Here is a 144,179-nt window from a genome sequence, read left to right as displayed (position 1 = left end):
GTATTTTTCTCCTAAAGTCACATAACAAGCCTATCTTTGAAAGGTCAAACTTCCCCATTTGAACTTCGGTGCTCTGTGGAGAGGGCAATCTGATTTCTTAAAGCTCTTTACAACAGGTCTGTACACTTAAACAGTGCCAGCATATCATGGAGACTCAGTTCTTAGAAAGTCTTTTTCTTATCACCCGAGGAAAAGAAAGAGGACTGACTAATTTGCTTCTTTGCAGCTGGCAGTTGTGGCACTTATTTAGCTACATATAAAATTGTCCTTCAGTGATCATGGGAAATTACTTTGAAGATCCCCTGGGACATCAAAATCCCCACACTCTAGTTCCTACTTAAAATATCATACTAAGACACACTCCACACTATACTTCACATCTTCTCTAGATTGTTTATAATACCCACTATAGGGCAAAACTATGCAAATAACTGTTAAATTGACATTATTTGAGGAATAATTACAAGAAAAAGTCTGTATGTACTAGGTTCTGACACAATGTTTTCTCAAATATTTTTGTTTCACGGGTATTTGTGTCCATGGAAATGTAACTTAGGTATAGGCAGAGGTGGGAACGACAGTATACTCCTACAGACATTAATTTAGATCAGCCAGTTTTTACTGAGCAGCCTTCGTGATGGAAATACAAAGGTCATGTTCATGAGGCTGTGGAGAAACTTAGAGACTAATGTTGCTTAATAGTGCCTCCAAAGGTAACTCCACAGATCCATATCATACATGAAGACAGGGGTAATAAGAAGAGTTCATCTAGGACAAACTAGGGCTTCCTAGGAGGCTTTCTGGAAAACTAAGTACTCTGGTAAGGAGAATGTCTTGGGCTATTTTATATTGCTATATGAAATATCCAGGACCAGAAAGTTTATAGAATTCAAAGAATAGGTAAGGAGTTGACTCAATCTAGAGGCCAGTTGGCTCCAGAGCCGAGCTCCAATATCAGTTCAGCATCTAGTGAGGGTCATACTCTATTGCTGCATTCTAACATGATCAGGGTATCAAATGATGAGACAACAAACGTGTTAGGTCGGGTTCCTTTCTCTTCTTATAAAGCCACCAGTCCCATTATAAGGGTCTCACCCTAAAGAGATTACCTAACTCCAATCACCTCTCAAAGGCTTCATCTGCATCAACAGATGAATTTGGGGATCATGTTTGCAGTATATGCTATTTGGTGAATACATGCAAACCATAACAAGTGGTTAGGTTCTAAAGATGGCATAAACAAGTTCAAATTTCATGCAAACAGTGAAAATATTTGTGTAGACATACTCCAGGTATTATATGAAACATAACTACATACACAAATTTACTTATTTACCTGAGGTTAAAATATAATTAGAAATTCTATATTTTTTTGCCTGTCAAATATAAAAATCCTAATTCTATTTGTGTGTGTGTGTGTGTGTGTGTGTGTGTGTGTGTGTGTGTGTGTGTGTGTGCTGGTAAACCTGTGAAAATGTAGAAACCAGAGGTCAATGTCCAATGTCTCCCTTGATCACTCCCACTGTATTTTCACTAAAACAGGATATCTTATTGAACCTGGAGGTCACTGTTTCAACTAGACTGGCTGGCCAGAAAGCCCTAGTGATCCTCCTATCTGTAACTGCACAGTGAAATTAGAGGTTCCAGCTCACATGCCTGTTTTTTCAAGTGGGTACTGGGGATCTTAACTCCAATCTTCTTGTGAAACAAGCACTCCACCCACTGAGCAATTCTCTAGCCCTATGGAAAATTCTAATTCTAGATAAAAGGCCTGCATTTATTAAAGGCACATAAATGAGAAAGGCCATGTGTGTGGCATCACAAGCAAGACAGACATGAGAGAGAAGAGTGGCTTGGAAATCAGTAGGGAGAGAACAGTTAATAGGTGTGTTTTTCTAAGTACTGTATACTTAATTCTTCTTTCCAGAAAACTTATAAGACAAGAAGATGGGGGAAAATTATTTACTTTGCAGATTCATAATGCATGAACACTTGTAGCAAGAGCCTGTATTTTCTGAATGCTTACATATCAATGGCCTCTAATGAAGTAATGCCTGACTCCTTGCCTCCACATTCCTTCTTCCATCTTCTTGTGGAAGCACTACAACACTACATTTAAAAAGCAATATTCTTGTAGCAAATGTGGTTAAAATCTCAGTTAACCTCCTACTGAGTGTTGTATAGAGTCCAGCTCAAGTCCCACCCTATGAACATTACCCTGGTTCAGACTGGCTACATGCCCAAAACCTTTGCTCTTTCCTCCAAGACCTGAGCAGAATCATCAGACAATTCACTCCTGTTTTATAAATTCTGCTGTACCTGGTCCTTTAAGTCATGAATATCGGTCTGGGAGGGATAAGTTTGTAATAAAGTGTTTGCTAAGTATGCATTGATTCTCCACAAAAGAAAATGACAGTGGCAGAAGAGAGGGAGAGAGACAGACCTCCAATCAAGAGTACTGGTCTAACTCTACCCCCTGCTCCAAAGGCCTGAGCTCCCTTGCTGAAACTAAAACATGTAACCCTTTCTCTAGCTAGAGTGACTATTTCTTGGCCTCAGTGGCCCTGAGCAATACCCATCTGAGTTTGCTTTTCATCCTATATGGCTGTCCTTTAGAAATATTAGCCCCTTTTGAGAGATACGAAAATCTACTTGTACCTCTTCACATTTCTCTTTGTCTGGGAGGATTCCCATCAGAGCTGAAGAGATTGCTCAGTGGGTAACTTGTTTGTTGTGCAAACATGAAACTGCCTTTGGATCCCTAGCATTCATATAAAATGCCAAGCATGGTAGACTACACCTGTAATTCCAGTACTGGGAGGCAGGAGGACCCCTGTGACTTATTGGCTAACCAGGCTAGCTGAATCAGTGAGCTCTGAGCTCAGTGAGATACTCTGTCTCAAGAGAAGGGAGAAGGGGAGGATTCAGGAGAACTTGGGGGAATGGGATGGGTGGGATGGAGGAAGGGTGGATATGGGAGCAGGGAAGTAAATATCTTAATTAAGGGAGCCATTTTAGGGTTGGCAAGAGACTTGTCTCTAGAGGGGTTCCCAGGTCCAAGGAGAGGTCCCCAGATTGTTCCTTGGGCAGCAGAGGAGAGGGTGCCTGAACTGGCCTTGTCCCATAGCCACACTGATGAATATCTTGCATATCACCATAGAACCTTCATCTGGCAATGGATGGAGATAGAGACAGAGACCCACATTGGAACACTGGACTGAGCTCCCAAGGTCCAAATGAGGAGCAGAAGATAGGGAGAACATGAGCAAGGAAGTCAGGATCACGAGGGGTGCGCCCACCCACTGAGACAATGGGACTGATCTAATGGGAGCTCACCAAGGCCGGCTGGACTGGGAGTGATGGAACATGTGATCAAACTGGACACTCTGAATGTGGTTGACAATGAAGGCTGACTGAGAAGCCAAGGACAATGGCACTGGGTTTTGATTCTACTGCATGGACTGACTTTGTGCGAGCCTGGTTTGTTTGAATGCTCACCTTTATAGACCTGGATGGAGGGGGGAGGACCTTGGATTTCCCATGGGGCAGGAAACCTGACTGTTCTTAAGACTAGAGGGGTGAGAGGTGGGGAGGGCGAGAGAAAAGGGAGGTGGGGAGGAAGTGGAAATTTTTAATAAATAAATAAATAAATTTAAAAAAGAAAAGTTTAAATGTAGAGTGATTGAGAATGATATTTTCCTGTGATCTCTGACTTCCACTGTCATATGCACACAGGTACACATGCACCCACAGATGGTGTGGGATTCTCCTCTATATGTTGTGAATATCATTGGTTAATAAACTGACTTGGTCTGATAGGGTTGAACAGAGGTAGATAAGAAAAATTAAACTGAATGTTGGGAGAAAGATGGGCAGAGTCAGGAGAAGCCTTGGAGCCACTGCTGGAGACAGATGCACTGAAACTTTGCTGGTAGGCCATGACCTTGTAGTGATGCACAGATTAATGGAGATGGGTTAAATTAAGATGCAAGAGTTAGCAAATAAGAAGCTAGAGCTAATGGACTAAGCAGTGATTTAAATAATATAGTTTCTGTGTGATTATTTTGGGAGTCTGGGCGGCCAGGAAACGAACAAGCATCCTCCTTACAACAAATTGACACTCCACATTGGGCGCCAGATGAATTCTGAGCTAGTGTGGATTTCTTTTTAGCATCCGTCTTCACACAGGTAATCCATTTCCAGTGTCAGTGCTCCCAATCCTATAGGGCAAAGTTTATAATCATAATAGTCTGGAAGCCCTCTCTTATTCAGCCTCTACTTCTAGACCCGGTCTCAAATCTTTCATCTTTTCTGCCTTTGATGTTACTTTACTGCTCAACTTTGCCTAAGGCAGTTACTAGGCAGTTTTTTCATACCATGGCATCTTCCTATACTATGCATCCCTAAATGATGTGATCTACTGCCATTAAAGTTCCCTACTAGTTTTCTGTTAGCACACTCCTTAGTATTATTCTCTCCATGCCTTACTGTACTTTAATTATTTAATGTTTATCTTCTCTGTTAGAATACAAGAGTTATGCCTATTTTCCTCATGGTAAGACCTTCAGAATGCTTGAAGCAAATCAGATCTCAGTGCACATTTGCTGTGATCTGAGTTGATTAACCATGTGCCATTAGCTTCCATACTGCTCTTGGAACACATAGAAATAGTACTTGGAACAGGACTACTTATATGTTTCTGTATTTTTCTTCTGTAAATTAAATGTATCACATGGTGGACATTTTTCCTGTTTTGACTGCCCAGGATATAAATCCTCATCTTCCACTGGGTGGGGCTGCCATAGGATGGCACAGTAAGACCTGATTGCTTGGGTACATTCATGTGACCCAAGTTCAATCAATGAAGATGTTTGAGTTCAAATTCATGAATTTAAGTGAGTGACAAGGTCGATTTAAGCGTCATTTTGGCAATGCAAGTGGTGCCTAGCAGTGTTCCGAGGTGACAGCCTAAGAGTACTTTCCTTCTGCATGATTGCAATAATCCTGTTTTTAGACATAGTTTTACCCTGTAACTCATGCTAACCTCAAATTTGTGACAGTTCCACTGTTTCAGCCTCCCAAGTGCTAGGATTACAGATATGAGTTCTCCATGCCTGGTTTGACTATGGTAGAGTCTTTAGTGCTATATAATTTTATTCATGTTCTGGCAATCACTATAGTTGTGTAGGGCCACATGAGCACTTATGGTTAATAAGTTAGGCTGGAAGTAAGGAATCTACTGCATACATAAAATCAAATTAGCAGTAAGAGACCTTCTAGAGTTTTCTTTTTCCTCTGGCAATGATAGAGACAGTAGCTTCTTTACTAGTCTTGAGCCCTGCATGCCTCTCTAGAGCAGAGTCCTCTCCTATTCCAAGATAGACATGCAGCTTGAGCAAGACATGTCTTTATTGATATAAAATGGCTTACAGATAACCTAGTTAGGGCTATAGCTTTGGTTTTAGTTTGCTTACTAGCCCAAAATAGTAAATCCTTTTGCTGACTCCATCTGACAACTTACATCTTTGCTGTGTGATATTGCAACAGACAGAAGGGATGTTAGTCCTTCATGACCTGAATATCACATGTTCCACTGGTGGCAGAAGCTACTCACAATAGATGGCCTTGCTTCATTTGTAGGAGAGTCGTTTTGGTCTCAGACATGTTTTCAGATTATTAGTAACAAGAAGCAAAATGTTCAGGAAGAGAGAGCATGCCCAGAGATCCAATTGGCTTATGGGGAGTTTAGATGCAAAGAATCATCAGGTCACTGACTGTCACTTCAATGGCGAAAGGAGGACCAGGAGGATACGAAGCAGCGCATTTATAGTGTCTGCAGCAATGTTTTGTCAGGTAGAAAGATTCAGCAGCAGCTACCAAGAGAGAAACCTCAACAGGATGTGAGCTGTGCTTCTCTATCTCATAGTACTGTAGGCAAGTGCAATGTTCAGGTATGTATGTGACCCAAAGGGGAAAAAAATCATAGACATAAAACAATGAGATTTTGTATCATTCTTAACATAGTTCTTGACTATGAACTTTGTAGACAATACCATGTTAGACTATCAAAAGGTTGGATATACCTGCTATAAATTCTGACCTTATGCCCGTGACAGTTTGGATAGGTGGGCAATCTTCTAATGTGTGATGAACCTAAACTCCACTGACACTATACCTGAACTCAGGGTTTCTCACTCCTTAAGGTGACCCATGTCCTTTCATATTTACTTAGTGGCCACAGTGACTTGCACTGCACAATCACTTAAAAACTTGGTCTCAGGCAGTACTGTAATGTTACCTCTTCAGTTCCCCATGGTCTGGACTGGCTCAGCTCCAGCCTGCGACAAGTCTGAAGTGTCAAAGTTTTCCAGCCTTGTTAAAGTTTCAGAACACTTTCACATGGCATTTCTCACTTAATTCTCACAATAACTTTAGAGGAGTAGGCAGAGGTCACCTGGTGACCAGCTAGTGATCTTTCTACCTGACAAAAACATTGCTGCATGCACTGCTTCTCATCCTCCTGGCCTTCCTTTTTTCCACTGAAGTGACAACCAGTAACCTGATGATTCTTTGCATCTGAACTATCCACTCTCTTCCCCAGAGTTCCCCAACACCAAATAGAGTTTTCTTGGTAAACATAAATGTGTCATCTGGAAATGTCAGAGAGTATGCACCCATGTGGCAGCTGGAGCTGTGAGTCAGTGGGTGACTGGTCCTCTCTTTTGTGCCATTGGTAGAGAATTGTTAGATGTGTGCCACACAGCTCCCCAGAAGCCTCCAGTGATATTGGCATCTCCCTATGTGGTTTCCTGTTCCCCGTATCCACTACTATTCTCTTGAAGTACTTCCTAAAACAAATTATTTCCATGGACACCCCATCCAAGGCTTTGGGTTTTCAGAGCAACCTAAGCTAAGCACATGCCATACATATGCAGAACTGAAGTAACACCTTGCCTTCATGTTTTCCAATCTCATCTCTTCCATTCTCTGAAACCCCTCCCCACTTCCTGCTTTATTCCTATATTGCTACTTTAACCCTCCCATATTCTGCACTGACCTTCCTGTTTATTTTTCTTGTGTGTTTCTGTGCTTTTCTCTTATGAACAATTTTACACACACATAAACATGCACACACCACACACACACACACACACACACATGCTCATGCATAAACACACATGGGGGACCAACACTCTCCCATTAGGGTTTGCTGCATTTGTGTCACAACTGCAGACTCTTCAGACTTCTTTGTTTTGTAAGCTGATTTCACTAGAAATAGCAACAGTGATTAATTGACCAATTTAAGGTTATCAAATATTACTCTTCACACATGAAGAGATTTTAAACATCATCTTTTTTTGCCACTGATTTATAAAATAAAGGACAAATTCAGCCCTTCCCCTGTTCCCCATCATCACCGAGAAAGAGAGAGAGGGAGAGAGAGAGAGAGAGAGAGAGAGAGAGAGAGAGAGAGAGAGAGAGAATGAGATCAGTCCAGCTGGTTGTTTCCAAAGTAGGGTAATCTCAGTGTCCTGAATCTTCACTTGCATGTAATTGCACTCACCCCAATACCCAGAGGGTTGATAGCACAGACAGAGCAAGGGGCCTTTTCTGTGAGGATTGTCAGCTAGCACTCTTCCCTTCAGTTCCAGTCAAGGGGTTTGTATCTGACTTATCCCATTCTTTTTTATGTTTTCCAACAAGACACAAAATCTCTGATATTAGAAAGCTGAGAAAATAAATGTTTTTTTTCAACTGTTTTTTTTTAAAAAGAAATGATGGAAATTCTGCTCTTGGCACCAGAAGAACAGAGGTGAAGCAATAGCTCTGCCGTTTATCAGTCACGTGGAACCAGAGAAACTTCCAGCACGGAATTTCAGTGTCTCCACCTGTGTGTTTGCACTGGGAGAAGTGGGGAGAGGAATCTGACCCTCAGGTAATCTTTTAAATAGACAAAGGGCAGAATTCTTCCCCTGTGGAATTTGGACTGTCCTCTAGGTCTTAATAGATGTGGCCCTGCTTTGTCACTGAGAGTTAGAAATTCTCCCTCTGCTGTTAATTAGTTGTGTGTTACTTTTATTTATTTTGCTTAAGCATGAATTTATCTATCAGAAAATTATTTGTAGCTTGTGAATTCTGTGTTAGTTGTGTATGCTTTTAAAACATTCTTACAGTTTAACTTATTTATTCTATGAATTAGGGCCTTATATTCTATTTTATTATTCATTTAATTTTATTTATTTTTCCTCTTTTATTAAAAAATTAAATATAATTTTTTCTCATTTTGCATAGCTATCCCCGTTCCCACTCCCTCCTCTCCTTCCCGACCCACCCTTCCCCCACACCAACCCCCATCTACTTCTCAGAAAGGGTAAAGCACCCCATGGGAAGTCAACAATGTCTGACATTTCACCTCGACATCTAGCCAAGGCCTTGCTCTCTGTATCTAGGCTGAGCAAGGTATCCCTCCAAAGAGAATGTGCTCCTAGATTCCAGCTCAAGCACTAGGGATAAATCCTGGTTCCATTGTCAGGAGCCCCACAGACTGCCGAAGCCTCACAACTGTCCCCCACATTCAGTGGGCCTAATTTTGTCCTATGCAGGTTCCCCTGCTATCAGTCCAGAGTCAGTGAGCTCTCACTAGCTCAGGTCAGCTGCTTCTGTGGATATCATCATCATGGTATTGACCCCTTTGCTCATATTATTGCTCCTCCCTCTCTTGGATCGGTCTCTGGTCGCTCCGCCCAGGGTTTTGCTATAGTTATCTGTCTCTGTTTCCAACAGTTGTTACTTGAAGGAGCTATGATGACAATTAAGGTAGTCACCAATCTGATTACAGAGGAAGGCCAGATTAGGCGTCCTCTCCACTATTCTTATAGTCTTAGTTGTGGTCATCCTTGTGGATTCCTGGGAAGTTCCCTAGTGCCATGCTTCTCCCTGGCCCTTTAATGACTCCCTCAATCAAAATGCCTCTTTCTTTTCTCTCTCTCTCTGCCCTTCCCCCTTCTTAAGCATCCTGTTCCTTCTTATTCTTCTCCTCCCTCCCCTTCTCCCCTCCCCTTTCCCTTCCCCTTCCACCCTCCCTTCCCCTCTACTCCCACCCTACACACACTCCCAGTTTTCTCAGGAGATCTTATCTGTTTTCCCTTTCCAGAGGGATCCATGTATGTCTCTCTTGAGGTTCTCTACCTAGCTTCTCTGGGATCGTGTACTATAGGCTGGTTACCCTTTGCTTTATGTCTAATATCCACTTATGAGTGAGTATATACCATATCTGTCTATCTGGGTCTTGGTTACCTCACTCAGGATGGTGTTTTCTAGTTCCATTTATTTGCATGCAAACTTCAAGATGTCATTGTTTTTTACTGCTGAGTAGTACTCCATTGTGTAAATATGCCACACTTTCTTTATTCACTTTTCTTAAACTTCTGCCTTTTATTTAATCACAATATAAACTTCAGCATTTAAAATCATAACGAAAGATTTTAGTATTTTTCTTCTTACTTCAAGATTCCACTTCTAGAAGGATCTGGGTTCCTTCCATTTTTACCTTTGGTTTGATTATACTTAATAAGAAATACAATATGAGAAGTTTTTATCCTCTTTCCCTGGAAAGCTTGAGCTACTGCCACTGTTCTTCATTCCTGTCATTCATTGTCATCTGCTGTTAAACACGTGGCACTATTTGGCTTGCTTTCTTTACAAATCCAAATCCCTGAACAAGAGATGGTCTTTTTTTTTCATAACTCCAAGTTGTTGGTATGTATACACTGAGCACTTTCCTCCCCTGAGACCTTTTTTCATATTTCTATTTTGACCAAAGTCTTGCTAAATTGCTCAGGTTGGTCCTGAACTTACTCTATATCTCAGGATGGCCTGGAACTCGCTGTCCTTTTTTTGTTTTTGTTTTTGTTTTTGTTTATTCAAGTATCTGAAAACACTCTTTCCACTTCCTCCCCTCCTCCCAATACCCTCCTACTCCACCAACTCCCTCTCCTCCTCCCTCACCATTCCCAAGAGCAGTCAGGGTTTCCTGTCCTGTGGGGAATCCAAGTTCCTCCCCCCTCCCTCCGGGTCCAGGAAGGTGAGCATCCAAACAGGCCAGGATCCCAAAAAGCCAGTCCATGCAGACGAAACAAGACCCAGTGTCATTGTCAATGGTTTCTCAGTCTTCATTTGGACCTCGGGGACTCAGTCAGCCCCCATGTCAGCCACATTCAGAGAATCCGGTTTGATCAAATGCTCATTCAGTCCCAATCCAGCTGGCCTTAGTGAGCTCTCATCCTTTTGCTTCAGCTGCCCAAGCGGTTCAAATACAGGCCTGTGCCATACATGGTTATACATACATAATCAAAGATTATGTAAATTATTATGCATACATAAACAAAGATATAGATTAGTAAAAATTTATATAAGATAAACCTTTGGGAATATACAGTTTGGTAGCATTTTGTTCATTGCAATATTGGCACCTACCACTTTATTTACTTCTACGACATTTCCATCACTCTGAAAGGAAACCCATATCCACTGAAAGATGAATATTCCATTTCTTCCAGTCTTCTGAGCTTCTGGAAAACCCCATCCTGCTTCTGTTTTCATGGATTCTCCTATTTTGAATATTATAATTATTCCAGAAGTCATATGCCTTTACATCTTTTTTTGGTGTCTGGTTATTTTCATATAATGCAATGGGATGGATCTTATATTGTTATTGATTTTGACTGAGAGGGCAATATTGCATTGGGAGAGGTTTCAAGATTTATTCATGTAGTGTCCCAAGCCCCTGCAAATAGAAGTGTATATATGATGATCAGTTCCACGCCCCGAGTAGAGAACTTCAATACTTTACTGAAAATCTCTTTTGACGGATACTCATCAATTAGACTTCTGAAAATTTCAACTTTCATTTGGTGCTTTACATTTTTAATGCAAAGATTGAACAATTTCATCTAACTTTTTCAACGATTCCCACAAAACAGAGAACATTCAGAACATCTAGGCTGGGAGTGTAGCTCAGTGGTAGAGTTCTTGCTTAGAATACTTGAGACCCTGAGTTCAATCCTTAATACCGCAGAGCATCTGTCTGTCTGCCTATCTATCACCTATCTACCTGTCCATCATCTGTCAATCATCTGTTTCTATATCTGTATGAAAATTGATCTTGTTTCTATTTTTAACTCTATAACTGATTTCACTTAATAAACTGTCATAAGAGACAAACTTTATTTTAAAAAGACCAACTTCACTACAGGAAAAAATCAGTTGCTTGAATCGGGAAATACACAGAATGATTATTGTATGGAAAGCTATATTGTTCCTCATTACCATGGCTATCAATTCTTCTTAGCACATGAGTATTGGTAAAAAGTGGCAAGTATTCTTCAGAATGATGAGCTGATGTCTTTAAGTAGAGACCAACCAGGCATACAATACTTGGGAAGAACGATGCCAAATGTGCAAAATTTCCATATAGCTCATAAAACACTGGTTGTCAACCTTCCTAATGCTGTGACCCTTTAAAACAGTGTCTCATTTTGTGGGGACCTCCAACCATAAAATTATTTCATTGCTAGTTCATAACTGTAATTTTGCTACCATTATGAATCATAGTACAAATATCTGATAAGCAGGATATTTGATAGGTGCTATCTGTGAAAGAGTTGCTCCACCCCAAAGGGAGCAACTACAGGTTGAGAACCACTGTCCTAGGTTACAGTATTCATTTGTTGAAGAGAATTGACTCTAGGAAGGGTTCTTAGATTTCCAAAGGTCTTTCTCTCTTTCCTTTATCAGGAAGTAGTTTTTCTTGGGTTCAGTATTATAGATGTAGAAGTATCTATTAAAAGTAATCATCTCTTTGGTTATCTAGTAATTGTTTGCCTTTAATGACCAAGTGAATTTATTTCAATAAGCTCAATCCAGGACCACGGAAGTCTGGACTTTTGAAGTAAATGTATGTGATCTTAATGGAAACAGACCATTGCTTGCTTTTTCATCATCTAGTATTTACCTTTGGTAACACTTTCATTAATCTATGAGACGACTTTTTCTTTCAAATGCAGAGGCATTATATGCTCAAATTATCCCTTATTGGCTCAGCTGAGTAGGAAATAAATTGAAGAAGAGACTCAGACATGGAACTGAACCTTTACAGGATGCTTTCATCTAGGTCAGTGATTCCAAGCATGGGGAGATTTTGCTTCCAAAGCTGGGAGAATTTTTTTTACTTTCTGCTCATTGCAAAAAGAGGAAGGGGTTTCTGCTGGCACCTAGTGGTAACTTACTCAATTGTTTCACTGTATCAAAATGACACAAATGAGTTGTTTACTTTTATTTCTTTATTATTTATGCTGACAGTAAGTTTTGGTAGCTAATGCATGCGAATAAATGTTCTGCCACTGAATTTTATTCCCAGTCCTAGTGGATGGGTAATGCATAAGGGTGAGGAGTCAGTTTCTCACATTATAGAGGGTGGAAAGTCAGAAAGCAACAGAGCACTGGCAGGTTCAATGTTTGAGAATAACCGTTTTGCTGCGTTATCATGTGGCAAGAGTGGTGAAAACTATGCCCTCACTTGGTGGAAGGCAGCACACAAAAAACGAACCGAGTCTGGAAAATTTCTTTCTATAAAGCCTTAATTTCATTCATGTGCAGAAAGATCTGATGACTCAATCCTATTCTAAAAGCACCAATTCTTAATACCATTCCGCTGGAGATAACAAAGCAATATGAATTGAGGGATGCCACATCAAAGGGTAGATGCCGAGGATTGTGATAAATACCCTATAATGCAGAGGGTAGACCTCCCCCATAACAGAGAATTACCATGTTCAAATGTCACTTTTGTCTAGGTTATGAAATCCTGACCTACTCTGTAGCAGTTTTAGAGGTTAAGGTTCAGTTTTTCTTAATTCCAGATGGCATTGAAAAATTTAAACATTCCTTTAAAGTTTTCTCAAGTTAGAGTTCGGTTCTTGATATTTCTATTTTCATTTCAAAATGTTGAGGACCTAAGCTTTGAATTGTTTTCTTTTTTTCTTCCTCATTAAATTTAGCATCTGTATATTAGTTAAATATTTCTCAAAACGCAATTTTTAGGTTCTCTAACTGAATTTATTTCAGAGATCTCTAGCCAGGTAAAGTTGGAATTCTTGATTTTATTGTAGAAAAGATTTCAGGATAAGTCACCATGAAGCTGCATTGACATTTATGAAGAGATTCGGACATTGGTTTCAGCACAGAGAGTAAGAAAGAGGTTAGCAGATCTCCTGAAAAAGAGGATAACAGGCACCCAATTGTGGACCCCCTAAGACTTGAATTTAAGTGTCTTTACAAGAATGATACAGGTGATCTTGGCTTCTGAAGCTACATCTCAAATGATATTTGAGGAAGTTAAATGAATCATAGGGTCATTTCTAGGTGCACTGGACAGGATTATAACTGATAAGGTTAAAACCTCTGTGCATACAGATTTCACAAGGGAGTTAAGGTTTGTTTTTGCTGTAGACAAAGTTTAGAGTCTTGCTTGTGAAATTCCCGGAAAATTGCACATTAACACCTGGAAAAAGAATAAGGTCACTCTCAAAGGTCGCATGCTTAGGCTTAAGTATGCACTAATATTTGAACCCTCTTGTTTGAAATCTCTGTGAATGGAACCTTATCTCTTTGTCAGCGCAGTATTCCTGGAAAATGGTGTTAATTGTGTTAAAATTTCTGACTCTCAATTGCAAGAGAATTCAACCAGATTCAGGAGTTAAAGGCTATTTTTTTTCCTTCCATGTTTCTTTAATCCCCCCCCCCTTTATTATCCTGCATTGTGATCACTGGTAGCTACAAAAACTCCCCTGAAGAGATATAAATCGGCCTGAAAATATAAATCTTCACATCAGTTTTCCTAGGATCATCACAATTACTTAATTATTTAATTTAATCCCATTTGTTCCTTGAAGCAACTGCATCTGCATGGACGAGTATGTAGACTGTTGATTGTTTAGAACTTCATGATTTGTGGAGACTTACAAAGTCGAAGATCAAGGACCAAAATTATCTTGGGTCATCTTCAGTTTCCTTAATAGTCCCCCAACCTTTTTATCTGACCTAACATCTTTTTAACAATATGTTAATAGGTGATATGTTAACTTGACCCACCACTCATTCCCATCAACTTAAGAGGTACAAATGGCATCAGATAGCTTCTAAAATATGTAATAGAGATTCCACTACTCTGTCATTATTTGCCTCCCTGATGTCTCTACCAACGAAGTTTGTAAGCATATTGAATTGTGATTATCTTTTGTTCCATGACTACAGAATGACATGATACTACTTTCACAGCAAATCATTTAGTTCAGGGAAACCTGAATATTTTTTACCAGTACACAGTCACTCACACTTGGCTCAGAATAAAGAATCCCTGTTCACTTTGAAGTAAGGGATGTTGTTTGCACCAACACTTCTTTTTCCTTTTGAAGTGCAAGACATAGAATCAGCTGTTGTAGAATCTTTGGCTCTGCCCTGTCCTTGTCAGTCTCAAGAAAATATCCTTTGCATTGAATCCAGTCCAGTCCTCTCCCCAGATGAGTATACCTGTCCCTCTAGCTTCTGCTCCCTCCCTGCAGAGCTTCATCTTCCTTCCATATGTGAAGGTTCATGTTCATCAGCAACTTGGAAGGATCTGGAATCACCAGGAAATAAGCATTCATCAGTATCTTGTGTAGGATTATTTAGCCCCTCGGGGTGCCCGTGGGGGATTGTGTTGATTAAATGATTTCAAGTACAAACACCCACACTAAAACTAATCAGCACCACAGCCTGAGTTTGAGTTTTAGAGTGCTTACAAAGGGGAATGCCACTAGGCAGAGACTTCTATCACTCTATATTCATAACTGTGGGTACAATGTGAACAGCTGATTCAAGACCCTGCCACCAGGACTTCCATGCCATAATGAATTATCCACTGGACTATGAGCCAAAATATACCCCCTTTCCATTAAGTTGCTGTCATTGGGGTATTCTATCACAGCGATGGTAAAATAAACTATGCCTAAGACTCATCTCAATTTCTACCACACAAATTGGTGTTATTCATTTACTTTCACAATTATTCAGCAATATGGAAATGATGAAACAATACTACTGCTACATTAAGGACTGGGGACTTATCAAGTCTCCACAAAGACAGAGTTCTTTGGGGAGCTCACTAACTACAGAAAACTTTCTTTTAATTTTTAAAATATTTTGCATTTATGTATTTATTGTACGGAAGGGGTGCATGAACATAGAGGTCAGGGGACAACTGACAGGTCTTCTCATTCCAACATGTGGGTTCTGGCAATTGAACTCAGGTCATCAGATTGGGTAGCAAAAACTTTTACGTGTTGAAATATTTCATCAATTCTATTGAAGGAATTTTGACTTTAGCAAACACTTCTCTTTTTCTGTATCTTATGATATTGTACCTGACCATATTCTGTTATTTATTACAAACAGTTTCATTTCTACACGTGGATTTCTTCTTTTAAACCATAACAAAGTATCTTTTTAGGCAAGAGTGACCAGATCAAACACAGAACACGAGGTTAAATTTGCATTTGAGATCAATGATAATGTGTTTTAGTGTAGCATGGAACACATTCATACTGAGTTTGTCATTTTTAATTTGCAATTCAAATTTAAATGGACATCTTGCATTTTTGTTTGATAATTTTCATAACCATATCCAGGACAAACACTTCAATATTTTTCCCTATATCTACAAGGACATGTGACGCAAGGCTGGCTAGGACGTGCAGCCACTATCTAAACAGGCATCAGTTGTGTTATTCCTTTGAGATAATTGGAAAGTGAAAATAATTTCCGTCTGAAGACAGGGACAGTGAGTAATTGGTTCTAGTTCATGCTCACATTATAGTTAAATCAACTCTAAGTTGAAGGAATAGGCTTGCGGAAAATAACATTTCTAATGTGACTTCATAGTATCTCAGTCATCAGGAGAGAAGATAATGGAGATCCAATGTTTTTTTTTAAATTGTTGTTCTCAGACAGATGAAAATTTGTCTTTCAGTCCCTTACATTCCAAATCTGAGTTTTACATGGAGTATTAATATTGTATAGTGAAGATATAGGGCAACAACTTATTCTAGCTTCTGTTATTTTCACAAGTAATCATGAAAATTTAATTTCTTATCCTTTAACTCTGGACTCTGGACTATACTAAACATTATCCTTTTAAGCAGTGAGCATGATGACATGAAATTCTAGGAGCCTTTCCCTCTATCAACCATTATTGACACACACATCCTCATGGGAAGAGGTTGAGCCTGTGTGCAAATATTGTGGAGGTAATCACAGCTATTGTGTATTCAGGCATGTAATAACCATGTCACACCTGGAGGTCAGTGTTCCACACATCTTCTGCTGTCTTCCTCTGGTTTCTGACTTTCTTTACATCGCTTTTTCTGTCATAGTCCCCAAGACCTGGCTGAGGATTATACAGATATTCCATTTGTCACTGGATAGTTAACAGTCATTTATTCTTTTATTTATTCTCAGTACTTTGATCAATTGTAATTTTCCGCAGTCACTGCTCATTAAGAAAGAGGCTCTCTGACCAAAGCTAACAACAACACTATGCTATGGGCATACATGTAGTTACATGGCAATTTACCAAAACAAGAACAGTAACTCTCTACATCGAACACATATTACCTCCATAAACATGGACTTTTGACTAAGTTAACAGTAGCGTGAGAGAATTTTAAGATCCTAAGTAGAATAATAACTATATCATTGATATAGAATTCCCTTCTGTATGTTGTGAATGTGTTTTCTTACCATTGGTTAATAAAGAAGCTGCTTTAGCCTATGGCAGAACAGAATATAGCGAGGCAGGAAATCAAAGCAGAGACAGAGGAGGAAAGAAGGCAGAGTTGGGCAGGTGCCATGTAGCTGCTGGAGGAAAAAGACACTGGACCCTTACCAGGAGGCCACAGTCTCATTGTGATACATAGATTAATAGAAGTGGTTAATTTAAGATGTAACAGCTAGCTAGTAATGGTGCGGGAGAATTGTCTGTATTCCGTCAATCATGTTTTAAATAAACACTGATTGGCCAGACAGGAGGTGTAGGTGGAAAAACCAGACAGGAAGTGGAAATGATGCAAGGAGAGCAGGAGAATTCTGGGGAGGAGGAAGTTGATTCCTCCCACTCCTGCCCAGATCACGGAAGCAACAGGATGTGAGCTGCCCCACTGAAAAAGGTACTGAGCCACATGGCTAACATAGATCAGAAAAATGGGTTAATCAAGATGTGAAAGTTAGCCAGTAAGAGGCTAGACCTAATGGGCCAATCAGCTTTATAACTTATAGAGATCTCAGTGTGATTTTTCTCTGAGACTAAACAGCTGGGGGGCTGGGCCAGGCAGGACAGAAACACAAACAAACCCCCTCATGTTACAGAATGGTGCCCATGTTACAGAATGGTGCCCATGTGGATAACTGAATCCACAGAAAGCCTGGGAACGCTTGGGAAAGATTAAAGCATTTCAGTTTTCAGCCATAGCAGGAAAAAAGCTGCGCTGTTTTAAAATGCCGGCTTTCTGGGCCGTCCTGCCAGGGAAAACTCAGACTCTTTCAAACAGGCAGTCCGGACTATGGAAACACTGTTGCAGCTTGCTTCCTGGCAAGGACCTTGAAACGCCTTAAGAGCTTTTGACTGTTGTTTTCTCCGTATACCTTAGCAAATTAAAGACCCATGTGGTCAAAAAAAGAGAGATATACAGTAAAGAGAGATTCAAAAAGTAAGAAAACCTCTAAATGGTTTACATTGTGTTAAAAATATATACAGACTAAAAGTTAAAGTTCTCAGAGTAAAAAAAAAAAGAAAAATAAAAAAAAAGAACGAGTAGCCTGGGAGGCAGAGAGAGGGATCTCTGGGAGTTCAAAGATAGCCTGGTCTACAGTGGGAGTTCCAGGACAAAGATATGCAGAGACCCTGTCTCAAAAAGCCAAAAATTAAAAGTAAAAGCAAAAGAAATAGAGGTTAAAATAAAGCTGCATAAAGATGGAAAATACACAGAGAATCTTGATACTTTATGCTATTATGCTCTCTTTGAATTGTTTAAATGCTGAGGAAGGAACAACAGCTGCTAAAAGATATTTGCTTATAAATGCTACAGAATTAATCCAAGATAGGTATTTTGAAAATACCCTAGCTACAAAATTAAAGTCAAAAGGTATGTTACTTTGGAGAAGAGATTTATTCAGAGTTAAGAAAAATCATCTGTGACCAAGGGAGACCACCTGAGCAATCTCAGATAAGAACAGATGGCCCAGATGTCCGAGTTCTTCATCCAGAACAAGTTCAAGACTGATCGGACTGAGCTCCCAAAGGTCCAGAAGGAGGAAGAACATGAAAAAGGAAATCAGGACCGCGAGGGGTGCGATCACCCACTGATACAAGGGGACTGATCTAATGAGAGTTCACCAAGGCCAGTTGGACTGGGACTGAATGAGCACGTGATCCAACCAGATTCTCTGAATGTGGCAGGATTCTCTGAATGTGGCTGGCCCGGAGTCTTTCTGAAAAGCCATTGACAATGACACTGGGACTTGCTTCCTCTGCATATACTGGATTTTTTGGGATCCAGTCTGTTTGGATACTCACCTTCCTGGACCTGGAGGGAGGGGGGAGGAACTTGTACTTCCCACAGGGCAGGAAACCCTGACTGCTCTTAGGAATGGAGAGGGAGGAGGAGAGGGAGTGGGGGGAGTGGGAGGGTGTTGGGAGGGGGGCAGAAATGGAAACTTTTATAATTTAATAAACTTTGAAAAAAAGAAAAAAGACTGCTGCCTGAGATGATCAACAGTCACAGGATACTTCAGTCAGGACTTGATTATAACCCTAAATTTTCTTTAGGTCCCCATAAGATTATCAGCACCACTGACCAGCTGGAAGTAGCCTGGAATCCTACACCCACATTCCCAAAAAGTGGACTATGGATATTTTCCTTTTTTTTTTTTTTTTTTTTAAAAAAGAGGGGGAAGTGGTATGGGATAATTGTCTGTATTCTGTCAATCATGTTTTAAATAAACACTGATTGGCCAGGCAGGAGGTGTAGGTGGAAAAACCAGACAGGAAGTGGAAATGATGCAAGGAAAGCAGGAGAATTCTGGGGAGGAGGAAGTCGATTCCTCCCACTCCTGCCCAGATCACCGAAGCAACAGGATGTGAGCTGCCCCACTGAAAGAGGTACTGAGCCACATGGCTAACATAGATCAGAAAAATGGGTTAATCAAGATGTGAGAGTTAGCCAGTAAGAAGCCTGACCTAATGGGCCAATCAGCATTATAACTTATAAAGAGTTCTTGTGTGATTTCCTCTGAGACTAAATAGCTGGGGGGCTGGGCAGGACAGAAAAACCCCAACAAACAAACAGGCCCCCCTCATGTTACATGGTAATATGCCTAAGTCACCAGCCAAATAGTGTTGCAATTAATATATTTTCTATGTGTTTATTTGGGTCTGGGCAGCTGAGAAACCAATGTGCAATATCGTTTTACATATCATATCATACATGGCCAGGTATCTATGAACGAGAGGATATAATTTAAAGAACTTTCTGTTTTGTCCTGTGTCTTTCCTGCTTCTTTTCTGCTCACCTTACTTCTTTTCTGTTGTGTGTTTTGAGACAAGATCTTACACTGTAACTCAGGCTAAACTTGAACTCATGGCCGTCATGTTCTAGCTTTCTGAGTGCTAATATTATAAACATGAGCTGCCATATCTGACTTATATAATTTTCTTTCTAAACACTAACATTTATTTCTAAATTAACAAATATTAGTCTTGTATATTTATATGTGGAGAAACATCTGATGTGCTCAGTTAGCTTGGCTCTGGTTTTGAATACTTTTATAGATAAAGTCTTTCTTCATTACCCAGGGTGATCTCAAATTATTCTCCTGCTTCTGTTTCTCAATTGTCTCATCAGGTGTGTGTACCGCTATGCCCAATTTAATGCGATGGTTTGGTTTCAGTACATAGTGGAGACCAAGTATCCCCAATCTAATTAGCATATTCATTATCTCATTAACTTTTCTCTTTTGTGTTAAGAATGTCAAAAATACAGTATGTTAGCAATTTCCAAATCATAGGCAACAAGCCATGGGAGAAACATATTTATAAACTCAATAGCTGATAGTGAGTTAACAACCAAAATGTGCAAGGAACTCATGTACCTAAATATTAAAAAACATAGGTAAAGGACTTGAATGTACCCTTTCTTTAAAAAATATACAAAAGAGCAACAAACACATAAAAGGGTTCAGAGCATCACTAGTAATCAGAGAAATGCACATCAAAGCTACTATGAGATGTCTTATACTTCTATTAATTATAATGCAATGAAATGAGTATGTCCAAGTGATATTAGTACTCCTGTGTTGGCGGCAGAACACTTATCTAGTAGCCAGCTATCGACTGTCCATCAATTGATGAATAAATAAAGAAAATGTATTATGTATCAATAGTGGAATACTATTCAATCACTAAAGAGGAAAATCCTATCATGTATGACAATGAGAATGAAACTTTTGGGCATTAAGCTACATGTATGAAAGAAACCAGACAGAGAAAAATAAACACTGTATGACTTAATTTATATGTGGAACCTAAAAATGTTGAATTTGTTGAAGCAGAGAATGGAATAGAAATTGCCAAGAATGAGGAGTGGAGATGCAGCCAGATGGTTGGCAAATGGTACACAATTATAAAATTAATAGTTTTAAGGTAAACAGATGTGTAACTTATAGGTATTTAAGGCACAGTATGGTGAACATTATGAATAATACTGTAGTGTTGGTGAGCCTGAGTATCCTTAAGAGGCACACACACACACACACACACACACACACATATACTCAGGTACACACATATATGCACACACATGTGCATGCATGTGCATATATATGTCTAAAGGCTGACTTTTCACCTGTCTCCTTTTTTGCTCTTTTTTTTTCAGGGTAGTTTTCAGTATTTTAAGGTAAAACTGTTCCTATTTTCAGAACTTCTGTGGAAAATGCACACAAAAAAGTGAAAAATTACAAGTAATAAGAGATTTTAATGAATTCACTTTAATACACGGAAAATAAAATGCCCATTTTAGAGAGAGTTTTATACTCACAGATATAGTGAACTAAATGACCTCATTCACAGTTAAAACCAAGTTGTAGCTCAACATATCTATGAGGCTCATCCCCACAAGTTATTGACTGTCTCATAAGGCTACCCTGGCTTCAAGTGCCAATGACAAGCCCTGTGCCACAGGTACTTCAGGTAAAGTGGTTAAAAATGGGCTGTTCCTATAATCTTCTGTTCGGGCTCATTAATTTGAGGAAATGGTTCATGGAACTCAGGAAAGACAGTTTACGTACATTTCTTGTTTGTCCTAAAGGACAGGGATGACCAGACAGTGAAGAGCTGCACAGTGCAAGGTCTAAGGTGGTCCTGAGCACTAAATTTCAGTGCTCTACACTCTAGATGAACAGATGTTATCAGTAACTTAAAAACTCTCTGAATCCTACTATTTCTGGGCTTTGGGAGATTTCTTTATGTGGACTGCATTGATCAAATCATTTCCCAACCCTGATTAGTTCAGTCTTCAGTCATCCTTTCCCTGGAGGCTTCACCATGGAGCTGGAGTTCAAGGTTGGAAGGTCTCGCTGGTGGCTGGTGACCAGTCCTCTTCACCAGCAATATGTCTAAGAGGAAAAGCCATTTTTATTATCTGATTACCACAGTCTTCAAGCTGGATTGCAATCATCAATAATCTGGTATATATGTAATGAAAATACCTTTTTATAATAAAACACGGAGATATTATTTAACTCAAGTCTACATAAAACCAATCAAAATATTTGTTATACATCAGAAAATTCACATTGTGAAAATAAAATTATATAAAGCATCAACATTCTTTGACGATAATGATTAAAAGTCAATAATTACATACATTCTGAGTCTCTAATATTAACTTTAATTTTCATCCTTATGGAAAGAATTGATTGAAAACCTTCAACCTTGTGTTTTGATTTTTGTCTTCCTTATGAGTTACTTTTTCTGTTCTTTCCCTTTTTCTTTTGGCAGTGCTAAAAATGAAATCCAGAGCCTCATGCATGTATGAAAGTGATTCTAGTGGTGAAGGTCTGGGCAGGGTGTTTTGCGTTCTTGACATTCTATTAAAGAATCAAGATGTGCACATATATACAATGTGCAAAATAGCAAGAGTCATTTATTCAAAGTAAAGCAATAGTACAGATTCCAAAGTAATGTTCTATCAAGATTAACAGGAGGCCACACAAGATATTCAAGGGCCTAGTGCTTTTGATTACATAATTAAAAGGAAGGAGTAGGCTAGTTATTAAGGGATGTAGTTTGTGTGTTACTATATTTTGATTGATAGATTAGATGATGTCATCATTTTTCAAATGTTCATGTTTCTTTTATAATACATCTGATTTTAATCATATGTATACCCAACTATTCATAGGCATAATATGTCAAATAGGGTATTCTCCTCCAAAGGTCACTTTAAGTACATAGTTTGATTTATAGCAAATTCACCCAAAATTAGTTGAGGCCAGTTTCGTGTTTCTGGTCTCTTACTGAAGTCATAGGAGAATATGCTTGAGTAGAATTGGTCTAAGTTTGATGTACATTAACAGGAGGAGAAATCTACTTCACTTTTTCAGACAGGAGTGTGATACAGCCTGGTGCAGGTGTGTATCCTACAGGTTGCTAGGTCCATTTGTTGGAGGGGTGTGTGTGTGCAGGTGAGGGATCTAAGCTGCCAAGTGCATCATTAAAGGAGGGTTTTGTGCATAGAACAGGCCAAGTGAAGTGCTTGGTGAACAAACCTTTGGTTGCCTGCTTCAGAAGTGCTCAGCCAATGCTGTCTTCTGAACATGATGTGGCTGATGGCACCCATGAACTCACAGCAGCTATAGTTGCCCGCACAAGATCAAGGCAGTCAATATTCCAGCACAGATGGGTGAGGACCTCATGAGGCCCTACCCCTAGCTGGGAAGTTACTGATGCTGATGTCTGCTGAGGTACAAAGGGCCTTTTTCATTAGGTGTGTGACTACTGGGTGGTTGTGCATTCTCTAGTGAAATGCCCCATAGTCATGTATGCATAGTCATGCATGGGTAGCATTATGCACCATTTGAACTCACAAGTTTATAAAAATAAGAGGACATGAAATTGGGAGAAGGATGTTTTAGGGGGACTCTGGATAGAGTTGAAGGAGGGAGTAGGGGATGAATCTGATCAAAATGAAATATATTCATATATGAAATTCTCAAATAATAAATAAATAAATAATAAATGAAAAACCATGTGCACTCACTGAACTCCTAGCTATGACTATTTAATAATATGCCCTATGGATTTTTGCCATGTCATTGGTTATGATATCTCTCATTGTTTAGGACCCATTTCTTGTCTATAGAAATGCTCTTATTGTGAACATCAGTCATTTTTAAAAAGCAAACACTTGGGATAATGATCAGCTGGCAGATGCAATGTTCATTGGGTCTTGATTTTCTTATCCTCTGTAAGATGTCAGAGCTGTCCTCTGTTTTTCTGAAGACTTGAAGCTTGGTGTTTCTACCCAACTGTGCATATTCTGAGATTGGCCTTTCTGTGATGTGTCCCTTGAGTATACATAGCCTGTGTTATGGCAATAAGGTTGTAGGGAAAAGAGCTATGGTTGTGTTCTAAAAATAGAAAAAAATCATTTTCTATCCATTTTTCCCATGTCTCAGTAAGCCTGTTCAATGCATCCACAATGCTTTGGGCAGTTACATTAAGCCATCTGGTGTGTTCCCTGATGACACCACTTTCACTTAGTTCTTGACAAATCTTCTGACAAATCTAACAAATCTTGACAAATCTAATGAAGTCTTATCTTTGGCTTTTCTGTTTGTTTGCATTTTGAGACAAGGTCTCACGTGACTCAGATTATCCTTGAACTCCTTTAACCTTTGCTTCTACCTCCCAAATACTGGGATTACAGGCCTAGGAAGCATGTCCATACTCCTTTCTTGTCTTAAACCAGTCTATGAACTTTTGAGAAGGTGTTAAGTTCTTGAGCCGTTCCAATTTATGAGTTCCATGGATGCATCATCCCACCCCATAAACAACACTTTTGACCCTAATATCACTCAGATTAGCATCTAAGATGAAGACGGATAATCTATTGAATGCCCCAAGGTCTCACAGCTCTTTCAACTGAATATTATTAAAGAAAGAGCTGCCCTGGCTGCAAGGGCTGGCTCCTTTCATCATTTTACCTTTCAATACATGTTTGGCAAAAGGATTAATGTAGTTGTCGGAGGAAAGAAGCTGGTAAGCTCTAAAGAATCTAATTTTAAAATGAATTTTCTATCCCTTGTCAAGCTTCCAGCATTGAAAAAAAAAAGCAAAATGTACTACTTAGATAGTATCTGGTGTACTGTGTTCTACAGTCTGCCTCTTTATTGAAACCTCCTGTGGCATGAAACTCACAGAAATATCTCTTAATGAAAAGCTAGCCAGCAAGAAAGAAGTAATAACGACATTTTATCTTTTTGGCAGTCTTCTAATAAAAAAGAAATGAAAGCAAAGCATGTTCATTTTAATTGATGAAAGAAAGATGGATTTCATAAAGTTGAAAAGGCAAATAAATCCTGCTAGGAGCAAACAGCACCTCTGCATGTCTTTGTGAGAGTTGTCAAGCATTGCTCGGATTGAACATGAATTAGCTTTCTGGTAATCATCTAGTTTTATGTTTAATCTTCCTAGGATTAGCATCATTTTTAATTTATGATGCCATATTCTTAATGATTGACACAATGTCTGATATCAAGTTGATGTTCAATAAATTATTCTCGAATGGATGAATAAAAGATAACACCTCCTCTTCTGCAGTGATTTATTACCTAACTGGGGGAAGAAGACAGGAATACACACAGAAACAAATGATGCTTTCTATCATTTATCCACTGTTAATTCACTCACTGCTGTGTTATTAACTTTATGCTTTTTGTGGATAGTCTTAAAGGTGGTGAAAATGGGTTCTGCATCAACCTCTTCCTATTTCTTTCCATGCTTCAACTTAAGGCTTGCCTTCCAACTTAGAATTATTGTTCACTCTGGTGGGCATGCTTGTTATCCTCACTAGCTGAATAACTTTTAATCATCCCAGAAGAAATGTCATTTCTTCCTGGAAGGCCTCCATGATTGTCTGGCAAGATTATTTTTCTCTGATATATGTCCTAGAGTAATATTAGGAATTGCGTTGTGACGACGATCCCTGACTGTCTTTCCTGATAAAATGTGAGCCCTGTGAAGGTAAGGGAAGGCTTCTATGTTGTTCTATTCACTAGGGCTCAGAAGAGCAGATATTCAATAAAGGCTAACATAATAAGTAGACACTGCATTAGTCTGGTTTCTGTTGTTATAGCAAAATAATTGAGAATGAGATATTCAGAAAGTAACAATATTGATTTTGTCTTACAGTTATGGAAGGCCAAAAACACAGAGTTAGTATAGAGCTGGTTTCTGGTGAGGGCCTCATGCATAGTAGAAAAGCAGATGAAGACGCATGATGATGAGAGGCATGCAATAGAAGGAGAAGATGTGCAGGCTCGCTTTATTTCTTTTTTAACTTTCTATTTATTTATTCTTTGTGTCTTTCAAATTATGCATCTCTATATCATTTATTGTCCTGTCTCTTCCTATCTGTGCTCTGCCCTTGCAACATATCCCCAAATAAAATAAAATGAAATCTAGGGGAAAAAAACGCCACAAAAACAAAATGGAAAAATCAATCTTATCATGGAAGCTGTAGTGTGACAGACACAGTGAGTCACAAGAAGTGCTCGTTGCAAGGGTCTCGTTAGAGGCCTCTAGTTTCTGCTACACTATGGATGCTGGGCTCTCTCTGGGACTCCTCTTGGTTATCCTGTTGTTGTCTTATATTGTGGAGATTCTGCAGCTTTGGCTCTGCAGGACCAATCCCTTCGTGTGGTCCAGCAGATAATAGATGGGGTGGGTATTGGGGTGGGCCAACTCATATCTCTGGTTCTGGGACTGGGTAGTTACTGCTTTGGTCAGCCCACCAGCTCTCCCTTGTCCTCACCATCAGGGTGAGCTCTCCAGCATTGCCCTGGCTGGTTCACTCCTTGCTACCATGAGCAAGGGGCAGGGCCAGTTCTCCCACTTTCATGTCCTCAGGGTTGCTCTCCCACACTACACCTTCAGTGCCAGCTCTACTGTGTTGCCCAGGTGTGAGTGATATGGGGGTGCTGCAGCTGATGAGAGGCATGGACAGCTCTCCTGCTCTTATTATCTTATGATCAGCTCTTCACCTGCCTTAGGTGTTGATGGGTGGTGGGAGGGCATCTCTCCCCTGCCCTTGCTGCCACATGACCGATGAGTAATGGGGACACTTCTCCTATGCTCACAACTTTGGAACTGCCTCACCACACCCTTCCAACAGGAATGGCTCTTTTGTGGTGCCCAAGCAAGGGGTAGGAATTCAGGCTTTCTTTATAACAAACTTTTTATAATAACATGCTCTTCAAAACTATATTAATTTATTGATAAGGAGGAGAACTCATAATCAGAGGTTTAAATGTCAAACTGTTTCTCAGTACCATCTCCTTGAAGAATTAACGTGTACTCTAGTAGAAAGAAACCATGTTAAAAAAAAACATATCGGATACCTCCCATATGAATATTAAAGGAACTCCTTGAAGTTGGTAAGGGGCTTTAGAGCCTGAGCTTGGTCTAGAATTCATAGCAATGCAGAAACCTGTGTTAATGTTCAAAGAGTATATATGATGGACCAGGAGCATGGCTATCCTCTAGAACTTGTTAGAAATGCACTTCTTTTGAGCCAGGAGGTGGTGGCACACACCTTTAATCCAAGCACTCGGGAGGCAGAAGCAGGCAGAACTCTGAGTTTGAGGATAACTACAAGAGCTAGTTCCAGGACAGGCTCCAAAGCTACAGAGAAACCCTGTCTCAAAAAACAAAAACAAACAAGAAAGAAAGAAAGAGAGAGAGAGAGGGAGGGAGGGAGGGAGGGAGGGAGGAAGGAAGGAAGGAAGGAAGGAAGCAAGGAAGGAAGGAAGGAAGGAAGGAAGGAAGAAATGCACTTCTTTCGGCTTTCTGCGCAATCCAGATTGTTGAGTATGCATGCTCAAGTTCAGAAGCACTGTTTTTGTTTTGTTAATAAAACAGAGAAAGACGACAGACTAGAGGGACTGTCTCACCTAGGGGACTGAGGACTCAATATAGGCCTGGATGACTTCAATGTAGGGACAGAAATAACCTTAGAAACTCTTTAAGGGCTCTGGTTCCCTATTACCAAGGTGTGAGTTCTGATTCAACCCATTTATATCTTATAAAGTAAAAGGTAAAGAGCTAGCTTTGTTCAAAGGAAGAAGTGTGTTTTTTCCAGACACCATGGAACTCTTCGAGCTTTCTTTTGGTCTCATTGTCAGGTGGACACAGGGAAGTACCAGTCTGTCTTCGGCTCAAAACCTTAGATATTCAAGACTTTGATTGAAACACTGTTGGAAAAAAGCAAAAGTGGTTTCAGCAGATCCTATTAAGATCATCTCCACCTGACGTGATTCAATTGCAAGTTAAAAAGGGGTACAGGTTGCAGAAGTCCCCAGTCTCAGGGAGCTATGCATGAAGGTGAATGCAGACGGGAGTGGTAAAGAAGAGGCCAGTGTGGGCTGCTTGCAGGATGAGATGGCTCGTCACTCTCTGTAGTAGGGTTGTAGGTAGAGGTTCAGGGTTCAAGTGTCTGGAAATTTTAGAATCTAAGTATATTGTTAAGTTTTCTCCTTGTTGACAAAATACCTCACAAGAAACAATGCAGGAGAGCAAGGGTTTATTTTGACTCACTGAGTGGATGCAGTCCATCATGGCGGAAAAGGCATGGTGGCAGGAAATGTTCACATTGTGCATCTCATCTAGTCAGGAAGCAGAGAGAGACGAATCTCATCTGCTTTCTCTTATTTTCCTTTTTCACCTTGGGTACCCAGCCCCACAGGACAGTGCCACCCATGTTTAGATTGGGTTTTCCAATTCAACATCTCAGGAAACACTCTCACGGACACACCTGGAGATGTGATTTCTGTATGATTCCAAAGCCTGTCAAGTTGACAATGAAAATAAACATGTTAAGAACAAGACCCTTCTGCCTTTGGTGATTTTCAGCAACAGATGGGCTCTACTTACTCTTCCTAGTCTGTGATCAACTGGAGCACCAAGTCCTTTAGTGACAAGTGGATTTAGGGAGTAAAGTAAGATCAAGTACACGTTTGCCTTTGGTTCTTTTCCACTTGACAGCTCACTGGAGCTAATTCCTCTGAGAGTGACAGTTCCACTACCTTGAACAGAAGCACATCACCCCAAAAGTTACCCACTTCTCGCTTTTAGTTATCAAAGGTGACCTTTCTACATCCCTGTTTTGCCTGATCTCTTCAGCTTAGGCATTTATAGTCCTGTCAAATGACTCCTGTATTTTCAAAGGCCATAGTCCCTAGATATCCAACCCAAGGTTGGATAAAAATAACTCACTATTGGGAAGTCCTGAATCCCACTTGCCTAGCCAAGGCCTCTCCCCTCCCATCACCAACTTTCTAAGAACCATCCTCCGTGGTTTACACTACAGATGCATTGAGTTGTTCAATAGGCAATTGGTTGCATTATTTCCCTTGTGGCACTGGGGGTTTAAGGGTTTGTCTGGGAATAGGCTCTACCACTGAGCTTCCCGTCCTCTAGTCTCCTACAGATTACTTTTTTCTTTGTCTTGTAGAAGTGTGGAAAATTGAGTGTCTTTAGGTTATGTGCTTCAGCACAAGTTAGGGCAGTCTTTTGCAGTTAACTAAACAGTGGTGTGGTGTGGTGTGTGTGTGTGTGTGTGTGTGTGTGTGTGTGTGTGTGTGTGAGGGGCAGAGCAGATAATTGAAATGGAGGTGACCAGGGCTGGGAATGATAATTCTGTTAGGTCGATAAGGTGAGCCTTGAACTCTTCCTTTTATTGTTATTACTGGAAGGGGGCAGATATTAATCAAACATCTCTGAGGTACGATGTGATTTTAATTGTTGTATGTATGTGGGTGTTTTGCCTGCATATATGAATGCAGCATGCGTGCCTGGTGTCCACTGGAGGACAGAAGAGAGTGTGGGATCTCCTGGGACTGGGATTTACAGATGGCTGTGTATATTGAACAGGGGTCCTCTGTTAGAGCCATCTCTTGAGCCCCACAAGGTGACATTTTTAACACAATTTTACTTTCTAGCATTTGTTTAGTACTTTGCTTTCTTCTTTTGTAAAATGGGTCATTGTGAAGTTGAACAGGAATCTTGCACAATGAGTTTAACACAATGCCTGGCTCTTGCAAAGCTCTCAATCTTTGATTCTTCACCCCGATTAAAAGAATTTCCATCCTCTCAGTTGCATAGAGCGATTGCGAGGCTGATTGGAAAATACTTAACCGAAAGCAAGGGGTTGTTTACTCAGGGGAAGGACTTTGTTGTTCTAGGTCACAGTCTCAGCTGGGGTGTCCGCCCTCCTTAAGCCTGGACCATCGGGCAAGGGGCGGGGGCGAGTACTTGCGCAGTGGCAGGAGGGCGGGGCTCAGAGTCCAGGCACCCCGCCAGCTTATAGCTGCTCTGCCAAGGCACTAGTGTGAAGGGACAGTACGCAGCGCGGCTACAGGCAGAGGTCCTGACACAGTAGCGGGCGACTTGGGCGGCCTGGAACCTAGCGAGCACCATGAGCAACAAATGCGATGTGATCGTGGTGGGGGGCGGCATATCAGGTCAGTCGACGCTGTGAAATCCTGCTGCTATGTTCTCAGACAAGTGGCCAGCTCAAGGGAGGCCAGCAAGGCAAAGGGGCGGGGGCGGACCCCAGAATCCCGACTGTTGCTGTACCACTGTCCTTGTGGGTGGAATTGTGGTGTGTTCTTTTTGGGGAGTGGATTCAGTGAGTCCCTGGCCACAAATGGAAGACTGGAAGCTTGTTGAGGGTTTGGTGTTAGACTTTGATCCTTTTCTCCAAGAATCCTGCTAGAATTCTCCAGTTGAAGGGAAAGGGAACTGGAAAGCTGGAGACATTTGAGGTTGTGAGATCCTCAAAGGTCGGAAATTGGTTCCAGATTGATCTAGACACGTTACTTATTTAGAAAAGGCAAGCAACAGGTTTTTATCTTGTCATTGATCGAGTGGTCTTGAAAAAGAAAAGGAGTTAGATCCTGTTGCCAAGCATAGCTCAGACTTCCCGAATTCTCTGTGGCCCCCTGATTGCTATGAGTTCAACAGAGCTTTTTCAGCAAATGCTGCTTTTAGCCCCACCTACCCTGGCAGTCTCTCTGTGAGTATCCTAGGGTTACCAAACTGCTACTAGGCCCAAGTCCACTCCATATTTGGTAAGAACGGGGACAAAGACTGCCCATCCATAGGGAGACTATGGAAACAACAAAGATATGAAGCACAGAAGTCAGAGCTGGGAGGGGATTATAAGGAATGGAACTCTCTAGAGAATGTCAGGCAGACTCCAAGTCTTAGGGCCAGTGAGAATAAGCAATGCTCTCATCATAGGCAATTTAACTGGTACCTAGATTCTTAGAAGGTGCTATCAAAATCTGTAGAGAAATTGTTTAAGGACTTGCCTTCCATTGATCTTAAAGGACCATATTTTTCAGGAGATCACCTTTCTTCCTGTCATGAGCACTGGACAGGGTGACCTGACTCTGGGAACCAGAGAGAGGCCGCAAGCATTGAACATTGTGTGCTGATCTTGGTTCTGTTTTCATGGCAGCCCTCCTCACCTCTGGGTCAGAGCTTGGATTAATACCTCTGTGCAGCCAGCCATGTTGAACTTACCCATGGGAGGCAAGCAGCCTGGCACTGCAGATGCATTGATGCGTGAGCACAGTGTGCTGAGGTGTCAAGAGTGGACACACATTCAGCTTTCATGGCAATGCTTTTCCTGTCTTCTCTCTAAGAGAAACTTGGATGTCAAAGCATTTCCCACCTAGGTGCCATAGACGATATTACTGCTCCAGACACTATCTTGCTCAACACCCTGTCTTGTGAGAAACTAAACCTTTTCTTTTCAGGCCACAAACTAAAGTCTTTTACTTTCCCAAAAAAATGTGGGGGTTTCTACTTTGCCCAATTTTTTTTGGTCTTTCTGATTTATACCTCAAACCTTCAACAGAATGCTTGGGTCTTAGTGGTGCCTACCTTTAATACCAGAACTAGGGAGGCAGAGGCAAGGAAATCTCTGGGTTTGAGGCCTGGTCTACAGAGCAAGTTCCTGGATGGCCAGAACTAAATACACAGAGAAACCTTGTCTTGAAAAACCAAGAAAAATAAACAAACAAACAAAGAACAAAACAAAAGAACAGTGTGTTTCTATTTTCAGTGCAGAGAGCAGAAGTCCCAGACTCCCCATACCATGCAAGGCCTCTGCCTCCGAGCTACAGCTCCAGTTTCTGTGCTCCAAACCTTCAAACTCACAGAAATTATTCATGTTAGACTTGCACAGGAGAGGTGTATAAAGGTTTAACTGCTTTCATAAACCTGGATGAACCTCTGCATTAACTCTGATAAACACAAGTGGATGATAAGAGCCTTCCCTTTGTCCAGAATTTTGTGTGGAATGGATATTGTTCTAATGAAAGCAAGAGGTTCAAGGCCCAGACTTGCTATATCTGCTCCTTGCAGATAACATCAGCAAATCATAATCAGATTATAACACTATTGTGAAGGGTAAGTGAAAAATGCGAGTTCTGGTTTTGAAAAGTCTAAAATATGGCACCCAGGGCACTGAAGGTCTCCAAATGGAAGATAGATGCACATGATAGCATGCTTTCAGATTCCCTGTGATAGGAAGGATGAAGCAGGAGAACAGGAGGACCAAAAGTTCAATGCCAGCCTCCTGTAACACAACCCTTTCTTAAACAACAGCAGAAGTTCTATCACTCTAAGAAGAAAGTTGAGATTTTTAGAGGATAATCTAAGGAGAAATGATTTCTTATGGTCTGTGTTGCATTAGGCTAACTATAGAGACCAAAAAATGCACCATATATTAAAACAAGAATCAGAAAGAATTATTAATATTTTCATCACAAAATAATAAATGTTTGAGTAGATATAAATAATTATTGTCATTTGAGTGTTATGCTGTGCATAGCTGTATCAAAACATCCTGAAAATATTTACCTTTGCTGTGCTGGGAATGGAACTCAGACCTCAAACATTTTAGTTAGGTACTCTAGCAGTGAGTTACATCTCTAGTTTTGTATAAATAAAAATTGAAAAGACAGAAACTAGGAAAACAACTCAGTCAGTATAGTATTTGCTGCAGAAATATGAGGATGGAGTTTAACCCTCCTCCCCAGAAGCCATGTAAAATACAGCTGAAAAATAATGTGAGAGCTTAAAGATAGGGCATAGCTCTGTGGAATGTTATCTATTGCAAAGACACAGCAACTGCAATCGGGATCTCTCAGCACTGCAAAGAATGGGCTCATCAACAGTCAGGTATGAGTGGAGGAGAGGTTCATGGGGCCCTACCCCCCACTGTTGGACTATTTAGTATTGATTGAGTCAGGGAAAGGTAAGACCATTACCTTCAGCCAAGTGCTTGTTGGTGACCTAACAAGACTCCAATAGGTAGTTCAAATCCACTGGTCATAATATGGCCCAGATTAAAATAAATGCATTACAAAATAAAACCAAAGTCATGAAACAAACTAGTATCAATGAATCAGTGAGGTGATGATTGTTAGAAATAAAAGGGAGATAAGAGAAGATGTTGGTGGGAGAATGGTCATATAATTGCATATCTATACATATATATTCAAATACATATATGTATATGAAGCTGTCAAATGATAAAATTTATCCATTACAAAAAAAAGAGAGATGGGGCTAGAGAGGGCTGGAGAGCTGGCCTTTGCAGAGAACCTGGGTTCCAGTCCCAATACCCATATAGCAGATCACAGCAGTTTATAAGTTCAGGCAAGTACCCATACACATAAAGTAATATATATATATATATATATATATATATATATATATATATATATATATATACTTATGAACAAAAGAACTGAGTATGAAGGCACATATTTGTAAGCCCAGACCACCTAGAAACCCTATCTTTAAAAAAAATAGACAGTGCCTGGATGTTGACCTCTGACACACACACACACGGGTGAGTACTTATACAACCACACACACACAGATGTATGCATACCACACACACACACACACACACACACACACAAACACAAACACACATGAGGGAACTGGTGTGTGTGAAAACAAGCCTTTTCTTTCATTTAATGAACACTTACTCCCAAGTTGAACATAGCTTGTTGATCCTGGAGCCCTCACAAGTGAACAATTAATAAAAATGGCCTGTGGTATGTGTTTTGGTAGCACACACGCCAAACTCTAGAGAAGGTGATTGTAGAAAATATCTCAATCTGGGAAAATATGGGCAAACTTCACACACAAGAGGAGGGACCTGGGCTTTAGAAAAAGCATGGAATGGATACGTGATGTAGATGGTGGAAGCATGCATGTGAGAGACCTAGCAGCATGTTCGGGAAGCACTTAGAATTGCAGAGGGCAGAAAGACTATAAGAGCTGAAGCAACAGGAAATCTGTTGTAAGGCTGTGTCTCCTAGAAGTGATAGAGAAGCTTCAGTCATGATCCCTCAACAATATGGCTACCTAATCAAAACCTGAACAAGTACAACACCAATAGACATGATAACACAGAAATGAAACATTTCAAGAGACCCCACCCCTTAACAAAAACTATTAGCAACTAAGAAGTGCTCAGGGGAGAAAATAGCCTTCCCCAGGGAAGAGTTTCCAAATAGATTACCCACTCCCAGGTGGTCGGGCCCGAATAAACAGTCTGAGCAGGTTGTATCTATGCATTTGTGTTTATGTGTATATACATATATGTGAGTGCATATTATATATGTATGTATAAAACAATATAAAAAGAAGGGATGGATCTGAAAGGTAGCAAGAAGAGGTATGGGAGGTTTAGAGGGAGAAAAGGGAATGGGGAAGTGATGTAATTATATTTTAATTTCAAAAATAAAAAATTAATATCTCTTAAGGAAAGAATTTTATTGTGAAGAATGAGGGAGCAGTCTGACAGAAACAAAACTAGAAGGTCAGTTGGGATGGTGGCCCTGGTGGCACAAGCCTAGAATCCCAGCTTTAAGTCTGGGTACATAGCAAAATTGATTTAAAAATTTTGCAAGCTTTTTTAAAGGTCACTAGAGATAAATAGTGGAGAGCCTTTTATGTTTTTATCATCTTCTGTTGTAAGTGAAATACTTTTTCATTCCTAAAAGATAAATGTGAAATGACTGGGAATACGGAGAAAGTGCTGGCGTGAAAGGAACTGGAAGGAACAGAGGACAGGTTTGTGGGAAAAGTTGAGATAGCTGGAAAGGAAGTGATGGGAATACATTTAGGAACAGAAATCTAGTAGCCAGAAACTGAAGGAGGAATTTGGTGCCATAGATGTGCATGACAGGGAGTTAAAGTCCATGGGCCATGGAAGAAATGGCCCAAGTCAAGTTGAGAGTATACAATTTTAAAGTCAGGAGGTGATTGACACAATGGTTTATGTTTCCAAATTCCACTCTGTTTTTTAAACTTTGTTAATGATTAAACATGGGGCAATCTGGTAATCCCCTGATAAGTTTTAAAGCTGTCAGCAAATTTGAATCCCTCCCTGTAGGATAAACAGAGAGGCACATTCAGGGTATAGCTAGTTAATATATAACTTTCTAATGCTTAAAAGTTTTCAGTGCAATCAAGATATCTCTTTAGAAATGTCTGATTAGAAGTGATTCCCTACCAGCGGAAGAAGAATGTCATCCATTTCTCAAAAACTGGCAAAGCAAACTGAATCTCCTACTTGGAGTTGGCAGGCAGCGCATCAGTTTCAATTTTAATGTTTGGTTTGCTACAGTCATGGAAACTATCTTGCAAGTTTGGAGTAGATCCTACTCAACCACCAAAATAAAAGCTAAGAAGGAGCAACTCAAAACAGAAAAGAAAGATTTTGCTAGACTTGGGAAAGGAGAGGCAGGAGACACTTGCTTGAGATCCTTGGAGGACCATGAACCAACCTTCTAAATCCAACATATGGTGGGTGAGTGGTGTATATGGTTAGGAAAGTGAGCTGGCTGCCTGCTGGTGGGACTAGCTTGGATAGGAAGTGCCATTCATAGCCATAAGATATCATGAGTTCAGGGACACTGGGGGTAGAGGTGTCTTTGGGATTGACAGTCAAGCCTCCTATTTCTCTGTCATGAAAAGAAAAAAAAAATGGAGAAATTCTCCTTAAGCAAAATGTTCAAAAACATCTATAATTTGATAATGTGCTGGAAATTTGTATATCCCAGCTAAGAAAAAAAAAAAACTAGAAAGGCCAGGGCAGTATTCAGTAAGCATAGATGGCTGCCACGAAAACCACACGTGAGCCCTATTTCCTCCATTCGCCTAAGATACTTCTCATGGCATTTCTCATCACTTGCCTCCTCGCTTCTTTTTTCACTGGAAAGGAAGGCTTACTAACTGATAAAAATAACAATAAATAAAATTAAAATTAGAAACGATTCAAAATGTGTACTAGAAAAATAATTCTCAGTGAGCAGGGATGGAAAAAACTGCTTCCATGGAAAATAAAGCAGGAGAAAGACTAGTTTTAAAAACAACTGAGTAGAAAGGGGGCAATTAGGGGAAAGGAAGGAAGGAGGGAGAGGAGAGAGAAAGGTTAGAGAAAGGGTGGGATCAGGTATGCTTTATGCTGTATGGAGATGTCACAGTGAAACACATTGCCTTTCTAGTTGCTATCATGAATTCACAACAGATTTTTTTTTCCTATTTCAGAGGTTCAGAAAGAAGGCTTCTGATATGCCTTTACTTTCAGAACAAAGAGACTTTTTTCTTTTTCCCTTTTCTAAAAACCACTGGACTCATCTGAGGGAAGGCAGCTAGAAGGAGCTGAAGGGAGGAAAGGAGGGGGAAGTGACATCCTTCTATTTCAGTTAAGACATTTTTTAAAAGCACTTTCAACATGTAATTATTCCAGAACGGAGCCTTCATCTTTGTACTATAAAAATCATTACCATTATATGCAATGCAAATAGTAATGTTTAAAAACAACTTTTTTACATATGTATTTCTAATTTTGATTGTGATTTTAATCTTACAAATATATGGTGAGTTACATGATAATCTTTTACATTTATACAGTATGTTATGATCAAATCAGGTTAGTTAATATTTCTTCTCACCTTATTCAAATTTTTTCACTTAAATGTGATAATTGAACACATTTATGAAGCACAGTGTGATATGTCAATAGATATGGATAATATGTTCCAATCACATTAGGATAATTTGTGTCTTCACTACCTGATCATTGCTTTTTGTCTGGAGACTTCTAGACTCTCTCTTCACAAAAAGGTAAATGTATTATAAAATAGCTTTTATTAGTGAGACTCCTGTACCTAACGTATCTTATATCAACCAGAATTATTTTGTATTAACCTCTCTCTCTCTCTCTCTCTCTCTCTCTCTCTCTCTCTCTCTTTCTCTCTCTCTCTCTCTCACACACACACACAGACACACACACACACTGTATAGTCAAGTCAGTGTAACTAGCATTTCTTTTTCTTAAAAATATGTATTGCTTTGCATTGGAACCTTTGATTGCCTCTTTTAGCACTTTGCAAAACACATAATAAATTGTGGCTGTGGGTTGTAGCTCAGTAGCAGAGTGATTTCCCAGCATGCGTAAGGCCTTGGGTGCAATCCTCAAAACTTCAGAATAAAACAGTTCTAAAAACTACTGTATCCTATAGTCCAGTGACAGTGCTATAGAACACTATAACTTACATTGTATATGACTGTGTTTTGCTACCTGCTGTCTCGCTGTATGACCTTACTCTGGCCCTTCCCAGCCTCTAGTGCATTTTACTCTCTTCTGTGAGATCAGCAGTTTTGACTTCCAAATATGAGTGAGGTCATCCACTGCTTATCTTTCTGTGCCTTGCTTATTTCTCTTGATGCAATCTCCAGTCCCTGAGAGAAGAAACAGGTACTTTTAAATGTAATAACTACTTCCTTTTCAGGAGCCAATAATTTTTCTGGATATGACTCACATAGGTGATAGCAACAAAATGTGTGCATAAATTTAAGCATTGGTAACAGCCTGCCCACTTCTAATTGTGTCCTGCCACAGACCCCCATCAAGGGACTGGAAGAGTTCATAGGTTCCTCATCTGGAGAAATTTGTGAATCCCTAGATCTGTGCTTCGGCATCACCCCAGACAGGCTGCTGTTCTAACTTTGTTGTAGTTCCTATTGTGGTCCCTTGACGCCTGTTTTCATTATAATAAAAGGTAAACAACAAACAGAATTATCTATTCAATACTGTTACTTAATAACAGTAAAGAGCGGTAGCATATTGAGCATTGTCTACATGCTTGACTTTTTCACCGCAGCTTCATTAGGATTCTAATGACAATGCCTCCTTACACCTAGGTTGTATTGGTAGGAGGAACCTGTAAGTGGACTGCGTAGGTGAAATCACGTATCACTAAAGAACAATTTCTGGGTCCTTGCACATTTTCAGAAGTCAGCAAAGTGGATTTAAGGCACAAATGAGCCTTCTACAGTTACTTCAATACCATCCTCCCACTAGCTGGGTAATGAGGTCGGGGCTCTGTGCCTTACAGGAGCAGCAGCAGTGGCAACAACTTTCAAGGATTGTGTCCTATCTTGCAAGCTTTGCTACCTTTGGTAAAATAGTTAACTTTCCCTGACTTCGTTTTCTCATCTGGCAAACGGCGTTACTAATAATATCTATATTATCTATTATATAAAGTGGATGAGAAGAATAAAGAGAAAACATATGTTAGGTGTTTGGAAAGGGGCTCAGCATCTGCAAAGTATACAATAAATGTTGGCTATTCTTCTTAATCAGACTCACAAATTGACTACTTATCCAGTAGTAGATTGAGAAATTTACTTGTAGAATAAGTTTGTGTCTGCATACACACACACACACACACACACACACACACACACACACACACCACGTATGTGCACACACACACAGAGGAGGGAGGGAGGGAGGGAGGTGGGGAAACAAGTCCTATTACAACAAGGAATTCTGTTTGCAAGCACTGCTTATTCCGTTCACATATACAGATGATATATGAAGCCAGTGACTGAATTTAAAGAAAAAGCTTAAACCGCTTTGAAATTTACATCTAAAACATAAATATGTCAAATAATAGAAATCCCAAACATATTGCTCTACAAAGTCTTACAGTTGACTTGATGCCTGCAGATAATAACGTTAGGATTGCCCCCATTCCCTGTTGCAGTTCTGCTCTCCTTGTGAGAATAACATATGCAGGGAAGCAAGTTTCAGTCTTTTCACCTTTGTCCAGTACAGCAATTTCTCTATAACAATAATTTTGTTGGACACAGATGCTCAGGCTGTTACTCTGATGCTTAGGCTGTTCTTAGTCTTCAGATGCTCTGGTCTCATCTTCCTAGACACTGGGATTACAGGTGTGTGTCACCATGTCCATCTGTGGAGTGATGATTAATTCTGCTCTGGTATCATTCATTCATTCACACAGCTGCAAGTACACACATCCTCAGAAGATTTTAGTAGAGGAATTACCTTAACTGATCTGTACACAGTTAGTGTTTGTTTTAAATACCACAGCATACAACTGAGGAACTCAATTGTTCTAATAATTTCTACATTTTGACAAAATAAAACATATAAGAGGTCTCTGGCTTTGATTTATCTCATGAACTTGAAGAGATACTTTAGTTTCCAAATTATTTCTCCAAGATGTTGGTCTCCAGGAGCACTGACACAGTAAAGTCTGTATAATGACATTTCTTTGTTGATAGTACTGTTTCCAGATATTAATAATGACAAATTGTGTTTTAACACCAAAATTTAATAAATTCACACATTTATTCCTAAAAATTTTCAAGTTCACATATACAGTAATTGATATGCCTTAAATTAGAATGTCTGCAGCTTAAAGAGTATGTCCAATCAGTGGTATTAAGTCATTACATGTGACAAGATAAAAGCGTAATGGTAGGTGTGAGCTAGGACCCACCCGGGATGAATGGAATGTATACAGTTGCATATGACCCTGGGCATGAACTACCCATAACTTAACTTTCAGTTTTAGGTTTGATGGACATGATACTTATAATCTTGGCAATGCCCCATGTCTGATTTTATTACTTCATCTCATCTACTGTGCTTTATTTAATTTATCTGTTAATGGATGCTGCTAAAGCTCAGTCAGTAGAGTGCTTACCTGTCATGCACAAAGCCCCTAACTCCATGCGTAGTACTGCATAAACCAAACATGATGATTCATGCCTTGTATTCTCAGTCCTCATAACATGGAAACATAAGGATTGGAACTTCAAAATCACGCTCAGTTGCACAGTGAATTTCAGGTCAACCTGAAATGACATGAGACAATGTCTCAAAGGACAAATGATCTGATTGAAGATTTGTGAATTTTCATCTGATCACAAACTTGTCAAAATCGGGGACATACTATGATTTATCTCTCTAGCTCTAGACTGTCATAGCGCCCAGAAAGTAGGTTAAACCATTAGAATTCCTGGGTGAGGATTATGGCCCTGGCTCCATAGTTGAGAACCTGTTGAAGAATGGAGCAAAACCATATACCTACTAAAGTAAGAGGGCTAACCTAGATGTGAAGCACAAGGCTTAGAGGAGCTTGAGACTTCACTTCAAATTCCAACTGCTTTTCTAAATGTGCAACTTGGATAAGCCAGCACTTGTTCAGTTTCAGGATCTTTCTCCATAAGTGGAAGCTGGTCCATCAGGAAATATTGACCTTATTTTTACAAGTCACTGAGTTTTTTGGTTTTTTTTAACAAGTCATCTTACAGAAGGGACTCTGAAAACTTAAAAGAGAAAATATCCTGCTAGGTTCAAAATGCATGTCAAAATGAGAGTCTCCGTTTAGGTGTACCATGGACCTAAAGAACTAGTGATTTGCCCTGCACCAGAATGCTTTGGAAATTTGTTTTGGTTATATATGTGACATCCCATTTTGTCCTTTTTAAGGATTCGTTTAATTTTATTTTATGTGCATGAGTGTTTACTTACATGTATACACGTGCACTGTGTTTGTGTCTGATGCCTCTAGACCCCAGAGGAGGGTGTTGGATTTCCGAGAACTGGAGTTACAGATTGCTGTGAGCTGGGAATTGAATCTCGAAACACGTGGGTGCTGGGAATTGAATCTCGGATCTCTGAAAGAGCAGCAAACGCTCTTAACTGATGACTTATCTCTTCAGCCCTGACTTTACATTCTCTCAAGAGCTCACTAGGCCTTATTACTAAGGAATCTACATAAAACTGATTTATGCTACAAAAGGATTGTGAAGGGGTAAAATTCTTCCTTAATTTTGAACTTTCAAGTGATGAATGTCTTTTGAGATAATGTTTTAAGTGATTTCTGATATGAAAGCATCTTGAGGTTTTACTTATTAGGTAAAACCACCTCCCTCCTCACTTGTTCATTTTGTGTTGTTAGGAATGAGATCTAAGTCCTTATGCTTACTAAGGAAGTATTTCACTACTGAGCTACATTCCCAGCTCAAGAACACCGAATTTTATTTATTTCTCTAAATGCTTTTTTTATTTTATAAAATATTTTATTCATTTTTCATTTTTATTTTTTCACTTTTATTTATTTATTAGTAGTATGTTGTGTGTCTATGTCTGTGTAATGTATAGGTGGATATTAGTGACATGGCATGTAGGGGGGGTCACAGAACAATTTTTTGGAGTGGTTCTTTCCTTCAACTTTTACATGGATGCATCCTATAGAATATTAGTCATATTGCCATACACAGTGTTAAAAGACATCTAAAGTGTTTAATGTTTAAGCCTTTTGTTTTGTGTCAATTTTTTTCTCCCATTGTTATTTCATTCTGGCTTGCTCAGCAGCAGTATTTTCCAGAATTTCACAATGACAAAGGTGTCCTGACAGGTCTCAGTTTTATTTGTTTCTAGTCCCAACACCCTTATTGCCTTTAATTAATCTGTCCAGTATTTCCACCAATTCTTTCATATTAAATATGGAGTCATGGCTTCATCATTTGGAGATGAGGCTGGTTTTTTTTCCTCTTAAACTCTCAGTTGCATTTCTATCTTAAATTACATTTTGTTTTAATTTTATCACACTTCTATGGGTTATTTCTAGTTTGCTACATTGTAGCAGCAAACTGTTGATATTGTCATTTAACAGAAGTATGAAATGAAATAGCAACAGTCAAATTAATTAATAGCCAGAATACCCTTAGAATTTTGAAGAAAGAATTCCACTTAGATAAATGGAAACTGCAGTCATCCCATCTGTGGGATTTATACTTTCACAAACATTTTAGAGAGCTGGGAATATTTTTAATCATAGAAACTATTGAGATAATACATATTTGTTGAAAAAAATATATAAATTTACAGAAAATATCAAGAAGGAAATGAAACTCAGGTATAATTAAACCTCATAAAACTAACTACCCTTAGTATTTCAATCTATATTTTCTTCATAGAAACTATTCATTATATACTCATTACTATCCATTTTAAAATTAATAGCATTTTATGAATGCTTATGTATATCTTTCACTAGTTATGCTTATTGAAAACTCGAACAGTAAAAATACACTGATTATAATTTTCCTTCCTCCTTTTTTTCACAGATATTCTCTACCTTTTCATCTATCAAACTCCATACCTTTTTTCTCTTTATTTAGAGAAAACAGGCAAATAAAAAAGCAAGCAAACTACCACAACACAAACAAAACAAAACAAACCCAAAACAGCACACATGCACACACATATGCATACACACGTAAACAAAACCCATGAAGACACAAACTTGGAAACCATAATATACAAGCAAAAGACCAGCAAGATTAAAAAAGTGCCTAAACAAATGAGTGTGACCAAAAACGCTATCTCCAAAAAAAAATAACATTTATTTTATTTTGTGTTGGCCTTCTACAGCTGGGCATGGAGAAAACTAATTTTTCCTTTGAATATTTTTTTCTAAATGAAGTTGTCAAGGAGCAATAACTTATCTTCTGGGTTAGAGATGGGAGCTACTGACCACTTCCATTTTCAGCGCTGGGACCCTGCCTGACTTGAAATCCTCCTTCTAGCTAGCCTCAGTGCTCCACCAGACGTGCTTTCTTCCCTTTCTCTAAATACCTCACAAGAAGAGGCTACAGAGGTCATTTACACTGACTTCTCTACATCTTACTTGTTCTTGCCTCATATGATAGCTTTCTTATATTTGTTTGGTTTTGTTGATGGAGGACCTTACTATACAGTCCCAGGTTACCTGAAACTCTCTTAGCCTAGGCTGGACTTGAGCTCATACTGTAGTTCAAATTGGTCTCATATTTGAAAATTTCCTGCCCTCCCACCTCTGAATTCTGGGATTCCATGTGATCTATAAATTTATAAGAATACTTCATATTATTGCATTATAACTTATTTAATGCACCATCTCTTGAACACTGGTGTTTTTTCCAAATTTCTTCTTTTAGACAAAGTTATAATACATATAAATTGTTGTTCGTAATTCTATTTTTTATGAAATTATTAGAAATAAATTTTGGAAATCCCTTTAGTTCTTTTAGTATTTCAAAACTGTTACCCCAGACAAATTTCACCAATTTACTTTAATAACGAATTTCTTAGTCAATTCAAAAGAAAACAAGCATTCTCCCCATCTCTGATACAGCACAAAGAAAGCCGTAATTCTTCATCAGTTCAGAACTGTAATGCATTGAAGTTGTTGATAGTAGCAGTCATAAGCAGATTCAGTTTTTTCAAATTTTAGTGAATTTTTCCATCTATGAATGTGCAGTCAACACCTTTTGCCTACAACATCTTACTATAAACATATATTTTTATCTTTGTAAAATATTGGATACAATTTATCCTGCTCTTCTAGACATCTGCCATCATTAATTAGCTGATATGTTTTGTTATAGAAATGAAAATAGCCTTATAACCAACCATTTTCTGTGACTAATTATTTTTATCCATCTAGATAAGATGGAAACAGCTTCATCCACAGCCTATATTAACAGCTGATCAAACAGCTGTTTCATAGTTACATTTTAATCTCTTCTCCAGTTTATATCCATATGCTATGATAGATTTTAGTATACACAGGAGAGATGTGAGATACAGACGACTGAGAATGGTCCTTTTATGCTATGCTAGTCAGTAACAATCAGACTAGTCTTGTTAAGCACCAATGATAAACTGACATAAAGGTGTGCATTTAAATGAGTTGTTCTCATTTCATCAAATGTGTTTTCCTACGTTGTTGTTTCTGTGGAGGATAAAACTAGTTTTCTCATTTGCTCGCTCTTTGGTTACTTTGTTTACTCAACAAACCTCTATTGAGTACATTATTTGCCAAACATTGAGCTAGTATAAGGAGATGCGGATGAACAATATCTTTGAGATGTACACTAAGCAGAGAGAGGCAAAGATACATGTGAAGTCCCTGAAGGATAGTGTGTTGAGAGAGACATGTTATGTGGTTTAGAAGAGAGATTGGTGGGGAAGAATGGCCGCTTTACTTTAACGGCCTTAGAGACACTGGAGGAAATCTTGTCAATATTTATTGAAGAGATCAACGGCCTATTTAAATATCACTCTCTCAAATATACCTTAAGTGGTTAAAGTGTAGATCTATAGTTAATATACTTAGAGCACTGGAATTTTAGTTTGTTCTTTGACTGGAAAATGACAGGTAATAGGTGCTGTAGTATGCTGTAAGATCCATACAGAATGGGCTGATAATGTCAGCTGCTACTGAACCACATTTGAAAATTTCTCTGGGAACCATCCTTGATTGGAAGAAATGAACTCATGCATGAGGGTTGCCTTTTCCTGAAGGCACTGTGCAACCCGTGTGGTGGCACAAAGGACTGGATTCCTTGTCTCAATCGAGTGAACTCTGGAAGGCCATCTCAAGTTCAGAGCTGCTCTCTGATTTCCCTTCTGTGATTGTGTCTCAGTTGAATCCCTCTCTTGGCAAAATGCCTCCCATCTTTGTGTATGTTAAGTCTTGATAAGGATACACACACACACACACACACACACACACACACACACACACACACAAACTTCTCTCTGAGGCTGTTTGCCTGGAACACTAATCTACACAGATTATGGTTGAGCAGCAATTCTTGATCTATATGTTATGAGATATTCTTATCATGAAGCAGATTTAACAAGTTTGAAGGTAGAGGCCATTAAAGGATAAAAAGCCTTTACTACTATGAGTGAAAGAAACTGATAAGTCCCAGAGATAGTACATAGCCTTTTTCTTTCTGTGTGCCCGCTCTTTGATCCCTTAAAATTCCCAAAGCAAAATGAACTGTGGTTGCTGGTCTCTATACCAGCTCAAATAAGTTTCAGAGATTCTATTTCCTTCAGCATTCTGTGAGCTATTTAAGGTAGAGATTCAGGCCCTTTGATACGGAAATTATACAAATATGGGTTTCTTCATTTATTAGAGAACTCTATAGTAGTGAACTTAAATGAACAAATAACGAAACACAATCATCATTTGTGAAGCCTGGATACATAAGGTCAAGATCTGTCTGTGTATTCTAAACATGATATTATACCTAACTGTGATCTTGGTTTCTGGTAAACAGTACTGTTGGTGCATATCTATTTATTTCCTTTATCCTACCACCATTTTCATGAAGCATCCTATAAGAATTCACACAGAATTGAAGATAGTGACTGTAAAATGGATGGTAGAATTAGAAGGAGGAAAATGAGGTTGTGAGAGACGTAGCTGATTGGTAGGTTTAAGTGTCAAGACTAACAGATTACAGGTCTTTGGTTGAAGGATGTTTATATTTGAGGGATTTGAGCAAGAAAACTAGAAGGATGGAAAATACTTTAGTTTTTCTAAGTTTTTCTACATCTGTGTTGTAGGATTTCCACAGAAAAACTTTGATTTTATTCTTTATAAGTGACTGTAACATTGACAGGTAGAGGATTGGGTGATACTTGGAATTGAACCCAAAACCTCATATATATTCAACTCTGAGCTATATTCTCAGTCCTGTGTTGTAACATTTTGAGTCAGTGTGCTCTGAAACTAAGAAATACATCTTTTTTAAATTCAATAAATAATTTAAGAGCCAGAAGAACAGCATCTTTAAAAAATTAATTTAGCTATTGGTATTACAGTTTGACAGAGGACAGAACTACCCACTTGTATGTTTAGGGATGATTGATAGACCTCTCTGTTAGATTCAGAAATACAGCAGTCATCCTCTTTGATTTGATTTATTTCTAAATAATAGTGTGTTTCAATTGCCCACAGTTACTGGGAAGGCTAACTCCTCTGATGGTGACACTGCGTAAGTGATGAACAGTAAGATGGAGAAGGGACTCAAAGTAAAGTATTCAGGACTCTGAAGTATGGATCAGCAGCGAGACAAGGACTTTACCCTCCAGCTTGAAGATGATTAGGAAAAAAAACGTGATCAGAATTCACCATTATTAAAGTCCATTGGAAAGAGCACTTGATTCAACAAACTGTGTGCAGGCCTGTGTACTTCTGGGAGACAGAATCAGACAAACAGACACACACACACACACACACACACACACACACAGAGAGACAGAGACAGAGACAGAGAGACAGAGAGATAGAGAGAGAGAACCAATCTTTTCCATGCTCCAGCAAATGCAACATCCTGGGGCTTGACTATTAGAATTATACTGTCTAGCACTTTGAAGATTCTGAGATTCTGGTTTCAGATTGAAAAAACCCAGACATTGTTTACAATGTTTATTGGGGTGTCTATAAAAGGAAATTGCAGAGCACTTTTTATTCCTATAGCTCAGACTTTTCAATTTATTCTACATCCAACCTTTGAGTAGCAATACGTTATTCTATCTGTTTATCTGTCATCATTCTTTAATTAGAAAACATCAGCTAAATGCCTTCTTCATGATAAATGCTAGGAATGAACAACCAAGAAACAGATCCAGCATAACACACATACATGCACACACACAATCAGGAGAAATTGTATTTCTTGTGCCTATTGTCATTTTTACATGTGCCAAAGTATTCTTTTCAAATAGAAGGTTCTTCTTGGTTCCATGAAGGTTCTTACATCTGAATAAAGACATGAAGAGGAAAATCCAAGTTCTCTGTCCTCCGCTAGCTTTTAATTTTTTTATTCACCATGGAGTGATATTTCCAGCCTCAGATGGAGATAAGCAAATTATCACAGAAGTGGCTTTTGTGTTACCAGAAAGTGGCTGCATACAGTCAGAAACTGACAGAGATCATTTGGTCTTCTTAATTGACATACTGCTTGTATTCTGTTTTCCTCTCCTTATTCCCCTCTGATTTCATAGAGAATGTGTTCAAGGGAAAAGTGAGCTTTGTAGAGATAGATCAGCCTGCTAGCCCCTATACTGAACTTCCATTGGGCATCTCTGAGAAATAAAAGAAAGCACAAAGCTGCTGTGATCGCAGGTAAGTAAGTCAGACAAACACATTTGGTCTGCAAACAGCAAATTCACTTGGACCTTATGCTTTCTTTATTTCTTAGTCTTTGATACTGGGGAGAAAATAATGAAAGGTGGCTAAAACTGCTAAATCCCTTAGTTTTTATTCCTATTGTGCTCTTTGGAGGATATATTTCAGCCACAGATATCTCTTAAATCTGGCTTCCTTCTCTCAGCATGAATTCCTTTGAGGGGGTTGTAGGCTTAAGATTGAGAGGAAATTTAAAACTAGTCTGTAAGATGAAAAACACTGGTGATTTTTAAATTTCCAGTGAATAGATGTGTGCTTTAAGAGATTTAAATATCTTTTCTTAGGCTCTGAAAAAGTATTGACACAGACATTCAACTAGTCTTCATATTAGTGTGCTTCAATATGCAAAATTATAGTACTTTTGTCAATGTTTTAAAAATAAAGTGGATAAAGACCTTAATGGCATTGAAAATGATATTTGCAGGTAATGTTTAAGGTGAGAGTTTATTTAAGCTTGCTGCTAAAAATAATCACAGCTTCATGTAAAGGATAAACAAAATGCATGTGCAGAGTGCAGTAACAATGGCGTCTGCATGGTAGTTCTAAAGGCCCTAAACACATATAGCCTTTGTGGACATAAGAAAAGCAATACTAATTTATCTCCTTAAACAAATACATCTTTTGCTAGATAGTGGTATTTGTTTTTGTAAAAATAATTCATGAATGAATTATGGAAAGTCAGAAAGACATAAAGGGTAAAAACACAGATTGGGAACATCTATATAGTTCACACAATTGTCAAACTGAATATTGTTTCTCTATCTTTGGTGTCTAAGGCCTGTGGCCAATGCAATATAGGTATGTGTAGACCATATAAACTGTTATTTAACTAATATTATTTTCTAAACTGTCTCCCACAGTCTCAGAAAAGAACTTCCAGCTTCTTATTCTCTGTATTCACTGGGCACTGGGGAAAAATCACTTCTTGTCACTTCCATGATAAGAATTTTCTGCTTCCTTCAGTAATCCTTAGATACCTCTTCCATCTGCTTTGCCAGCTAGCTTTCTCGTCTTGCTTATTCCTACTTGCTTTGCTGCTAGAATTTACTGTTTAGGCATCAGGAATCACCTGCAGGCCAGTTTCCAAGCCAAGAACCTTGCTTCTTATCTAATATCATAGGGCTGCAACAGCTCTGGGGAGAGCTGATCTCTCATTTGCATACACAGAAGCAGAGATTCTGGCTCTGCGGGTGTGGTATTTACCTGATGGATTTCTGTGCAGGCTGGAACCTCTTATAGCCATACTCAAAGTAGGCCAGCAGATGGGCTTGATGTCTCCAGGGGTAGCTGTCAGCTTATAACTGTCATGATTGGATATATAAGGAACACAGTGCACCAGAATACAGATATAGCATAGCGATAAAGAGTGGTTGTTTAACACACGTGAGGCCCTAGGTTCTATCTTCAGCACCAAAACATCTAAACCTATTGTCCTCTTCTCTTACACAGAATAACTAAGGCTTGTTTATCACTACCGTCTTTCATTGGCTATCTTTGTTTCTCCTCCCCAGACTCTTATTAGAGCTCCTGGAAGCCACCTTTCCGATTCGTCAGCTCTTGCCAATCCTTTGTTTCAGGGTCTGTTTTGGTACTAACTCAGACAATTACCTCAGAGTCTTCTCCTAGATGGACCATCAAAGTATACAATACAGTAACTTCACATTGGTATAAAGCACCACCATCCATTTCCAGAACTCTTACATCTTCTGAAACAGTCTACCTATTAAACACAAACTTATTATTATTTCCCCTAAACCCCAAACACAAACTTCCTATTATTTCCCGTAAACCCCAAACAATCCCTTAAAACCATTATTCTACTTTTGATCTTTATGAATTTGGCTATTCTAGGTCTTCATTATGAGTGGAATTATGCAGTATCTGTCTCTTTGTGTCTGGCTTTTTTCACTTAGTTCAGTGTCTTCAAAGTTCTTCCATCTCACATTCTCACATTGAATAAGAACAATCTGTTTTTAATAGTAAAATGAGAAAAAATAATTCATTTAACTTCTAGAACCCACTTTTATTCAAAAGAAAAGCAAACGAAATTATTGAAAGATAAAGTTAATTACTTCACCTGTTGGGCCTTACCACTTCCTAACCTATCTAAGCAGCCCACATTAACAGTATAGCTTGTAGCTATCCAGACTTTTTTCTTTGACTCTACAGTTATGCCATTTACTTCAAATCCTTGAATAATTTGGATATTCTCCCATATATTATTCCTTTCTAGCTCTACTATTTTGCAAACTCAGATATCTTTTGGTCATCCTTCTGATGTCCATTTTGAGAGTTTTTTTTATCTGACAGACCTGTGCAAATTATATTGTGTCCCCAAAGTCCTTCTTTTCCACAACACCTTGTTCCATAATATTTTGCCTTCTCTACTGTCATTTTCAGTGGGAATGGTAATAAAGTACCTGGTGCAAAACAGGTTCCCAGTAAGTATCATTTGGTTCATTAAATCTTTTATTTCTTGCAGTGATGGACATGTAACCCAGGGTCTTTGCAGGTTAGATAAACGCTATATTGTTAAGCTATATCACGAGACCTTTTGAATTTGTTTTTAGAGATACAATTTAAAGTTTTGTTCTTTGAGTTACATTTGAACTTTTTCTGTGCTGTCTTTCTTTTCTGAGTTACTTTGATAGGGTGTCTTTTAGGTTACAGTTGTATTGCGACCACCAAGAGACTAAGGAGGTTATTTCAAAGAAATATCCTCATTTCTTTCAGTCTTTTGTTCCATTAAAAAATATTGACACCCTCGGTGGTTGATGACACTACACTATACTGGGTACTGATAGGTACTGTAGTGATGACAGTACACTACACTGGGTACTGCTAGCACTGAGGTCCTAGAATTTTCTGGTAAGGACCCTCAAGGACAGACAATTGTTTCAGAGATCCTGGTACCAAGGTCACCACATGTTTTCTTATAGGTAATTTAGTAGAGTTATTCATTTAATAAAGTTCAGTTCTATGATTTAGGAAGGTTCGGTGTTGTTAACCCAAACCAATGAAGACTAACTTCAAACTCTCTATGTCTTTGTCTTTGTCTCTCTCTGGTTTGGTTTAAACCCAAACTACAGAGCTATTTATTCCTTTAGGGACTTGATGAACTATCATAGGTAAGGGAAGTTTTGAATATTATTTGAGAAGAGAAAAAGGAACAACCCAATCTTGGTTTGGGTTCTCCTAGAAGCAGACCCTGAGAAGGATCTGAAAACTTTATTTATTATTGAAGTGAACCCAAATGTACCAATAAGAAATGAGGCATGGAATAATGGTACAACAATGTGTTTTCAAGCCTGGAGCTCAAGCCTGTTTGGGAGCTGGGAAGACTCTTCAGTTATCCCCACTGAGGCACTGGGGAGATTTCAGATTCAGTGAGTCCAGCAGTATGTAAAGCCACCAAGACAGCCTTCAAAGAGTAAGTTACAGTGGCTACAGAAAGTAGTGGTTGCTTTTACAAGTGTATATTGAGGTAATAAGAATGGACATCAAAACCTCTCATCACATCTTCAATTAAACCCTTCAAATGGCTGGATATCAGAGATGCTCTATAACTCCAGCACTCATGGATTGGAGCAAGAACAGAGAGTTCAACACTAACTTGAACTATACTGTAAGTTCTGGGCCAGTCTGGAACCTGCAATCATTTTAACAAGTAAAATAATAACCAATGCCAAACCAAAATTCAACCCTTGGGTAACCTGAAAAAATCAACGATAACAATAATAATCATCTATATTAAGTTCCAAAATTACATCATAGTATTTTTCAATAGCGGTTTTGCTGAAATGCCATTCATATGCTGTATGATTTACTCATCTAAAACATCAAATTAATTGGTTTTCTAAACATGCTTCACAGGACTGTGTGATGGTTACAACCAATGTGAATTTTTAAAATATTTTTGCCTTTTCATTAGAAGTCGTTTCTCCAACCTCTTCCCTCTTACTCATTACAGCTACCCCCATCTCTGACAGGTAACTGTTTTTCTCTCTCAATAGATTTGCCTATTCTGGGCATTTCGTATGGATGGAAACATTAACTACATGGTTTTTTATGCCTGGCTTCTTTCAACTTAGTGAAATGTTTTCAAGGTTCATTGATGTTTCCATGTATATCAACACTTTAGTTCTCTTTAAGGATGACTAACCCAGAATGTATTTATTCATTGGTTGACAGACACCTGAGATCTTTTTACTTTCTGGCTATTATAAAGTTACCATAAATATTTGTACACAATGGGTGGACATGTTTTTACTTTTATTGGGTATGTGCCTAGGATGAATTTCAAAGTCATTTGAAAACTTTATCTTTTAACTTTTGAAGGTCATTGTCATAAGTTGAAAACTGTGATCTGCAATGGTTTACCAGATACCTTACAGTTGCAGGTACATTTAGAAAGTATTTTGTATCAGCTGCATTCCAAAAAGTGGGTAGAGATGCCTGGATTACTGGGTCATTTTTTCTTAGATGGTTGTGACTAAGGGAAATTCACTAGGGAAGACTCTTAGGCAGCTTAGCTTCCTCAGACAGGATACTGTCTTAGAGTTGACCCTTTTCTGACCTTATTTAGCTTTCTAAAAGCTAAATAGAACCCATGAACCATGCCAAACCACGCCACTCCCTTCCTTTTAAATCGGACTCTGGGACATCTTGAGTCTTGACCTAATAGTCAAATTTAAACCTCCTTTGTGTAGTTAAGCCCAAAGTCCAAATAAGCTCACACACTGGCAAAGGTAAACTCATTCATCAAAGCACTGTTTATCCATCTATTGTTTGAGGTGCTTATTTGCTGGATCATGCTCTGGGAAATAATGTGAAACAAGGTAAATTTACAGGACTGAAATGCAAACTGAAAAGAAAATTGGACACACTTTAGTTTTCCATTCATAACTGACACCCATGGATACTAATGAAGGTTATAGTTGCAATTATTTGTATTTTAATAAATAAATCCAACTGGAAAACCAGAAAAGCCAAACTGCTAGAGAAGTCTTACCTCTACTGAGATTGGGTGACTGCAAACTAAGCAGCTTAAACCTTTCTCCACTCTCATTTTATATTCCCCATAGTGCTGGGGATTAAATTCATGACTCCCTAGAACTGGGCTTAAAAATTTAGGACACCACCACCTGGATTTGTTTCTACATTGATCTTGAGTAACCCAGGATGACCTTGAACTCACAGAGATCCATCTGCCTCTGCCGTCCAAATCCTGGGATTAAAAATGTGTGTCACCATTACCTGACCTCTAGTGGCTTTAGATTTGCCTCTGTTCTTCAGGTAAGATTTATTTATTAAAATACAAACAATATAACACTATTGAAGGTAAAACATAATAATCACAAAAATGATTATTCCCAACAACAGATTTATGGTGAATGATATTTTATGTCTATTTTTACCGATAGCATATATATGTATATGTGTTTATATGCATTCATATTTACAAAATAAATAGAATACCTCAACACTAACATGAAGACTAGAGTTAAAAATGTTTACAATTGCATGTATATTTAAGTGTATGTCTAGAAATACACAGAATGCATATATTTGCATGAGTAAATATTTACATTTATGTTTTAAATTTTTATTTTATACACTGAATGAGTGTTACATCTGCATGTAAATATGTACACCACAAATGACCTTGGTATCTTCTGAAATCAGAAGGGGACAACAGATCTCCCAGAATTGGAATTAGAGACATTGTTGTGAGTTGTCATGTGGAAGACGGGAACCAAACCCAGGCTCTCTGCAAGCCAAGCCATATCTCTAGCTGCCATATTAAATGTTATATTTAACGCACAGTAAATATTTTTCTTAGTCACAGCTTTCATATGAATATTGAGGTATTTCTGTTAGACCCTGACCAAGTTCAATTCTTTAACTGATGAGCAATGCATTAAATTCATCAGTTTAGAGAACACTATGTCAACAGTGCTATTAGATTCCAAAGTTTGCAGTGCAATCTAATAAACACACATTGATGACATTAAACAAAAAGCAATTAAGGGAAACAACTTCCTGGCCTTTAAAAACTATCTCCATCCATCAGCGGGTGAAGGTTCCCTCTGGTCTTGCCATCTTTGCTCACGTTCTCTTTCCTTCTGCTTCTCGTTTGGACCTAGGGAATTAAGTCCAGTGTTCCAATGAGGGTCTCTGTCTCAATCTCCATCCATCGCCAGATGAAGGTTCTATGGTGATATGCAAAATATTCATCAGTATGGTTATGGGCCAAGGCCGGTTCAGGCACCCTCTCCTCTGTCCAGAGAACAATCTGGGGATCTCTCCTTGGACCTGGGATCCCCTTTATAATCAAGTCTCTTGTAAACCCTAAAATGACTCCCTTAGTTGAGATATATACTTCCCTGATCCCATATCCATCCTTCCTCCCTCCCCTCCATCCGAGTCCCCCAAGCTTTCCCCATTCCTCCCCTACTCCCTTTTCTCTAACCCTCTCCCCTTCCAACAACCCCCCCACCGCCCCATGCACCCGAGGTTGCCTGGCACTCTTGTCTACTTCCAATCTCCAGGAGGAAAACTACATGATTTTCTTCAGGTTCACCTTCTTATTTAGCTTCTCTAGGATCACGAATAATAGGCCCAAAGACCTTTAATTATGGCTAGAATCCACCTATGAGTGAATACATACCATATTCCTCTTTTTGGATCTGGGTTACCTCACTCAGTAAAGCGTTTTCTATGTCCATCCATTTGCATGCAAAATTCAAGATGTCATTGTTTTTTACCGCTGTGTAAAACTCTAATGTATATATGTTCCACACCTTTTTTAACCATTCTTCTATTGAGGGGCACCTAGGTTGTTTCCAGGTTCTGGCTATTACAAATAGTGCTGCTATGAACATAGTTGAACAAATGCTTTTGTGGTATGATAGGGCATCTCTTGGTTATATTCCCAAGAGTGGAATTGCTGGGTCTTGAATACGTATCTCTTTCTCCACTCCTTCACTGAAGGAAATTTCATAAAATAGCAAATAGCTGAATGTATTTTCATTTAAATTGATATATAGTTGACCTTTGAGAAAAATGGCTTTCAGTAATGGCTTGAAAGTAAGGAAGGCTAATATAAAGAAAGGTAGGCTGTAATTTATAAAGAAGTTTTATAATTATGTGACTCTCAATGATTGATTTAGGTCTCTAAAATGTATAATTTATAAAAGTTATTCATGTAAAGAATCCTGCTAAAAGTCTAGTAAATGAAATTGTTCACATGGTATTATGACTAATTAGAACTGATGTGTGTGTGTATGTGTCTATGTGTATGCTTATGATGTAACCCAGGACTTGACTTATCCCATGCTAATACAACTGAGTCCCAGCCCCAGCCCCAGCTTCTGAATGAATAATTTTTGTGTGTGCACATTAAATTTCCACAATTCAAAAACAACTAGATATACACATTGGGGTGTATTTTCTTCATATGACTGTTTGCTTTGGCTCTATGTGTGTGTCACATGTTTATATTTATTTTATACACAGTTAAGCATATTTGATATGATAACCTTTGAAAACATAATGTAAAGAACATCAAATGAAGCTTATCATTGTTTAATTGCCTAATACTAAGCTATAGAACATTATGCATCATTTGTGCATAATCTTATAAATGATACTGTAATAAAGATATTCAGGAATAATTACCTTTTCCAAATTTGGCAGTCTTTCCTTAAATATTGAATCACAAAGATATTATGTCTGGTTTTAAAACAATGGTACTTTTGACACATCCTGGCAAATTGCTTTTCTAAGAACTTTCCTAATTATCCTACTGACTTGTTTTGTTTCACTCTTGGGACCATTTAATATCTTTTTTATATCTTTCTCAAATTGAGAATGAAAGTGGTATTCACAAATTGAGAGGTGAAGTGGTTATTTTTCATTTATAATTACTAGAAAACACAAACATTTTTCTTGGGTCTACAAATAATTCAATTATATTTTCTGGCAGAATGACTTTTATTCATTCCTTTTCTTGACTTGCTTGCAGTTGTAGCATGGGACAGAATCCATTCTCCATTTTGAATAAACCAGCTCTTATTTACCTTTCCGTACTGACAGATAGCTAATATTCAAATGGCCTTAGTCAAACCTTTGTTTTTTTCTTTCAGCTTGCCAGAGCCTCTACTCCCTTAAGCTGCATACATGTGCTTCTGTAAGTCTTCTGACCATGACTGGTGTATTGCTTTCATGCCCAGGTGTATGGACAATAGCCACAGGGTGATGCCTGATACTGGAATTAAAATGCCCTAATCTGATAAGTAGGTTTCCTTGAATGGTTTTTCTGTAGTACTATTGCATGTATAATATATACTATGATTCTATCATTTTTATATAATTTTGAAGAAACTCAGTGGTTTCAAAAGTCACCTTTAGTACTAGTTTTATGGATCAGTAGCTGAGTTCTTGTATAGAATATATGAAGCCCTGAATCCCATCCCTAATGCGGCAGAAAGAAAAAGAACAAAACAAAACCTGACCTCACTAAGTTGATTTCCAAATCTCTGTGTATTTTTTGCCAAGCAGACAAATGTGAAAATTGATAAGTAATTACTGGTTTTGTACTTGGTCAAAGGCAATGGAACTGAGGAATAATGGGATAAAATTGGATATAGTGAGACACAGAGCCAAGAATATATGTAAGAATGAACCCCCACAAAGATGCAAAGAGTATCCACAAATAAAGCCTCCTGGAGATCAGTAGAAATCCAGAGAGACAAGAGGAAATGGAAAAAAAATAACATCACAGCACCTTGTCTGAATTTAAAGTTTTTCCACTAAAATCTTTTAAATGTAATTAATTTTGCAATTTTGGGTGTGAGTGTTGACACCACCATTTTCAGTTGGCAAAAGACTTGTTTCTTCATCTAGGAAGGATTTGTCAAGAATGAAAGGCTCCTGAGATCTGAATTACATCTCCCTTCAGCAAGGTGGAATGGAGCCGGCCTCCCATTGCACATGGCTTCACATTTCAACTTACAATGCTAACTGATATGATAGTTTAGGACTGTGCCCAAAAACTCTGGAGTGCAAAGAGTTTGTTTGAAGTACTTGAAAACACAAGTGTGTGTAGATATTTGTTTCTGTTCCTTAAACATGCAAAGGCGCTTCTCATCCTAAAACCTTTGCAATAATTGTTCTATCCTGTTATAACACACCTACCTTTGATACCTTATGTTGGACATTAACAACACAACTTTCCTTAAGAAAGAGGCTCTTCAACTCTGTTCCAGTACCCCACCCTGCTTTATCCTTCACTAATTACTCATCTCTAGCTGTACTTCCTAGACAGGCATTTGTTTAGGTGGCTTATTGGTTATTGTATATGTGGTGTTTATGTGGTGCATGTGTGTGGGTGTGGTGTTTGGAAGTTAGAGATTGATGCACAATGTCTTCCTTAGTTACTCACTACTTTGTTGATTTTCTTTTTCTTGTTTACTTATTTTGGGTGTCATTTTTGAAAATGTTCTTTTATGTGTGCTTCTGTGCAGACTTCTATGAATGGTGGGTACAAGTCAATCCAGTTTCAGGGACTTTGATATTTCTTCTGACCTCTTTGGGCATTTCATTCACATGGCATACACTCATAGACACACATGCATACAAATAATTTTTTTAAAGTAAGTCTTTTGAAAACAATATTTTATTAGTTTTTTGAGAGTTTCATATAATGAATTGTAACCATATTCATTCCCATTTGTCCCCCCAACTTCTCTCAGAACCAACACCACCACCTCCCAACCACAGTACCCTGCCTGGAAAGTCAAGTCCTCTAATTTTTTTTTTGAGACAGGGTCTGTGCATAATAGCACTGGCTGGTCTGGAACTTACTGTGTAGACCAGGCTGGTCTCTAACTTACAGAGATCTGCCTGATTCTGCCTCCTAAGTACTGGGCTTAATGACATGTGCCACCATCACCTGTCCTCTATTTTAAATTAAAAACAAGCTTTAAAAACACATTCTTATCTCAGGCAATGACTCAGTTATTAAAGTACTTGCTGCAAAAACTTGAGAACTTGAGTTTGAATGGCCTGAGATCATATAAAGTAGAGCATCTGCAATCCCGAAGCTCCTTCTGCAACATGGTATGAATAGACAGGAGACATCCCAGAGTCTTCAGGCCAGATAGCCCATATTATGCACAGTAAACAGCAAAGAAATACTATTCAAGTAAGATGGAAGGCAAGGTCCAACAGACAAGGTCGTCTTCTGACCTCAACATGTATGCCTTGGCATTTGCACACATGAACACACACAATACACACACATACATACACACACACACCCCATACACATATGCTGTCATATGCATGTAAAAGATTTTAACAAAACAAAAAAAGACAGTTGGAGAAGGAAATTTGGGTACTGAAAAATTTTCAAGGCATCTGTGGTGTTGCATTTAATGTCATACTAACATTACAATAAGTTTTGTAATATGCAAGATTTAGAGTAGAAGTGTGTTCTGATAGGACTAATCTGAGTAAGTTCTTTGAAAAATGAATCATTTTGCATCTTCCCCAACTCAGCTAACTGGCTGTCCAATCCATGGCATGTGTTACATGTTTCTCTACAGATTAAGGACAGCAGTTTGAGACTTAGTTATTGTGTGTATGATGAAGTTTAATGAAATACTACAACCTAGGAGGTTATGCCAATATTGCAAGACTTGATCTATAAATCATCTACATTGAGCCAAAGCATGGTATACTTGTTGTGTAAAAATCTGCTATATTGTAAATAAACATTTTAGGGACAGGAAAATTAAGAAGAAATGGAAGAACCACAATTTTCCAAGCTCAGTCTGTTCATCACAACAGGACCCCATAGAAGAAAATAATTTTGTGCAAGTAGCCTCTGTATCAGCCTGGCCTGGGAGATAGAGAGTTCATTTTTATGTTTCGCATTGCTGTAAAATATACCTAGTGATTCACAGATGATATGCAAGCATTTTACCACCAACTTGCATCCTCAGCCCTTAGCTTTTCAAGAAAGGGTTTTGCTAGGTAGGTCAGGCTAGTCTTAAATGTTCTGTGCAGTTCAGGTTGTCCTAGAACTCTAGATCTTGCTGTCCCAGTCTCTTAACTATTGGCATTACAAATATTTGACACTATTCTGGTTAGTTTTTTTTTCAACTTGATACAAGCTGGGACCATCTGGAAAGAGGCAACCTTCATCGAGAAAATGGTACTATCACAGTGACCTGTGGGAAAGTCTGTGTTGGAATTTTCTTGGTTAATTATTACTGTGGAAGGGTCTACCCCATTGTGGGCTGTGTTGAACCTAGACAGGTGGCCCTGGGGTGTATAAGAAGGCAGGGTGAGCAGGCTATGATGCAAGCCAGTAAGTAGTATTCTTCTGTAGTCTCGGCTTCAGTTCCTGTCTCGACTCTCTCTGCCTTCAGCTCCTGCCATGACTTCTCTTCATGATGGCATATAAGTTGTAAGATAAAATACTCTCTGCAGTCCTTGTTTTATAAAATCGAATCAGTAGAAGTAAATAAATTATTTGTTAAAGATTTCATAGGACCTAAGATACAGGATTAATTTGAAACCAAGTCAAGTATTTTCTAAGGTATTAGACTCCTCATTCATTCATAGGTATTTCTTGGGTATTTGTCATGCAATGACACTATATTGTATAATGTGTCCTTTCCCACAACTAGTTGATGAGTTAGGGGCAAATATTTTCACTCTTTAAATAGGTCTGCAAATTGACATCTAGAGTGCTGTCCTGAACTCAAGGCCCTGGGTGGAGAGATGTCACTACAATGAACAAAAATGTGATGGAGAGTTGGGAAAAATAGAAAAGCTTGACCCAAGCATGTGCTACGGAGAAAGGCAGAACTGGAGATGTGATGGCAGTGACATCTCAGAGGGCTGAGATCTACATGTTGTCATTGTCCAACAGGGCTGTATGAATGGTTTACAACAGCCCTGGAGCTTAAGCAGGCACAGACTCAGTCCCTGAACCTGCCCCTGTTTGTGGGATCCCCTAGCTCTGGGCAACAACAGAGGTCCAAGATGTGAAAAGGTTCACCTTCTGGAGTAGACCTCCTCAAAGGACCACCGTGGTCTGCGATGCCACAAGAAGCTATGTTGAAGTTGGTGGTTCATGCTGTTGCTCCAGGTCAAGATGAAGCCTGAGATCATTGTGGACATACAAGGTCTGTGCCACTGCCTAATGCCTTTGGTGATGCCCTTGGGCTTTGCTGTCTCAGGGAGCCATGCTGATGTGAGTGGCATGTGTAACCACGGGAGGCCACGTCAAGGCTCATGCTCCATGCAGCCACTGAGTGCCATGAGTGAGTCAGTGGTCCTCATGTGACAAACGGCTGTGTTGATGTCTGTGCCCTTAATACCACTGAAACCCACACAGATATTAGTGGTCTGCACTGCCACCTGAAGCCATGCTAATTGTGATCAGGGGCATGATATGAGATTCACAATCAATAAAAATAATAGATAATGATTTGAAACCAGTTGAGGTCACAGAATATAAGCTTTGTCTAATTTTTAAAAAATATACTAAAGTTTCCTTTTGGAAGAAATGCAAAGTCACCTAAACATAAGTAAGGCCATTGAATTGGCAAGGGTTTGGGACCACCACTCAGAAAGACATCTAGATTTTCCAAGTGCACTTAAAGTCGTTTGAATTTAAGCTAAACAGTTGTTCTAACATGAATGGGAAGCTAGATCTCAGCTACAGATACCCCAGCAGTAATTTACTCAGACTGTCATAGATGGTTTCCCCTAGATCTTTGTAGACGGGTTCATTTTTGTCCTCTTCTGATACTGGTGCTGACACCTGAGAGTGACAATTCTCTTTATATTACCTTATAAAGCATACTGGTCTCTGAACAAAGAGTCAAACCTAATAAAAGCACAAGTCAATTCATCTGTGTTCCATTTGAGGCCTTGTTTTCACAAACATTGCCAGCTTATTTTGGCTTTCTTTCTGTTAAATCTTTTATCAAACCACCAGCGGGAAAGATTTCAACCTATCTCCAGTGTGGTGGTGGGAAATAACAGGAAACGCCTTTTTCCAAAAATAATTTTAGGGAAAAGTTTAAAATTTTGATCTCCCTGAAAGATTCCTGTGTATTTAGTTATATATTGTTCAGAATGCCTTCTTTTGGTCCTGGTCTCTTTCTTCTTCTGGGTGAAGCACTCACTACTGTAGAAACATGAGGATCCAGAGACACCTTACTAGCTACTGAGAAAAAACTTCGGACTAGAGGAGGTGACAGATGAGCTGTGTTTGGGAGGTGAGGTGGGAACTCTAGTGTGTGGTATGAGAAGAACTGCATGGTTCAGTGTTGCCAGAATGTGGAGTAGAGAGTAGGAGAAAGGGCAGGGAGCACAGCACAATGACAGAAACCCCACTTGCCTACAAAGTATGAAAACCTGGTTTTCACTTGAACACTGCAGAAGAGACAAGAGATGAGAGAAACTGACAGAGGCTGGGTCATACTTTTTGGATGCAATGGGATAAGGGTTGCCAGGAACCAACTCAATGAGAAAGCCTGACTTTTAGATTTGAACTCCTGGGTAGATGACTGAATCTATGTAAGAAATGAGGAAAATCAGAGACTAATGGATGCTATTTGATTGCTTACTGGTTTCAGCATAGCTGATGGTCCTTAACTTGTAAATATTCCCTAAACTAGACATTTTTTTAATGACTTGACAAGGATCTCTGTGAGGAGACAGGAAGAACCATCATCTTTGAAGTAATGGAGAGAGCTGATTGGGATTAATAAGGACCCAGGGAAATCATTTCCTCTGTTGAAGCCACATTTCCAATAATAGATGAGGCCCAGATGATAGCATAGAGGAATTCCAAAGCAGCACTCAGGAGGTCAAGTCTCTCCCGTGTTGGGGCTGTCTCTCCAGTGCCTGGCTATTTCATCCAAGCGCTCTTGTTGAGGGCTCAACTTCCTCATCTTGCCACAGCCCATCTTCCTGGTTGTTGGCTCACTGCTGCATCTTTGACTCTTTACCTGCACTGGGCAACCACTCCTGGGAACTTTGTGCTTTTCTATGCCTGCCTTGAAATGCAAACCAAATGAGCAGATCTTGCTAGAACTTCCAATTCTATAACCTTGAGGTAAGGTCAGACAATTGATTTCCTGGGACTAGTACTTAGGAGATGAGAACATTAATGTCAACGTCACTTGCAAAGCACTGAGGGATGGGGAAGGTATGTTTCCTTTCTCAAGAAGACTGACACCACCTTGAGACAGGGAATCACTTCTGGGAAGCATTTTTATGCTCCTGCCGTGCTCAACTCTGATTTTATGTCATGATAGCTCAAAATGGGGAACATTGAAGGACAGGGCAGGGCTTTCTAGTAAGTGCTGACAGTGGATGCTGGTGACAGAGAAGGCCCTATAACCACTGATCTAATTGCATTATAAGACACTAGCTCTTGGACATGTATGTTATTCATTGTTGTAGAATGTACATATGTTTTGTGAATACATGTGTGCATACATGCATACACTATCATGCTAGACATGGAGCATGAGTCTGTGCATTTTACATAGTTCAAGGTCTATACACTATTGCATTTTCCTTTCATGTTTTTCTGAGATAGGGTCTCTCTCTGTAACTGAGGCTGGCCTGCGACTCATTAAGAAGCCCAGGTCACAATTCATGATCTGCCTGCCTCTGCCTTCCAAGTACTAGTATTACAGTTACCTGTTTTGATGATAGTGTGTTAATATGAGACAATTTAAATTTTAAAAAGGAAAAGGCCAGTGAAATGATTGAGCAAGTAAAGGTACTTCCAGCCAAACCCAAAAAGACAAGATTTTGATCCCTAGAAAAGAACATAATGGAAGATGAGGACAGATTACTGGAAGTTACACACACACACACACACACACACACACACACACACACACACACACACTATCTCTATCTCTATGTCTAATATATATATATTCTTTTTAACCAAACAAAGAAGAACCTGAGTCAATAACATGGCTCAGTGGGCAGCAGAGGCACTTGCCACCAATTCTGACAACCTGAGTTTAATCCCAGGGACCCACATGATTGAGAAGGAGAGAACCACCTTTTGCATATTGTTCTCTGACACCCGAACATGTGTTGTGGGAATCACACGCCCACAACTATACTACATAAATGGATGAATGAAAAATGTAATTTTGAAAAGAAGAAACTGCTTGATCTGTGGTTACTGGAGCCCAGTGTTTTAATGCTAGAATAAGTTCTTTTTTTGATTTCTGTGTGAAAGTAATTGTTAAAGCCTTAAATGTCAGACTTTCCCATGCATGTTTCTTAATGGTCTATTTCCAGTCAAGTTCAAATTCTGGACAGGCTTTCATTCCCCGGAGATCCAAAGTATTGGAGCTGGTCAGATGGAGCTTCTTGGGTCTGGGCTTGTTATAGCTTTGTTAAGGCACTGTGGGGAGATGAGGTTCTGACACCAGAGTGCTTTTGGGTAAGTTAAACACTTATATAAATATTTTTGAGAATTATTTAGCTTCAGTAAAGCTTAATGGGAGATGCAGACCCATGACATTCTACAAATGCTGCAGAATTTGTAGCAAGCATAGAATGTATTTAACCTTGGCCATAGCATATTTGAAAATGTTTATTTTAAGAAAGTTTTAGTCTTTTCCTAGGTGCCAGATGGTTCTCTTCCCCTCATTACTATTTTCTGACCTGTTCTGTGTTGAAGGATCAAGCCCTCTCATTTTCTTATGCTATTTATCAGGGATGCAGTGCTGTTCTTAAGCTTTGTTACTGTGAGTCTCAGCTGGTTTCTTATCTAACATAGGCACTGTTTAGGACAATGCTCCATTCTCCAAGCCATCCAAACCTTCTGCAATAGAAATTTGCTAGAAATGCTTTCTGCATACCATCCCTTAACACCTCAATATTCCTGAAAACATAAGAAATTCCAGCCTAGTCTGCCTAATTAAGACTTGCATCTTTGTGACATTCCCAAGTAAGTACAGTTGTCAATGAAGTTAACTTACTGTAATGATAAGGTCTCATGTACTCATCAGTTTCCTAGAAACACAGAGGAGATGGCTTAAAAGAGCAGACTCAGAACAACGTGTTGGCAAGATTGGTTTCCCCTGACACCTATAAGAGGACTATGATCCCTGTCCCTCCCTTAACTTGTGATGACTTTTAAGAAGCCTTTGGCACTTCTTGGCTTTCAGTGGCATTAGTCTGATCCCTGTTGTCATATTTATGTGGCATCTTGTATACAGATCTTTATGTCTAAATTTCCCATTTTAGTTAGGCTTAAGATCTATCCTAATGACTTCAATTTAATTTGATAATTTCTGTAAAGATTGCTTTCATATAAAATTACATTTTATAGTTCTAAGGGAACTGAGTTTCAAGGCATGAATTTGAATGGAGAAGTGGAGGAAATAGACACACTATTCAATGTATGATGCTGTGCTACCACAATTTACTCATCAACATCATGGTTGTCCTTCATTTAGCTCATGGCTCCTCAGGTGAGAGCAAATTTTCCTTTCCTGAAGATTCCAGCAAAGGACTTGACCTCAAGTCTTTCAGAGTCCTAGACTCTGCTAACTCTGGCCGGCCTTTGTTGCATCACAAGGATGGGAAATAAGAAGAGGAATTCTTGTTTCTTTCTTCACAGGACACACTATTTTTCATTATTATGTTCTCATTTCTCATTTTTTTCTGTATCCCAATTGTACCAAGTGTGCTTCTAGTTCCAAATATAAACATGCATTAGATAAATATTGGAACAGATTCTAAGATGTGTATACTTTGGCAGTTTCATCACTGTGTTCCTAAACTCAGGCTCAGAAGTCCTCTCTCATCTTCAGTGCCCAAAAGATGAGTACTGGTGAGAAAGAAAGTAGAGTTTTTTGTTGTTGTTCAATCTGGAAAGAGAAAGATTAATATCATAATTACCATCTTCCATTTCTTTGAGGACGTCATGAATACTTGTATGGAGATCAGGTTAATGGCTGTGAACAAAGATCAGCATTTTTCCCAGGATCCTATGCTGGACCATCTGCCCTAGACTTGAGATGGTGAACCCTTTATGACATCATTCTTTTATCTTGAGGTTGAAATGATTCCATTTCAAATCAGTTTTGTTGTCTTGGAAACAGATTATGAAAATAAACAAGATCACAGAAATACAATGTGAAGAACATTGTCTGAGGAGGGGGAAAGGAAGAGGAATAAAGATGGAGTCACTTATGACAACGGTGATAACATTATAGTATACTTGTGATGTATAATCTTTGCTGTTAGCTTGGCTGCATTTAGAATTACCTAAATTGGGTGTGTCTATGAAGCTATTTCCAGAGATGGTTCACTGAGAGGAGAAAGACCCACTCTCAGTGCGCATAGCACTATCCCATGGGTGCCAAAGACTAAACAAAAGGCAGAAACAATGGAAGCTAACAGCATGGCCTCTCCTTTCTGTACTCTAGTCAGCCATGAAGTGAGCATCTTTTTCTGCCACTCTTTTCATTTTTATGATATACTCAATAACATGGGGCCCATTAACAGACCCCTCTGAAACCATGAGCCAAAGCAAATATTTTTCTTACCTAAGTTATTTCTGTTTAGTATTTTGGACATTGTGACACAAAATTCCCCTCAACAAGATCTCAGGTAGTGACAGAGTTACTAGGTAATCCAATCTTAGGTACCCACCATCACATTATATGGTTGATCACCAATATGTATCCTAGTGGAGTTGAGTGATGTGTTAAGTCTCTGACAAGTGCAGCTGAATAAAAATTAATTTAACTTTCCCCCTAAATTTCCTTACTATGAAAAATTTTAGAAAATTATGTAGCAGATGTTCATGCCTAATGAACTATATTCTGTAATGAATGTTTTTTGCTGCATTTGCATTATGTATTATATCCATTCTGATTTTCCATTCCTCTGTCCATCTATCAATCCCTTTTCCCTGTAGAAGCATTTTAAAATTAATCACAGAAGTGACATTTTGTCCTTAACTATTTTGATACACGTCTCCCTAAGCAAAGCTGTTTAAATTGTCCATTCCCTTCCTCCAGAAACATGCATACTATACATGTTATATTCACATCTGCAGATGTCACCTTTATTTCAGATTTTGCAAAGTACATGCTTTGGGATCATGGAGATAGCATTTGTGTAATGTGCTATCTTGTGTGATCACCATGCTGCCCCATTTCATTTAGTCACTGACCAGAAGGAGCCCCATCTAATCGCATTATCCTGTGAGAAAGTGAAGAGAGGCTCCAAGAAGTGAGCATTTGTCCACGGTATGCAACCAGAAAGCGTCCCATTGAGCCAAGAGCTTGTACTGCCGAAGAGCAGTAAGATTTGCCTTCATTTCCAGGTAGTCCTCTTAGACTTAATCCATGGGCAATGGAAAGAGTTCTGGGGCCCCAGAAGTAGAGGGAGGCACATATAAGCCAAGAGTAACCTTACTTCCTCCATTCAGTCCTTATACCACACTCAGATTTCTTTTCCCTGATCATGCTTGTGTTTAATTATTTCCTAGAATTCTTAATCTGTTATCTCATGTCTGATGATGGGGAAAAGTAGATCCCTCACCCCTTTTATACTATTTGTGAAAAACACTTATTTGAGAAATGCCCTGGGTTTGAAAGTGAGTATCAAGGAGTCTTACAGCTCCCCAGTATTATAGTCTGCATTAAAGGTGCTTGCAATTCTAAAACTTGTATTGGTAATCCAGTACTGGAGCCACAAAGCTTTTCTCCTCAGGCCATCGCCAAGGAAACTTCTTTTATACTTAAGACAGTTTGAAGGCTAGGGATGAAGTCAGCATGCATGAGGCTTTGGGTACCATCCTCAACACCACTACCTCAATCACCACAATAATACATAAAGCAAAAAGACCCAATGATGTGTGTGTGTGTGTGTGTGTGTGTGTGTGTGTGTGTGTGTGTGTATGGTATTGGGTCTTGTAGTGCTCAAACTCAAGATCTTCCTGCTTCAGTATCTTGAGTGTTAGAATTGTGTGTGCTACCACACTCATAGTAAAAACCAAACCAAACAAACAAAAAAGCTCACAGTTGTTTTCCAGAAGGGTGTATCTATTTCTACACATCTTAATCTGCTTCTGAAGAAGATGTGAAGGAGGTTAATTAAAAGGTATGGACTGGTTTTAAAGGTAAATAATTTGCACATACTTGAGAAAGAAAATCTGTAATTTTGGATGTGCTTCCTTTATTCCTGGAAGATGGTGTGGAAGTAACGCAGCAATACATTTTGTCTGGTGCATTTGTGAGGCACAAAAGATACTCAGCTGCTTTCAAACAACAAAGGGGAAAGAAAAATGCTTCTTTATGAAACAAGACTCATTATGATGGCTGACATTTCCTAAAAGTGCCATCATTTGCATATAAATGTGATGAAGAAACAGTTTTTATGGTTTTAGGTATATTCTGAAAGACCTCTGCAGACAATCTCATTTGAGTATCTCAAAGCAGCTGCATCTGGAAAAGGTTTCTATGGCAACTTATGGAAGCTTGATGCTTTGTAGCCTTTTCAAGAGCATAAATCACTCCTTGGCCTGAGGCTTCAGTGAAGGTCTCCTGTATCATACAAGCCATTGCTCTTTGTCTTTGTGTTATGTATTTTGAATGTCTTGGAGAAAACAGGGCAAAGGTTACTACTCTTCAAAGAAGAGTTGGAATCTGTCTTTTTATCTGTGTTGGGGGGTAGAGAACATGTAAATAACATCATTCTAGACTCTTTCTCAGTGGCAAGCATATGTGTGTATGCGTGGTCTGTGTTGTTTTAATTTTGCCTCAAATTGTGACGGGTATCTTGCCAGGGAAGAGTCATTCTGAATAAAATACAATGAATTATTTGCTCAGAGCTCTTCTCAATGTGTACTTCTTGCTCCAAATATATTTGGATCTCTCCCCAATGAGCATGTCCCAGAGCTTTGGATACTGGCAGACTCCGGATGATTGTTATCAAGATATTCTTTCCAAGAAAGTCAATAAAGGAAACATTCTGATTTTAATTCAAATTCTGCCTGCTTCAAGAATTCAACAGTGAAAAACTTTTGTTATGGGAAGGACTATGATTAATGGCGAACACATAGGACCTAGAAACAGAGAAATAGTTTAAGCCCAGTTCTGCCTTCAGTAGGTGTGGGACTCTGAGCAAGTCTCTATTTCCTAATCTGAGATATGGACACAACAATGCTGACCTTATTGAAGTTTGAAAGTGTGGGCATGTTGGAAACTACAGTACCATACAAATATGAGCTGGTTATTATTATCATTTGGCCGTCTCTTGTTCTTTTATAAAACCAAGGGGTATCTTACCATACTTGATGTGACAAAAAGAAATCAGTTTCAACATACCTAAATATTTTAGTTTCTTAGACAACATGAAAAGGCTTATATATTACTATACCCATTTATTTCTGTATCAAAAATCATTTCTATTAAGAGTCATCTTTGTTTAGGGATATTAAATACAACCATTCAACAAACACATTTAAACACCAACTGTATCCTGGCACAGAAAGAGAGAAAACATAGATAATTACCATCTTATCATCCCGGAAATGAGCTTTCTGAGTTCCATGTACGATATCCTGGCGACACAAAAAAAGGGAATGCTATCCAGTCTCCACTCTGTCAATCAAGCCATTTGCGTCTTTGTGGATGTCATTCGCTTCATAAAAGACCTTTTAGAACTTTACCTGCCAGGAACATATACTTTACTTTCTAGTTATTTGCACAAAGGCAAAGAATAAGTTGCACTTAGATGATGGGAGATATCCAAGGGGCAGTTCACTGTTCTTGACTGTTAAATAGCCCCTTTATGTTTCACTTCGTCATGTGGGATTCGAATTTAGAGTCAGCGTGCTGAGACTGGAACACTGTCTCTGCCACTTGCTAACTTAGCACTCCTCGGCTTCTGTGTGCTTCACTTTACATTTGCCTACCTCCCTGGAATAGCAAAGCTGGCTCTCAGTCACTGCTAGCTGTTTTAGCTGTGGCCTCACCTGCATAGTGGCTTTTTATCATCTCACTTCTTCCTACTCATGCCTCTTTCCCTGAAGAAACTGGACTTCTAACAGAGGTTGTTTTTCTTCTTACTCCAGGCCTTTTTTGGGGTATATTTGTGTTAAATAACTAAAGAAACATATTCTTTGAAGACATCAAAGAACTCCAGTTCTTTGATCAGAAGTTTGCTTGGTTGTTTCTAGAATTTCCTCATAAAACCATTGCTTTGTCCAGGGGGTGGTGGCACATGCCTTTAATTCCAACTCTCAGGAGGCAGAGTTCGAGGCCAGCCTGGTCTTCAGAGCCAATTCTAGGACAGCCAAGGCTACACAGAAAAACACTGCTTTGAACTGCCCCAAGAAAACCACACTGCTTTGTCAGAAGTGACAGAGGTGATGAGGGCTATTTACATATTATTGTTTTTATAAGTCCTAAAAGAATGCCTATATCATTTGTCAGGATTACAAGGTTAGAGGAACTTAGAGGTACTGTGAATTTTATTGTCAATTTTTGTTACCAGAATTGTTTCTCTCTCTGTCTCTGTCTCTCTTTTTCTCTGTAACTTTAGACTGCAAAAGCCTTTATGTAGTAATAAAGTGCAGATGTTTTATATTTCTTCCAAAACAATTAGTTTCCTATTTTAAAGTGTAAAAGCTTGTTAACTATCACAGACATGAAACTCATTGGCAAAACAGAGAGCAAGGTAGATGGGGACTCTGATTACATGAGTTCCACAGTTTTGCAGTCTCCCCCAGAATCCTACTCAAGCCATTTTCTACAGTTCCAAACTGAAAACACAAATGCTAATGATGCTGTATGTCACTAATTTGTAGGTCTTTAAAATAATTTCAGACATGGACTCTCTGTGAGGCTGGACTTGAACTTGTGACCTATCTGCCTCAGTCTTCAGATCACTGAAATTGCATGCTTGCCACGAGGCCTGGCAAAATGCAATCTTTCTGCAATTTCATAGCATTATATGTGTATTTCTATTATTTGTGCCTTAAGGGCCTATGTGGACTATTTCTGAAAGAACCGAATAACTATTTTTGTGAAATATTAATTGACCCTGCACATTGAAGTCAAATTTCATTAACCTTGCAGGAGTGCATAGTGATGATAAGCTTGTTTTGGAATTCTTTTCAGAAGCCAATCATCTGTTCAAAAGGAAAACTGATTGTGTGCCAGTTCCTAATATTTAGACAAAGAGAAGAATTCTTTCAGATAATTTCTAAGGATTGATATATCATTTTATTATATTTCTAAGGATTGCTATATCACATTATTATACTTCTAATTTTCCTTTTTTAGACCAAGAATGGTGGCTAAGAGGTGAGGTTTTAGATTCAACTCTGGTTCTACCATTTACTAATTATGTAACCTATCTGCTTGTTGAAATTGAGGATAAAAATAGTTCTCCCCCTTGTGTTGAAGACAAAGTAGACTTTGTAGAAAGCATTGAACACAAAAGTAAGTGCTCCATATTTTAGATGGTAGCTGATAGTATGAATCTCTTAAAAATATTATTAAATTATATTCAGAAACTGCTTCATATTTAGTCGGGGACAACTATCTTGTCTAGTCTTTTAGGGGTCAAAATTGCTGATAATTTTTGAAGGTTTTAAAACAGAAATTATTGAACATAGACATTTCTGGCCTCCTCAAAGAATGTACTATTTCTCATATTTTGCTTCAGTGACAAATGTTTTAAAGCTCCCAAACCCAAAACTGAATGAAACCCAGGAGAATAATACATTTTGAGCCAGGAAGTTTAGGAGAGTTAGCATTTGCCTATTGTTTAAGTAGTCAATTCCCTGTCTCTTTATCTGTCATCACTGTGGCATGCCTTGATAGGTACCCGTTCTTTAGCATATTAATCACATCCTGACTGGACTCTGACTGCTAAATTCAATGATGTCCTAAGCCATCCTCATTTGTTCCAGTTAAATCAATTTTTGTATTTTTAATTTTCCCTTTTTGTCAGCTAATGCCTAACAGATGTTTCAAATGTTCCCTCAAGCATCCTGAACATAAATTTAAAAAAAAAGATTTCAAAAAAACATACTTACATATTGCTTAATAACGTTTTTGTCATTTTTGTGCATAATTATAATGTAAAAAAGGTAGAGAGAGCTCGATTTCATGGTTTGTTTTAATAACTGTCTATGCTTCTCGTCAGATATTATTGAGCAGCTATATTCATTAAAAGACAGGGGTACCCTTTGTGGAATCGCATATGCGAGTGTTTGGGAGTCAGGCTGTATTTCCTTCCTGGTTCTTTTGTTTAAGCCTCAGAATGCTGCTAAGCTCTATGTGAACTTGCTGGTAACTGCTGTTACTATGGCTGCGTGTTTGATAACTTGGAGTGATGATTGATAAGAAAAAGGTCCTCGGATTGTCTGCAATTCTGAATTTTAGTAAAAATTGGTTATAGTTTTTTCTTGTTGTGGGGGTAAAATTAGGAAACTGGAGTTACAATTTCAAGCCCTGCATTCCAAAAACTGAGTTCTGAGATGCTTCTGTGCTACAGGCGTGACTGCTTGCAGTGTGGACTCTGGGAGCTTACTCTGCCACCAACTGGAAGCATTTAGCCTGCCTCTGGGGAAAGGGGTGGAAAGAGACATTAAGTTAAACAATGAAATGTTAATCCAATCTCTCTGGAAAATGGGTTTCTTTGAAAATCACTCTTTGACTCATTATGCTTCTGCACTCAGACTCAGATTATGTCCAATGGATTCTTACCAACCCACAACAATCAACTGTGTCTTCAAAACACATTGGTCCTGATAAAGTGAAAAAATTTCTTAGAAGTGGGGATTCTCACTGTAGTGCACATTGAGAGATGTCACCAGAGATGAGAATGACATTGAGTCAGACACAGGTGCTGGAAAGGATCTGTTTTTTCACTTATTTTCAATGTAGCCCCAGACAGAAAAAGAGGCTAGCAAGCCGGGTGATGGTGCACACCTTTAGTCCCAGCACTCGGGGGGCAGAGGCAAGTGGATCTCTGTGAGTTTGAGGCCAGCCTGGTCTACAAGAGCTAGTTCCAGGACAACTAGGACTGTTACACAGAAAAACCTTGTCTCGAAAAAAAATACAAAAACAAAAAAAGAGGCTATCAAAGAACTTTAGCTCACTAGACTGTTGGAATGCATTTATTAAAACAATGTACTATAAGTCTCCCTTTTTTTTAATGCAATTGGAGATAGAACCTAGCGTTTCACATGAGCTAGAAAAGTTCGTCAATACTAAACTACACTCCCAGCATAAATTGATACAAGGAAACATGACCATAGTTTACTGGTAGCGAGCATTAGGTGTGCTGTGGTAGTGGGGCCTAACATCATGTAGTCATTGTTTATGAAAGAGGAACTGTTTCATGTATTTGTGAGGTACAGTAGCATTTCGGCATTTCTTTGATTTTGTTTGGTCCTGTGAAACAAGAAGTAAATCCAATTTACTGTAAGAGCATCTGTTCTTGGGGTCAGCTCTTGCTGTATTCTGTGAGTGGTTGTAGTTCATATTTTTATATTTGGCAATGCTATGAAGAGAAACCTTGGGTTTCCCACATGCTAAGCAAATGACCTACCTTTGAATCAGAGCTATAGCCCAAGAGTGGTTTTAAAGATGTGGGGCCTTGTTTGTTTTCTACTAAGAGACAGAATAGGGGTGGATTCAGGCAGGAGGGTGACTAGAGAAGAACTGGGAGGATTAGAGTGAGAAGAAAAACATCAGGATATATCATATGAGAAAAAAATCTATTTTCAATAAGAGAGAAAAATGTTCCTTTCAAAAATCACCTCATACACAAAAATGAGTGCAGGGATTTACAAGCTATATCTGGGATGCATTAGACAAATGACTATACGCAGGCACTCAAATAATTTTGACTAAATGAACAATTAAAGTACATGGATGGAGCCATTCCATCCTTGATCAGGCATGATCAAGCATATCTGATCAGGTATATCTGAGCAGTGATCAGGCATATCTGAAATTAAGATGTATATAAGATCAGTTTTTATGACCTTAGCTTTGAAATATTTTGTAAACTTCCAAAAGTCCAATTTCTCAGTAAAACCTAGGCCCATTCATGGCTCCTGAAGGCTTGTTCTCTCCCGCATTATTGCTTCCTAGAATCAAACTGAAAATGGAGTATGTGGCTAACATTGGACCTTTTTGGCTCCAGCATATGAGTGTTCTTGATTGTGCTTCTGCATTAGGTTGTCTGACCTATAATTTAGTTGTTAAAATAGGGATATTATTGGCATAGTGTCTTGGAATGTTTATTCAGATACTCACTGCTAACAATGTATATTTTATTCTTTCTAGAATTATCATGTGGTTTCATAGATGGAGACTGGAGGCCACTACAGAGAATTCCATCTATGCTTTAAGTTGTGTAGTAGAGCTTGTGTGATTGTGACTGTTCTTGTTGGCCAGTAGCACAAAGCGCATGTCTGTATTCTTGTAGCATATTTCTTCATAATGCTTTCTTATACATTTCCCCAGGTATGGCAGCAGCCAAACTTCTGCATGACTCTGGCCTCAGTGTGGTGGTTCTGGAAGCACGGGATCGTGTGGGAGGCAGGACTTACACAATTAGGGTAAGACACTAAGAATCAGAATGAGAAACATGGTCTGAATCATGAGTTGTGGTTTTTCTTTTTCTTTCCTTCTTTTTTGTTTCTGAGACAGGGTTTCCCTGTGTAATAATCCAGGCTGTCCTGAAACTCTCTTTGTAGACCAGGTTGGCCTCTAATTTACTGAGATCTGCCTGCCTCTGCCTCTCAAGTGCTGGAATTAAAAGCTTGCAGCACCACCGCCCACCCCTGAATTGTGATTTTAGACTTTTGTATTCCCTGAAAGTCTTGTTACTGACTTTCTAAAAGGGGGTAACATGACTCCAATAAGGTAATATTTTCCTTATAATGCTTCTCTTTTTCTTTATCATCATTATCATCATGAGTGCTAAGAATGTTCTTTCCAGGAACTTGCACATGCTAAGCACATGAGTTGCCTAAACTTCTCCTAATTTGTCGCTCTTTCAACTCTTCCTTCTCTATGTTTTAGTCTTCTTAGTTCATAATCGACATTGTAGAACTAGGATTAGAAAGGAGGAAAATGAAGAGGTAGACTGTAGTATAGCAGTAGCAAGAACACTATCAGAAGTCTGAACTTCCTAATCCTAATTTGGAGGCTCCTCTAGAACTAACACAGTCATTTCAACTATACAAACTAAATTTAGGGATGCATGGGGAGTATCATTTCAGTTACTTATTAATTTATTTATTTTATTTTGTTTTTAAACATCAAATCACAATTATGATACATTTATGGGGTACAACGTGATACATATACAATGTCGGTGATTAAATCAAACTCATTAACCATTATCTCACTCACTCGACATTTTTGTGGCAACATACTTGAAATCTACTCTTCGTTTTTTGAAACATACAATGCATTATTATCAACAAGGGCCACCTTCCTATGCACTACAGCTCAAAACTTGCTCCTCCTATCTAGCTGAAGCTTGTATGCTTTGGCCAGTTACTCCTCATTCCCTCCATCCCTAACATTCACACCCATGAAACCTCTAGTACACACCATAGTATTCTTTTTTTTCTTTTTTCTTTTTTTTCACCACCAGCCTCCCCTTTAATAAAACATGGAAGGTGTGTGACAGGATAAGGGAGGAGTGAAAATATGACCATTTAAATCCACAAAAAAAAAGAAAAAGAAAAAAAGAAACCAAACCCAAAACCAAAAACCCTCTGTACATGTCTAGCACCTGGTAGAGGGAGGCAGGCATGGCGCAGCAGGCCAGCCGGCCATATTTGTAGAGGATATTGTAGTGTCCAGGTCGGTAGAGAAGGTAGACCTTGGACACGGAGCCCTCAGGGAAGATGTGTGGATTGATGGTGCCACCCTCACCACGGTCCATGTACTCTACTTGAATGGACACGCTGAGGGCCTGGGCCAGGGCAATGATGTGGATATGGTCACTCTCCTTGCACATGGGTTCTACCTCCTGCTGGCAGAACTCCTTAACAGTCCGGCCACCCTCAATAAAGTGCTCAAAGAACTTGCTTTCCCACTGCAGGTAGCCCAAGGTGAGCAGCCGCAGGTAGATCACAAGGTAGTCTGAGGTGCTCTGGTCATTGAAGGAGGCCAACAGATCAGCTACCGAGGTCTGCTTCTCCACCTGCTCGATAAGGTCCATGAATGTGTTGTAGAAGTCCTCGATTGTGAACTCTGTGAAGCCCTGGGACACCAAGTCCTCTTTACTCTTGGCAGACACAGCCTTGAAACGCTGCAGCTCCTTGCTGTCATCCAGGAGTGCCTCCAAGTGGGAGAAGCCAAACGCTCAGTAGAAGCAGTTGCCATCGGGCCTGGTCTTTCGGATGTTGGAGTACTTTTGTGGAGGTCTTTGATCTTCCATTGATAGATGTTGTCATCCTCAGCGTACTCCTTGTACAGGACTGAGAGTTCCAGACACTCGGACACCAGAGGATTCTGCACAGCAATCTCTTGCTGAATTCAGTCCTGCTGAGCCATAATTGCTTCATCATAGGCCAGACAGTTAACACCTTCAGAGTCGCTGCCCAGCGGCTCCTGCTTCTTCACACACCATAGTATTCTTTACTTTTATGAGTTTAACTCTTTTTAGACATATAAGTAAGATTATATAACACTTATCTTTCTCTGATTTATTTCACTTAGCATAATGTTCAGCAGATGCATGTATATTGTGCTAAATGACAGAATTTTCCTGTTTGTAAAATGTGGATAGTGTTCCATTGTGTGTATCTATAGTATGTTGTATTTGTCCATAGAGAATAATATTCTTTTTACAGTGACAGATAACTCCTTTGGGGGAGCAGGGACTAGACATCAAACGATTAAATCAACACAGACAAGTCACGTCACTACTGATGTCACTCATAAGTTTCCAGTTTGGCTGAGGTGTAGTCGGAGATATTGGGCTCTATTGTGAGTGATGGGTTCTGACGTGTCTTGCATTTTCAGTGGTCAATTTTCTTTCAAATTAAAGATTGATTTAATAATTAAGTCATGTAATTCAGGCAAAGAAGAGTTGAGAACAGAACTCAGTTTTCCACAGATGCAAATCAAACAGATCTATAACCTGTTTGATGTTAATTGCTTATTTCAGAAGTGTTTATTTTAAAAATGTTATTTCAAACAGTCATCTTTTTTTTCTCATGAAACAACAGAATAAAAATGTTAAATATGTGGACCTTGGAGGATCTTATGTTGGACCAACCCAGAATCGTATCCTACGGTTGGCCAAGGAACTCGGATTGGAGACCTATAAAGTGAATGAAGTTGAGCGTCTGATCCACTATGTAAAGGTAAGCCTAAGACAGACATGGAAGGTTTCTTCATTATGATCAAAGATATATTGGGTGGCAATTCTAAATCTAGTTAGGAAAGCTGTTGACAAAATCATACTTCCATTTAGTAAACTATATTACAAATTCAGTAGAAAAATATTTATGATTTGCTTATTCAATATCTCTATTTAAATACCTGTGGCACTTGCATGTTATGTAAAAATTCGTTTATAGTTTTCAAATGTTTCCCTAGAATTTCTATTACAAACACTGTTTGTAATATAACTCCGCAAATATTTTGATATTTTTGCCATTGCATTCTACATGTCAGTTAAAGTTATTTTTCTCTGGAAATTGATGTAAAAGTAGCTTGATAGTCAAAGTCCATCCATGTCATGGAATCTCCACTGATTCCCCTCCCAAGATTTATCCGAATATGTTGTGTCTCTCTCTCTTTCCTAGGATCATTTGTGACTCATTGTCTTCTCCTCCATACCTATACTTATTCACCTCTCATGGCCTACAGGTCTCTTCTTCTTTTCCTCTGTGCCACCCAGGGTTAACATTTACCTCATCATATTAATTTCCTTGAGTTCATCAGAGAATCTGTGTGTATCACACATTGCTGAGGGTTTGAGGAATGGATCACTTTTGAAAAACAGAAATTCTGGCAGACAAAAGAGTCCCTGAGGTTTTCTCACTGACCACACCCTTCTGTGGATTCCAGTTCTCCCATCAGGACTCTTCCTGTCTCACACCTCCCTATTCCCCCATTTTTCCATAATCCTCACTTTATTCCCAAAGCCATTGATAATTTAGACTAAGCAAAGAGTCATCTATTCTAGGCATCACTGTGAAGTCCCATCACAGAAGAACTACTAGGTTTTATTTATAGTCTTTTTATTTAAAACGGTCTAATTATGTAGACAAGCCTTGACCTGGACTCAAGACTCATCTGTTTCTACTTCTAGAGTGTTGAGATTAAAACTGTGAGCCACTCCAACCGCTCTGGTAAAGTTTTTTATTATTATTATTTGTTTCATTTCTCTTTTCTTCAGTTGCTCCCGCAGGTGGAAGGAAGCCATAGAATCTTATTGCCACAGAAAAACATCACTCCCTTAGAAAAATGGAAGAAAGAGGAGCTAAGAGAGTAGCTTGGAAGTGGAGCATATGCTAAGCATGTATGATAGTATGTTTGCAAGCATTTGCTTAACATGTATGAAAGTCTAGGTTTTGTGGGAACATGCTAAGCATTTATGAAGCCCTAGGTGCAAGAGCGCTAGCTAAGCTTGTATGAGGAGACCCTAACTTTGGTCCCCGTGACCATCCAAAGTTAAATCAAAACAACAAAATGAAGAAACTACTAACAGTTTTTATTTGTATAACATTTTAATGGACTTATATTTGTGTGATATGATTAAGAAGCACAAGTAACAAGCCAGACATTATAAATCATTTAGTAATATAGATATGAAGCAGCTATTTGATTTGGCGTGAAGGAGTATAAAATGATTGCCCTTCAAAAGACCTTGTTTTATAAGCCTTTTCTTTTTTTCAATATGAGAGTCACCGAAAAGTGGTCATGGTGATAATGTGACTTGCTTACCAAGACTGTCCTCAGTAAACTTACTGTGTTAGCTTCTTTGATTTTTAAATTTGCTGTCAAATTGATCATTTAAGAAAATGTCTTCTTTATTCTGCCTACATGACTTGCAGTACTGAGTCATTGCAGCACCAAGATCTACTAGGTTTCTGCAGACAAAGGAGATGAACAGAGTGCACATTGGCTGTTCACTTTGCACTTTGCAGGTGTTCCTTGCCTCAGAGCTGTGTTTAGAAGGTTTTGTTTCATTCTGACAATCTTACAACTTAAGAAAAAATGCTTCCAATTATCAACAGTGGACATGATGCTGCCCTTAAATCATTTTTTTTACAGTGGATGCCGAATGTGCTTCTTTCTTAAACTATTCTATTAACCTGTGCTCAGTTAAGAAGATATAAATAATGAAGCACTGTCCGTGACTTAATACAGGGTGAATATATATGCCAATGTACTCTTTATAAAATTTAGAATGACTGTTGCTGTTTTTTGTTATTGCACAAGTAAAGCATGCCTGCTGTAAGAAATAGACAATATGAGTAGAGCAAAACATTTTACAAAGAAATCCTCCATTATCTTTTCTTGAAAATAAAATAACTCTCAAATATTCTATGGCTTCCTTGATTTTCATAGTCCAGGACTGCTGCTGTCTGACCTCTGCTGGAGGAAATGGGAAATATCTGTGAATTTTATAAAGTCACAAGCATATGCATAAATATGTGCTTGGTATAACAACTTTAGCTCTAATTAATTCTCACTAGTGTGAGCAAAACTGAGTCACCAATGACACTGGAGGTCTACAATATGGATGATGTGCCACAATGGGCTCTCAGTGGTTATGTCCACTGAAGGCCTTCATGCTAAGAAAATAATGAAGTCATTGGTCCCAAACTAAAACTTGTTCCCTATTTTGCATCATTCTTGTCCTTGGCTACATGACACTTTTCATATTTTTAACCCATAAAAAAGTTTCTGATTGGCTTGTCTATTTCTGAGATTCTTACAAGCACTTGATCTCCTCCTCCAAGCCAACCAGTGGTTCAGAACCTTGTCTCCTCTCTTAGGGAAGGCAACTTTGACAGTTTGAGCATTGGCCTCTATTACCTACTTTAATAATTATTGCCTCTGAGCACAAACTGCAGTTTATGGAAATATATAATATTTTTCCCTGTTTTTCTCTGTGGACTTTAATGCATTTCTTAACTGGAATCCTAAGATTATCCAGTAGTATGCTGTTTGCTGTGTCATCAGATCTTCTGAGTTAGCTTGTCAGAGGAATGTTTTCTTTGTTTTTAATTTCTTGCAAGAGTGTTAATGGAAGATTGTTTATGTTCTTGCTCTCTCCATAATAGGGACCCATAACCCCTGGTGTAATGAACAGGCTTATATAACATCTAGATCCATTTCTTCTAATCTGTGTGTAGCTATAGACCGGCATTCTTTTAGTGTTACTATAGATCTGTTTTAAGTTATTAAAATGTGATTTTGCCAAAGATAGCTTTGTGATAAAAGAAATAATAACAAAATTATGAGATCTAATGATCAGTGAGAAAATTGATCACTTCGGCTCAAATTTATATAATTTACAACATATTTTTACATACAGTATGCCATAATGAAGCCCATTATTTGTACAATTAATATATGCTAACAAAGATTAATAAAGTTAATGATGCAGCCATTAGTTTTTAGCAATTATTTTTAAGAATCTACTTATATTCTGGTGTTACATTCTTATGGTATCATTTAGAAGATAGCTTTCTAGATGGCTTGGAAATGACTATTTCCTTTTTAAAAGGAAAAAATTTAGTAGAACACTTTTTATGAAACTGCTGTATTTTGGGCTTTTGCCCCATCCTCTATCACTGTATATATGTTTTCACATGCATAAACAGGTGATTGTTTTGTTGTTTGGTTATTGTTCTTCTGAATTCCTACTTTGGAGATTTTGGAGACAATTCTGAGGCTATCAGTAAAGGAAATTTCTCTGTTTCAGAAGCTTACATATATATGAGAATTGAAACTAAATTTCAGTACGCATGAAACCACCTTAGGACTTAAGGCTCATCTAACAAGTGATTGGTTAATGCAAAGGTGTAAGGTGACTTAACACTGAAAGCAAAGCTTCATAGTGATACTTATTTCTAGCCTTCCATTATAAAGAGAAACTCAGCAAAAGGGCATTTCAGTCTTGACCTGCTTGCCTGTGGACAGAAGCAAAGTTGATTTTCAAAGTCCTTTCTGTGTTGTTATGGTCAGCTTCAGTTCTGCAGAAGCATGTGACTGAAGAGACATCTCACTATTGGATTATCGGTTTGTTGCTGTTACAATTGCTGTTGCCTAAACAAACTGGGGAGAGGGAACACTTGGCACCACTCCTCAGTCTTGTTGACAACTCTGAAGTCCACTACCTGGTGCACTGGGTGGTGGTGACTCCTGCCTTTAATCCCAGCACTTGGGAGGCAGAGGCAGGTGGATATCTGTGAGTTTGAGGCCAGCCTGGTCTACAGAGCGAGTTTCATGACAGCCAGAGTTACACAGAGAAACCCTGCCTTGAAAAAGTTAAAAAAAAAAGAAAAGAAAACCTGGTGCATGAAAATCACATAAAGACAGCGAGATCTCCTCCTGAAATAATTCGATTTCAGTGAACTCCCTCAATTGTCTCTTGGTATTGGAGTAGAAAATACTGAAAAATAAAGTATCCAAATGATAGTTGGATCTAACAAATGAAAATTATCCTGTTATGCAAGATGCCAAAGGAGAAAAGCAATTAATAGTTTTATGTAGCTGCAATGTGTATGAACCACAACAATGACCAGAATGGCAAGGTATCCCAAGAGGTACAATAATGACACTTACATTCTGAAGGTAAGCAACAGCTATCTAATTGGATTTAAGGCTTTGTCAATGGGGAATGAATGACTAATACCGTAAACTTAGCCACTACTCTTGACTGCTAACCCCATGGACTTAGCAGAGATCCTACTACTGCCATGGTCCTAAACCACTATAATTTCTAAGTGCATTCTAAACACTAATCCTTATGCCCACAGATATGTTTAGCTCCCTCCCCTCATCAAAGAAGTTTCTTTTTGCAACAAGTGAATACCATTGCAGAAACCTCAAACTGGTCAAAATGCAGAGATCAGCTAGCTGGGGGAGCCCGGGCCCAATTGATATATCAACAGCACAGTACTACTTACAGCTCAAGAAACATCATGGAAGAGGGGTGGAAAGATAAGATTCAGGGGACCAGGATGTCTGCCTTGAGATACAGAGAAGCTGTAGCCATGAAATCTCAACCGTATGATTGTCTAAAGGAGGTCTGAGAAGTGACAGTACCGATTGGCATGCTAATGTGGTTGGGGGAAATCTGGCAACTAGATGGAGAGGTACAGGCAGAGAAAACCTGCTGAGAAGCGGGAAGCAGTCTTCTCTTCTGGTAGGTTGTCAAATCCCAATCAAGCCGCTCCTTCAAACTTCCCATGAGAACATTAGTTCATAATCTTTGAAAATTGATGGTGTGGTAATTTTAAGGTTCCTAAACTTGACTGTTTGACCTCTAAAGCTATTCCACTGCCAAGAGTAAGTGCACTAACATATTAAGCAGATAATCCCTACCAATCTTTTCAGTATTTTCTGTGAGAACTTCAAGTAGCAAAGTACTTGGTCTGTTTTCCAAATTAGCCTAGCAACAGTTTTCTTTTTTATCCTCACTTTTGTTTGTATATTTTGATTGGAGACAAATTCTCATTATGCATCACAGACTGACCTCAAATTCACCATCTTCCTGCCTCAAGCACCTGGGCTGTTGGGATTATAGGTATGGACCACCAAATCCACCTTCCAGCAACAGTTCTTTCAGTGTTTTGCTGCTTTCTCTGCCTTTTAATCCAGTGGCCCCTGTTTCTGGCTATTTGAAAGTTTTGCCCTAGTGGTGCTCTATTTCAAAGTATTACCAATTGTGACAGGTAGAGAAGAGAGGACAGAAGGGAAAGAGGAGGAGAGAAGGGGAAGAGGGCAGAGAACTTGAAGGAACGGGATAGTCGAGATGGAGGAAGGACAGAGATGAGAGCAAGGAAAGAGATATTTTGATTGAGGGAGCCATTATGGGGCTTCCAAGAAACCTGGCACTGAGAAATTCCCAGGAATCCACAAGGATGACACCAGTTAAGACCCTAAGCAATGGAGGAGAGGGTGTCTGAACTGGTATTGTGTTACATGAAGAGGTCGGGCCTGCTTGTTTGTGGGTTTTTCCGTCCTCCCACCAGGTCCCCACAATTGTTCAGTCCCAAAGTAAAATCGCACACAGATCTCTGTAAGTAATAAAGCTGATTGGCCCATTAGGTCAGGCTTCTTACTGGCTAACTCTCACATCTTCATTAATCCATTTTTCTGATCTATGTTAGCCATGTCTCAGTACCTTTTTCAGTGGGGCAGTTCACATCCTGCTGCTTCGGTGATCTGGGCAGGAGTGGGAAGAATCAACTTCCTCCTCCCCAGAATTCTCCTGCTCTCTTTGCATCATTTCCACTTCCTGTCTGGTTTTCCTGCCTACATCTCCTGCCTGGCCAATCAGCATTTATTTAAAACATGATTGACAGAATACAAACAATTCTCCCGCACCTGTCTTGCCCTGTAGTCAGATTGATGAATATGTTAAAGGTCACCATAGAACCTTCATCCAGCAACTGATGGAGACAGAGGCAGAGATCCACTGCAGAGCACTGGGCTGAGCTCCCAAAATCCAGTTGAAGAGTGGGAAGAGGGAGAATATAAGCAAAGAGGTCAAGACCATGATGGGGACACCCACTGAAACAGTTTACCTGAGCTAATGGGAGCTCACCAACTCCAGCCAGACAGGGAAGGAACCAGCAGAGAACCAAATTAGACCCTCTGTGGGTAACAGTTGTATGGCTGGGGCAGACTGCGGAACCACTAGCAGTGGCACCAGGATTTATCCCTACTGCTGGTACTGGGTTTTTGACAACCCATCCTCTTTGGATGGATACCTGGCTCTGCCTAGATATAGTAGGGAGAGCCTTGGACCAGGAAAAGCCAAACTGTGGTGAGATTGGTGTTAATACATTCAATAAACTTAAATATGAAGAAAGACAATAATTGACTATTATAACCCAGAACATAATTGGCATTAAAAGCCTTAATATTGTTTTTTTAAAAAAATGTGTGGTTAACAGTCAGAAAAGCAGGAAGGTGAGAAGAAAAATGCCCTTAATCTTTCATAAGATATCCGAGTACACCATAAAAACAAACATTGAAGTCTCTCAGTGAATTCCATGATCTTTTTACTTAATCCTTCTGTGGAAATTATAAAATATGTCTTAGGTTCATCCCCTCCTTTGGTTTAGTTCAGTTTTTGCCTCTTCTTTTAAGTTCAAAGGCTTGTATGTCATTTAAGGTTGTAACCTTAAATGTAACCTTAAATGGAATTTAATTCTCAAGTTAATTATGTGTCCTTTCTTTCCTGCCTTTTTCCTTTCTTCATTTTGTGTTTCATTTCTCTCCCTTAATCACACATTTGTCTATCTTGATATAGCAATCATCTATCTATTCCCTTACCCATATTTCTATTTTGTAGAGACTTGTAAAGAGGCCTATAGTGCCATACACTGAATTGTACAGTGTTTTTCAAACATAAATCTTGCTATATGAGGGGATATGTTCCTTTCTTTTTGTATCACTTATTTTTTTAACAAAGACCTCCTGTCATGTTTATTTTTAAAAGTATATTAGACACACAAGCATTAGTGAGCTCAAGACTTGTGATAAGAAGTTGGGCTGCTGTTTCCAGCAGAGCTTTGTGCCTCTCTACTGTCTAGGCAGTAGCCTCTTGGTTTACATAGCCATTAACAATAACCAAACTACTTCTAACCAGACTTAGTGCTTACATAGTCTTGATCCCAAAGCATCTGCTTTAAAGCAGAATCCCAAAGGCTCTTATCTTGCTATTACTAAACTACAGATTTTTCCCAATCTCTCTGTCTCTCTCTCTCTCTCTCTCTCTCTCTCTCTCTCTCTCTCTCTCTCTCTCTCTCTCATGTGTTTTCTCCCCTTGATGTTGTCACCATCATTAATTCCCACAAATGAACTTCTGTGTCACCTTGCTATGTTATTTGCGCTTTCGTGCCATTATTTTTCCATCTGAAAAGATATAATACTACTAGATTTTAAAGAGAACTCATTTTGAGAGAAAACACTAAGTAATACTGTCACTATCAAAGCTACTGTGATACCCTGAAGATTTCATGAACATTTTAATATGTAGGATAATTTGGTTTGCTTTGGAAAATTCACTTTTTAAAATATTTATTTTCTAAATGTGTGTGCATGTTTGTGCACATGTGTGTGAATGCAGATATCCAGAGACTCCAGAAGAGGACATCAAATCCTCCGGAGTTACCAGTGGTTGTCAGCTGTCTATTTAAGGTGTTGAAAACTAAACTATTCTGCGAGAGCAATGTTATCTTAACTTCTGAGTTATCTATCCAGCCTGGAAAATACACTTTTCTAATTCTTGACATCAAGTATGAGACTCCAGGTAGAACCAAGATTTTCAAATTCCTTTTGGAAGTAAAACAGGCCCGAAAAATATTTTTGTAAGCTTCTTGGATGCTGAACTAGGAGTTGATGCTTTAAATTCAGTCTTCCTTCCTCTATTTGTTTCTTGAGCTATGAGTAGTCTAGGAGATCAGCATTTGGCTGCAGGTAAACTCACATGCCCAGGCTAAAGTGATCATAGAAAAGAAACAAAATGCCTTTTCTGGTTGTGCTTAACTTCTAAATTTCTTTCCATTTTGCTCTAATTTCTTTAGATTAGAATAGAATTTAGTTAGGATTACCTAAGTTGAAAACCTTTCGTGAGGTTGCCAGGGCCAGTCATTGCCAATATTCTTATTCTTATGGAGCTGAGTTCAGGGTACTGAAATACATTCATTTCACTTTCTTTTTGTCATATATATAATTTGAAGTCTCATTTCAAATAGCTCAAAACTGTCTTGTCCAGTCTAAATAAAATCTATTCATATAAGCAATTTTAAGTTTCCTAGAAGTCACAATAACAGATGAAAAGGAAAGGTGAAGTAGATTTTAATAATACATCTTACATGAGGCTGGAGAAGTGGTTTAGTGGTTAAGAGCACTGGCTGCTCTTCCAGAGGACCCTGGTTCGATTTTCAGCACCTACATGGTGGCTCACAGCTATCTGTAGCTCTCTTTCCATGGGATCTGAATCATTCTTCTTGTGTCTGTCAACACCAGGCAAGAGTGTGGTAGAAAGACATATATGAAGGCAAAATGCCAGTAAACGTACAATTTTTATTTTTTTTAATTTTTGAGATACAATTACAACATTTATGCCTTCTCTTTACTTCCTTCAAACCCTTCCATAAGTCCGCACTACTCTCCATCAAACTCATGGTCTCTTTTCCACTAACTGTTATTGCACTAAGTATTAAAAATAATAGTACATCTTATTGCATCAAGTATATCTAAAATATATCTAGTTATAATCTCAGCCTTTTAATGTAATCAATATAAATCATCATTAATGCTACATTTTGCATTCTATTTTGTAACAACTTTTGTAAAAAAAACAATGTTTAGTCAGTTTATAATACGTACTATTTGAATTAATCACACACCACATGCTCATCACGTGTCTAGTGGGTACTGAATTAGAAAACTGATGCCTTAAGGGTTTAGTGAAGTCTACTTTTTTATTTTTTTTCGAGACAGAGTTTCTCTGTAGCTTTGGGGCCTGTCCTGGAACTAGCTCTTGTAGACCAGGCTGGCCTTGACCTCACAGAGATCCGCCTGCCTCTACCTCCCGAGTGCTGGGTTTAAAGGCCTGCGCCGCGACTGCTCGGCCCACGTATTTTTTAAAAAACATTCCTAATCCATCTTTAAAAATTAAAGAATCACTATAAATCCTAGTTCTCAGAACATAGGTCTTCTATTACATCACAAATTAACTTATGCTGCAGCTGCAAACTTCTGGCATCACAATAAAAATCTCGGAAGTAAATCAAAATGAAATTCCTTGTATTTCTGTTGCTTCCTAAGGGCAGATTAGCATCCATTCACTTTGAAAATACTCTCCTTTATGTATGTATATGTTATAGCATGTCCCTATGACTTTGGTGCATGTAAGTAAGTTGGAACTTAATGAAGGTGAAGTAACCAGAAAGACAGCTGTAAATGAAGTTATTGACTAGTTCCCCAAATCTTGAAGGGCTCAAGAAATTGAAGAGAAAACCTTTATGGTGAGCGTAAATAGCTTTCACATAGGGTCAATATCTTAATGTGTGTGATAGTTTGTTCCTGACTGTGACCAACTCAGGAGAAAACATAACATACCCAAAGTGCTATCCATGGTGATTGTCTTAAATATGGCCTGGGAGAAGGCCAATAAGCAAAGAGTTTTAGAGAAGGTGGGGCTCTTGTCACTTTCTCCCACAGCTGTTGCTTGCACAGTCCTGAGTGAAACTGCTGCACAGAGACATAGGTGTGTGTACTGCTGACCTTCACTGCTTCCTCCTTTTTGAAGTTGGCAAATGTTAAGGGCAGATGTTCAGGACACTTTCTTGCCATGTGCAAACTAGAAAAAAAAGCACAATTCCTAGCCACCTGTAATACAGGCTACTGAGTAAAAGAAATGTGTATTTAACAGTTGGTAAAGAGTCAGTTCAAAATTGAATTTAATACACACAAACTGATGTATTTTGAGGTTTTACTATTTGTAATGCACCATTCTAAGCATTGCATATGCCTTAAATCACTAATATTTAAAAATCTTATGGTTATTATCAACCATCCTTTCCAATGAGGGTGTTGAGGCACAAAACATTTATGTGATCTAGTTCAGATCTCCAAGCTTAGATAAGTGCTAGAATAGAGATTCAACCAGGATATTACAGAGCTCAGGACCTTTGTCCCCTAAGGCTTCATGTATTAGAGACTTAGTCTCCAGTTGTGTCACGTCAAGAGATGGTGGGACCTTTAAGGGATTATGCCTAGTACAAAACTTATCATTAAGCTATGGGAAAGCTTCTTTTTGAAGCGATTACAGTAGTTCTCATGGGAACCTGTTTAGTTCTCTTTGAATACTGGTTGCTCTAAAAGAGCAGCACTGGGGCCAGAGAGTTTGCTCAGCAAGTAATGCCAAGCCTGACCGTGTGAGTTCCCTCTCCATGACAAACAAGGTAGAAGGAGTAAAACTGCTCCTGCAAATTGACCTCTGCAGACCTGCCATTGGGCTCCTGTGTGTGTGCACACGCGCATGAGAAAACATCACAATATTCCTGACTATTCAAAACCATATGATAAACCAAACTCTTTTTATTCATAAAATACCCTCAAGTATTTTATTACAGCGACAGAAAAACAAACTAACACAATATTAAGCCACTACATTCCATACCTAGTCCAGGAATTTAGTATTAAAGCTGCTCATTCCATTGAGACTGCTGGTACTCTGTGTCAGATGAGATAAACATAGGAGTAGATAGATATACATGTATCATACGTTTCTGTTTCTATTACATAGTATAAACACACAGTTAGAGGTTAGAGGAAGGATTGTTTTATATATATTGTTGTTCGTCAGAAGAGAGTTGATAGAAGCATATATTTAAGAGAGACCTATGTGAAGAAGGTGTTTTGGCTGTTGAAGAGTGCCACTGTGATACTGAATGGCACTGAGTCTTTGGAATAGGGAGGGTGTAGGTCCATCTAAGGTCAGGGTAGCTATGCTGCTTCTATTTTGGGGATCATATATTTTTCCCTGCTTAGTTCCAGGCCTTTTATCCAGAGTCCTGTTGACATCTTGTCTATGTATCCAGGCTGGACTAAAGTTTCTTGACTATGGAGCTCTGAAAGAAAAACCAGTTAAAAAAGAATAAAATGATTAAATTAAATATTTATCATAACCTTAAACTGCCTAAATGTTGTATGTGTTCCTATCAACTTGCGGTCTATGCTCCATTCTAGCCACTCTTGATGTTATCTTTAAACAGGATTTTGTAGGGTTGTGCAGTCTGACCTCCAAATTCATAATCCCCTTGCTTTAATCTGGGATTGCAGGCAAGGACTACTGTTTCTAGCCTGTCATTGTAGTTAAGTTGTGGCTTTAAATTTTATTCTATTATTCACTCAGTTTTGAAAGATTAATGTTTATTTATCTATTCATTTTGGATTTTTGAGACAAAATTTTCTGGAATTCACTATCTATACCAGGCTGATCTCAGACTCGTAGATTTTGTCAATGCTGGGTTAAGGACATTCACCACCAGCAAAAGATTAATATTTATCTTTAATTATGTGTGTGTAGGTGTGTACATGTGTATATGTGTATGCATATGAGTACAAGTGCTCATGAAAACCAGAAAAGAGTGTTGGATCCACTAGAGCTGGGGTTCTAGACAATTGTGAGTCATCCAGGGTTGATGCTGAAAACCAAACTTCGGTGCTTTGTGAGATTAGCATGTGCTCTTAACTGCTGATCCAAATCTCTGGCCACTATTTATTCATTTTAAACACAGAGTTTTACTAAATAGCCCAGGATGGCATTTAATTTGATATGTAGCCCATAGTGGTCCCAGATTTATAATCTCTTGCCTCATCCTACAAGTGTTGAGATTAAGGTGTGCAACACCATGTCCAGTTTCACTCTGCCTTCTTGTGTGCCGGTATATTCCCATCTCCTTGATTTTGAACTCTGAAGCTGAGTAAAGGAGGCTGTCCATTCTTGGTCCTATGGAGGAGGATATGACAGTCCCATGCCCCTTCTCTTTGAATCTAGGAGGACTCTGTTACTGCTAGAAGGTCCTGACAAAAATCATACTGTTCCAATTTGGGCACAAGCCTTAGAAAAGTGGAAGATTCCACTTCTCTCCAGAATACTCACTCTTAGAGCTTTGAGTTATGTAGATCATGAGAAAAATCCAAATAGTCTGAAGGTGCCAAGCTAGGGAGGCTTCATGTATGCATCCTAATTATCTGTTCTAGTTGAACACAGCCTTTGAGTTTTCCCTATCATGGTACTAGAGTTAGGAATGAAGCTATCCTGTATGCCCAAGCTGAGCCAGCATTCAAAAGACTCTAGCCACACAACTATCTGACTCAGCTTCATGAGCAACAACCAGACAGCTGTGCCCAGTTAACCCACATAGAAATTGGGAGAAATAATTAAATTGATGTTGTAAAGCCAGTTAATTGTGGAGTTATTTCTCTAAGCAGAAATGGATTACCCAATGTGCTTGTTACTTCCTCCACTTGGAAAGGCATTCCCTGGTGATCCTAAGGAGGATCCCCTTCTAGCTCAGCTTGTATTTTCTATCTTCAAATTATCCCTTGAGGATATATATTATATATAAGTTTCCACCACAGGTCCAGGTGTTGAAGGCTTGATGCCCAATTGATGATACTATTTTGGCAGGTAGTGGAAAACTTAGGAGGTGGAGTCTAGGGGAAGGAAGCAGTTCTCTAGGGGTGTACTATAGAAAGATAAACTTTGCCATCCCACCCCCAACTTCTAGACAACATAGGATGAACAGTTTTCTTTTATAATGATGCTCTGCCTCACCACAAGCCAAGAAGCAATGGAGTCAGCCATGGACTAAAACCTCTGAAACTGTGAGCCAAAACCGTCTTTCCACCTTCAAACAGTTTCTGGTGTTTGCCACAGTGACAAAAAGCTGACTAACATGTCCTTTCTGCTTTATTGTTTTATAATTAAGTGGCATTTATAAAATCTTGAAATAGGTACAGGAGAGATGTCTCCTCTATTAGTAGTGTTCTCAACACTTGCAGACGACTTGGTTAGGTTCTGAGTCATAACTACCTGTATTTCTAGTTTCAAAGGATCTCTCACCCTCTTCTGGCTTCTATGGGCACTGCATGAACATGGAGCATGCACATAAATAAAAAAGTAGATAAGACTAAAATCAGACAAAATCTGAAGATAAATATATATATATGTGTGTGTGTGTATACATACATATAAATATATATGCATGTGAATACACATACACACATATGTGTGTGTATATATATATATATATATATGTATATACACACATACATACACAAATACACATATTTGTCTCTCATCTGTTCTCTCCTGGTACAAGTTCCAGTAGGCAAGAACCAAATGTGTGTGTGTTTCCACATAAATATTTATCCCTTTTTTAAAGAAAAATATTAATTTATATTTGTCTAGAGAGATGCATATATGTATATATGGGTGTACATACCACAGTATGTATGTGGAGATAAGAGGATGTTGCCGAAGTCAGTTCTTTCTATCCATCATTGGCCCCGGAAATCAAACTTAGGTCACCATGACTAATAAACAAGTGCCTTTACCCACTAAACTTAACCACCCTTTACATGCTTAAACATTTATTTCATGCCTAATAAACAAGTGCCTTTATCCACTAAACTTAACCACCCTTTACATGCTTAAACATTTATTTCATGCCTAATAAACAAGTGCCTTTACCCACTAAACTTAACCACCTTTTACATGCTTAAACATTTATTTCATTATTATTTTTTGAGAGTTGTAACATGAGGGGAGCCTACTTGTTTGGGGGTTTCTTTACCTCCCTGCCCCCCAGCTGTTTAGTCCCAGAGAAAAATCACACATAGATCTCTATAAGCTATAATGCTGATTGGCCCATTAGGTCAGGCTTCTTATTAGCTAATGCTCACATCTTGATTAACCCATTTTTCTGATCTATGTTTGCCATGTGGCTCAGTACCTTTTTCATCTGGCAGTTCATATCCTGCTGCTTCAGTGATCTGGGCAGGAGTGGGAGGAATCAACTTCCTCCTCTCTCCTGCTCTCCTGGCATCATTTCCACTTCCTGTCTGGTTTTCCCACCTACACCTCCTGCCTGGCCAATCAGTGTTTATTTAAGACATGATTGACAGAATACAGACAATTTTCCTGCACCACTTCTCCCTCTTTTTTTAAAAAGAAAAACAAAGGAAAATATCCATAGTCCATTTTTGGGAATCTGGGCATAGTATTCCAGACTACTTCCAGCTGTTTGGGGGCGCTAGGTTCTTATGGGAACCTAAAGAAAATTTAGAGTTATGATCAAGTCCTGACTGAAGTATCCTGTGAGTCTTGATCATCTCAGGCAGCAGTCTTGAACCTGTTCTGGATGAAGAACTCAGACATCTGGGCCATCTATTCCTGTCGGAGATTTTTCAGGTGGCCTCCCTTGGTCAAAGATGATTTTTCTTAACTCAGAATGAATCCACAGCCTCTCATTTTCTGTGGAAACAAAAGCAAAATCTCCTCTCCAAAGTAACATACCTTTTGACTTTAATTTTGAAGCCAAGGCATTTTCAAAATACCTATCTTGGATTAATTCTGCAGCATTTATAAGCAAATATTTTTTAGCAGCTGTTGCTCCTTCCACAGCACTTAAACAATTCAAAGAGAGCACAATAACAAACAGTATCAAGATTCTCTGTATATTTTCCATCTTTATGCGGCTTTATTTTAACCTCTATTTCTTTTATTTTTACTTTTAACTTTTGGCTTTTTGAGACAGGGTCTCTGCATATCTTTTTCCTAGAACTCCCTCTGTAGGCCAGGCTATCTTTGAACTCCCAGAGATCCATCTGTCTCTGCCTCCCAGGCTACTCATTCTTTTTTTTTTCCTCTGAGAACTTTAACCTTTAGCCTGTATATATTTTTAACACACTGTAAACCATTTAGAGGTTTTTTACTCTTTGATTCTCTCTTTACTGTATATATCTCTTTTTCTGACCACATGGGTCTTTAATTTGCCAAGGAATATGGAGAAAACAACACTCAAAAGCTCTTAAGGCATTTCAAGGTCCTTGTCAGGAAGTAAGCTGCAACAGAGAATTTTACACAAGACTACTGTATTTGTATAACTTCCACCACATTCTCCCCCTCAAACTCTTCCCATGACCCCACTCCTTCAGGCTCTTTTCTTTAATTATTGTTGTTGTTGTTGTGTGTATACACATGTGTATACAAAAATAGAACCTGCTGAATATCTTTAATGTTCTTCCTATGTGCATATCTTTATAGCTGACCACTTAGAATTGGATAAGTTATCAGATCAGATCTTGTCCCTGGAAAGAATGTTCCTCCCTCTTTTAGCAACCATTGATTGTCTGTAGCTCTTCATTTAGGAATGAGACATTCTGAGATTCCCTCCATACATTTTGACATATCAACTGATGTTATCACTATGCAGGTTGTATTTAGGCAACCGTGTTGTTAAGATTTTTTATGTATTTGTCCTTATGTATATTTTTATTATATGCATTTCCTTATATATTTCATGCAAATATTATCATTATTATTTCATCCATTGCTATACCTCCAGGGTTTTCACCAGAACATGATACTTAGTAGGATATAAGTAATTGATTCTTGCACAAATAGTAGAAAGAATGTGTCTCTGTCTTTCTGTAAGCCTGTTCCTTTCAGAACATGTTTAGGCAGATCTTAATTTGGCATTGCTCTTGGAGACAATTGCAATATTCAAGTCACAAAAAGTCTAGTACTACAAGATGTCAAAGAACTATAAAGGTTGTTTAGTTTAACATTTAGGCTACAGTTTCCCTCCAAATCTCACAAGTGAATGCTATCCTCTTCCTGCACATTAAGTGATAAATGAATTACAAATACTCGGATGAGCAAAATATGTCAAACCATCTATCCTCATGGAGTTTTTCTGTTAACAAGAAAAGGCATGCAAGTAACCAAAAAATACATAAAAATTATTTGAAGGCATTAAAATATGCACATAGTGGTGATGTGCCTAGCATATTCAAGACCCTAAATTCTAATCCTATCACTTTAGAAAGAAAAAACTTAAGTGTAGAATAAAAAATTGTATAAAATATGAACATTCATAACTTAATGTAGATGTACCAAAAACTCACATTTGTTTAAAGAGTTTTTTTAAAAGTTGCCACTTAATTTGATAACTCTTAACTCTTATGAGCCTTTGAGTTGATCTTTCAAGTGTATTTTGGAGTTAAAATTCAGTTATGCATCAAGTTGCTGAATTATGCAAAAGACCTTGGCTTTGATTTCATTATTTTCCCATTGCAACAACAATTAAAATTTCTAATAAGAATTTGAATTTTCAACCAGATGTTATAAATGCCTATAAATATGCATAAGATGATACCATATCAAGAGTAACATGTAGTGAAAAAAACATGTATAAAAGGTTTGCATATATGTGTGTGCACTCATGCACACCCAGGCATTCTATATGAGTTAGAAGGCAGCAGAGACTGAAGAGAATGGTTAGGGGGGAGGGGAATGTGATGCTCAGTAGGGAATGCAGAGAGAACCTCACCAAGTTGTTAACATTTCAAACAAACCTCAAAGAGGCAAAAGAAGAAAACGTGGTTGTCTGGACTAAAATATTCCAGCCAGAGGGGATGAATGACAAATTCGAAGCCTGGAAGCTGTCATGTGACAGATGTTTGGGGAGAGTAAGAAACCTGTGTACTCAGAGAAGAGAAGTTAAGAAAGAGTTGAGAAAAAGAAACAAGATGAGTTAATCCTAGAAGGAAATGGTATTGAATCTATCTCAAATTCAACTGCTTTGATTTGGCAAGCCACAACAGTTTTTTTTTTTTTAAAAAAAAAAATAAATAAGAACTTCAGGCAAAAAAAAGAAGCAATTGCTTGCTTTTAAACCATTCTCAAGCAAAGCAAAACAAAACAAAAAATCTAGCTGCCATCTGTAGGATTTGCATGATATAAATATTTCATTGACAATGTCAAGCTTTGGACCTTTGACAGAACAGAGTTGTTAGGCACAGTATGCACAGGTTCTAGCACTTTGATGTGAGGTCTGAGAGTTGTCAGACCTGGATGATGGAGGATCCAGTGAGTAGGTAATTACATTTATCATGATGACCCATGGGGGTTGATACTAGAATACTTATAGTATTCAATACAATAGTACAATTAAACTAGTTATAGGATATTTACATTGTATTAACCACTAAAGTCATGTAAGGAAAGTATATTGTTGACCTTTGGCATATGCAGGGAATCAATTATAGAATGATCTTCCTATATGAATATCATAATCCACTGATTCCCAAGTCCCTAAAACAGATTGTATATAATGTACTTACATCCTCTTGCATGCTTTAAACAATCTCTAGATGATGTAGAATACTTTATCAGTATAAATAGTATACAAATTACTTATACTGAATTATGACAAGAAAGAAAACCTTATTTCTAATTCAGTACAGATGTGATTTTAAAATGCTCACCTCTGTGATTGACACCCTCAACACAGATTTGAAACTTGCATACATAGAGAGTTGACTACATTACTTAAAACCTTTGGCCTGTATGGTGGGTGGTGTGGGAAGCATCTCAAAGGGTTGAAGGATAGAAGTAATGCGATCTGACTCTCATTTTCTTTCTTCTTTCTGAGACAGGGTTTCTGTGTGTATGTAGTTCTGGTTACCTTAAAATTCTCTATGTAGATCAAGCTGGCCTTGAACTCGCAGAACTCTGTCTGCCTCTTCCTCATAAGTGCTGGAATTGCAGGTGTATACCACTACACCTGGCTAACTTTTGTTTCCAAAGCAAAATTTTACAGCAGTTCCTACAGGTGCCAGTAAATTCTCTGTGCTTCTGTATCTGTTGAACACATGTACATGTTTACATATATCTTTTTCATGGGTGTTGAATTCCACCCGCCACCATTCAGTTCTTTCCTTTGGACATATATAGAATAGGAATACATATTCTTTCCTTCAAAGAGCTTGTCCTCTTTCTTCATGAAGGAATTTAAGCAATAAGCAACTGAAATATGAATGCCTTATATTTCAATGGGGATTGAACCTTTGAGTTTCTCATACATGTGAAATTCAGCATGGTTAAGAAATTTGCATCATTACAATTGGTTTTCTTATTTCCTCTCATTCACTGGTAATGAAAGGAGTCTGGGGATCCCGCTCTGTTCTCCTTCTCTGAAGCTGTACAAATTGATGTCTTTACCTGTGTTAGTTGGGATTATTGACTAATTGCTGTGATGAAACCCCATGGCCAAAGAAAGTTGGGAAGGCAAGAATTTATTTGGTTTACACTTATACTTTCACTTCACCACTGAAGAAGTCAGGACAGGAACATGAACAGGCCAAGAACCTGGATGCAGGAGCTGGTGCAGAGGCCATGAAGGGGTATTCTTTACTGACTTGTACATGCATCTTGGCTTGCTAAGCCTGGTTTTTTATAGAACTCGGTACCACTAACCCATGGTGACACCACCCACAATTGGCTGAGCCCTCCTTCATGAATCACTAATTAAAAAAATGCCTCACAGCCAGATTTTATGGAGGCATTTTCTCTATTGAGGTTTCTTCCTTTCAGATGACTCTAACTTGTGTCTAGTTGACATAAAACTAACCAGCACAATGCCTACGAAGAAAGGATGTGGTCAGAAGTTATTCAATAATTTTGTAAATGACCACTTTGAAATTATTCTTAGACTAGCCTGCCTTTTTATATCATACAATGGCTGTTGCTGAGAGATCTTGAAAGTCTGCAGAAGTTAGTTACACCCTGTGACCTACCTTGGAATTCAAGGTCATTATATGAGGTAACATCACTAAATAATTTCTAAGTTGGAACAGCACATAAGAATGGCATTGGGGGTGTTGTCTAAATTTAAATATAAATTTTAGTGGTTCCAAAAGATACCGATCAAATGAATGTTAGTATAATGACAGATGTTCTGAGCAAAATACATAGAAGCTTAAAGAGGAAAATTGTGAGATAGTGGAAAATGATAATGAGAAAGAAAAAGAGACAGACAAATTTAATGGAAGCCATGAATTAATTTACATCTTAATGAATGTATTACTCACCTTTGTACAAAATGCCTTGGTCTTAGTAGTATTTTGCTGTTTCAGAAGCTCAAAGCTCTGTAAGCATTACCATACCAGAGATCCATAAGGCCTTTAAAAGTGTATCCTCTTCATGCTTGTCCGTAAGCAAGTCAAAAGACACAGCAATCTATACATATCTAACAATATGGAAATTAAAGCAATATGCGTAAAACAAGGAAGGCCTAAATTTCAAATTTTGGGCTCACTACTTATTGGTTGTGTCATTTGAGAATGCCACAAAAATTATTGAAAAAGTTTCATTACACAGCTAATGTTGAGACAGTGCCAAGTATGATTATGCTGACAATACCACAAATGATGAGGACGATGATAATGGTAGCAATGGTGATGATGATATTAAGATGCTTGCTGATATAGTTTGGATGTTAAGTGTCCACTAAAGGCCTACATGCTAAAAACTAAGTCCTCAGCTTGGTGCTATTGGGAAGTGGTTGTGTTCGTCAATTTCTCTGTGGCAAAATACCTGGGAAAAAGAGTGAGCATAGGAAATATTTGTCTTGACTCCTGGTTTCAGTCCATAGCTGGCTGGCTGCATTCTTCTTAGGCTTTGATAAGGTAGAATATCATCACAGAGAGCATGTGCCATAGTAAATTGTTTTAAATCATGGTGGCCTGAAAGCAGAGATACTTCAAGAGGAAGAAGCTAGACACAATATTTACTTGTCTATCACCTGTCGCAGTGAACTACTTTCTCCAACCAGCCCCACATTCTAAGTTTCTCTTCAACCCAAGAAAGGTCATCAATTTAGCAGTGAATTGACCCATTGATGAAATGAGAGCTTTCATAATCCAAAAACTTTCAAAAACCTAATCCCTGAACATTGCTTCTAAGGAAATGAAGCCTTTAATATATAAATTTTGTATTGAGACTGCACAGTAGGAGAGGCCTCAATAGATGGCAGGTAGCAAGAGGACTTTCAGTGGGCATTTGAAGGATATAGCTGGATCCCAGCTCCTCTTCATTTCTTTTGCTCCCCCTATAGCCATGATATGTTTGATTCTATTCTACCATACATTTCTGCCATAACTTCTGTCTCAACAACAGGTTTGATTGACCCTGCACTGAAATCTCCCCAACACTGAGAAGAAGAAATCTTTTCATTTTATAGCTTGATTACCTTGAGCATTTTTTAAATAGTAAGTTAGCACAATCTTTGTTTCTCATACCACTTTTTTCTTGCTGTGACTGCTCTTTTGAAACAGTGATATTTTTAAAGCATTAACATCAATCAAAAATAGTGAACTTTTTAGACATCCTCCTGAAAATAATTCTTTTACATAGACAGATAAGTCTGAGATATCCTTTTCATTCCAGACACAATATCATTTCGAGGTTTATCCAGCATAATTTCTCTGCAAATCTTCAACATGATCTTTTAATTAAGACCTGTCCTGGACTTTTCTTATTGTCCCAAATTTTCTTATTTCTTAATATCCCTTAAATCAACATAATTTCCATACTAATAATAAATGTTCATAGCAGCAAAGCTCCTGTGGGGGTCATCCAGACTTTTTTCTGTGATCAGTGCATGCTTTGACATATAGATCTTATTTTCAGGCATCAAGCTTCCTAGAGGGATCTTCTAACTCTTCTAACTCATAAAAGTGAATTGTCATTTTGGTTTGTACCTCTTCAGAAAGTCTCCTAGACAACTAAAATGAGGTCCCAATAGGCCTGGTTCTCAGAGTGTCTAATGTAGTCTGAGCTATCCCAGATTCATGGGATGGAGATTCTGAAGGCATTGCTACTTCCTCCTGTCCCAGTACCGATGAATGGCAGGTGAAGAGAAGGAGAATCAAGTTGAAGTATAGGAATCTTGTTAGGGAGGGCTCTGGGGAGCAACAGCTGTGAAGAGGAGAAAGAAGCAGAAGTAGCAGAGTGAGTGGAAGAAGAAGTCATACTTCTTATGTGACTGCAATGCAGATGTCAGCTGATCATGCAAGGAAGTCTGAGGACTGGATGAGGCTGCAGAACTTTCCTGAGTGCTCCCAAAGCACAATGCCTTTGTGCCTTCACATTCCCCAGTCACTGGACGTGAACTTCTCAGAGGATGCAACATTGCTTGCAAAATGGATTTTCTGCAGCTGGAGAAAACCTCTGCAGGGAGCTAAGGAGCAGGGTTACCTACCAGAAGCAATCCTGGAAGTTTCAGGAATTAGGGAAGCCCTGGAAGAGTAGCCATTACTGAGCTCTTGAGAAGTAAACTCCAATAGTTCCAGGCCAAACTTCATTTAGTAATGACTTTGCTTTCTCTGTTATCTGGTTTTGGAGTTAGAAGTGAAGGTGAAGCTATGAAACCAGACCAAATACAACATCGCAATTCTGTTTGTATAAAATGCCTTTCTGCCTAGACGTTGGAGCTCCTTGAGCTTGATGCTATGTACTATTTCGTCTCTATGTCTATAGAATGTTGTGTCATGCTTGTTTAACAGTTGGTCACTAATACTTTTTAAACTTTACACAAGAAGAAATAGTACATCACAAGTAGCACTGGATAATGTTTCTCCTACACCTGTCCAATCCTATCAGTAAGACCAAGTGCATCCTCTTCATCACTTAGTAAAATGTGATGTGAGCTTTTAGGTCCATGTTGTGGGTGGAACCCTGAGCACTGTGCACACTAAGCAAGTGCACTGTTGCTAAGGTCACTCCCCAGGCCTGGTGTTAGGTTCAGTTGGATAATTTTTACTTGATTTGTCTCTCTGTATAGGATTCTTAAGGTCGCAGTTTCATGTAAACGGCTAGAGTTGTATGGTGATGAACAACTTGATGTCTATGCACAGGTTTTTTTTAAGATCTTGGTTCTTTGCTGCTTGGAAGGTAGTATGACTTTAATCAAATCTGAATTTGAAACCAACTGATTAACTGGGAGATAGTGGTCAAGCTGCTTATTCAAAGGTTTACTAATCATATCTCACTGTCTTTGTCCAGTTCATGCTGTGGTAACAAGATGCTGTAGACTGGTGCATTTATAAAGAATAGAAGGGTTTTGGCTTTTACTTCCACAGTGTGGGGAGTCCAGGGAAATGACACTGGCATGAAGTGATAGTCTCTGTGTTGCATTAAGACACAGCAGAAGGAGAAGCAAGCACACATGAGACAGAGAAAAATCAAAATGAACTCATCCTTTTGATCAGAACTCACTATTGTTATTTCCAACCCACTTCCATTGACCTAATCACATCTTGAAAGTTCAAGTTCTCTTCTTCCTCTTCTTTCCCTTCCATTCTTCCTTCTTCTACCTCCTTTTCTTTCTTTTATACTTATGAGAGAACATTTCACTGTGTGCCCCTTGCTGGTCTTAAGCTGGCTGTGTAGACCAGACTCAGACTTGTAATAATCCTCATCTATTTCTTGACCTATGTGCCGGAGGCATAGGTATGCACCACCATGCTCAACTAAGATACCACCCCTAAATACCACTGTGGTGGAAGCTAAATTTCAGTATGAGCTCTAGAATGGATATTCTTGGAAACTCTAGGCACTAACAGTAGAAAGTAATAGAGAATTTTTGAAGGTTAATACAGTATCATAGGTCAAAGCTGATAGTGGCCTCCATCTGGGTACACAAAGGGAAAAAGCTGAGAAGTGTCTGCCTTTTTGATATATTTGAAATGTAGAACTGATTGCATGTGAGGCTAGGAAACTGTAGAAGAATCAAGGGTGATTTTCTTTATCTAAGCACTTATTTCAGGTAATCTATACTTTTACAGAGCAGATGAATAAATATTGTAAGGTAGGAAGAGTGAAGTTGGTGTGGGGAGGCTAGAGAGAGGCAGAATGGATCAGTAAAGTTCACATATTTCTCAATAAAATCATTTCAGGAGAGAGGGGGAGAGAGAGGAGAGAGAGGGGGAGTGAGGGAGGGAAATAGAGAGAGAGAAATGAAGAGAGAGAAATGGAGAGAAAGAGAGAACTTAGAAGGAAGAAATAACAGACTGGAAGATCCTAGACTCACTAATGACCATTGGGAAGGGTGTGGAAGCCTCTTAGCTTCCATGAAACTTAAGAAATAAGCATCTTCTACTGGGAGACCTCAAACACATGATCAGCCCATTTCAGGCCCTCAGAACATAGAACTATTTTCTCAAGGTAACCTCAGCACCAACAACCTGGCATGGTACATATGCAATGCCTGTGCCGTAGATGATGGAGACCATTCTAAATCTAGTGCCATTGGGATCCCAATAGGAATGCGATTTAAAACTTCCATTTCTCTCTGAGACAGCTACCTACAACCAATATGAATATTGAACATCTCTTTCATGGTCAAACACCCTGGCTAGTGGCCTGATTGTTATCCTAGTGCATGAGGTTGAACAAGAATCTTGGTTTCTTCACAATAGGATGAATGAAAATGAAAGCTGAAAACTTTTTCTAATCCAGTGGTCAATGAATGTGTACTTTTAGAGATTCCAGGCCTGTTTCACTAGATGCTGACCCTCCTCAGCAATAGTTCCACTGATAGTAATTCAGGTATCATATAGTGGATTTTAGCCTATTCAAAGTATGTGAACTTCTGCAAATATACAACATACACACAGAAAAGTAGATAAGATGTAAGTGAGAAGTTTGATTGACGTTCAAACCCCAAGAATATAGTATGCAGAACTGGAAACAGTGTTGGCATTGCCCAGAAACCTCTTCATACTTCTTCAGACTCATCACCTTGTTCCTAGCATAACCACTGTGCTGACCTCAGTCACCATTGATTGATTTTGCCTGGGTTTTATTTGTTTGTCTCATTTCATTTATGTTTTGTTTTGATTTTAGAGACAAGCTTTCTTTTTGTAACCCCGGCTGTCCTGAAACTCACTCTGTAGACCAGGCTGGCCTTCAGCTCACAGAGATTTGCCTGACGCTGCCCCCCCCAAATGCTGGTATTAAAGGCGTGCACCACCACCACCACCTAGTGATTTCTGGTTCTTTATGACTTTTCTTATTTGCAGAAGTTCTGAGGATAGAAGCTGGGATTTCATGTGTTCTTCACAAGCACTCTCTCACATTTATATCTCTAGATCACAGTTATGAATATGATCTAAACTCTAAGGGGTCAAAAGTGGGGCTTAGTAGCCCACAAATGAGCTTCAAGCACCTCTCTTCTTAGTATTAGATACAGAATAATCTCTCTTCCCCCCCCCTCTCGTGTGTGTGTATGTGTGTGTGTGTTCAGTGTCCTAGAGATATTCCATGGCCTTGAACAGATTTTCACTGGAGTCCTTGTCCCTGAAAAGGGTAAGAGCCATTTCTCTAAGGTTTTGCGTTTCTTACTGTCTTTGATATTTTGATTGTGTAATCGGTTTTGTTTTGTTTTGTTTTTTAGCCACTACTTTCACCTGAACAGTCTAACACTGTTAATTTGCTGTCTCTGTTGTTGAAAAGCGTATTATCCAGGGCTAGATTACTCTGCAAGGTTGTTAAAATGGTTCGTGTTGCTTCATATATTGGGGATTCTACATGGTCTAAACAAAGGGATGGTATTTATTAAAATATTTTATGCCTATGCCATTTGATCAAATAAACATTTAAGTCTCTACAAATGAAAAAGAGTGAAAAGGTGGCACAGGAAAGTGATCTGTATCTGTGGCCATTATTCTGCTTTGAAACAGCCTCTCAGTATTGGCAGTCTGTCTTGGTGGTTTGCTACGTGATATGACTGGAAGTGTCTAAGTCACGCATCAAAGGATTCGGGGTATCCCTAGGGAACATAATCTTATTCGCTGAAGTCAGCAGTCTAATTTAAGACTTCTTCCTGTGGAACTCAGACTTGCCTTACCTTCCTCAGCAGGTGTATTCAAAACAGATACCGAAGGCAAAAATGACACATGAAAAGTTCTTTTGAGAAGTAGTTGCTATTTTCAGCCTTCTGCTTTAAAATTTTTTTCAGAAAAAAGTAAATTTAGGGAATGATGGTGAAGGTCATATTCAAGAACTCTCACAGAGTAGGCAAGTGTTTTTCCACAGAGTCATACTCCCTGAGAAATTGTGATTTTGTTTACAAAAGTCATGCTACTGCCTTAGATGCTGAAAGATACCTCTTCTGCAGAATTACATTCAACCAGTCATTCATCTTCCACCTACCTGGTCCATCCATCCCTGTCTTCAATGCTTATCGATCTTCAGCTGAATACTCTTTTGGGAGCATTCCTTTCCTTAAGTGGCTGGAGACAGACGAGAGTCAACATCCAGCCAATAATATCAAAATAGCATGAATATGTATGGTAGAAACTCCAAATGAATATTCTGGGCACACACTGGTTTTGGCAAGATGAATTTTAGAGACCTCTTCAGGAAACTGAATCTTAAGATCTAGGCCTGGCATGTTGTTTGCATTTCCCACTGGGTATGAGAAGGTAAAGAATATAGGCTGAAAGATGCCATCAAAGTGTCCCATTAAGATCAGGGAAGGTGCCTGTCCAAGTGCAAAGGCAGCCACTTTTTTCTGACATTCACCTTCTTCTGGCCACCTTGAAAATCAGTTTTTCAACAAATTTGGACTTGTTATAGAGAGCATGGGAACATTTCTGTTGGAGGAAAAAAGGAGAGCGGGGCTAGCTTCTTTCTGTGTGTCCTGTACTTTACTCCATTCGTCCTTCTGTCTCAGAATCTGTGCTGACTGGAGCACTCTGCCTCAGTGCAGTCACATAATTCCCCCATCTCAACATTCCCTCAGGGATATCTTCTCTCACCACCTTATTGAAAATTGCACCCAATCCCAAGCTGCCAGTTCTTCCTGTTTGTCCTCCTTACTCTTGTTGACTTCATAGTGTTTTCCTTTCTAATGCACGACATGTTTTTTTTTTAAAATTGTCCTTTTAGTTCATTTATTTCCTGAGCACCTACTAGAATAGAAACTTGTGAAAGAGAAGGATTTTTGTCTGCTGTTTATCCAGTGCCTGTAACTCTGCCAGGAACATGGGGCATGCTTGTTGGGTGAATGAAGTTGGTGTGACAACCATTTGAGCATGAGCTGGACTGGAAGTTTGCTGAAAGAGGAAAAACAGCCATAGAAATGATCTGGCCAGTCATTCAGCTGATCATTAACTCCTGTCTGGCTTGTAAGAATCTGAAGTGATTCCTGGATTAAATTCCTCCAGAGACCTTTTATAAATCACCTGAAATATTGCTCATGATCAGACACCTGAACTCTATTACTCTTATAAGCAATTTATCAATATGTCAGTCATGCACCATGGAAACTTTCAAAATGAGTTTGAGGACTAGAGATGTAGCTCAATAGTAGAGGTTTACTTGGCATGCCCCAGGACCTGGGTTCTATCCTCAGCACTGACATAGAAAAAAGAATGCATAAATCACAGGTTAAATTCCAATCCTATCACATATAAACTATACAACCTTGGACAAATTTCTAAACCCATCCTTGGAACTGATTTCCAAAATGGAACACCCTATTTATATACTGTTATTCGCTGAGTTGATATAAAAATTAAACCAAACAATTTAGTCAAAACTATTAGCTCATACCTGTCAAGTTGTACTAGATAACTAAAAGGTTGAGAAGTTCATGATCAAAGGCATTGGCCTTTGAATACGTTATTTAAAATCATGCTGCTACTTAGTTATGAGAACTTCACCAAATAATTGACTCATATCTCTCTGGCTCTGTTTCACTATATCTAGTGGTCAATATTGTGCCTGTCTCCTAGAGTCATTGTGAAGTGCACAAAACTTGGGTGAAGTCCAATTAAGAGGCCTGTGCAGAGAAAGGTCCTTAGCTGTTCTCATGGTTATCGATATTATTTCTATAGTGCCTAACCTGCTTTTTGTAGCTCTATCTTTCCATCTTTCCCTACTTTAGCAATATCAGTCTTTTTATATGCTGGAATGCTGATGGCAAATTTTAAAACCACATCTACTCTATGTGTTGATGCTATCAAAAGAGAATCTCAGTGTCTGGTTGGGTGTTAATAAATATGAATTTGGTCCACAAAGCCAACATGTCAACAGAGGAGGAAAATATTTGTTCAAGTACAGTTTGCAGGTCTGACCCCATGAGAAAGATCATTTCTCTTCTCTCACACTGAAACTATAGATCAAAAGGAAAGAAAGCTTGATCCTGTAAATGGGTATATCCTAAGAATAGCCTAGTTGATATGTATAAACATGACTATACCATAGAAAGATAAATAACTAGCCTAGGTTTCCACGGCCAGGAAGGCAAGCTTCCCATGAACATTTGAGGTGACATACTAAGAGAAAAAGGCCATCCTTTAGGAGATTGATCTAAGAAGAATGAAGCCACTTACTCCTGTTGGTAGTGACGGGCATTAGAATCGAGAACAAGAAGGCAACGGAAAGTTGATAGAAATATGAGGCCTGGCCCTCCAGAACAAAGATAAGGAAAGGGGGAAGGACCTGTAGGTCCTTGATACTGACTCTAATGTCACCAAACAAACCTGTTTCTCTAAAGTAGAGGCTCCAGAAGGCAGAGTTCAGATGGTTTTCAAGTTCCTGGCAAATCTTTACAGGCTCCAAAATAAAGCCATATGAATATCAAATTGTTTTCTTCCTTTCCCAACGTTTGCCATAAAATTTGAATCTAATTCTTCATGTCCAAAATTCAGACTCTCAGAATTAACCCAAAGAAGATTACTTTTAAAACATGGAATGGGGGGCTGGAGAGATGACTCAGCAGTTAAGAGCACGTGCTACTTTCCAAAGGTCCTGAGTTCAATTCCTAGCAACTACATGGCCGCTCACAACCACCTCTAGTGGAATCTGATGCCCTCTTCTGACATAAAATCATACATGCAAATAGAGCACTCATATGCATAAAATAAATAAGTCTTAAAAACCCTGGAATGGCTTTATAAGATAACTTAGATGACAGTTTATCATGCTACAAAACCCTCAGCCACTACCATTTAGTATGTACATATCCTTTGTGCTGTGTATAACCTTCAGGGCTTCCTGCCACACACAGGTGAGAAACAGATTGTAATTCTGACCCTAAAGTTAAGAGAACAAGAGTTTGGAATAGCTCCATGTACAACACCTGCCTAGTGTGCCTGAGCTCCAGTCCCACTACATAAATACATACACACACATACATACATATATGTATATACATACACAATACAATAAAATTAACTGAGCCTGGAGAGATTCCTCAGCAGTTAAGAGCATTTGCTGTTCTTGCCGAGGATACCCATGGTGGTTTATAATTGTCTGTAAATCTGCTTCCATGGGGTGTGTGTGTGTGTGTGTGTGTGTGTGTGTGTGTGTGTGTGCAGGAAAAACTCATACACATAAAAAATAAATAAATCTTTAAAAAAGAGAGAGAATTGAAGTTTGTAAATCTTTACCCCATTGCCTTTAATCATAGAACTCCCTTTAATCATAGGACTATCACATTTCAGAGCCACTTTGAATCTGCTCTGTTAACTTCTTAAAAGCCATCTTTTATCTCTTGTCATGAGGTTCTATTCCAAATTATCTCATACTTTTGTATTTTTTAAATCTATTGAGAACCTCAACTGGCTTTTGCTTTTCTGGCTCTATAACTGCTATATTAGAAATTGAAACAGAATTCTCTATTTATTTATTAATCCACTTAAAGTCACCACAATAAATGTGTTTATGAATGTTTTATATATATATAACATACATACATATTCATATGGATTACATCATGATAGGAATGGGTTACATCTTGATCAGTCATTGGCCAAAGGGATTTCATGGATCCCCAAAACATCACAGACTATTGACAAAGCAACTGGTCACTTCCCAAATCCTGGTGCTGAAGATATCGCTGATTTTTGTCATCCAACATAGAGATATTGAGCTGGCACCCAGCCAGAAGCTTCACCACTACTGAATAGTGATGGAGGAGGGTCATCTGTCTATTGTTAGCTTTATTGGTTAATAAAGAGACTGTCTTGGCCTTTTTGATAGGCCAGCCCTTAGGTAGGTAGAGTAGACAGAACAAAATTGTGGGAGAAAGAAAGCAGAGGCAGGCAGACGCCATGTAGCTAGCCGCCAGGTCAGACATGTTGAATATTTTATGGGAAGTCACCACCTCGTGGTGAGATACAAATTATTAGAAATGGATTGACTCAATATGAGAGAGTTAGTCAATAAGATGTTACAGATAATGGGCCAGGCAATGTTTAAGTGAATACAATTTCTGTGTAATTATTTCTGGTAAAGCTAGCTGGGCAGCGGGAGCACAGCTCACTGTCATTCATTTTACAGAATAGGACTTATGGTGTTGTGTGTACTATGTACACTACCAGGGTAAGAAAATAATCATTAGTATCACCGAGCTACAAACCCTGAGACCTATGACAATGTCCAGCACACAAGGTATACTGGTATAATAATAACAGAAATAGGAAAGTAATAAGGTACTTTCTAAAATTATATTCAGGCCTACTCCATGAGATGCAGCCCATACATGACCCTGCTAAAGGGTCGTGGGTGTCACAAAGGAAGCAGGGTCTTCCAGAAAGAACAGGACTGACATACGTGCACACAAGCACACAGTAACAATACACATAAGACCTGCACAGGCTCAAGCAAATGGGATTCCAGTACTAGGAGGGGAGAGTGAATACAGGGTCTCACCCCTAACCAAGAAGCTGTATCCAATTAACATCTGCTTGCAAAGGAAGAAGATCTGTGTGGAATATCAACCACACTCCAGGGCATGCCCTCACATTTCTGAGTGGGTTTGGTTAGGTAATTTTCCCCTTTTTGTGAGCTTTTTGTTGTTGTTCATTTTTCAGTTTTTGGCTTGGGGGATTTTATTGACAGAGAGGGAAAGAGAGAATAAAGTTGGGCAGTTAGGGAGGTTGAGAGGATCTAGAAAATTGGAAAAGAAAATATAATAGGCTCACATTATATTGTATGAGAAAAAGTTAAGAATTTTTTAAATGAAAAATATGAGTGGATAGCATGTATTTACATTTTTTTGCATAACTTGTTCGCATCTAGCTCCATGAAAAATAGCTGGGTTATTGTGCCTTCATTAACATTTAACTCATTGAAACATGTTGTTTGGGATGGAATATATTAAAAAATTTCCATCGTATGGATGTACGGTTGGAAAATGGAGACAGCTAATTCTACCCTGTTCATTTCAGAAACCCTGCAGGATCCTTTAAGTTCAGTTTGACTATGGTTAGTCTCCATACATAATGAAATATAATCTATTTATCGAGAAAAATATGGCTGACAAGGTTTAAGAAATGGCATACAACATGTTTAGGATATAAAATAGACTAAAAACTAGCAATAAAGTAATTGCTTAGATACCTATACTTCAACCATCAAATGTATAAATGAATAAATGGGTGAAATAAATATGTTGAAGTATTTATAAGCATGATTATTTTTTGTTTGATGAAAGCTATAAATGATTACTTTGCTTTAATCTTACATCCTGTAATTTTAGGGATCAAACCCAGTAGATGATAGGCAAGTATTCTACTACAGAGTAATACTGTGCACCATAAAGATCTAAGTGTCATAATTTCCTTGTCATCTAGAATTTTTACAATAGTATGTGTGTGTGTGTGTGTATGCATGTATGCTTAACTGTGTATGACACTTAAACCAAGCATAGTTACTAATCTTTGCTATTCAACCTTTCCTACCTCCTCACAGTTTTCCACATTCCTTGAAGTATCTTTCAAAAAGCTTGGGACTGTTCTGTTTGGGGAGCCCAGAGGATAATGTACCTTTCTCCCAAACACCTTAATCCCTCTGGTGGAACCCATGTGTTATAGTGCTTATTTTGGAAAACTTATTTAACTTTCTTTGATCATAGAGATTTTGGTATTAGTCAACAGTCTATATATAGGCTAATGATTATTTCCTGACAATTGCCAGATAGTCCCCATTCTCTTTCCACACATGCACATGCACATTAGTACACATGAGTACACACATGTACACACTTTTGACCTATGCAGCTACTGTAGATTGAAAGTTCAGTAGCTTTCACCTGAGATTTGTAATATTTCAAAGCAGTCATTATTTGTGCTCTATCTTTTTAACCCACGATATTTTAAAAAAAAATTACCATGCTACATCGCAGGGCTATTTTGAGGACAAAACAAAAATGTTATCCAGAATTAGACTTTGGAACTTGGCGCTTCGTGAGCTGGGGGTTACTCTGATGTCTTTTCATGATTTCTTCAGAAGGACAGGCTGTCTTGGACAGTGCTCAAAACAGTTACAATTGCAGGATTGTTTATACCATAGCCAAACTTGAGCTCCAAATCTCTTGCAGTGCCTTTGGTTGTGTGGTCTTATAAACTTCCATTTCCTTCCTTTCTTGTTTATTCCTTGAAGCTTAAAACTTTGAAAATTTTTTAATGAGTCATCCAACAATAGCTCTTTCCTGTATTTATAAGAAACTTTCCCTCATCTTCTAAAAGCATACTTGCTTTTATGAGTACACTGAACTAAATCATTATTTGCTTAGATGTAAGGCACTGAGGACTGTGAGCAAATTCATGCATAAGAAATGCATGTGTATTCTTCAGCATGGTGTTCTTGGTATGTTGCTTGTTTGCCAATTTGTTCATCCAGATTGTTACTACTCACACTTAAGAAGGTCCTTGACTAGAATCACTTTGGCACTTGGTCACTATCACCTTGCTGATTAATATCTTGTGGTTAGGAAAGCCGTATACCTTATCTTGGCTAATATTTTACCAGAACCTCTGAGCTATACTGTGTCAAACAGAATCTTGTAAGAGACCTACCAACACCCCTATGTTTCACTTCCACCTGCAACAATTTATGCAAAGGTGTTATCCTTGGAGGAAGGAGAAAAGGGCTGCAGAGAAGTACCCATCTCACAAGGTGTCCAGGCTGGAAGATGAGTGTAGGAGAAGCAGGCTGCAGTCGTGGGATGAAGTCTTAACTGAAGGTCACGCTTTGTCAGTTGACTCTGCTTTGGCATAGAACTTGTCCTTCCCTCTTTTCCAGGCCAAACTCGAAAGTAAGACTGGGGGTCTCCCTTTCTGAAATAATTATCTTGTGCTCCCTGGAACTTAAGAATAAAGAGCTAGACCTTGGAGAAGAGGGAATTCTACTAATGCACTGCCTTTGAATTTGAATCATGTCTCTTTTCAAAGTGACTGGCCAATTTTGAAGGTTTTGACCATGTCTGTGTCCTTCTCGTATGAGCTACCCTCTCTTTCTCTGTCTGCATCTTGTTGTTAAGAACCCTTTCCTCTTTCTGACTCTTATGGTCTATGGAGGAAAAAGAGACCAAGATGGTCACAGAATTAATCCAAAAGTTAGCATGAAACCTCTTCCCATTTTGCTTCTCAGTTGCCCTGGTTACAAAAACAATATAAGATGCACAATTGCTGAATGACTCAGAGTTACTGGGAAGCTTATTCTGATTCAGTTGAAAGACGCTGTAGTAATGCACAACCTGTCTTTTGACACAGGTTTTTAAATAGACAGAAAGTGGGTTTGTATGTATCCTTTAACTGCCACAAGCAGGTTAGGCCTCCCAGGTGTGATCTGTATGTTGTCTTATTGTCAGTATTTTATGGGGCTCTGCTCGATATCCCTATGTCAAAGTGTTATCCTAGTGGGGAGAGCTAGCTAGAGTCAAAGTGCTTTCATGGAAGGCCTGGGTTGTTTTATTTCTCTGCTTCAATTTCTCTGATCTCTGAAAACTCCTATGCATCTAGACTTCCAACTCCCTGGAAGAGTGAACCGGGTTCTGTTTTGTGGTTCTTCCTTCTCATAACTGTACACCTATGGCTTCTCATCCCTTCTAACTTGCATTGTGTTTATAATTGTAATTCTCTGATTCTCTGTGTACACACCGGCCCATGATTCTAAGATAGTTACAAATATTATTGACAACACAGATGCCTCTAGGTAACTGTTCTCTACTGGCATTTAGATTTTATAGGCAAGGGTCCCAATTTCAGAGACAATCCTCTTTACTCTGCTTAACACGCCACCAAACTTATTTGATTGAAAGAAGATATTTTGGAGATGTCTATGCCAAAAAGCTGAACAGGATTCTATGGATACAGGTGCCAAAAGATTTGAGCATGTATTAGATATTGGCAACATGATTTGCTCTTAAATATTGCCAACTTAGGACTGGAGAGATGAGTCAGTGGTTAAGAGCACTGACTGCTCTTCCAGAGGACCCATGTTCAATTCCCGGCTCTCACTTGGCAACTCACAGCTGTCTGTAATTCCATTCCAGGGGACCTGACACCCATGACAAAACATCAATGCCCATAAAATAAAAATAAATAAGTTTCAAAAATGCCAACGTGGCAGATTTAGCAAGATTTACACTGTTTTATTTTATTTTAATTTTCATAAATTTTATTATAAAAAAACTTGTGGATAAAAAATTGCACACAGAAATTAACCAGATCCAAAGTGTATACATCTCAGTGAACTTTTATGCAATTAGAACAGCCATTCACAGCCATTCTGAAGCTGTGAAGCAGCACATTGGATCTTACTTTTTTTCTATATGTATGTATTTTTTATGTTCTTACCTACTGCCTCATATAAAAAATTCATGATGGAGTTAGGAACAGAAAAGGCAAGCAAACAAACAAATAAAACCCCAACAACTAGAACAAAGCTAACTGTTTTCTCCTAGCACGAGGACCTCCGGGACTGTATTCTTAGGCTTGGTGGTATAGGAAGCAACCTCACCCAGTGAGTTGTCCATGGCCCTAGTGATACATAGTTTCTTCTCTCAACTAGTGTTACCTAATTTCCAAGGCATACTTAAGCAGTAGTGTTTTGTTAGTGTCTGTTACGTAGCTCTCTGAGCCTGCTCAATAAATGAAGAAAAACATGGTTATCCCAAAGTACAGTGAGGCAGAGGATGTACACAGTGCCACAGGTCTTCACAGGCTAGCACAGAATTCTTACTCTTCTCTGAGTCCTCACAGTTTAATTCACTAGGATATCACCAAATAATCCTTAAAAACATGGTGGCATGTTTTCTATTCCCTTGGAATCAGATTCTATGATACATGACTGCTTTAAGCAGTTTATGATTTACACTGTTTTAAACATTTTCTTCTAAATTCTTGTATCTCACAGGGAAAATCATATCCCTTCAGAGGCCCATTCCCAGCAGTATGGAATCCAATCGCCTACCTAGATCATAACAACCTCTGGAGGACAATGGATGAGATGGGTGATGAGGTAACACTTCCTAAAACTGCATATGTAATTTTCATTATTCTTCAGAAGAAAGAAGGTACAAAGTATTGGTCATCCCACATGCATAACATAGTGCCCAGCACATCCTAACAATCAATATACACCAGTAAAATAAATGAACTAATTTGTTTCTAATGTTTAAAAGAATGAGCTGTCAAAAATACTTCTATCTGTATACACTTATTGAGCAAGTTGAGAAGTATGAAGCCTGAAGCCTTTCTGGGATGATATTTCTAATTTAGAAAATCCCCAGGACATAGACAGTTCTTTGATTATCCATCACACCCAAACTTTCAGCTCCCAAATAAACACATGGAAGCTTTAACTGAAAACTCTGATTTCCAGATGGTTAACTGCAATTCTTTCATCCAAGTTAAAGAGCTGAATTTGTGAATGATATCTGTAAGCTATTAACTTAATTCCCCTTAGCTGTAGCTTCAGTTTCCATGATTGTAATTATCTATGGCCAACTGCAGTTGAAAAATATTAAATAGAAAATTCCAGAGAGACAACATTCACATAGCTTATTACAATACATTGTTATAAACATTGTTTTGTTATTGCTAATATATTTCTGTGCATGGTGTGATAATTAAATTTTATCGTAGATATATTTTATAAGATAAACATCTTAATTCTAAAGGAAAGTAAGTATAAATTGAGTGCTATAGATTTGTTACAGAAGAGCTACACAGACAGAGAGACTTATGATATTTGAGAAACTATTAGGGGCACTTGGAAAATTAAATTTTAAATTTTTTCTTCTTTGAGTTAAATCGTTTAATGTTGTGCAAATAGTTAGTTGAATGGAAAATTGTCTTTATTTCTTCTTTAATGCATCTCAATGTAGATTCCCAGTGATGCTCCTTGGAAGGCACCCCTTGCAGAAGAGTGGGACTACATGTCAATGAAAGAGTTGCTGGATAAGATCTGCTGGACTAAGTAAGATTTCCCATTGGGCAAAAGCATTTATTGTGAAAAACCTTGGGGTTTATTTACATATGCCAATTAACAGGCAGGAGGCAATCAAGTGTCTGCTTTATGTCTAAAACCATAACACTAAGTAAATATTTGAAAGATCCTGAAATGAAGTCTTCCTCTAAATATAGGTATATTTTACTTCTTTGGTGTAGTTTTGTACCACCAAGCTGCTATTTCCCCTATGAAGTCCTCAGAACTAACCAGAATCAGCCATTTTTTCTTAGAACATTTTGAGGTCCGGTGGTTTAACAGTCTCCCGAGGTTGTTGACGTAGGGATAGTTTGTATTCCTCACTGGTGGCCAAGTGTAGAGAGCACAGGCATTTGAAACACCTTTTATAATACAGTGCAACTCTTCAGTATTTTAAAGGGCGACTTCTAGGTAATTCACACCTGTTAGAGGACACCTGTGAGTAGACCTACTTGTCCCAGTTAGCGAAAAGCCTATAGTATCTAAAGAAAACACTTGAGTCAAGGCTAAAGTTCTCGTTCACAGCAGTGGAAAGTGAATGCGGTTTCCATAGGCCTCACATCTCCTGGGCAGCAGAAAAAGTGGAAAGGATTGCAAGTCTTCAAGTTCATAAGTAATAGAACTGAGAATCAATATCAAGAAAACTCTCCTATCATGATAAATAGAATGTCTTGAAAATCTGTTTGACTCAGAAGTTGATACTTTCATGCTCTGGATGTTAAGGAAGTGATGACACTGACCACTCAAAGTAAAAACAAGGTTTTAGATATATCTGAATCTATGATGTGGGAAGAATCAAGATATGTGCAATAGACAGACTTCTTGTTATAGGAATTCAACTTTTTAAAATTCATCTTAGAGTGGAAAGGAGAGAGAGATTACTTCCAGTATTATTTATTTTATTTTTTAAAACAATTTTTTTTTATTTTACATACCAATCCCTCTCCCTCCCCTCCTTCTGCTCCTCCAACCCCACTGTCTATCCACTCCTCAGGGAGGATCTGAAGCTCTAATAACCAAAGACTGATTAGATGAAATAAAGGGTATCCGAAAGATGGGATAAACTAGAAAGTTTTAAAATCACGTTGTAGAAGAATACTTAGTGGCTTAAAAAATAATATTAAACACATAGAAAAAGAGGCTTTCTGGGAGCTTTACCTGTAAACCACAAGCCTTGTGATAAAATACAAAATAATAGGAATGGGTTAATTTAACATGAAAAATTAGTTAATAAGAAGCCTAAACTATTGGCCAAGTGGCGTAGTAATTTTAAAAAAGAAAAAGAAAAGTGGGCTTTCAAAGATTATTAATGATGAGATATACAATCACAACTCTGAAAATAAAATTATTTATTATATGCATTATAAAAAATAAAGGACATTCGCTGCAATATATTTAATGAATAGTGAATGGTACACTGCATTTACCTATTACTGTTCAGTTGGATATTTTGACTGCCTCAAAGCTTTCACCATCATCATCATCATCATCATCATCATTATTATTATTAGGCACATATTGTGTAACATGCCCTTGAAAGCAATCCATTCTGAAATGATCATTTGTGCCACAAAATTTATGGCTATTGTATCATTTAAGAACACTTATCTACAGCATTTAAAACTTCATATGAGAACATGGTTTATAATAGAACATATTTTTGCTGGAGTAGAATTATGTTTATTTACAAAGTTTGTAGATTTCCAATAAGATAATCTATATCTGTTCTGGAACTTCTGTTATGGGATTTTTTAATAAATTATATTTGATCCTTTTCCTCAAAGAGCTTTTAGGCATCTTCACAATGGAATCAATTATGTTTCTCTAAGTTCATAGAGACCTGAGATTCTTACAACAGCCTTGACCTCAACCTCCAGTTAGTGAATACTGTGGTGGTCAACTCACAGAAAGAATGTTGAGATATTTATTTAAAGAAGAATTGTGGCATTTTCTAATTATTACGAAGCAAGATGTACATGAGATCATTTGCTGACTTTATAGGAAACAGCCCCCAGAACAATTAGCCTATTCTTATTCAAAGTAGAAAACATCATATTGAATGAGGTAATCCAGACCCAGAAAGACAAATATCATATGGACTCATCCATAAGTGGCTTTTAGACATAAAGCAAAGAAAATCAGCCTACAATTCATAATCCCAGACAACCTAGACAACAATAAGGACTCTAAGAGAAACATATCATGGATCTAATCTAAATAGGAAGTAGAAAAAGATAGAATCTCCTGAGTAAATTGGGAGCATGGGGACCATGGGAGAGGGTTGAAGGGGAGGGGAGAGGAACGGAGGGGAGCAGAGAAAAATGTAGAGCTCAATAAAAACAATAAAAAATGACAAACATACATTCAAAGACTAGTGCTGGTCATTTCCTTAGTCATGATTTATAAAATGTTGTTCAGAAGAGCAAAGTGTATTTTCATTGGGATCATAGGTATGCAATTATGTTTTAGAAAAAGCTATTTGTAGAAAAAGAACACATCAAAAATAGACTTGTAATTATCTTTTGGATGGCAGAGATATGGAAAATACTCATTGCCTCATATTTTTATCTTATGAATTATGAATCAAAGCTCATCTAATGTGTATATATTTATGTAATGAAACTAATATAATGTTTATCTTTTTTAAAGTAAAGAAGACAAAATTACAAAACATTATTTCTCTAGATTTCTTGACCTTTCATCCCTTAAATGCTGTAAAGTTCATTTTTTTTTTCTTGCTGAAACTCCCAGAGTTTCAGATTAAGAATGGATCTGCTTGACACAGGGAGATGCAGTTTTTCTCCTTTACATACAGCTTCAATTAATCATCATTAGTCTTTGTCCAAAAAGAACATTTGTCTTCATGGGAAAGATAGACTACACTCACATAAATTTTATTACTTCATAATTTTATGATTATTCATTTTATTATTAGCTATTGATAATTTCTTTAATTAGGACATTAAAGGATTATGTAGTGCTCAGGACTGAACCCAAATCTTCACACAAAATGGGCAAGCCACATCCCTAGATCTATAAATTAAATTTTATCATAGGTTTTTAAGTAAAAAACAACAGATAAGCAGCTGTAGAGATAGCTTGACTTGGGTTCACTTCCTAGCACCTGCATCAAGTGGCTCACAGCCACCTGAAACTCTACCTTCAAGAGATCCAAAACCCTTTTCTGGTGTGTTTGGGCAACTGGACATATGTGGTGCACATAAATACACTTTGGATTTTTGGGAGGAGAGAGATAGAGACAGAGATTCAAGTTTATTTTGAAAGTCTTGGCTTTAACCACTTAGTGAAAGGGAGTGCCTTTTACCAAAATAAGAATTTCAGGAAGACTAGAGAGTGTGTAGGGGCAACTGATGCCACAGGCTATGATGAAGTCAATTCTGAACAAGGTGTTTTGTTTTAGGGGGCATAAATACCACATTTCTAAGTCCATGTTTTCATGTTTTATGATATTGAATTCCAGAAGTTTGTTAAATTGTGATAAACATAGCCAAGGAAACAAGAAACTTGACTACTCTAGACCTTTCAGAAGGCTCTGTTCTGCATTTGTGAATCATACTCTTGTTTCTTTCTGAACAGATCAGCAAAGCAACTTGCTACTCTCTTTGTGAACCTGTGTGTCACTGCAGAGACCCATGAGGTCTCTGCTTTGTGGTTTCTGTGGTATGTAAAGCAGTGCGGGGGCACAACTAGAATCATCTCAACAACCAATGGAGGGCAGGTACTGTACCCACACAAACTCACTACTACAGAAATTACAGAAATAAGTATCAATCTGCAGTCACTAGATGCTGATGAATGAGACAGGCTTGTAATTTGTCATGCTTTATTTACTGTGGTAGCTTCAAGTATCTTTCAGAAGGAACCATCTGTTGTCAGGTATCCAAGTAGCCAGCATAATTTTAAGAGGCTCCTCAGAAATTCCAAACAAGAAAAGACAGACATGCACTTAAATTTAAAGAACATGCCAAGGTATGGGCTGTAGTTCATTGATAGAACACTTCCCTGGAATGGAACAGGCTCTGGATCCTTTCCCAGTACTAAGAAAGAAAAAGAAATAAGGAGAAAATAAATGAAGGAAGGAAGAGGTGAGTGTTTTGAAAAGCGACGCCACATGTGAGGATTCATTCTTCATTTTATTTATTCAATGCCTGCTTTCTGAGCATTGTGTAAAGCCCCGTTAGGCAGAGTATAAAATGGATTTAAGTTTTTAATCTGTTTGGTTGTCTTTACTCCTTTCCTTCCTGTCTTCTTCACCTACTATGCTCTCTTCTTCCTCCTTCCCTTTTCCCCCTTCTTTGTAGACCTATTTGAAAAAGTCTTTTAAAAGTTAATCAAGAAATAATGAGCTCTTCAGCAGGTAAAACAGCTTGCTATAGAAGTTTAACAGCTAAGTTCAATCTCAAGAACTCAAGCAAGAATAGATAGAAAGGATAAAACTGGCTCCACAAAATTGCTTTCTGACCTTCACACTTGTACTCACATATGCATCATGCACACACACACACACACACACACACAAAATTACTAATAATAATAGTATAATACTTTTTTGAATTAGCTGCTCTAAAACTTGAGGATGAGGAGGTAGACAGGTAAACTGTGTGGTGCATAGCCAGGTATAGTATTCAGAAACTCTTGAATGTTTGAAAACAGGGCTGAAGACAGGTAGATTCTGCAAGATGAAGTGAAATGACATTGGTGGCCATTGGAGCAGCAGACATAAGACCCTAGATAAGGTGGGCCCACCCAAAATAGGAGGAAAATGACTTGGTGCTGGAGGTGTAGTGTAGGGACGGCAGAAATAGGGTGTGTCTGATTCTGAGTCACAGGACAAGTACTAGTAATACTCAGGAAAACAATGGTCATCCTGTAGGTAGAGTTTCACTAGGCCCAATGGACCAGCCAAAGAATGTAGAAGGGGCCCAGAGCAATGTGTTAACCAGGCAAAAGGGAAACCAGGATTATTCTGATAATGTTCAGCTCAGTTTGGAGCCCTGGAATCCACAGTAATATAGCTTTAGGGTGAATTAATAAGCCAAGCCTATAATTTTGTCAAATGACAATAGCCTCTAGTTAAAAATCCACTTAACAATAAAAATGTAAGTAAAAATACATCTGACAAGAATGTATAGGAAATTATTCCCAATAATAATGCGAAATTTCATATACATTAGAGAAGGGATAGCCAGGGGAACAGCCACTTAGCTGTTTATGTCAGCTCTTATATTGAGCATCCACCTTTAGTCCAGTATTCTTCTTTTCAGGAAAGGAAATTTGTTGGTGGGTCGGGTCAAGTGAGTGAGCGGATAATGGAGCTCCTTGGGGACCGAGTGAAGCTTGAGAGGCCTGTGGTTCACATTGACCAAAATGGGGAAAATGTTGTTGTGGAAACCTTAAACCATGAAATATATGAGGTAAGTAAGACTCTCAAAGTGAGGGAAAGCGATCAGAATCCCATGGGTAGCTGAAGCATATATGAGGTCAAGGATAGCCCAGACTTCATAGAGTTGATTGGCCAGAGCTACATCTGCCTGAAAGAAAACAAAAGGAATTAAACTATTTGAGAGGAGAGAATATTAATAATGTACTCTCTTTAATTGACCCTTGGGTGATTATAAAATCAAAAGAAATATTTGATAAGAATCAAGCATGGCTTATGGGCGTGGCATAAATTTAAGAGTTTGGAATTTTCTCACTTCATGAGATTTTACATTTTAGCAAAAGACTAAAGCTATAGCCAAATATATAGCCAAAGTGTATCAAATAGTGATAAGTACTGTGGAAAAATGTAGATGAAAGTTTCTGTCCGGCTCAGTATCACAGCTGTTCAGTCACAAAGAAACACACAGAGGCTTATATTAATTATAAACTGCTTGGCCTATTAACTCAGGTTTAGTATTAACTAGCTCTTATATCTTAAATTAATCCACAATTACTGACTATGTTGAGTCACATGGCTTGATACCTTTTCTCAGTAAGGCATTCTCATCTTGCTTTCTCTGCATCTGGCTGATGACTGCAGACTGTGCCTTTCCTCTTCCCAGAATTCTCCTAGTCTGGTCAGCCCACCTATACTTCCTGCCTGGCTACTGGAAAATCCGAATTTTATTAAACCAATACAAGTGGTAAATCTTTACAGTGTATAAGAACATTATTCCACAGCAGACAAATCAAATGGGAAAAGGAGAAGGCATCCCATAAGGATGACTGGGATGATGGATCATGTTACTTTAAAGAAGGTTGTTAGCAAAGGCAAGAGAGATGAACCCAGAGCTGAAAGAGATGACTCTGTGGGAAAAGAATTACAGATGGATGGAATAACAGCCAGGGCCAGGGCCTAAATTGGAAGCGTATCTGGACTGACTGAGGAATGCACGGTGATCAAAATGCAAGCAAAATGAAGGCAGGGAAAAAAATAAGAAGATGTGGAATAGAGAGGCAACCAGGAAGGCATGAAAGGTTTAGAACTAGAGAGTATTAAAGGCTGTTTTAGTTTTTAATGAGGTCTTTCTGGCTTCACTGTTAAGGGATTAAAAGGGAGCAAGGGTAGAAACAGAGAGAGAGAGAAGAGAGAGAGAGAGAGAGAGAGAGAGAGAGAGAGAGAGAGAGAGAGAGAGAGAGAATTAAGAAAAACTTCTGCAGCAGGCCAATGGTGTTTAATCATGTTTACTTTTCTTTCAGGCTAAATATGTGATTAGTGCCATTCCACCTATTCTTGGCATGAAGATTCACTATAGTCCTCCCCTGCCAATGCTAAGAAACCAGCTGATCACTCGTGTGCCTTTGGGTTCAGTCATTAAGTGCATAGTTTATTATAAAGAGCCTTTCTGGAGGAAAAGGGGTAAGTACATTCTGGACATAAAGATGTAGCAGAGAAGGCCCAAGAAACTTTGTATCAAGATACATATTTGGATATAACTATTTTTCTTAGAATTCTGGACAGAAAACTCCTGATACTGTAGTTTCAACGTTCTGAGTGCTGGTATTGTAGGTGTGTGCCACTACCTCTGCTACTGCAGGTTCTATGAACAATTCTTGCAAATAAAATATATTGACACAAACACATGAATTATTTTTTCTTGGAATCTGACCAATTCTTTCAATAATTTAATTTCAAGTTTATTTAATCCTCTCCAAATCCCTATGAAAATATGTGACTTTATTTTCTAAGATACCAAAAGCATGAATTTATAAAACATGGATTCATAAATGGAGATGTAGCTCAATAATTGAATGATTGCACAGCACATGCAAGACTCTGTGTTTTATCCCTAACTTCACACAACCAAAAAGTGGCAATTGTGAAGTTTTTCAGGTCATGTTTTCTTAGTGTCAAGATCCTACTAAATTAAATAAAATCCATTTCTTCATCCATGTTACTATACCAGGTAGGACAGTGAATGGGAATGCTCATGAAAGTACTGTTTTGTGCATTGTTTGAAACACTCCTGATGTCGCATTTAACACTCACACCACTAGATACATGTGGGTACCAACTACCCGAAATGTGGCTAGTGACACTAAAAACAATTTTTTGGCATTTTATTGCATTGAGTGAATCACCACATGCAACTAGTATCTGCTGCTTTGGACAACATGTACAATCATTTCTTTTTGTTCTCTAATCATGTCTACTTAACTACCGAGTAAGCACTAGAAAGAAGAGCAATCCCTGCCGCTGAGGATAAAATAAAAGCCAGGGTGGACTAGAATGGGAGGAAGACTGTAGACATAAGACTGTGCTGGAAACAATTGAGAATAGTGTCAGGATAGCATTTCCTGTACACAGGCAGTCCTCTGTATCCATGGGTTCTGCTGATGCATATCTAGCCAGCTACAGATGAACAACATTCAGAAGAGAATTATACCTGTCCTGAACATGTGTAGGCTTTTTGTTCTTATTAGTTTCTCAATCATTTTAGTATAAATAAAAATTTATGTGGCATTTATATCCTATTAGGTATTTTTAGCAATCTCAAAATGACTTTTAGTGTATAAGAGAATGTGTTTAGGTTCCCACCTTATGTAAAAGACTTGCACACCCAAGGGTTTTGGTTTTCCTGGGGGTTCTTTGTAGTTGGAGGCTGTTCATTCATTCCCGGCTGCTCAGATTCGAAATAATCACGCAGAAACAATATTTGCAATACTGTTTGGCCAATATCTTAAGCGTATCTCTAGCTAGCTCTTATAACCTAAACTAACCCATCCCCATAATCTGTGCATCACCATGAGGTCATGGTTCACCGGCAAAGTTTTGGCAGACTCTGGTGAAGGCGCCTGTCACCTATGGCTCTGTATGGTTTCTCCCTGTCTCCTCTTAGTCTCTCTCTTCATTCCTGTTTGGATTTCCCACCTGGCTTTACTCTGTTAAGCCATTGAGCAAAACAGCTTTATTCATTAACCAATAAGAGCAACACATATACAGAAGGACTTTCCACACCAATTCTTGAAGTAAAATCATCTAGATAAGGAGGGACAGACAATCGATAACCTTACCCAACCATGCTTCAGTCTCTTAACTCCCCTCCCAGCAGCTAGTCCTGGTTATTGCTCTTACTGTATTGGAACATTCACTGAGCAAGTGTTCTACCCTTTGCAAAGGACTTACCTCAAAGATCTCTGTCCTTTGCCCTTTGAATTCAATGACAACAGCATAATGAGGCTGAATTTCTTCCTTCTGAGACCCAGGCCATGAATTTTAGGTAGCTGGCTATGTGCAGATTGATAGAATTTAGGACAAGGAATAAAGACTAGTTTAGGTTTTTTGTTTGTTTGATGTAATTAGTTAGTGCTAAGTTATTTTTTAATACACCATATTTTGATCATATTCTTTCACTCCTCCTTCCAGATCCTCTCCACCTCCCTACCACATATTCTCCAATATACTATAAATAATTTCTATTTAAAATACTTAATACATGCTGCCATCTAATAGCTATTATACAATATATATCTTTATACTATATATGTGTGTTGTGTAATATATGTATATGTATAAATGATATAAACACTGTGTAATATAAACACCATACATGGGGAATCATAGCAAGAAAAAAAGTTGATATATTCAGTTAGTATAGATTTAATTAAAAATGTTTTTGGTTCTTTGAGACAGGATCACTCTATGTAGCCCTAGCTTTCCTAGAACTCACTATGTAAACCAGCTAACTAGTCTTAAATGTACAGAAATTCTCCTGTCTCTGTCTAGAACATGCTTGGATTAAAGATATGTGCCACCAAGTTTGTCCTTAAATTTTTTTGATAGTAAGTTTGAATTGACTGTTATAGAACTCACAGATACAGAGGTCCAACTGTATTTTGTTCCAGACAGTGATGATGAGATTACTTTAATTCAGGATGAATTAAAATTCTTACCCACGTTGTTGTTCTTGAAAGGAAAAGAGTCTTCAGAGGTCAGGTTTAAAATGGGACTCTGTGGTTCATTTTAGTTTCCCATGTGTTCTCTACCCTGTGTTCTAAAAGTAGAAGGCTGCTTCAACTGGCATTAAGTCATTAAGTGTCCAGACATAACAGGACACATCTGTAGTCCTAGCTCTTCAAGAGGCTGAGGTAGGAAGGTCACATGAGACCGGGAGTTCATGACTGGCTTGAACAATATAGTGAGATCCCACCCTAAAAGAAAAGTTGGAAAAGGAGCGACTCCTCATGAAATAGGAGCATGTAGTCTCTTATATTTCCATTTCCATTTACCACTTTGATTTTGTTCTTTTTGTTCAAGACTGTGTTTTACATAGTTGGTCTCAAAATCACTATATAGCTGAGGTCCCTGCCTCTACCTCCAGGTATGGACCACCACAGGCAGTTTGTTCACTGCTGGGGAACAAATCCAAGGCCTTGTGTAAGCTAGGCAGGCACTGTACCAACTGTGCTACAATGTCTGGACCTACTCATTTTTTTCATAAGATCTTGATTACCTAGCCATCTCCTTGACATCAGTTTAATTTGCTTTCATATACTTAGAGTATAATGTGCTATGTTTGGCCTCCAAATTTCTCAAGTTGAAAACTGTATGCTTAATTGCATTTGTTGTGGGTGAAATGATAGGGTAATGAGCATGTTCTTTCGCTTCACTGTTTTCTAAGATTTCTGTGGAACCATGGTTATTGAAGGAGAGGAAGCTCCAATCGCATACACATTGGATGATACCAAACCAGATGGCAGTTATGCCGCTATAATAGGGTAAGGCACAATTATAATATTGTAGCTGTATTTGCTATTGGCAAGGGAATAAAATATTGTTGATTAAGGAATACAAAGCTTTGTTAAAAGAATTTTTTACTTGATAGTACTAATCTCCGAATCCAGTGTTAGAAGTATTTTATTGTTTCTTTTTAATTAATAATACCTAGATGTCAAATACCAATAACATTTAAATTTTGTTATATCAATTTTCTACCTCATATTTAATGTATTAGTAGATATATTTGGGGGACATCTTTACATGATAGACTGATCTTACTTCAGTGTATTACTAGGAGGAATGTTTTAGTAAGTAGTTTGTGGGCATCCATGTTGTTTACTATGTTTTCTGTTGCTGTAGCAAAGTTCTTAAGACTGGCCAACTTATGAAGAAAAGAGCTTCACTGTAGCTCACAGTTTTGGAAGTGCAAATGCATGGAATCAATATGTCCTAGGCTTCTGATGAGGGCATTATGCTACTCCATACATGGCAGAAAAGTGGGAGGGAGTAAACATTTGTTGCAAAATCACATAGCAAGAGTGGATTCAAAGAAGCAAGCAGAGAAGCCAAACTTGCTATATAAAATAGCCCACTCTCCTAAGAAGCAATCAACTGTCACGAAAAGCATATTAGTCTTTTGAATTTCTAACAATGTAATGTTCTGAAAGGTCCTACCGCTTCTCAATGTCACTATAATTTCAACATGAGTTTGGGTAATGACCACTCTATCTAAATCACAGTAAATGTTACTTATGAGAGTGAACTTTTTCTGAGTCCCACTACAAAGAAGTGAAGGCCAGCCCTATCCTCACCTTGCCAGGGAAGACTTGCATAGCTGAAGAGTGTTTGGGGGTCAGTAGTGGATATAAAGATATATTTACCTAGAGTAAAAATTGAGATGACCAACAGAAGGCCAAGGCGAAAACAGGTAGAGCAAAACAAGTTGTTAAGCAGAAAGCAGTTGCCGAGGTAGAAATGTGACAGCATCCAAAAAGCTGAGTGTTACAGACGGAACCAAAGGGCAAGAGGGAAAGGAAGAACTGGAGACCTCAGACACAGCCCTAAGTGAGCATTTGAAGTCCAAGTCCTTTCTTCTTGGTCACTGTTGGAGGGCAGTGGCTCAGTCATCATATTACCCTAGGCAGAAATCATGGCCAGTCATTTACTTTTGGAACCTTGATCTCCCAAAGCCAGAAAGTGCTCCTCACTGTCAGGAATGCAATATAAAAACAGGGACACAATGAACATTGTTAGTATATAAATTGTTTCTTCTACATGGTACAGAGTGTGTGTAGCTATAGAAATGAAGCTAAGATGAAAGAAAGTATTAAATCGCCCACTTTTTCTTGTTTGTGTTTTCAGATTTATCCTTGCTCACAAAGCCAGAAAACTGACACGTCTTACCAAAGAAGAAAGGTAACAAAATGTTCTTCCCTTCTTTCTTTCTTCCTTCACTCTCCTCTTCTTTCCTCCCTGTCCTCAAGTCCCCCCTCCTTCCTTCCTTTTCTCTCTCTGCTTCCTTCCTTCATTTCCTGCCAACTTCCTTCCTTTCCTCCCTCATTTGCCCTGCTCTATCCCTTCTGTCTGCCATTCTTCCTTCTCTTCCTCCCTTCTACTCTCCTTCCTTATTTCCTTCCTTCCTTTTATTTTTTAAGGTGATAGGAAAATATTTTTTAGAGCAAGAACACACACTAAATAGGGAGTGTAGCTTTTCAAGTAAGCTGCCTTTCTTTCCTCTGCCTTCTTGTCTCCCTCCTTTCTTTCATTTTTGACTATTTAGTTGTCTTTCAATGTTTATTCACTTTTTAACTTACAAAATACCCCCATAATAAGTGCATTGCTAATGTGATGTATCTGCTATGTTAATGACAAGGGTCTTATATGCCACAATGCTTATTACTTAAGAACCAAATGTTTAAATTACTACTTATCAAGTTATTGTACAAAGCCATTATGCTAAGAACTATGAACAGTATGAAAAAGTGCTGAATATGTTGGAAAGAAGTAGACAAATTGCTAGGTTAGGCAGCACTACATGAGTGATGCATAGCAATTGCAGATTGTAGGTACAGAGACTAATTTCTCTGGAGGTTATTTTTTCAGGCATGTTTTCATCAATACTGGAATATATATATATATATATATATATATATATATATATATATATATCGTATATATTCATATACCAGCACCAGAACTGATAACATATTTAATGACTCAAAGCCAAAATGACTTTACAGTGCTGAGAATTTTTATATATTAGAAGCCATTATTGGACTAGAAACATTATATTGGTGGTTTTCAAATTTTAGATTCACTTGGAAGGCTTGTAAGTTCAGATTGCTACTATTTTCCTTCCAAATCGAGAAGTCAGAGGAGGAACCTGAGACTCACCTTTCCAAGTTGATATACCCAGAGATTCACTTTAGTTTCTTTCTTAAAGATTTAGCAATAGTCTCCCTATTGGTTTAAAATATTAGAAATATGATAAATTCTTTGTTTTCAAAAATTAAAATGAAGTTGGATATGGTCACACTTTCCTGTAATCATCTCTCATGAGAGATCAGGGCAGGAAGATTGAGCATACCAAGCAAACCTGGGTTACATAGCAGTGTAGTATCTCAAACAAAAGAAAACAGTAATTAGTTAACATGAAATGCCAAAGTGGAAAAGCTAGCACTCAGAGACTTTAAAACAGGGAATAAATGCCTCTCACTTTTTTTTGTCTTAGTTCCTTTAACCTTCACTTTCATCATTAAAACGTTATTTTTTTTTTCTCTTGTACAGACTAAAGAAACTTTGCGAGCTATACGCAAAAGTTCTGAACTCCCAAGAAGCTCTGCAGGTAAGGTTGTTTGCCAGCCTTTTTTGAATGGGGAGAGGCCTGTTTTTTTTTTCCCAAAAGCATTTTCAGGGACAGGTTTGTGTCAGTTGGACCCTACAGTTCATCTTTTCCTGAAGAATCACAGAAGGGTCTGTACATGTAGGTTTGATGCATAAATGGTTCCATAAAGTGTGAGCTAGTCCTGTCTGTGCATGTAATGAGGAAGGAACCTGGGGCTTTGGGCTTCTTACTCTGGGCTTAGGTAGTGATTCTTTTGTCCCTAAAGTCAGAGCTGTTCCCAGAGCAGGCATTTGGGGGGCAGCAGTTTGTGATTCAAATTCTCCCTCACTGTATGAAATCATTGAATGATTGTTTAATGAGATAAGAAGTTGTTTTTATATTTTCTAAAAGGTGATAATTTTCATTTGATAAAGTATCTTCTAAGAAGGATATTGATGATCAATTTCTAATGCTGAAAAGATGTCGCCTTTGTCGTTGTGTGTGTTTTTATACAAAGAAAGTCACTTGCTTCAGTGTGACATTGATATTTGTTGTGTCAGAGAATGAAATTCCTTGGAGAAAGGGGAAATGAAAGAAAATGCCCAATCTTTCTTCTGATTGGCTGCAAAGAGACAGAGAAAGATGCTCAGGAAGCAACAACCGCCCTCAGATGTCAAAACAAAGCATAGTGAACACTAAAAGATGCTTAGGGTTATTCACTACTTAGGCAGGGCCTCACACTTTGTCAGTAGGGTGCCTTAAATGACTATGCAAAGTTAATTAAATAATTGCATGTTTTTTAAAAAAATAAAAGCTTTCAAAGTCTAGTTTTAAATATTTTGTTATATCAATTTTCTGTTTTCAAAAAGATGCTTAGTAATAAACTTTCTGTCTAGGTTATTCACTGTTGGCTTCCCCAATCCCCAGGTAGAATTGAACCGAGGGTGTTGGATGCTAGGTCTGTGCTCTATTTTTATAAGGAGTTCGGATTTTGCAAAACTCTCAGCTAAAATACAGCCTCTTAATGGCTAAAACACATTTTCCAGACCAGTGGTTGTTTTACAAGTTTAGCCATTCCACCATAGTGAGTACATACTATGAAGATTGTTCTACCTATAGCAAAGCTTGCTGCTACCAAAACAGTGTCTGTTTCATAGATAATCACTTCTGTTATTTTTTTTTCTTGGTCAGCCATCCTTGCAAACTATATCATTTTAAAACTTTCTCAAAACCATTGAACACTAAAAGCTTTCTGATAGGTAAAAAGAAAGTGAAACTGGAAACAGATAATTATTATGAACAAGAACTTAAGATACCCATGTTCAGGAATAGTGGTGCATTTCCACAATCCCAGTACTTGGAAGGTAGAGGCGGGAGAGGAGAATCAAGACTCTTAGGTAAGCTTATAACTACATGAGAAAATTTTGTCTCAAAACATAATTAAACTAAGACAGATATGTGACAAATGAGAAAAAGTTCTAAGGTCTGAAATTATCACAAGTTTATTATTCAAAACATTTACCTGCCCAAAGACCTGTCTTTAGAAACATCAGAATAATATGGCCGTATTTCAGAAGTGCAAACAGCCTTCTGTATGTGCAGGTTCTGAAAAATATTTGAAAAACTTGCCAATACCCTGAAGTTTCAGTGTGATAAGTATTTGTATGACATTTATATTGCAGTGTGTACTATAAATAATCTAGAGATGAATTAAAGCATGCAGGAGGGTTGCACATGTTACATGCAAACACTGCACTACTTTCTACAAAGGGCTTGAGGGAGCAGGGAGGCTTGGAATCAGTGTCTTTCAGATTCTAAGAAACAGCTGCAATTTGTTCTGTACAATGAAGTCTATAAGTATGTACTCGATATACAATAGACAAGACACCGTCCTCTGCCTCTCTTTCAAGCTTTTGCCCCTCTTTCTTACAGCCAGTCCATTATGAAGAGAAGAACTGGTGTGAAGAGCAGTACTCCGGAGGCTGCTACACAACCTACTTTCCTCCCGGCATCATGACCCAGTATGGAAGGTACTGCCCAATCACTGCACCAACTCACACAGGGCTGGCACACATTCAAGCCATGTTTAATAAATAAAAATGAACTGAGCTGTGACTGCAAGCCCTGCAATTGAAGTCAAGCTACAAATAAGTTGCTGTGTTTCTTGATAGCTTTTGTCAATACCAGAGAGAAAAAATATCCCCAACTTCCTTTGAAGCTCATGCGTCTCATAAAGGAAGTCACAGTGCTGCACCATCTTTGCTGTTTCCATTCTTCATTCCGCTAGAGAACCAAACTCAATCAATATAACCAGAGAAAGTTGACACATAAGAAGCACTTCAAATAGCCAGAGGGTTCGTTAAGACTGGCAGTACAGTGTTCTAATACTTACTCTGGAACCCAATAAACTTCCCCAGGCACCACTCTGTGTCAATGTGGGCATGGCTCTGTAAACTTAGAATCAATTCTAGACCAGGGAGGAAAGGGCTTGAGTTCCTGCTCTATTCCTAACAATCACCTATTTAGTCATTTATTGTTGTTGGATTTGATTTTTCTTAGCACATGGATGAGAAACACAAGATAATGTAATTATTACCTGAGCTATTCTTTAGAAACTTTATTCTGATTATAACATATGATATGATTCGCCCATTCAGAGTTCACAGATTTTTAGTAGTCAGAGTATTGTGCATCCAAGTATGAGTCACTGCTGTTGAGTTCAATGCATTTGATGATGATAACAAGGTGTTAATTAAGGATCATTACTCCAATTCTCCTAGCAATACTAAACTAAATCAGGAGAAATAATGAAAGGGCATTAAGAGAGTACAGCACAGAGTGCTGGTGGGTGAAGGCAACTGATCCAGCTCTCCATGAGAACCAGTGTGGAGAAGGGTCAAAATTTGTTTAGCAGAAGATGATTAATGATTCTGGAGATCATGTTCCTTATTTGCCTATAGAGGCCAAAATAGAATCCAGAGAAAATCTGAGGGCTAAAGGATACTGATATTGTCCAATAAACTTCTGAGTCATTAGGTTGCTTTTCAGATATGCTGGGTACAGACTAAGTCACAAGCAATTGTTTCATTTGGTGTGTACTGGATAAGTGCTAACCATTTCCTGACCGTTTCAAAAAAATGTCAATATCAATACCTCCTTTCTGAGGAGTCCACAGTGTTGGAGACAATGGTGGGAAGCAGAGGAAGGACAGAACATTAGAAATGAAAGTACTAAAGTACTAGCGCCAGTGCTTTAGTTAAGGGCTATAAAAATATTCTGGGGACTTGTGGAATTTTGCAGTCTCATCTTAGCTAGTGAAGTGCAATGGCTTTGTGTCAGACTGTAGAGGGGCAGAAGAAGCCTCCTGGGGAATGAAGTCTAGGTCAAATGGTATGGAAACAATCATTGTTTGGAATCCTGCAAGTTCTTATGAAGTCTTGGGCAAAGCTAGATGTGTCAGGGCTATAGGTGATACTGACGACAGAATGACAAGAATCAAGGATTTAGAAGTGGCTCAACAGTTAAGAACCTTTTTGATCATGGAAGCTTGAGATGGAATGAAAATGGCTGTAAATAGTACTCCTTTTAAGGTGTGTTTGTAAGCGTGATAATGGACTTTCATTTTTATATGCTAAGTGCCTGTGACCTTTCCATCTCTTTGCTTAGAATGTTACCACTATGGAAACTGTGATGGTAATATATTAGGTAACACATGAATGATAAAAATAGAGATGTTGGCAGCTGCTCGACATATTTCAAATGCAGCTTCTGCAGTTTTCTAGCACTGTTGCTCTTTCTGAGTCACCACATATTTCTCTGATCCTGTTTGTTTATACGTAATGTGAGACATTAACTAGTAGTCTGTCATGGAGTTCTTGAAAAGATTAGAAAGAAAATAGAATGGAGTACAGAGGTGACATGTAGCAAGACTGTGTTAGAGTTGTTAGATCACTTGGCTTCAAATACTACCTCTGCTATTTGTTGTCTGTAAACTAGAGAAAAGCACTTCACCTTTGTTGTTGGTTGCATTCTAGGAAGCAGACCCTGAAGCAAGCAGTAAACAGGATAGATATTCAGCTGTGTCCTTAGGATTGACACTAGTGAAAGTGGGAGGAAGGAAGCAAGAGTAGCTGGAAGGGCAAGCAAGGTGATAATGCAATTTCAACAAAGGTGCCAGCTGACCCCATGAAGCATTCTGGAAGCATTCTGGGAGTAGAATAGTCCTTCCAAATGGTCTCATGTTAGAGTTTGGGGCTTGCATTTTTAAAAACTTATTTCTGTGTCAGTCACTGGTGCTGGAAGGAGTCATGATGTAGCTTTCTCGAGTGGAAATAGCCACCATGAGTGCCCGCATGAGAATACCATCTTCTGGAAGGATTTCCACCAACAAACAAGTCCTTCATTCCTGGTGGCACATCAGAGGGCCTTCCACAGTCTGCCTCCACATTCTCCTCTGGGAAATGTGTATAATAATAGTACTAGGGATTTGGTGGGGAGTAATGATCTTTGAAGAGCTGGTGCCCAACAATTTTTAACTTAAAGTTTGATGTAATTGTTCTGAAATGTAGCAAATAGGAGTTAATCATCATTAATCATAGACTTATTTATTTCTTTAGTTTCATTATTATAAACCATCTTTAAAATCATTAGACTATCCCTTTAAGACATAGATAAGTTCTGGGGATGTGGTTCAGTAGTGGAACACATATATAGCACATATAAAGCCTTGGGATACATCCTGTATCATACAAAAACAAAACGAAACAAGTAATTATTAAAACAGATGAAGAGGACAAAGCTTGGTTAGAAGAAACTGTCAAGTTTAATGGTAAGAAATCAGAAGCATGTGATATCTTCCTCATATAAAGGTAACCATACATGCTTGGCTTAATCAGTCTCTCACTTCATAAATATAATCAAATACTTCTTTTGTCCATATTAATGTCAGATCCTTTCCCTGTAATCACTAGGAACCAGAGTGTGTGAACTTCAACTTTTGTTCCATTTTGCCCATGACAGAGATAACAGAATATCTGAGGCCCCCACGGAACATTATTGCACATTGCCAGTGTCTTCCTAGAAGTTTTTAATCTAAGAAATGAACTAGCCTGGGTCCTCATGAGAGAACTCATTTCTGAATTTATGAAATGACATTTACTGCTTTGTTTTTGTTCCCAGGGTTCTACGTCAGCCAGTGGGCAGGATTTTCTTTGCAGGCACTGAGACGGCCACACACTGGAGCGGCTACATGGAGGGGGCTGTGGAGGCTGGGGAGAGAGCTGCCAGAGAGGTAGGGCCCAGGATCATGGGCTTGAGGTGCACAAAAGCTTGATAAACAGCTCAAAGATACCTGAGATCTTGGCAGTATTCCCACACAAACTGTATTCCCCATCTATAGACCTAGGAAACCATAATAATAGCAATTTTAAGGAAAAGGAACGGGTTAATCAAACAAAATAATGAAAATATAAAATATTTTACTTAAAGTGGAGGTCAGAATTCAGTTGTACTTAAGAGATGTTGGGAGGAGAAATGGTCCAGCAGTTAAGAGAGCTTCCTACTCTTTGAGAGAACCTGAGTTTGGTTCCTAGCACCCATGTCAGGAAGCTCACAACTGCCTATATCTTCATTTGCAGGGGAAACAATACCATCTTCAGACTCAGAGGACGTCTGCACATCACACACACACACACATGCATATAACTACAAATACAACAGATCTTTAAAAATAGAGGGTCTGGAAAGGGAGCTCACAGTTAAGAGCACTCATTGCTCTTGCAGAGGCTTGGTTCCCAGCACTCACATTCTTGTGATCTCCAAAGCTTCCTCCAAGCACCTGATGCATTTATATACACTCAATAAGTACACATACAGATACATTTTTTAAAATTTTAAATAAAAAATATCACCTAGCCCTGATGTTATAGAATCAAAAAATATTTCCACAAGGATCCAAAATTCACATTATTCTTTTTCTGGCAAGTCTTCTAGTCTCATTCCCACTAAGGTATGTTCACATACACTAAAATTTATAGTGAAACTAATGGTTGAGACCTTTTATACCATAAATAAAAGATCTTTGGAGATCTTTCTAAAGGTCAAGTAGATTTCTCTGCCCTTTACCTTGACATTTTAGATGGATAGCCCAAGAGGCATTCGCTTCATTCTTTCTTAAAGAATAAAAGAAAGATAGTATCTGTTTTGCTATTTGTCATTTCAGATTCTACATGCCATTGGGAAGATTCCAGAAGATGAAATTTGGCAGCCAGAACCAGAGTCTGTGGTAAGCTATATTTCACAAATTTACTCTAAGAATGATTGTTCCCATGAGCATACTTGTATATATGCAGATTTCTTTTCTTAATGATTCTATCTATCTAAATAAATCACATAAATTAAGGGTTTATATGAACTTTGATAAACTTACAGTGCTATATCTCTTGCAAATTAATAAGAAAAATTTGATTTTTATCATAAGGAAATATTTTGTAGAGAACTCTAGACATATTTAAAATTGAGTGGGGATGGAGCATTGAGCAATGGCAAAATGCTTGCTTAGCATGTGTAAGATCCTGGATTTTATCTCTAACAAGACAAGAAACAAAAGAAAGAGCGGAAGAAAAAAACTCAAAATAAGAACTCAATCATAAGAGCTACTGAGTAGTCTCATTTAATGATTCTCAAAAAGAAATAGGAAAATAAGGTAGAAAAATAAGAGGTAGGGAAAAGTTTATTATCTTTACCCTGTGGTAAAAGAGTGGAACAAAGTAAAGCACATTTAAACTCACTTCAATTACATTTTTTGTAATAAAACCATAGAATTTTTTTCTGATTTGCAAGAAGGATGCACAGAGTTTAGAGAATGTGTAGCTACAAGGTCAGTTATTCCTCTATCCTTTTAAACCTAAGGCCATAGAAGATAGCCCTGACACTCCAAAATTACTGTCCTAGTACTTATACTAGAAATAGGATGGTGGGCTGAGGGGGAAATTCATCCATCCTCTCTCAACAAATATTTATGATATGCAAAGACCGTTGTGATCTGAGAATGTGAGGGCTTTCAGGTAGGAAGACAGAGAATAACCCCAAGGTACGATTCTGACAGAGGATGCCCTGAGAGAAAATATGAGAGGTGGAGCCATCTCAGCCTCAGGTTGCAGAAAGACTAGCAAAGTCACATAAAGGGCCATGTGAAAAAGAGGGGGCGAGCCTCAAAGAAATGTTGTGTTTTATACCAGAGGTTGGAATGAGTGGGTTACTCTAAAATAAATCTGAAAGAAATAGTTTCTGGAATGACATGCTCAACATTGCACTCACACAAATGTTCTTTGAACCCAGGATGTCCCTACACGAGCCATTACCAGCACCTTCCTGGAGAGACACTTGCCTTCTATACCAGGTCTGCTAAAGCTGCTTGGATTGACCACCATCTTTTCAGCAACAGCTCTTGGTTTCCTGGCCCACAAAAGGGGCCTGCTTGTGCGTTTCTAAGGAAGGGCCATCCACACCCACAGTCGTTTCATTCTGTGCAGCAGGAAGGCTTTGGGAAGGGGTTGTTATAAAATTTCACAAAGACGCAGAGAACATGGAGTGAGAAATTACAGTAACTTGTTTTCCATTTTGGCTGCTTGTGAGCTCCCCTACTGTGTTCCACCCATTTCCAACTTTTCTGCCCTCTCAATTTTTAGAACAGACACACAGGCTTGCTCAAGCTCCTTGTTATCTCACAACCTAACTGGCCATGCACACAGTTTTTTTTTTTCAAAACCCTGTGGCTTTTCTTTTCTCCTGTGTATTATGTCCTCACCTACTCAAGTTCTTTGGAGTCGTTGTACTTACAGTCTTGTCTTGTTATAACTGGAAGACACTGACTACCATCTGGAGCTCATATTCTCCCTTAGAGGTGAATAAACCAAATGCAACAGAGGTGAAACTTAATTACACAAGGCCTACAAGTAAGCTCTGAATTTGGGCACCTGGAATACAAATTGATGATTTCCCACCTCCCAAGATGTATTTCCCAATCATCCCCTCCTTATGCCTTATACAGTCACTGGTGGTTGTTCTTATGTGGATTTACTTTGTATTGACTGGTATTGTGCTATTTAGTAGATATCCTTTAGTCTTGCTGTTTTGTGCAGTATTGCCAACTGATTTTTATTTTTCATGAGAGTGGAAGTCTTACCTTTGTTGTTCTTTTGTATCTTCCATTATAATCCCATTAATAGATTAAGACACACTTAAGTAATTAAAAATAAATCTGTTTGACCATGTGTTTGTTGTTTCTTTTTGGGGGGTGAACATTAAAGTTTTTGATAAGCCAACCCAAGAATCTAGATGTTATGTGCATTTTGATGGTATGATTCATCATGAACTCACATATATGGTAAATGATTTAAAATTGTTCAGTAAGGATTCTGTAAGACACAGCTTCTTGCTCTTATCTCCAGCCAAAGTCCATCAAAATAATAGACACTAGTTAACATAAGATGCATAACCTATTCAAATAATTATAACACTTCAGTTGACCTTTCATACTTCATATCAGTGTGGTGCTCTTTACTAGGTAAACCCATTAACTGCAAACTACAATGTCACAGTCCATTAAGTCCTGTAAAAATTAATTTTAAATGATATCATTATTTTGAAGCGATCACCTTTCTTGACTCCAGGGATTGATAAATAATACTAGTTTCTGTTCCTACAGTGCATGAATTTATGGGAACTTTAGAAACTAAATGAGGAACGTAAAAAACCTGTTAAGAATTCGTGTCTCTTTTGGGGTTTCTAAATCTGTTTTAAAACGTACCACTAGGATTAGAATGGTTACTTGGTGGTAGGACACTCAAACAGCATGCCACAGCCCCAGGTTTTATCCTAAGCAGAAACAAATCAAAACTAATACAAGGAGGACAGAAATTGGAGGGCTAGTGAAAATCAGGGATTTTATTATTCCTCAGTACTTATTAGTCACTTCAATTACTACAGTTGTACTGTGTTTTGTGACTTAAACTATAGGATTATTTTTCTGTTTAAGAAGAATGGGTAGCTGGCCTTGGTGGCTTACACCTAAGATTCCAGCACTTGGGAAGATTTCAGATTCAGGATCTGTCTAGATATAGAGAAAGCCTATAAATAATAGAGGAGTGGAGTTTACCTCAATTGGTAGCATGCTTCATTAGCATACACAAAGCCTTAGGTTAGATCTCCAATATTTCATAAAACTAGGCATGCTAATGTATGTCTATAATCCCAGCACTTGAGAAATAGAGGCAAGAAAATTTGGAGTTGAGGGTGATCATCAGATATTTAACAACCTTAGGAAGCATCAGACACAAGCTGAAGCAGTCCTATAAACCAGTATGGAGAATTCTCAGAAATCAAAATGTAGGTCTATTGTATGGCCCGTGCAAAGGACTCAACATCATATTCCACAGACACTTGCTCAGCCTTGTTCATTGCTGCTCTATTCATAATGGCTAGTAATGAAAACAACCTAACAGTCATTCAACTGATGAAAGGATAATAAAATATATATACATGCATATATATTATTCAGCTATTGAAATATGAAATCATGAATTCTGCAGGGAAATGAATAGAACTAAAGCATATTATACTGAATGAGATAACCTAAATGCAAAGAGATGAATAACACATATTCTATATTATTTGTGGATCCTGGCTCTTAATCTTTAGATGGGAATTTATAACTTGGAGTAAATACAGGAAAGTAAAGGGGATCAGGTGGTGAGAAGGAACTCTAGAGAGAGGAATAGCAGAACACAGGGGGAAATTGGAAAAGTGAGGGAGATTTAACTGGGAACAGAGGATATAGACTATAGACAGAGAGAAAGGGGTGAGGAATCAATAACACTAAGGATGTTTGAAAAAAACCATAAAGAAACATTTTAATATCTAACTAAAATCACATTGAATATCTACATAAGTGTATGTGTCAATATATGTAAATAATTTAAAATTTATACCACAAAGGTATAAATTTTATACTCCAAGAGCCATATTCTATTTAACAAAACCCCAATACCAGACACAAGGAACCTCTTTTTGAATTGTTGGTCCTGGGAATACAAGAGACTATCCCAAAAATAATAGGCTATTGCTGTTGCCCTTTGTCGTCTTAACAGAACTTGAAGGTAAAATCCTATTGCTGAAGAAACTACACACTTTGGACAAAATACTTCAAGGAATTAAGCTGGTGTGTTGTAGCATAAATAAAAATATAGTACACAAGAAGTTTATGTCTAGGAAGGATTTTAGGAAACGGGGTCAGGAACATTGTAGGAAAACCTATGGAAATCACTATCCTGGATCATGGGATCTCACAGAGTCTGACCCAACAACCAGGGAGCCTGCATAGGACCAACCTAGGCCCTCTGCATATATGTGTCAGTTGTATAGCTTGGTCTATATGTAGGACCTCAGGCAATGGGAGGACAAGCTGTCTCTGGTGGCTCTTGGGAACTTATTCTTCAGGCTGGATTGCCTTACTCAGCCTGAATACGGAGAGAAGCACTGAGTCTTATGGCAGCTAGATATGCCATGCTTTACTGAAGACCATGGGCGGCCTGCCCCTTTCTGGACGATCAGAATGAGGGGTACATAGAGGTGAGGAGGAGGCAGATGGTGGGAGAAGAGGAGAGAGGGGAGGCTTTAGTAGGATGCAAGATTAATTATTTATTTATTATTTATTATTTAATTAATTATTAACTATTAATAAAGAAGAATAAATAAATGTCTTTGCAAACTTATATTCACAAAGAAATACAAAAGAAAAAAGTCACTAAAATGCAAAATAATTCTAAGAATAATTTTTATTTTCTTGTTTTTGAAATTTTCTAAAATGTCTATTTTGACTACTTTAAGTAAATAAAAGACACCAAATTAAATAAATAATTATAGAGTTCCAGATCTACCAGAATTTCTAAAAAGGAGAAAAGGAGAACATTTCCTCATCAACAGATTTAGATGAACAATTTGAAAATAAAAAGTAGAGTCCCTATTGTTGTATTCCTAATCCCAAGTTCTGGTGTTATTACAGTTTGTTATTGAGAGCAGAAACTCTTTTCTAGTCTTCTTTTCATACTCTGGACCCGCTAAATAATGCTTAAGTCATTAAAGGTCTCAAATCAATAAAGAAATAGATTGCTGTAATTTTCACTTTGATTCTGCCTTAGCCATCCTGCAATATACTCACTGAGTCTCTAAAATGTCTCTGTGACAAAAGAGTCAGCTATCATTTTCCTTTCTCCTTATTTTGAGATTATCAACTTTTAAAGTGTATTTTAGTTGAGGTAGCACTAATAGGAGCTTAAATAGCTTCCATATTGTATATATTGATGGTTATGCTATGGTTCTCAATTGGTGGCATACATTAGAGTAACTGGGGGCATTTAGATAGGCCAAATGCCTAAAAACATGAGGAGGTTAGCATCACAGGGTGGTAAGGGTTGGGCGTTTCATCAGCTCTTGTCTGTGAAGTTCTAGCCAAAGGCTGAGAACACTCATTTCAGAACATACAGGAAAGTTTGGAAATGTGGCACCAAACCTCTGCATCCATCCCCTTTCAGCTGCTGAAATACATTGAAGTAGAAAGAAGACACAGAAAATGATCTGGAATAAAAATAAACATTTTGAGCCGGGCGGTGGTGGCGCACGCCTTTAATCCCAGCACTCGGGAGGCAGAGGCAGGTGAATCCCTGTGAGTTCGAGGCCAGCCTGGTCTACAAGAGCTAGTTCCAGGACAGGCACCAAAAACTACAGAGAAACCCTGTCTCGAAAAATCAAAAAAAAAAAAAAAAAACATTTTGCTATGCTAAGCATCAATTAAACAACACAAAGACAAGAGGAAGGAGGGAAAACTGCAGTTGGGATGTAAGACAAATGAACAAATAAAGGGAGGCATTGTCCTTGATCACAGAGGCTCCAGGACAGAAAAAGTATCTTGAAAGAATGGCTGCCTTCCTTTGTCTCCCCTGGCTCCACCAACCCTCTAACAAGAATTTTTTTAATTTATTTTTTATTAAAATTTTCCCCCTCCTCCCCTCCTCCCATTTCCCTCCTACTCTCCCCACTCACCCTCCCCATCTCTCTCCAGTCCTAAGAGCAGTCAGGGTGCCCTGCCCTGTGGGAAGGCCAAGGTCCTCCCCTCTCCATCCAGGTCTAGGAAGGTGAGCATCCAAACAAACCAGGCTCCCACAAAGCCAGTCCATGCAGTAGAATCAAAACCCAGTGCCATTGTCCTTGGCTTCTCAGTCAGCCCTCATTGTCAGCCACATTCAGAGAGTTCGGTTTGATTATTGTTCTCTCAAAGTCTGTGAAGAATTTTGTTGGGATTTTGATGGGGAGTGCATTGAATCTATAAAGTAGATTGGTAGAATCTATAGTAGATTTCATAGAATTGCCATTTTTACTATGTTGATCCTGCCAATCCAAGAGCATGGGAGATCTTTTCATTTTCTGATATTCTCTTCAGTTTCTGTCTTCAGAGACTTAAAGTCCTTGTCAAATAGATCTTTCACTTCCTTGGTTAGAGTTACCCCAAGATACTTTATGCTATTTGTGGCTATCGTGAAAGGTGATGTTTCTCTGATTTCCCTCTCTGCTTCTTTATCCTTTGTGTATAGAATGGCAACTAATTTTTTTAGTTGATCTTGTATTCTGCCACATCACTGAAGGTATTTATCAGTTGTAGGAATTCTCTAGTAGAGTTTTTGGGGTCACTTATATACACTATTATATCATCTGCAAATGATGAAAACTTGACTTCTTCCTATTCAATCGAATCCCCTTGGTCTTTTTATATTGCCTTATTGCTATTACTAGAACTTCAAGCACTATTTTGAAGAGATATGGAGAGAGTGGACAGCCTTGTCTTGTTCCTTATTTTAGTGGAATGGCTTTGAGTTTCTCTCTATTTAATTTGATGTTGACTGTCAGCTTGCTATATATTGCTTTTATTATATTTAGATATGAACCTTGCATCACTAATCTCTCTAAGACCTTTATCATAAAGGAGTATTGAATTTTGTCAAATGCTTTTTCAGCAACTAATGAAATGATCATATGGTTTTTTTCTTCAGTTTATTTATATGATGCACTACATTGATAGATCTTCATATGTTGAAGTAGCCCTGCCTCTCTGGGATGAAGCCTACTTGATCTTAATGTATAATTTTTTGGATGTGTTCTTGGATTCGGTTTACCAGCATTTTATTGAGAATTTTTGCATCGATGTTCATGGGTGAGATTGGTCTGTAATTCTTTTTCTTGGTTGAGTCTTTGTGTGGTTTTGGTGTCAGGGTAACTGTAGCTTCATAAAAAAGTATTTGGCAATGACTCTTCTGTTTCTATTATGTGGAACACATTAAGGAGTATAGGTATTAGAACTTCTTGGAAGGTCTGGTAGAATTCTGCATTAAAACCATCTGGTCCTGGGCTTTTGTTGGTTGGGAGGTTTTTTATGACAGCTTCTATTTCCTCACGACTTATAGGTCTATTTAAATTGTTAACCTGGTCTTGATTTAATTTTGGTATATGGTATTTATCTTGAAAAAATGTCAATTTCTTTTATATTTTCCTTTTGTGGAGTACAGGCTTTTGTAGTAAGGCCTAATGATTTTCTGAATTTCCTCAGTGTCTGTTGTTATGTCTGCCTTTTCATTTCTGATCTTGTTTATTTGAGTATTCTCTCTCTGCCTTTTGATTAGTTTGGATAAGGGTTTGTCAGTCTTGTTGATTTTCTCAAAGAACCAGCTCTTTGTTTCATTGATTTTTTGGGGGGGGGAGATTGTTTTCTGTGTTTCTATTTTGTTGATTTCAGCCCTCAGTTTGATTATTTCCAGTCTTGGTGTGGGAGAATTATCTGTATTTTGTCAATCATGTACTTTAATAAAACACTGATTGGCCAGGCAGGAAGTATAGGCGGGAAAACCAGACAGGAAGTAGAGGTGATGCAATGAGAACAGGAGAATTCTGGGAAGCAGGAAGCTTCCTCTGTGACTCCTGTCCAGATCACCAAAGAGGCAACATGTAAGCTGCCCCACTGAGAAAGGTACTGAGCCATATGGCTAACATAGATCAGAATAATGGGTTAAGATAAGTCATAAGAACTAATTAGTAGTCTGACCTAATGGGCCAATCAGTTTATAACCTTATGGAGTCCTGTGTGTGATTTCTCTTTGGGGCATGCCGGCTGTGGAGTACCGGGTGGGACAGATACCCCAACAAGCCGGCCCTCATGCTACACAGTCTTCTACTTCTCCTGGGTGAGTCTGCTTTTTTTTTCTAGAGCTTTCAGGTGTGCTGTTAAGTCTCTAATGTGAACTTTCTCTGTTTTATTTATGTGGACACTTAATGCTATGAACTTTCCTCTTAGCATTGCTTTCATAGTGTCCCATAGATTTGGGTATGTTGTGTCTTCTTTTTCGTTGTATTTAAGGAAGGCTTTAATTTCTTTCTTTATTTCTTCCCTGACCCAGAGGTGGTTCAGTAGTTGACTGTTCAGTTTCCATGAGTTTGTAGGCCTTCTGGGGGCAGAATTATTGTTAAATTCTAACTTTATTCCATGGTTATCCGATAAGACTAAGGTGGTTACAACAATTTCTTTGTATCCATGGATATTTGCTTTGTTACCAATTATGTGATCAATTTTTGAGAAGGTTCCATGAGATGCTGAGAAGAGGGTATATTCTTTTCTGTTTGGGTGGAATGTTCTCTAGATGTTTGTTAAGTCCATTTGGTTCATTACATCTGTTAGTTCTCTTATTTCTCTGTTAATTTTCTGTCTGGTTGCCCTGCCCATTGGTGAGAGAGGAGTGTTGAAATCTCCCAGTATTAGAGTGTGGGGTTTGATATATGCTTTGAGTTCTAGTAATTTTTTTTACGTATGTGGGTGCTTTTATATTAGGGGCGTAGATATTCATGATTGAGACTTCTTCCTGATAAATTGCCCCTGTTATGAGTATAAAGTGTCCATCTCTATCTCTTCTGATCGATTTCAGTTTGAAGTCAATTTTGTAAGATATTATTAATTTTGTTAGATATTAGAAACACTGGCTTGTTTCTTAGGTCAGTTTGATTGAAAAATCTTATCCCACCCTTTACTCTGAGTAAATGTCTGTCTTTGTGGTGGAGTGCGACGCGCTTCCTGACCAGCAGGAATGAACGCCACTAAAAACGAGAATTCCTTCTCTATCACGTCTTTATTCGGAGCACTCAGTTGAGGAAAATTGGGGGAAGGGAAGAGAGAGTGCAGGGACAAGAGAAAGCTTAGAGAGAGGAAGTAGAGCCCAGAGGCAGCTGCTTTTAAACGGTGGAGAGGCTTGAATGCTGTCCTGATTGGTTAATGCCATTTGCTGGTCTGAGCATGTGCAGGCAAGGGTGCTCAGCCCCACGTGGCTAAGCCAGGTATGGACTTGTATACCTCCAAACTGCAGGACCACCTGTGCCTCCAGGTGGCTCCCTACAGTGGAGGTGTTTTTTTTTCTAATTTTAATTAAGTTATTTATTTATTCAAAATTTCCACCTCTTCCCCGCCTCCCTTTTCCCTCCCCCTCCTCACCTCACCCTCTCTCTCTAGTCTTAAGAACAGTCAGGGTTTCCTGCCCTGTGGGAAGTCCAAGGTTCTCCCCCTCCATACAGATCTATAAAGGTGAGCATCCAAACAAACCAGGCTCCCACAAAGTCAGTCCATGCAGTAGAATCAAAACCCAGTGGCATTGTCCTTGGCTTCTCAGTCAGCCTTTATTGCCAGCCACATTCAGAGTGTCCATTTTGATCACATGCTCCATCACTCCCAGTCCAGCTGGCCTTGGTAAGCTCCCATTAGATCAGTCCCACCATCTCAGTGGGTGAATGCACCCCTCATGATCCTGACTTCCTTGTTCGTGTTCTCCCTCTTTCTGCTCCTCATTTGGACCTAGGGAGCTAAGTCCAGTGCTCCAATGTGAATCTCTGTCTCTATCTCCATCCATCACCAGATGAAGGTTCTATGGTGATATGCAAGATTGTAGGACCCAGTCTCCCCTTGCTCCTTGGGGCGAATTTTTAGGATGTTTCTGGCCAGCCAGCTATGCATCCTGTTTGCTCCTGTGCTCCCTCTGCCCTAGGCTGGTGATTAGCTGTAGGGTATTGTCTCATCTTTGGTATGGTAATTTCCCACCTTCCTGGGAGCAAATCCTTGCAGCAGCTGGATTCCCCCCTGCCTGGGAGGTAATGCCTTTGCAACAGTCAAAGTATTTAGTTTTGCAAAAAGCTGAATAAAGTGGCATTCTGCTGATCTTCTTTAGAATGACAAAGGTCTATTGTGTGTTCTTTCAATCTCCAGGCCTTTGCCCACCTCATAGGGTTCAGTTGCGTGCGAACTGTACCGAGAGGGTAACACAAAATCGGGTGTTACACAAGATATTCATCAGTGTGGCTATGGGACAAGGCCAGTTCAGGCATCTCTCCTCTGCAGCCCAAGGAACAATCTGGGGACCTCTCCTTGGACCTGGGGACACCTCTAGAATCAAGTGTCTTGCCAACCCTAAAATGGCTCCCTTAATTAAGATATTTACTTCCCTGCTCCCATATCCATCCTTCCTCCACCCCACCCATCCCATTCCCTCAAGCTTTCCCGAATCCTCTTCTACTCCCTTCTATCTACCCATCTCCCCTTACATTCACCCCTTACCACCCGCCATGTACGCAAGTTTTGCCTGGCAATCTTGTCTACTTCCAATACCTAGGAGGATAACTATATGATTTTCTTCAGGTTCACCTTCTTATTTAGCTTCTCTAGGATCACGAATTATAGGTTCAAAGACCTTTAATTATGTCTAGAATCCACTTATTAATGAGTATATACCATATTCCTCTTTTTGGGTCTGGGTTACCTCATTCAGTAAAGTGTTTTCGATTTCCATCCATTTGCATGCAAAATTCAAGATGTTATTTTTTTTTTAACCGCTGAGTAAAACTCTAATGTGTATATGTTCCACACCTTCTTTAACCATTCTTCTCTTGAAGGGCACCTAGGTTGTTTCCAGGTTCTGGCTATTACAAATAGTACAGCTATGAACATAGTTGAACAAATGCTTTTGGAGTATGATAGGGCTTCTCTTGGGTATATTCCCAAGAGAGAAATTGCTGGGACTTGAGGTTGGTTTACTCCATTTCCTGAGAAACCGCCAAACTGATTTCCAAAGTAGTTACACAAGTTTGCATTCCCACCAACAATGGATGAGTGTGCCCCTTATTCTACATCCTCTCCAGGATAGGTTATCATTGGTGTTTTTGATTTTAGCGAGTCTGACAGATGTAAGATGGTATCTCAAAGTTGTTTTGATTTGCATCTCCCTAATTGCTAAGGAGGTTGAGCATGACCTTAAGTGTCTTTTGGCCATTCGAAGTTCTTCTGTTGAGAATTCTCTGTTCAGTTCAGTACCCCATTTTTTAATTGGGTTAATTAGAGTTTTAGTGTCTAGTTTCTTGAGTTCTTTGTATATTTCGGAGATTGGACCTTTGTCTTAAGAGGGGTTGGTGAAGATCTTCTCCAAGTCAGAAGGTAGCCTTTTTGTTTTTGTGACAGTGTCCTTTGCTTTATAGAAGCTTCTCGGTTTCAGTAGGTCCCATTTATTCATTGTTTCTCTTATTGTCTGTGCTACTGGGGTTCTACCTAGGAAGTGGACTCCTGTGCCCATGTCTTATAGACTACTTCCCACTTTCTCTTCTATCAGGTTCAGTGTGATCAGATTAATATTGAGGTCTTTAATCCATTTGGACTTGAGTTTTGTGCATGGTGATAGATATGGATCTACTTTCATTCTTCTACAGGTTGGCATCCAGTTATGCCAGCATGATTTGTTAACGATGCTTTCTTTCTTCCATTGTATACTTTTAGCTCCCTTTTCGAAAATCAGGTGTTCATTGGTTTGTGGATGGATATCCGGGTCTTCTATTTGATTCCATAGGTCGACTTTTTTGTTTTTATGCCAGTACCAAGCTGTTTTCAATACTGTAGCTCTGTAATAGAGTTTGAAGTCAGGGATGGTAATGCCTCCAGAAGTTCCTTTATTGTATAAGACTGTTTTGGCTATCCTGGGTTTTTTGTTTTTCCATATAAAGTTGAGTATTGTTCTCTCAAGGTCTGTGAAGAATTTTGTTGAGATTTTGATGGGGATTGCATTGTATCTATAGATTGCTTTTGGTAAAATTGCCATTTTTACTATGTTGATCCTCCCAATCCAAGACCAAGGGAGATCCTTCCATTTTTCTGGTATCCTCCTCAATTTCTTTCTTCAAAGACTTAATGTTCTTGTCAAGTAGGTCTTTCACTTCCTTGGTTAGAGTTACCCCATGATATTTTATGCTATTTGTGGCCATCGTGAAAGGTGATGTTTCTCTGATTTCCCTCTCTGCTTCTTTATCCTTTGTGTATAGGAGGGCAACTGATTTTTTGGAGTTGATCTTGTATCCCGACAAATTACTAAAGGTGTTTATCAGCAGTAGAAGTTAACTGTGGTAGAGTTTTTGGTGTCACTTATGTACACTATCATATCATCTGCAAATAACGAAAGTTTAACTTCTTCCTTTCCAATTCGAAACCCCTTGATCCCCTTATGTTGTCTTATTGCTATTGTTAGAACTTCAAGCACTATATAGAAGAGGTATGGAGAGAGTGGACAGCCTTGTCGTGTTTCTGATTTTAGTGGAATGGCTTTGAGTTTCTCTCTATTTTATTTGATGTTGACTGTCAGCTTGCTGTAATACCTTTTATTATATTTAGATATGATCCTTGTATCCCTAATCTCTCCAACACCTTTATCATAAAGGGGTGTTGAATTTTGTCAAAAGCTTTTTCATCATCTAATGAAATGATCATGTTGTTTTTTTCTTTCAGTTTATTTATATGATGGATTACATTGATAGATCTCCATATGTTGAAGTAGCCCTGCCTCTCTGGGATGAAGCTTACTTTATCATAATGGATAATTTTTTGGATGTGTTCTTGGATTCGGTTTCCCACTATTTTATTGAGAAGTTTTGTGTCAATGTTCATGAGTAAGATTGGCCTGTAATTTTCTTTCTTGGTTGAGTCTTTGTGTGGTTTTGATATCAGAGTAACTGTAGCTTCATAAAAAGAATTTGACAATGATTCTTCTGTTTCTATATTGTGAAATACATTAAGGAGTACAGGTATTAGCTCTTCTTGGAAGTTCTGGTAGAATTCTGCAATGTAACCTTCTGGTACTGGGCTTTCTTTGGTAGGGAGGTTTTTGATAACAGCTTCTATTTCTTTGCGAATAACAGGTCTATTTAGATTATTCACCTGGTCTTGGTTCAACTTTGGTATGTGGTACTTATCTAAAAAGATATCCATTTCTTTTATATTTTCCAATTTTGTGGCATACAGGCTTTTGTAGTAAGATCTAATGATTCTCTGAATTTCCTCTGTGTCTGTGGTTAGTGTCCCCCTTTTCATTTCTGATCTTATTAATTTGCATGTTCTCTCTCTGCCGTTTGATTAGTTTGGCTAGGGGTTTGTCAATCTTGTTTATTTTCTCCAAGAACCAACTTTTTGTTTCTTTGATTTTTTGATTTGTTTTCTGTGTTTCTATTTTGTTGATTTCAGCCCTCAGTTTGATTATTTCCAGTCTTCTATTCCTCTTGGGTGAATCTGTTCCTTTTTTTTCTAGAGCTTTCAGGTATACTTTCTCCATTTCCTTTAATTGGGCACTTAGTTCTATGAACTTTCCTCTTAGCACTGCTTTCATAGTGTCCCATAGGTTTGAGTATGTTGTGTCTTTATTTTCATTAAATTCAAGGAAGATTTTAATTTCTTTCTTTACTTCTTCCTTGGCCCAGAGGTGATTCAGTAGTTAACTGTTCAGCTTCCATGAGTTTGTAGGCTTTCTGGGGGTAGCATTGTTTTTGGATTCTAACTTTAATCCATGGTGATCTGACAAGACACAGGTGACTAGTAGTATTTTTTTGTATCTGTGGAAGTTTGCTTTGTTACCGAGCATGTGGTCAATTTTCGAAAAGGCTCCATGAGCTGCAGAGAAGAAGGTATATTCTTTCCTATTTGGGTGGAATATTCTATAGATGTCTGTTAAGTCCATTTGATTCAATACCTCTATTAATTCTCTTATTTCTGTCTGATTGACCTGT

At 38.5% G+C, this 144,179-nt stretch overlaps 1 protein-coding gene and 1 pseudogene across 2 annotated transcripts; one reads left to right on the top strand and one right to left on the bottom strand.

Moving 5' to 3' along the window:
• Positions 1-29,732: 29,732 nt before the first annotated feature.
• Positions 29,733-132,277, top strand: Maob (monoamine oxidase B). Of its 2 annotated transcripts, none has more exons than XM_048461358.3 (15): positions 29,733-29,889; positions 72,393-72,487; positions 75,119-75,256; positions 109,885-109,989; positions 110,858-110,949; positions 114,556-114,697; positions 116,244-116,393; positions 117,661-117,820; positions 121,083-121,179; positions 122,543-122,596; positions 123,968-124,025; positions 125,937-126,034; positions 129,183-129,294; positions 130,225-130,287; positions 131,343-132,277. In XM_048461358.3, the coding sequence occupies exons 1-15, from the start codon at positions 29,844-29,846 to the stop codon at positions 131,493-131,495; spliced, it is 1,563 nt and encodes a 520-aa protein (XP_048317315.1). In that variant the 5' UTR covers positions 29,733-29,843; the 3' UTR covers positions 131,496-132,277. The 2 variants fall into 2 exon arrangements, with proteins under 2 accessions (XP_048317315.1, XP_048317316.1); XM_048461359.3 differs by lacking the exon at positions 29,733-29,889 and adding an exon at positions 35,059-35,266.
• LOC125417839 (ubiquitin thioesterase OTUB1 pseudogene) lies at positions 72,912-74,906 on the bottom strand (annotated as a pseudogene).
• Positions 132,278-144,179: the final 11,902 nt, after the last annotated feature.

This window comes from Myodes glareolus, chromosome X (assembly GCF_982192425.1).
Source record: "Myodes glareolus chromosome X, mMyoGla1.1, whole genome shotgun sequence".
NCBI classification, from domain to species: Eukaryota; Metazoa; Chordata; class Mammalia; order Rodentia; family Cricetidae; genus Myodes; species Myodes glareolus.
The sequence above is the reverse complement of the archived record's forward strand: the minus strand, read 5'-3'. Positions and strand labels throughout refer to the sequence as shown.

Coding starts and splice junctions, on each gene's coding strand:
- Maob (XM_048461358.3), top strand. CDS start 29,844: ATGAGCAACAAATGCGATGTGATCGTGGTGGGGGGCGGCATATCAG. Junction 75,257..109,884: donor GTCTGATCCACTATGTAAAG/GTAAGCCTAAGA, acceptor TGTATCTCACAG/GGAAAATCATATCCCTTCAG. Junction 130,288..131,342: donor AGCCAGAACCAGAGTCTGTG/GTAAGCTATATT, acceptor CTTTGAACCCAG/GATGTCCCTACACGAGCCAT.